General features: G+C 36.5%; 2 protein-coding genes across 2 annotated transcripts; one reads left to right on the plus strand and one right to left on the minus strand.

The window, feature by feature from the left end:
- The first annotated feature begins 14,893 nt into the window (after positions 1 to 14,893).
- EPC2 (enhancer of polycomb homolog 2) lies at positions 14,894 to 117,148 on the plus strand. Its single transcript, XM_061199890.1, has 14 exons — positions 14,894 to 15,181; positions 54,689 to 54,848; positions 77,331 to 77,476; positions 88,769 to 88,975; positions 95,058 to 95,206; positions 95,989 to 96,121; positions 98,290 to 98,481; positions 101,751 to 101,840; positions 103,101 to 103,246; positions 103,356 to 103,699; positions 112,601 to 112,737; positions 113,905 to 114,064; positions 115,003 to 115,336; positions 116,348 to 117,148. The coding sequence occupies exons 1-14, from the start codon at positions 15,029 to 15,031 to the stop codon at positions 116,418 to 116,420; spliced, it is 2,424 nt and encodes an 807-aa protein (XP_061055873.1). The 5' UTR covers positions 14,894 to 15,028; the 3' UTR covers positions 116,421 to 117,148.
- On the minus strand, positions 46,098 to 46,725 carry LOC133097738 (large ribosomal subunit protein uL6-like). The gene has a single exon (XM_061199878.1). It carries the CDS (start codon positions 46,717 to 46,719, stop codon positions 46,141 to 46,143), a length of 579 nt encoding a protein of 192 aa, XP_061055861.1. The 5' UTR covers positions 46,720 to 46,725; the 3' UTR covers positions 46,098 to 46,140.
- Positions 117,149 to 117,700: the final 552 nt, after the last annotated feature.

Below are 117,700 nucleotides of genomic sequence, written 5' to 3' on the forward strand. Positions count from 1 at the left end.
TACCAGTTACCAAATGTGTATACAGCTGGTGTACCAGATTACATCACATTGTGTAGAAGAGGTAACTGGACTTTCCCTGGGTAGCAATGGGAGCTCTTGGTGAAGGACCTCTGGGTCTGATGCAGGTGGCTTGTGCAAATCTCTCAGTCTGATGTTCAAGGCCTTCCATCATTGGGCCCCAACCCACCAGTAAAAACTCCTTACGCTTGTATAGCTTTTTGTGGTTTATATAGTATTTTCACATACTTTACTATATTTTATATTCACAATAACCCTTGTGGGGTTGGCAGGTAGATATTTTGCCATCTGCAACAACAAAAACTGAGAATGAGAGAAACTGAGTACTTTGAACAAATAGTCATTAATAGGCAGAACCAGTACTGGAATTGTTGTGGACTGTTTCTTAGATCTTTCCACTCACCATGCTTCATCCTTCAGGTTCCTGATCCTGGAAGGCATCCTCTCCTTTCCTCCTTTGTGTCTTTGTTCACACATTTCTTTCTGCCAAGAATGAACTTCTTGCCCCATTTCTACCTGTTCATATATTTTTCAAGGATCAGAGAATATTTCCCCCTAAAGCTTTCTCTGACGTACTCCCAAGCCCATCAGCCAGCAGTAATCTCTCCATAGTTTCTCTCCCCATAGCATTTTTGTGTGGGCTTCTTAAGATACCTATCACTTTCTATGTTGCATCATAGTTAAATGTGTACATGTCTTGTCTCCTCTACTAGGCAATAGGCACTAGAGGCATGTACTTTCTCATCTTTGAATCATTATAGTACTTAGTAGAAAGCATTACTAACTTGGTAGAAAGTGGATAGTGTAGCAGGCATTACTGACTGTTTGAATGAATGAATGACGTGAAAAAGGTGAAAGTCCCAAGGACATGGTCTTTGGAAAACAAACTGTTTCTAAAACTTTCCTCTCTCCCCAACATCCCCTCTTATTCCAGGGTTGCAAGCAGAAACACACTGTAGAAAAGTTCAAAGATTCCCAAGCAGTATACCTTCTGTTTAATTTTAATGGAAGAGTCCCCTAATTTCTTACACAAAGTCAACCAGGGAAGAGCATCAAACCTGAATCAAGATATATGGAAAACCAGTATTATGTTTGGGAGTCTTGGACCTTTAACTTAAATCATATCTGATTAAGAACAAGGATCCTAGGGCCATGATGGGAAACGTCTTTGACTGAGTATCCCAGGGTTCCTTTCCACTGCTTCCTTGTCTCACCTCCCTCAGAATGCAGGAGGAAGGCCGAGGGATGTCTACCTCATAGTTTGGAAAAGAGTCTTGTTGACAATAGCTTCCTGGATCTGATATCTGGAAAAAGAAAATGTATATAGTGCAGTGGGGCATGGAAATTGGGATTAGGTCCACAAGACACCAGGAAATTTATCTGAAACTCACAACTTGGTTTTCTTGTCTATGATTTTTTTATTTTTTAAACCACGCCGCACAGCTTGTGGGATCTTAGTTCCCTGACCAGGGATCGAACCCAGGCCCACAGCAGTGAAAGTGCCGAGTCCTAACCACTGGACCACCAGGGAATTCCCATCTTGTCTATGATTTTTAATGGGTGGTCCAGAAATTCATTCTGTGCTTTTTCCATTGATTACATATACTAAATATTTTTAAATGTTCAAACAAAAACAATATAGAACTCAACTCACGAACTCTTGGTCCTGCCTATTAATGGCTATTTGGTCAAAGTACTCAGTTTCTCTCATTCTCAGTTTTTGTTATTGTAGATGGCAAAATACCTACCTGCCAATTTGACAGAGTTACTGTGAATATAAAATATAGTAAAGTATGTGAAAATGCTACATAAACTACAAAATGCCACACAATCAAGTTACTTACTTTTAATCAAATAACCTGATTTAAAAATGGGCAAAGAACTTGAATAGACATTTCTCCAAAGAAGATATACAAATGGCCAAGAAGCATGTGAAAGATACTCAACATCACTAATCATTAAGGAAATGCAAAGCAAAACCACAGTGAGGTATCCTCTCACACCAGTCAGGATGGCTATTATTAAAAAAAAAAAAAAAGAAGAAGAAAATAAAAAGGTTAGCAAGGATAGGGAGAAACTGAAACCCTTGTGTACTGTTGGTAGGAATGTATAATGGTATAGCCCCTATGGAAAACAGTACAGAGGTTCTTCAAAAAAATTAAAACTAGAATTACTATATGATCTAGCAATTCCACTTCTGAGTATGTACTCAAAAGAATCGAAAGCAGGGTCTCAAAGAGATATTTACACACCCATGTTCATAGCAGCATTATTCACAATAGCCAAGATGTAGGAGTGACCCAAGTGCTTATTGATGGATGAATGGATAAACAAAATGTGGTATACACATATAATGGAATATTAGTCAGTCTTAAATTTAAAAAAGGAGATTCTGACACATGCTACAACATGGATGAACCTTGAGGACATTATGCTAAGTGAAATAAGTCAGTCACAAAAAGACAAATACTGTATGATCCCACTTATATGAGGTACCTGGAGTAGTCAAGTTCATAGAAACGGAAAGTAGAATGCTGGCTGCCAGACTGGGGGGAGGGGAAACGGGAGTTGTTAGTTAATGGGCATAGAGTTTCAGTTTTGTAAGATGAAAAGTTCTGGAGACTGGTTGCACAACAATGTGAATATACTTAGTAATACTGAACTGTACAGTTAAAAAATAATTTTAATTTAATTTTAAACTGCAACTAAAGTAAGTTTAATTTTTAAAAATTAAAAATCAAAACAAAAAATATAGAACTGTATGAAATCCAAGGAAATTTCAGGCTGTTGTTAATTTTCCTGATTGACTTCTCTGTCTGGGAAGATGGTAAAAGTTGGATGCTAATATTCTTATTAATTTTGTTAATTGAGTAAAAGAAGGTAATACTTGCTTTACAGATCCTGTATAGTTCTCTACTCAATAGCACTTAATTCATGACCAACACTAGGTATAGGATAGAAAAGGAAAGGTATGTTTATGTCCTGTGGGTGGGGGTGGGGTGGGAGGAAACACTATAAACTTTATGAATTGCAGTAAAATGCAAGGTGAGCAGTGCAAAGAACATGGGTCAATAATATGGACTTTTAAAGATGGTTATGAGATTAAATGTAGGCAAAGGCCATGTCTTCCTTCCTTGACACTCCATGATCAGCTCTCAGATTAGGCACAGAAGATATTCAGTGGTCAGGTACTAAATGAATTCAAAGTGCCTCGTACAGTGCCTGGTAAACGACACAGTGCCTGATAAATGACGTTGTTCCATAAGTGTTAGTTCTGTCCTTCCCCTTCCTCCCTCCCTGCAGCTCCCTCACCCTTCTTCCCTCCTTCTGTGGAATATCACCATAAAGGCTGATACTTTGTGTCCAAGGAGAAAGATTTCTGTCCTAAGAACTCATATGCCTTAATTCTATATCCTATTCTCATCTTGTTTATACGTGTTCAGAAAAGAACACGTATAAATATTTTTTCCCCACGCTAGTCAGGGGGATCCTAAATATGAGTTGTGATAATAATAAAGCCAATGTCTTAATCCACTCAAACTGTTTAATTTTTAAAAAGCATTCTTGTAGTTTCCTTAAATGATAATCATGATAAAAATAATATATCCTTAATAATCAGGACATTTAAGAAACTAGTAGTTTAATTCAAAACATTAACCTCTTTTTAAGTTTATATTTTACCATTCAGACTACCTTTGATTATGAGCTAACAAATACAGTAGGAAATCTGGCAGCCATTTAATTCTGAATCTAGACAAGATACTGCTAGTTTTAATTTTTTTAAGGACAAAAAAAATCACTTATTCTGGATGCTAAAAACTTTATTATAATTTATGCCTAGCCTTATTTATCTTGAAGCATTATAGGAGAGGAATATGACTTCTTTTTATTCTATATAATTTTAGAACTAAAATGAGCATTGCAGATAACCCCCTTAATTTACAGTGAAGACAGTGAGACTGGAGAGGTTACAGGACTTCTCCAGGTTCACAGGGTAGCTAATGCCAGGGCCAGATGGGGATACAGATGTCCTGACTCCTAAATTAGGGATCTTCAGACTATATTACTTCACTGTGTTCAGTGAAACAGTCCAGGGGAGAAGCAAACAAAACCAGATGACCGGGACTTCCCTGGTGGTCCAGTGGTTAAGACTCCACGCTCCCAATGCAGGGGGCCCAGGCTCCATCCCTGGTCAGGGAACTAGATTCCGCATGCTGTAACTAAGAGCCCGCATGCAGCAACTACGACCGGGAGCAGCCAAATAAATAAATAAATAAATATTAAAACAAACAAACAAACAAAAAACAGATGACCAGTAAATAGATGGAGAATCGGGGTAGAAAGCAGAGGAAAGGGATGACCACGAATACTGGATCCTCCTTATTTACAAAGACCATTAGTGGGAACTTAAGACTATAGTTGTTCCAATCCTGGGTTTGCTGTAAGTACTTTAAATGCAGCATTTTTTAGTTGGTGGAAACAAACTTGGACCATTGCAGGCTCAGTCCAAGATCTCTGCCTGTCTTCTCTTGACTCCTGGTGACCTCCCTCTATTAACCATGACTGTAGAAACTTAGGTGGCATGATCTGTGTGCTACAATTAAAGGGGCACAGGGACTACAATGAGACCTCACACTGAACATGACTTGAGGCTTATGAAATTGACAGGATTTTCTTTCTTCTCTTTTCCTTATGGCCCTTCACCCAATCTCCCCATTCCTGCCCACACCTAGAGAAAAAACAAAAAATTACGGGTGGAAGATAGAGCCAAGGGAAAAAAGATGAGAGAATGGGAGAGGAGACAGAGGGAAAGCAAGAGGAAGATGAAAATTAGAGAAAAGAAAAGAGGAAAGAGAAAAGAAAACCAATGGGATGAAGCCGTATAAAATTCCCTGATGCAGAATCACCTGGTGTATCTGTTAAATGTACATTTCTGGGCCACATTCCAGATCAGCCAAATTGGAATCTATGGGAGTAACATCATTTAAAAGTAAATGAGGGGACTTCCCTGGCGGTGCAGTGGTTAAGAATCCACCTGCCAATGCAAGGGACACGGGTTCGAGCCCTGGTCTGGGAAGATCCCACATGCCACGGAGCAACTAAGCACGTGCGCCACAACTACTGAGCCTGAGCTCTAGAGCCCGCGAGCCACAACTACTGAAGCCTGTGTGCCACAACTACTGAAGCCCACGCGCCTAGAGCCTGTGCTCCGCAACAAGAGAAGCCACCGCAATGATAAGCCCGTGCACCACAACGAAGAGTAGCCCCCGCTCTCAGCAACTAGAGAAAACCCACGTGCAGCAGCGAAGACCCAATGCAGCCAAAAAATTAAATAAATGAATTTAAAAAAAAAAGTAAATGAAAAGCTCTTTGATAAAATAATTACTCTCTTTTTTGTTAATTTGATTTCAAATTTGCAAATCCATTTGTTTCTTTAAAGCTGGCAAAAAAAGTATTCCATTTATTTGCTTAAAGAGCTTTTCTTTTTTATTCTACACAACTGCTGATAACGTTACTTTACACAAAGAAGTTGGCGTATTTTCACACACATCAAAGCAGCTCAGAGACATAGCACCTTCCATCAAAAGGATGTGCTCTAATGAGAGTAACAGGATAATGTCAAAGCCATCCTCTTCTGCCAGGGGCACTGGAGGTGTGGGTGCAGGAAAATCCACACTCCACGGAAGGCAGTGAGCTCCTTGTCTTTTCTTTTGGGGTCATTTGTTGCAGCGTTTTCTAAATTATAGATCTTTTGTTCATCATTAGGCTTTTGCTTATTTGCACTTGGCTAAAGTCAGAATATTGCCTGCCATGTTAGCAGTCCATTGGAAGGTCCATCACATGTTGTCTGGAGGATCAAATCTGTTTCCACTGTGTCCATGGTCAAATTTTTGTATGGCAGAACCTGCTGTGCTAAACGACCTTGTGCAGGGTGTCTACACCTGAGTGCACATGTGGATTTGGTTATTTTATGACACGTCCCCATCAAAGTGTTCCTGCAGGGATGGTGGCTGAAGTCCAGAATCATGCAAGTTGCCTGGTATATTAGTCACGGCCATGTTAGGAATACATATTTAAAGGACCTGCTGTGTCGTGATCATGTTGTGTAATCACATCGAACGGTGCCTACTGGGTAAGTGATCATGTTGTGTATCCGTATCTAGCTGGGCCTGCTGTGATAGTGATCACGTTGTGTATAATTGCACAGCCGCCCTGGGAATTTATTGCTATAGATCAAGCAACAGGACAGAGGGGAAGTCAATAATTGTGCCTGCTCTGGGCTGTTAGCTGTACTATTGAGAGCAAGCACAACTTCTAGGGTGGGAAAGGAATCTTCGGTTTGCGGATGGAAACAAAGTTGACATTCTCTATTCTAAGTATTTTGGGGGCTATTCCCACTCTTCCTACTATTTCATATAATGGCAAATTATTTCTAATTAGAATAAGGTGACTCTAAAAGTGATGAATTCTGTACAGACTGCAGGCTATATTAAAAGTAACAAAGTCAAGCTTGAATATTCTCCATCTTATTCAAATAAAATGCCTTCAGAGCTGCTCATAAATTTGTAAAAATAATGAAGAAGAAATATCTTGTCAGAGAACACAGTGCCGAGAAGGATGTTATTGTTCTTTTTGGCTAAACTCTCATCTGAAGAATTTTCTCATCGCTCAGGAGTCAGGAAAGGCGGGTAAAATTAAGGTTACCTGTCTTATGTTCCAATATTTTCTTCTTAATTAAGTTATATCAATGGATCATAAAGAGGAGAGAAGGTGAGTAAGCGATGGGACTGGCTTAAAAGCACGTAGTAAGCAGTATACATACCCCCAAATCAGTGTGATCCTTCAAAGTGGAGACTTGGACAAGTTTACTGCATTTATGGAACTCTTCTTTTGGAAAAAGGTCTTCAGAGATAGTTTACAAATCATGCAAGCAGACCAGTATCATTACCTCCTTCCTCTGTGACCAAAACAAAAACAAAAACAAACTACTCTAATGGCTTGCTCACTTTTAGTCACCAGGTTTGACTCTGAGGAACATCTGGCTCTTTACAAAGCCAAGGCAGGGCATACATCAGGGTGGATGTGTTCCAACAGATTTGTTGAAAACAATCAGACAAACTTTATTTTCAAACATCATTTGCAAATTCTTTTGGAAGTCCTCCCGGTACGTTAGAGCCCCTGCTGATATCCTTTAAAATCTCACTCGTGAGGGTGGTAGCATTTATTTTCCAGGGGAACATAAACTCAGCCACAAGTGAGCTCATGATTATGATATGAGATTTTTCATGGGTAAGTAGCCTATCTGTCTGATTTTGAACAGGAAATAACTGTGTTGCTGTTTAGACAGACACTTGAACTTTTAAAAATTAGCTTTAGAATTTCCTAAAATAAGAAGCAAATGGAAGCAGGGAAGAGAAGGAGGGAAGGAGGGTAAGAAAAAAGAAGGAAGGAAAGGCAGATCCTTCCCCTCAAATCTGGGTCTTAAGGCCACGCGATAAATAGTTATTGAAGAGAACTTTTGGAAAATGAAAAATAAACTGAAATTTTCAGAGGGTTTGATTAAGTATGTAGCTATAAATATGTCCATCCTTAGTAAACATAAGATCTTCTCACTTTGAAGGATCTAATGTTATGTCTTTGGCAGGGCCCTATGGCTGTGATGATTTGAATAATAGTTCTGCATGCCTGGGACCCAAACAGGGCCAGGGAATGAGGTGTTTTGGGGGGGTGGGAGGAATGTTCTGTTTAGTTTAGTTTTAAGTTAAAGAGTTTAAAGTAAAACATAAGTCAGAGTAGAAATGCAGGGTTTCATCTTATATGTGCTACAGTTCTAATTGTACCTAATTTTAACCACCTCAAGCCATGGAAATAAAAAGGCAGAGGGCAGAGAAAAGAAATAGTAGTTTTAATGTTGATTGGGCCTCTACTATTTGCCAGGCATTGTGTTAGCCAATTTGTACCACGTTGTCTCATTTAGTTCTCATGAGGAGCCTATGAGATAGGCACATTAGATCCATTTCACAAGTAAACTCACAGAGGTTAAGCAATATAACAAGAGTTGTAGAATACATGGAGACAAGCTTGGTCTCTCTCCCAAGCCCAAGTGCTCCCTTATCTGACTTTAATTTTTTAGAAGGAGTTTTTAAATTCATCTATCTAGAATTACTATTATTATTATTTACTCAGTACAGAGGGGTTTATGAAGTGAGAAGTAAGAATTTTTCTCTACCTCCACCCCTTTCCCTGCAATCTCATTTCCCTCACTAGGGGGAATATTTCGGTAGAATAGTCCAGGCTTGTCTCTGCCTAAAATAGGTTTCAAATGTTGTTTTCTTTGGTTAAGCACTCAGGCATGTTTTAAACAGCTGGAGCTATTGCATATATGGGTTGAAAAACTATTCAGGCCATTTCATCCCCACGAAATAGAGAAGTAGTAGGAGAAAGGACCAAGAAGGTCAGTAGAGTCTTCAAGCAGCAAACTCTGGACCAAGCTATAGCGGCCCCCAAACTTAGTGGAGGGCATCCACGTGGTGGGGGAAATCGGCCTTCAAACTGATGTCCATTTCCACAGTCCCTTTGTCCATGGAGTCCCGTTAAGTTATCCTAAAGTGCCAGGGTCATCTGTAGGCACGGGCCTGTGTACCAGCCCTAGAGGGGAATGACCACTGCTGAGAAGGACTGCGGGAGCGGGTAAGTGTGGAAGATGGGGAACTTGGTACAAAAGCGTCTACACACAAAGCTAGAAAACAAAGCTGGCAAACAACAGCTATTGCCACCAACTAGAGGACAACCTTCATGTGGATGCAGCGTGCAGGAGCACCCTTTCTCCACCCCACCTCCCCATGCCATCTAACCTGAGAGAGCAATGCACATCTTGTTTATGCAAAGGCAAAATTACTTCTAGGCCCAGCTAGTGGATGCACCCTTAGCTCACTGCAAGAGCAGGAGGGACAGCTTTCTGTCCCTTTCTGGCACTGGTCCTTGTTAAGCTCCTTTCTTTTCAGAAAAGGACGTTAACGCTGTCCTCCACAGCACAGTCATTTAAGGCTGCCTTTAATTGGGCACTTAGAAGAGCCACACTTCAGGCGGTTGCAATAGAGCCACAATTTTGAGCTCTCAGTCACAGAGTTTATCAGGACACAGCTGAGAGAAAAACACTATTCAGGGAGAATTGCTTGGAGGCCGAAGAGTCCATTCATGCTCCAGAATCTGCATGGGGTGTGGCTCTTGGCCTCAGACATCCAGGTCCATTTTAACCCTTGCAGGATTGTTTATGCTGGATTGCATATAATGCCATCAGTTTATATGGAAATAGCCAGAGGATGCTCCCTTTTTTTGTCTATTATAAGAATACTGTTAAGGTGTCTTTCATAGCACCTAGTTGCTCTATTTACTCTTGGATATTCTGATTAGGACCAGGAATAATTGTAAATCTTCTGAGCAATCATTTTATCTAATGGACATTGTGATCTGTGAAGCTGACAAGGTTTCCTAGTTTCACACAGCTATGAAACGCCACATTACTAGGAAACTTACAGCCCAAATGTTATCCTAGCATTTTAGCTACTCTCAAAACCCACCTGAAATCCCTTCTGAAACAAGGTGAGGGGTGTAGGTGAGCCAGTAAATATCCAGGTAACTAGTGTATTTTATTTCAATGGTTTCTGTTTCTTTCTCTGCCAAAGTCACCATTAGTAGCTGATGAAAGACAAGCAGACCTGTTTTCTAATTTGGAGACAAAGTTGTTTTCCTTTCTGCCTCCTAACAAGTCACTCTGGAGTTCAGAGGTCTCTCAATATGCTGATACCAGGCCCTTTTCTTAGGAAACAGGCCATTTTGTTCTTGGGAACACAAAGATAAGGTCAACAAGGTGTGGCTATTACTAAATCAATTACCAATTATCTTTAATTCAGGATTCCAACTGCATATTCCATTCACAAATCTGTGTTTATAAACATCAGTCTTTTGGTGGTGGGAGAGAGAAAAAAATAGGTAAAGGAAGCCACATTTAGAATAGCAACCCAAGGTTCCTAACAATGGATGCCTCTCATCTAACACTTTGGACCCCAGAGAGCTTGGTGCTCTGAGCCTGGTTTACTTGTTTGAGATGTGCCAGCACATCAGTGAAACTGAACTGCCCTCACAGGGAGAGAGGAACCACCTTCCAAGTTACTTTTCAGAGATGCTTGAGGAGAAAAGGATGCGCTGGTGGAGGAGGCCAGGGAAGGCAACTGAGAAGAATGGATGTTACAGGAGACCTAAACCAACAGGAGATGTACACCTGCGGCCCCAAAGCCCCAGATTCTCCGCTCCAACTCTCTACTGAAAATAACATGAAAGGTCCAGCCTGTTCCATGAATGTAACATGGCTTCAGCTGAACGGCAGTTGTGCTGAATTTAAAGTGTGGAATTTCCCAAAGGCAAGGTAGGTGGATTGAGAAGGAGCCTATTTTACCTCCTGTGGACTTGCTCCAACAATTATTTCTCTGTTTCAAACTCAGCACTTTATTAAAATAAGTAGGATCATAATCATCACCTCCATGGAACCTAGTGCCTCTCAGAAATCTAGAGTCCTGAAGTTAAATCTACATAGCTTACTTGCTGTTTGGACACAGATAACTGTCCTCGTCAGATTCATTAGCTCTGTCACAAGAGCTTTACTGATTTCTGGTATCTCCATCCAGAAGCTTGAGTGAGCAGCACCAATCCATTCCATGTGTGGGATATTGGGTGTGTTTTCCGGTCAGGATGGGGCAACAAATGAGACAGGCTGTCGGCGTGATTCAAAATTGAGTGTTGTGCACCCTCTGGAGCTATGTGTTTCCAAATCTGTTTCCTCCAATTACATCTGTCTCATTTTTCCTTGGTTAATAAAATACAAAGCTTATGCGCTGATTATTTTTGAGTCTGTCTGGACCCTTTGTGGAACTTGGGAAGTAAATCGTCCACTTATACACAAGGTGGCACCCTGTGATTCCAGCCAGGTCTGAGAGGAGCGTTGCTGCTAAGAGACAGAAGCACAGCCGCCAATTTTTATTTAGCATCTGGTTTTCCCACTGTGGGGAATATAAAGGTGGAAGTAGATGTTTGGCATATCACCTCTGAGCGCAGCCTCTGTCCCCATGTCTCAAAGATTCAGAGTTGCCTCAGTAAAAGGGCACTGGAACCAGGGGGCTGATTCCAGTTGATGGTAATGAATGCAGACCCCACATTCAGATTACATATGGAAAACAAGGAAGCTTTATTGGTACTGGGCTCATTCCTGGGAACATAAGGGGGAGGGGTGGGGATGCAGTTCACATACCAACCCAATTAACTTTCAATTGGGTTTGCTGAAATAAGGAGCCAATTAGAAAGAACGTGACATTTACAAAACTCTGGAGTAGTTGAATAGCAACTGTGTTTACTAGTTTTAAGGTTCCTTTCAAAAAGTAATTTGTTCATTATTTCGAAGCTGCCTGCCCTGATCGTAGTACGGGGAAGTGGAAACTGGAATATAAGTTCAATTCTTACAGTTACTTGACCTTCTTTCTAATTTAGAGTACATTTAGAAGTAGTTTTATTTTGATATAGCTTTAAAACTATTTCTGATTCTTGGGTGTTTATATATTACACTTGCTTGGCCAAATGCATGTCCTTTGGAATTGGTCCAGAGAATATTTGAAGTGGACTGATTTTAGAATGACTATATTCAGTGCATTGTACGTGGAAACTAAAATAGACTATTAGGCTGCACAATCATTTGAAACAAGTTTTGATAAAGACATTTTATAACAGGCTCTACTTCAAAAGTTGAAGAATATTTTCTGTTTTTAGCACTAACAAGTGTATGGGTATTCAACAAACAGGTTAGAAATAAACTTTATGAAAAATAATATTTGTATACAAATAAAAGCTACTTTCCAAACGTGAAACAGAGGCATTCTGGTTTGGGCACTGAATTTGAAGCCAAGAAAACACAGGCTGTGTCTCACTTGAAAAGTGTATTGTGTTATTTGCCTCAAACTGTTTTATTCCCAGGTCTATAATCATTGCCTACAGGGCAAGAGGAAAATGGAGATTTGGGGAAAAATATCTGCTACATGGTCAAAGAAAAAGAACAAAACAACAACTACTACAGCAAAAACCCATTCCTATAATAGAATTTCAGGTTTCACAAAAGTTTCTTTGAATGGCTTTAATTGGTTCTAAAATTCCTAGGTCCAAAAGGAGGAAGCTGAAGAGCCAGTTAGGCCATAAGAGCAGATATTGGCAGCAATGGCTAGGTCAGGTGACAGGCTAATAAGACATGTGAGTTCCAAGTGGGAGTGGAATGGGGTCAGTATCACTGAATTTTTTCAGGGAATCTCAGTCAACAACTATAAAGTAGGTGCCGGCTATGCGTGAGGCATAGAACTGGGGATACAGTGACTAACAGAGCAGATGTTGGTCCTACCCTCCTTGAGGCTATTGCATCCTTAGGCTCTGGGTTATGCAGTCTATTAGCCATTGGTGGAAGGTCTCAGTAATTTGGATCAGCAAGTTTAGAATGTTGAATGCGCAATAAACTGAAGAGCTTGGATAACAGGGTGGCATTGCTGAGAAAACAAGAGTTTTGGAGTCAGGCTAGACCTGGATTTGAACCTACTTCTTCAAGTTTATTATTGTTGAAACTTGGCAAACTGTCTGAGCCTCAGTTTCCTTATTAGTAAAATTGTAATTTCTTCACAGGGCTATAATGAGAATTAAGTGGGATTCTATTAAAATACAATTAATTGAGATAATAGATACATAGTACCCCTAGAGTGGCTGGTATATTATAGATACTCAGTATTTTCTTTCTTGAGAGAAGAGTAGCAATAAATACAGGGAACAGAAGAAAGCTATCATTTCTGAACCTGAGAAGTGCCAGATAAAAGCCCTGGATGACTCATTTCTTCAACCATTGCTTCCCCCCACCCCTCTCAGGCTTGAATCCAGGGCTGACCCCCTCCCAACAACATCTTGTTCTTCCTTGCAGAGAACTGGAACTGTTCCAGAGGGTAGCACTCGGATCAGGACATGCCCATAAGCTTGAGGAAGGTATTGCTTACAAGAAGTGAGTCACTGCACCTCCATTCTTTAGATGGAAAACACTCAAGCCTCACTAAACAGTGCCTGAATTTCTTGCTGGGCCAAAGGGGTTAGACTATGCCATGCAGTCTATACCCACCATTTTGCCCTCAAAGGGGGAGGTGGAGAGAAAAGGGAGGAGGACAGGGAGGGAAAAGATAGAAGGGAAGAAGTAGATGAGGAAGTGGAGGAAGAGATGGAGCTTTGATGTCCCATAGAAATGACAGTAGGAATAGGTTTTTTTCTATTCTGGATGTCAGCAAACCATCTACTTTTCTCTGAGCTAGGCAAAATACTTATCAATTATCAGAAAATGGCAAAATGTGTTACACTCTTCCTAGGGATTCCGTAGGAAAACTGTAATGCTTAAAGTCTAACCAAGGAACTCAGCTAAACGAGGTTGATGTCAACAATAGGTGGTACTTATTTGAGTTAACTGGATTTTCTCTCCTCTTTAGAACTTTCTCTAACCGGTTCAGGCTAAAGAAGTCTCCTTTCTCTGAACTCTCACGGCAGTTATGGCCTGTACGACTCATTTGGTAATCAATCATGTTCTACTGCCTTGTGTTATCGCCTGTATAGTTTTCTCCAAGTGATAAACTTTTTTTCTTTTTTTGCCGTCATTTATCTTTACGGCTGCCCTGTTCTTCAACTATTTAAATCTCTTGCTGTTAATCATCTGTCCAACCTTTCTGTCATCCCATCAATGTGAAAGGCTGCACAGGGAAGGAACTATGTATCTCAAACTTCTTTGTGTCTTCCACAGCACCAATATTTTACACAGATCGGCCACGTTGGAAATGTGTGCTGCCTTGGTTAAATGTTATAAGCTTAATTTTTAAGAACTCTAATATTTTTGAAATCAGGAGTATCTATCATCCACTAAAGAATTCTATGAAGTTTGGGTGACAGGTTCAAGCGCACTTGTTGCATCTGGCAGCCTCAAACGTTTTTCCTCATTGCCGTTAGCATCCTCCCGGCGAAAGCGAGGATGCCTTACCTTGGAGAGCTCTTTCGGTCAGGTACTAAAGAGAGGATGCGGGGAAGAGGGCTGGGACTGCGTAAGCGTTTTCCCGGCGGGAGAGACCCGGCAGGTCTGCGCGCCTCGGAGTGGGCAGAAGGAACGGACCTTTCGCACCTCTCAGGGATGTGCGAATTGGAGGATGCGAATTAGCCGGCGCTCGGGGCGCCTTGGAGATAAGCTCTTTATAACTAGAGGCTCGGTGGGGCAGTTGTGGCTCCGGTTGACATTTTCCTTTCGCGCTCACAGACTTCTGCACGTTCGCGCTGCTCAGCGCGGCTGTGTTTTGCCCGGCACCGTCCTCCGGGGCACCCAGCGAGCAGGGTGTCGGGGCCGCGGAGGCAGAGGCGCACGCTCGGGGGCGCGGGTTAACTTGCGCACCTGGCACCTGCCACACGGCGACAGCGCGGGCTGCGGAGCGGAGCGCCGCCACCGCCCCCTCACCCGGAGCGGCCCGAGGCTGAGCACGCTCCCGCGGGCCGGCCGCGCCGCGGAGAGAGTGGGTGGGCAGGCGAGGGAGGGGAAGGGAGAGGAAGGAGGGAGGGAGGGAGGGAGAGGGCGAAGCGCGTCCCCGCGGCGGGGGCGCGCTCTCGCGCGGGCTGCCGGGATCGCTCGCCGCCGCTGTGGTAATGTCCGCCATGTTGGCCATGGCGCAGGGAGCGGATCGGGCGGGCGAGCGGCGGATCTAGTGTGTGGAAGCGGCCGCGGGCGGCGGGGGGCTGTTTTCGGGCGGGGTGGGCGCCCATGCTGTGGCCGGGGGCAGTGAGGAGGAGGAGGAGGAGCGGGCCGGCCGCGCTGCACTGAGGAAGGAGGTGGAGGAGGCGGCGGGAGTCCTCCCCCCCCTCCCCTCCCGCCCCGCCGCCGCCGCCCGGGCTGTTCCTGTAAGGCGGGGAGACAATGAGTAAACTCTCCTTCCGAGCGCGGGCGCTGGACGCCGCCAAACCGCTGCCTATCTACCGCGGCAAGGACATGCCTGATCTCAACGACTGCGTCTCCATCAACCGGGCCGTGCCCCAGATGCCCACCGGGATGGAGAAGGAGGAGGAATCGGTAGGGACTCGAGTGTTTATTACCCCCCCTTCCCTCCTCCCCCCTCCCCTTTGTCAGTCGGGCTTCGCCATTCACAGAGCGCTTTACGCTCGCTGGAGGGCGCCGCAGCCGCTCTAACGCATGGGACCCTACGCCGGCGGAGTAGCGTAAACCCTCTCGGCCGGCGCAGCGCCCGCCCGCGGCCGCCATGTTGTTGCGTCCCAGTGTTGTGATTAGTTCGCAGCGCCGCTTACGCTGCCGTAAGGGGGCCTTGCCGTAAGCGGCGGCCCGGAATGGCGCAGGGGATGTTCTGGCCGCACTTGGCGTACGGCCTCTGTTTACCTTTTTTTTTCTTCCCCCGGCGCGGGATGCGAGGGATCCTTTAGCTAGGGAAGATTTCCCCCCCACTTTTAGATTTAGTTTTGCATTGGGTTCTCTTTGAAATGACAACGGAAAGTAAAGCGCTTTCAAAACAGACATCATCTTCCTTATAGCAAGGTAATCCTCGCTCCCCGGCCCGCGTTGGTGCAGCGGGATGGAGGTGGTGCAGCACTGCGGCGGGGGACGGCGGGGGCCGCCACTACCAGCAGGATGTAGCGCTAGAAAGCCGCTGATCGGCTAGCTCCGCGGAGCGGAGCGAGTCCGTTCGGCCTGCCTAGCCGGGACGGCGCCCGCTCAGTGCGCGGCGTTAGAAAGGGACCGGGGATGTTCAGCTGCGAGCCGCCGGCGCTGCGCTGTCCTCGCGCCGCGTTCCGGAGAATTGTCATGTGTGTGGGGGGGTGCCTTTTAGAAGTTGAGGACCTAATGCATTGAAATTGACAGCTGCATTTTTTATAACAACAGCAGTTTAGGGCAAAAATGCTTTTTCCCTAAATGAGTTAAAATTTGATGAGTTAAATTTTGGATACGGTTGAATTTCACCTGGCTTGACAATGTTTATGACTCTGGAGTGGTGTTACTTGCGTGCGAAGTTCATAGTAACTGCAACCTCAAGAATTTCTTCAATGAACCTGTGGTCCCGCCTTATTGTCAACCCCGGGTGTGCGTGGATTGGTTCTCTTGCTTCTGTGACTGTCAAAAGAAGGCCTGAGGTTTCTGTGATTGGTTTTCTCTTTTGACTATTAATATTGCAGGAAATGCTTCTATGCTTTTGATTGGCTGCTCGAGTTGTGACCTCATTATATAATCCCTGTTATTACTACTTTCCGCTGTGATTGAATCACGTTTCTCGGTGTTTGTTTTTGAAAGCCTTGCACTTGCCGTAGAAAAAGTATGTGCTCAATATCAGATAACATTCAACTTTTTAAAAAGTAAGCAAGATGAAAACCCAACATTTATGCTGAAGTTTTAGAGCTAAGTCAAATGTGAAAATTCTTTGTTTTTAAATAAAATTTATTTCTAGCTTAGCTCAATTTTCCATGGGAAAGATAATTAAAATAAGAAATAGTATGTACGAGAATTAATTTAATTGAGCCTTAAAAAACACAACTTGGGATTCCACAAAGTTACATTTCTATTAATGTTATTTCCCAAAAAGAAAGGTGGCTAATGAGTCTTTTTTTTAAAATTATTTTATTTATTTATTTTTGGTTTATTTCATTAAATTAATTAATTAATTTGTTGGGTCTTCGTTGCTGCACGGGGGCTTTCTCTAGTTGCCGCGAGCGGGGGCTACTCTTCATTGCCGTGCGCGGGCTTCTCATTGCAATGGCTTCTCTTGTTGAGGAGCACGGGCTCTAGGCGCGTGGGCTTCAGTAGTTTTGGCACACAGGCTCAGTAGTTGTGGCTCGCGGGCTCTAGAGCGCAGGCTCAGTAGTTGTGGCGCACGGGCTTAGTTGCTCCGCGGCATGTGGAATCTTCCTGGACCAGGGATCAAACCCGTGTCCCCTGCATTGGCAGGCATATTCTTATCCACTTTGCCACCAGGGAAGCTCATGAGTCTTAAAGTATCAATATTGTATGTAATTACTTGAACCGTATTATTTTGGTTTGGGAAGAACTAGAATCAAGAAACTTGTTCTAGAATGAATAGTTAGCCCCTGGAAGATGTATTACTTTTTGCAAACAGTGATCAGCAATGTACTTATTTATTGCTTTAGGTCCTTGGTCACATAGGTCTTGGTATTTTATCTTAATTTAGAAGAAAACTTGCAATTTAGTTCCTGTTTTAATGATGCATTAAAAATAAGTGCTTACGCATAGCACAGGGAGATCAGCTAGGTGCTTTGTGACCACCTAGAGGGGTGGGATAGGGAGGGTGGGAGGGAGGGAGATGCAAGAGGGAAGAGATATGGGAACATATGTATATGTATAACTGATTCACTTTGTTATAAAGCAGAAACTAACACACCATTGTAAAGCAATTATACTCCAATAAAGATGTTTAAAAAAAATAAATGCTTAACCCCCTTACAATTTTGTACTATAATACTAACCTTTTCCGTAAAACTTGTGATTTTCAATCTAGAGCATGGGTGCTAATTTTTATTATTTTCAGTAGCCTGCTTCAACTGCTCAATTTTAGGTAAGAAGAAATCCAAATTCTGATAGAACTAGAGTTGAAACTCAGGACTTCTGACTCTTTGTCCTGTCTTTTCTGCCTCTTTAATGTTACAAGTGAAGGGTCTTAAAACCAAAACTAAACAAACTCTGACAGTTAAGATTTATAGTCTAGAGTCTTTTGCTTTCCATAATGTCCAGTTGGGGTTTTTTTTTTTTTTTCTTTTTTAGTAGTTCATTGCCTTAACCACTCGGCCACCTCGTCCCATTCTTTTTCTTTTTTAAAGTAACATATAGGTCAGAGGACTTGTGCTTTAATGAGTAACAGCCAATTCAGTTGTTCTGGTCTTATTTATAGGACTTATTAAACATAATTATTTGTTCTCTATATATTCTGCCTTGATAAACAGTTCTAAGCAGCAGTAAAATATAAATTTCATGAATGTGTCATTTGAGTTGTGTTTCAATTTAACTTCCATTATCAAAATATTCTAATTAGTTCCCTTTATAAGTATATTCTTTTTAATCACATAACTTGTTAAAAAAACAACAACAGAAACCTTGGCTTATGGGTTTATAGTTGTTGCTTGGCATTTCTAAATCATCCACAGTATGTCCTCTTCCTGCTTGGCTGGCAGAATAATTTGACTTCACTTTATGGGCTTCATGGATCCACCGCCCCCATCTCCCTATCCCCACACCCTGGCCATAAAATGAAGGACTGTCTCTGTGTAGCTATTGGACTATTATTAGACTTTGTTTATGTAGTCATTAACTCAGTTTTGAGTTACATTTTTATAATACCTAAGTGAGGTGGTCTAGGTGTCCTTTGGCACTGGAGCACTCTGTCATTGCTGGCCATATCATTCTCTTAGTTCTTCTCTTTTGGACATGAAGGCATACTTCTTTTCTTTCCTTTCCTTATTTTCATTGTATTTGCCTAAGGTCTGCCAGTTGGCATCCTCTTATAACTCAGTTTCTCTGGTGCTCCTCATGGCACTTGGTCTAGGTCAGATACTTAAGAGTTACCTAGAATCTAAACAACCAGAAAGATCAGGTGATTGGTATTCTGCTACCTCCTCAGGAGTGTTGTATAGTGATAGCTGATGATTTTAATAATATCTACCATTTTTTGAACACTTGTTGAGCTGCAGGTACTGTGCTAAGAACTTTACATATATTATTCCATTTAATCCTCTTTCAAATCAACTTTTTGAGGTATAATCTGTATAGAATAAAACAGACCCATTTAAAGCATAGGGTTTAATGAGTTCTGACAAATGTGTACACCCATGGAAACATCATCACAATCAAGATATAGGAACATATCAAATACCCTAAAAGTTCCCTTTTGCTTCTTTGCAAGTCTGTCCCTCCAGTAGTTCTAAGCCTTCTTTCACTACAGATTAGTTTTGTCTTTTTTAGAATTTCATATAAATGGAATCATACACACTTTTTTATGTCTGGCTTCTTTTGCTTAGTGTGATGCATTAAAGATTCATTCCTGTTGGGTATATTAGTCTATATACTGAATGCTGAATAACATTTCAGTGAATTGATATACTATAATATATTCATCCATCCGTCTGTTGTTGGATGTTTGAGTTATTTCTAGTTTTTGGTTTTCATTTAATCTTTGTAACAGCCCTAAAGTTCTCACTGCTGGTAACTGGCAGGGCTAGAATTCAAACTCTTGTCCTTTAATGTAACAAAAACCCACTCTCATAACCACGGTGCTTCGTATTGACTTCTTACAGAACCCCGAATTATCTTCTGAACTGTTATGAAGTTCATTTTAGTTTTTGTGAGTAATTTTTACTTTTTATAATTATGGAAACTTTAAAAAGCAATATTGATTTTATTGGAATATTAAATTATTAAGAAGTGTAGTTTTTATCACTTAACTGTGTCTGACTTTTGCTCTAGGCCTTTCAGATTTTTTTTGTCTTTTTTTTTTCTTAGAAGTCTGTTAACTTTGCTTCTCCGTATATTGGCATCATTATGTTTGAGTGTTTATGGTATCTTAAGTATGTAAGAAATTTGTGGCAAACTATCCTATTTTATTTTTTAGATTTTCTCCTAATGGAATGTAATCTCTGTAAGGGCAAGGATCTTTGCATGTTTTGTTCATTAATATACTCCAGTTGCCCAGAACTGTGCCTTAACACGTAACATATGCTTGATAAATGTTTGTTGAGTGTTGGATGAGCTTCTGCTTCTATACCAAGAGCTATGTTTTTGTGAAACTCTAGCTCTGTGTGTGTGTGTATGTGTATAATTCATTAGCAGAATTTGGTAAATTATTCTTCCAGATATTCTTTCTGGTTTCTTACTTTGGAACTATGTATACTTAAATACTAAATCTTTTTATTTCCTCTTGAGTCAGAGGCCTCTTTAAATGCAGAATTTCTTACTCAGAGTATGGCTGCAGTATTGGTCTTTATCTTGCATTAATTATTCCTCTCATAGGTGTATGTAGCTTTGTGTAAAATACCTCCTCACATTAGAGTGAGCCAAAATCTACATGAAGTATGTGATTCCGCTTGTTTTTAAAGTAAAAGACCATGATTGATTTGGATTGCCTTTTCTCTGCTCATGTTAGTTGCCTGATTTTTGTCATTATCTTAATATTTTAAGTGATATTTTGAATGATAGGGTCAGAATATATTCAGTCTTTCTACCATTTCAAAGTTATCTTTGGTACTAATATATTTCATGTTTCATAATAGAAGGGTTCTAGGATATAAAATACAATTTTGTAGATTGATATTGTAAAAACGTTACACATTTATTATTTCATCAAAAGCAAATACTGGCCAGGTATCGTATAAGGGCCAGGCTTTATCTAAATAAGATATTGGAAAACTCTTTAAAGGGGTTTGAATATCAAAAGTATTGTGAAGCTGTGTGTTGAAGTGTTGTTAGGATTAAAAGCATACAATACAGATCTTGACTTCAGGGAACTTAAATGAGTCATTAGGGACTTAAATGAGTCATTGGGGTCAAAAACATATCTTGAAAGTTAGCAAAAAACTACCAGGTTAAGTCAACCTGACAGACATTTAAAAGAGCATTAGAAAAAGTTAGATGTCAATATAGTTGATAGGAATAAGAGTAAACTGTTGCCGGAATGTATAGAGAAGTCTTCTTGGAAAGAAATTTAGTAATTTGGGCTTTCAGGTTTGATTTTATAGTGTATGTTGAAGCAAATACTTGAGTACAGGAATATTTAAAGCAAGTTCTATGGATGTTAAGTAGACTAAAGGAAGGTTCTAACGTGTTATATTTTTAATCTATCCTTGTTTATTCTTTTTCCCCTGCTGATAGAAACTTCAGGACGGTAACACTCTGTTATTTCTGAGCACATTATTCTCTTAGCTCTTTCTCCTTTATTTGGACATGCAGATGGCTTTCACTTCTTTTCTTCCCCTTCCTTTGTTCCCTGCTATATCTTCAGCACTAGAAACTGTTTAGAACATATGTAAATATTTGGTGAATGAATGAATAAAAGTTGGGATGGAGATTACATTTTTGAAAGAGGAGAATTATACCAGATTTTAGGTAGTTTTAATGTTAGGTCCAGGAGTTTGTAGGAAGGTGTAGAACAAAGTATTGAGGCGTAAGTATGAAGTCTGTTTCTAGTTTTGGTTTTCTGTCCTTAAGTGGCCATACGATCTGGGAAAGTTTGCCTACCTTCTCTGAGCCTCACGTTGATCATCACTACCATCACAGGTACCATTTATTGAGTGTATGTTAGTGAGTGTGTTGAGCATGTGCCAGGCACTTTATTAAACTCAGTAGGTGATTTAGAGCTCATTATAATGGTAGGATGATTTAGAGCTCATTATAATGGTAGGATGTGTAGATGCTATTATCTCTTTTCCAGAAGAAGAAACTGAAGCTTTAGAAATTAAGCAACTTACCCAAGGTCACCCCTACCTATACCAGAACATGGGAGAGCCAGTATTTTAACTCATGTCCTGTGGGTGATTGACTCCAGTGCTCTCATCTTCACCATTGCTTCATCTGTAAAATGAGTGGGTTGAGAACTAGATGATATCTAAAGTTCATTACATCTCTTCTGTCCAATCATTTATTAGCCCATGGGCACGGAGGAGTCATTTTGTCTCAGGGAATGATGCTATGAAAGAAACTTTGTGGAGAATGCCTTTTGTAAACATGTTCCTTTTTTAAAAAATTTAAAGGAATGGTTTATCTGTGGTCTTAAGTTTAGATTTCTTATGCATCAGTTCTTTAAAAATGAGGCCTAAAGATATTTGACATGTGGGACCATTAGGTTGGTTTCAAGTAACAGAAACCAAATTTGATTTCTTTAAGGTTCCTGGGGGTTGTGTCACAGACACCAAGGAAGGGTTGAACAGTCAAGGCTTGGCTAGTCGGGAACCAGGGCAGCTGTGGGCCCTTCAGCAGCAACTGACATTAATATCACTCAATTCTAGTAATTCTCGACTTTTGAGAAGTAGTATAGGGTAGTGCTTAAGTGCATGTATTCTGGAGCCAGACTCTATGGGTTTGAGTCCTCGGGCGGATTAATTTCATCTGTAATATTTCATGGGGATTGTTGGGAAGATGAATTGTAGTGTGCTTGGAATAGTTTGTGACATGCAGCAAACATTCAATAAATATTAGCTATTATTATCATCACTGTTGTATTTCTTTTAGCTTTAAACTCCAGATTCCTTGCATAGCTGTAATCCAGAGGACAGACTTTGGGGGAAATACCAAGAAGTAAGGGATGGAGACAGTGATCAGTTCTCTGATGACGCATTCTGAAGATGGGCATTAGGATAATCTCCTAAATCTCTGTTGAGATGTAGTTATCTTATATCAGAGTTTTTAACAAGTATCAAGATCAATGTCAGACACTTCTGAAGGCAAGAATTTTATAAAGTTACACTAAGGAATCTGTTGAAATAATGGCCAGTTCATCTGTCAGAAGATGACTTTCATGTGCTTGAATGTTGTGTTTAACCACATTGTATTAAAGTTTCACACTATATCATGCAAAACAAACAAATAAACAAACCAACAAAGAAACAAAAACAAAGCCCTCCAGATTCCTGAGATAGAGGACATTATTGATTTAGCTTGTATCAGGTATCTATCTACTTCTAAGTCAAGGAACAGGGGAAGTTAGTATATAAGTGCTGTTAAGGGCTACCCTCCTGAGAATGGGGCTTAGCTAGGGAGCTGCCCTGAGAGACCTACTACTGGTGGATATATAGCATCATTATTAGAAGTTACGAAGTTAGATTGGTTTAATCCGTGGTTTGACCCAAGGTGAATGTGTATACTTAGTTGTGTTTTTGCAAACTTCAAACTTGTAAGGAGTTTTAAGGAGATTAGAATATTTTGTATTATGTTTTTTAATGAAACTTGAATTAAGGACTATAGAAGAAGTCTCCAAAATCCTTTTAAAGAAAGCAAATGTTCCACACTTACTAATATTCAGAGCAGTAAGGGATGAAATTTTCTGTGACTTCAAATAAATTATTTAACCTTCCTGGCCCTTAGTTTCCTCATTTGTGAAATAGAATTGGATTGAGAATTGGACTGAGTGATCTTTAAAGTACCTTTGGCTGTAAAAATTACTTGCTTCTTTGAATTCAGATGTCTACTTACTGGGCATATTGTACAGAATGTAAAGCAGATGAAAAGAACTAATAAATGAGAAACTGAATATTAGGAGGATATTAATAGGTAAAATTTAACTCTTTAACACTATTGGAATGCTGTCGATTTGGTTTAGAGTTCTTTTTTTATGAGGATCAGTTACATTTATCCACTATCTTGTACTATTTTGTCCTAGAGATCAACAGAGCAATCCACTCTGTGTGTTTCGGGTATGATCAGTTCCCTTGCTTTCATGAAATTTTCTTTCACTATCTTTACTACTATTACTCATTGCTATAAATGTTCTGAATTTTGGTATACTTACAGCTCATAACATGAGTTTATTTTAATTTTCTAATATCTCATGTTTTTCACTTGAGGGGTGTGTGTGTATGGGTATGGATATAGCATGACAGAGTAAGTAATGTGAGAGAATAGACATTTATTTTCTCAAGTAGACCACATGCCTTAAGGATGCTTTCATGTCTTTGTTTTATTCAGCACAGGCTGGATACCTACCCAGGCACTTATGTGATAGAAAGTTTGTAATACAGACATTGACCATGATCCTGGCCACTGGGATTGAGTTTGATAGTATTACTAAATACACAGCTGGGCATCTTATTTCAAGTAGAGGTGAAGTAGAGAAACAGTAATGGAAGCATAGTGGACAGCATGAGGAGGAAAGGATGATAGGAATAAGCCATGAAGCAGACCCATGTAGATAGCAGAAGGTCCATTATAATTATTTGATTTTTATCTTAAAACTGATTTTTTGCCTTGTCTACACTTAAGTGGAACAGAACTTCAGATTTGCCTACTTCATTATGCAGTACTGTTCTTTGTGGGCTTAATACTGGAGGAAGAGGGCAGTCACTTCCAGATTCTCCCTACCACCATTTCCTTATATCTGCTTTTAGGTTTCTTTTTTGTCGTCAGCTAGTTTTACTGTGCAGAGGAACGCAGAGTGGAAGAGTCTGCCTGTCTGTTAGCTCTCTAACTCACATCCGTATCTTTGCTTTTAGCTTTCTTACCTCCTTTTTTGTTGTTGTTGGCAGAAGAGCATGAGATTGTTGGTTGGGGAGTTGACAAGCAGCCCTAAATTGTACAGCTAATTTGATGAAGTTGTTGGAACTTTGAAATTGTGACGTAGGTTTCAATTTTGGCTTCTATCACTTTCCCTCTGGGCAAGATAAATTACTTTATCTCTTTAAGTCACATTTCTTCATACATTTAATAAGTATCTCAACAGGTAACTTTAAAGATTAACTTTTTTGTAAAGACTTAAGTCAGTGCCTTATACAGATTACTGCTATTTTTTAATTATTAAAGACAATTTTCAGTTATACAGGATAATAAATGTGAAGGAATATAGAAGAGTAAAATATACAGAGTATCTTCATACATTACTCTGTGGTGTGGTTTCACGTTTTTTCTCCTGCCAGTTAAATATATTTTTACAGCTTTCAAACGTTAGCAAATCAGTATGTATATTTTGCTCCTTCCATCTTTGTTTCCTGGCAGAGCAGTTAATAATCAAATTGATTAAAAAAATGAAAGTCTTTAAAAATTAGCAGCCAAGAGGACTAAATCTTCAGCTAATTCTCAGAGTAATAATTGAGTCCTGAATAATTGCTAGTTAAATATTGTATTTGTTTTTAGAAGTTACTATTTTTTTTTAGACAGATTAGTCATGGAGGAAACTCATGGAGATTTTAGTGATGAAAATCTGTTCAATGGGAGGTGTACACTAGAGAATGAATGATGAGAGATATTCTAATATACCAGTGAACCCTGGGATGAACACCTAAGTTTGGGAACTTTGGAAAGCAGGCTACTGAAGAGGGTAATCTTGCCATTTATTTGATCCTTGAGTTGTTTCTAAACTGGGACATTTTTGACATTCAGTTCGTAGCTGGTTGAATGGACTGTCACAGGCATACCAGGATGTTTGTTACATCAGTCTTCTGCCCACTAATTCCTGGTAGCATTCCAATTGGAATAACCTCCAAATGTTCCCTCCCTCAAGTTTTCCCAATGCGGACTATTGCAGTTGATTTGAGAACCATTATCCAAGGCTTCTTAAATTTTTTTTGTGACTTGGACTCCTTTGGCAGTCTGTTGAAACTCCTCAGAATGATGTTTTAAATGTATAAAATCAACTAAACTAGTTACATTGAAATAAGTTATCAAAGTATTAAGACAATTTTTAATTTACGTGCTTTATTAACACATTAATAATAGGATCTAGAATTGGGTCTGATTATCTTTTTGAAGTAATGGTAAGTATAAATATTTTGACAAGTGCAACCACTGTAACATGACAATGAAAAGGTTTGTGATTTCTGTTGCATTGCTAGGTCACAAGTATTGCTAATACTACTGTGATCTGTTGCCTATGTTAATAATTGAAGGAAATGGTAAATTTGCTAGAAGTTAGTGAAATTAGAGAAATGATTATTTTCTCACCCAAGTTCATGGGCCCCTCAATGCTTTCTGTGGATGTTTTGGGGAATATGACCTGAGGTTCAGAACCCCTCAAGAGTTTCTGTCGCCTAAATGGCAGTTCTATTTCTGTGTCATCTTGTCCCAAAAATATAGTCAGGCTACGGATTTTATCCCCATCATTATAAAGGAGATGCTACTATAAACAATTTTTTTTTCATGTTTAAGACATTTTCTAGCTTTTTAAATTTGAAAAGTAATAGGCCCACGTGATTTAAAGATAAAAACCTTATAGCAGAAACTAACATACATAAAAAGTAAGTGTCCTTCCCTACGTCCCCAGACATTCTACAGAGGCAGCTATTGGTAGCATTGTGTGCACGTGCGTGCGTTAGAAAATTTCTAAACAAATGCTTTTTACTTGGTAAAGTGGACAAATTTTTCTCTTGTTGTATTCATTTTATAAGTGAGTAATATGTGACCTTAGAGTTAATTTCTTAATCTAGAGTCATAAAGTCAGGTAATTTTGATTTTAAATTTCTTCTCTTTAAAATCTCTCAGGAATTGAGAATTGGCATATTGTAGTTTTCTGTTGGATTGTTTGGAGTTTGGTTATCAAACCTTAACTTGTTATTCCCATGTGGGAATTTGGTTGTTAGTAAGCCTTGCATTGTACATAGTAAGGCTTTTATTTATTTTCCTATATATAAAGTACATTAACGTCAGATTAACTGTTGATTAAGTAACTTGTCAGTGTGTGTTTTCTCTAACAATTATTTACAGTTTTGAATAGCATCCTAGGTCAGAAGAGCAACAATAGGATACCCTCTTGAAGAAAGCTGTCTTATTTCAGGTATCACTTCGGTAAGGTGGATCTTTCATACAGATTGCACCCTGTCAGACTTTCACTGTAGTTGTCTGTGATGTTTATTCATTTAGTAAATAGCTCCATGAACACAGGAACTGTGTCTTTGTTACCTTTGTATTGATCATCCAGTACAGTGAATGACATATGGCAGTTGCTCACTGAATATTTGCCGACAGAATGAACAACGTCTGCTTTGTACTTGAGATACAGAAAAGGATAAGATGTGCTACCTGTCTTCAGCTTGTAGTTCCACCGAAAAGAGTACACAGATAACTCCATGTGAGGGTCAGTGTGTTATGTGGAAGATAAAAATGATATTGTGGAAATTTGTGTCACAAGGGACATGATTTGAATGGGAGTAGTATATATGAATTTAAGTAATAGCTAATTGAGTATAATATACTATTTAAGTAATTTTTACAAATTAGTTTTGAAATTATTTCCATATGCCAGAATGCCATGAGTTTTCAAAGATTCATGTCATTACTTTTCATGTTGAGAAGTGTGTGTTGCCCAGGAGAGTTGTTAGAGGGTTGAAAGAATTTTTGTGGTCTCATGTAAGTTCACCTCTTAGGACAGGCAAACTCGTGTTAAGAATAGTGCCTGTTTAAAGAGTTCTGGGGAAAAGGAAACTGTGTTATGGAGGATGGCCTAAAGAAACAGTGCTGCTTGATTATTACACAGACAGTGTACAGATTTACTTATTTTGGTTTAAAGCACAGGGGCCACTTTCCATAAAGAAAGTACTATACTAGGAAGAAGATTGTCTATACATTATAGGTGCTTTGATAAGTAGTAGTTACCCTTAGCTTTATTTGAAATAGCTCAACCATCTTAGCAGAATTCATCAGGGCTTTCAAAATACCTCAAGAAAAAAAAAATACAAAAGGTTTAGGTCAGTGATTTTCAAATTTTGGCATGCCTCAGAATCACCTGGGACACTGATCAACTGGGCTCCATTCCCAGAGTGTAGGATTCAGTAGGTGCAGAATGGGGCCCAGGGAATTCGCATTATTAACAATTCCCAGGTGATCCTAATGCTGCTTGTCCAGTGACCCCACTTTGAGAACCACCACTTTAAGAGGGAGAATAGTTGTTCTCATCTTGGCTACACGTCACATTATCAGGGATGCTTTTGTAAAGTACAGGTGTAGGCTTTCCCCTAGATTTACCAATCAAATCACAATTTATGGGTGTTTCTGATTCTAGATAGGAAAAAGGGATTAGTATCTGTGCCTATGATCCCTGCCTGTCTGCCTTGCCATTTTACCACTCCTTTCAGGGTTTGTTCTCTTGTGCTCTCATTCATTGGCTTTCAGACTTTTTTGACTGTAACTCTGTGTGTGTGTGTGTGTGTGTACCCCAGATAAAGTACAGCTTGACACACACATACTAATACAGTCATTTTTTATTTTTTGTAGTAGTTATGTTCTATAAAGTTGCCACGTACAATGAAGTAGCAAATATTGAACCATTGCTTCTTGGCTCCTTTTAGCCTCTGGTCACAATATTTCATCAAGCAATCAATGCATAACCTTGCATTATATATGTTTCTGTTAAAGATACTTTTATGTGTTGTTGATTTATTGACATTGAACTCAGAGCCAGCAGCCGTATAGCTCATGCCTGAATGAAGCTTGTCTAACACATATTTTCTCTGTAAGGCACATTACCGCCTCTCCTGCTTAGAAACATTAGACAGCACCTCACTGTATTTGGGGGAGAGGCGTGTAAACAATGATATCATCAAAAAACCCCACAAAAATGTGAAAAGCATGGCACTAAATAGAACGTTAAAAGGACACATGTTTACAGTATGAGAGCTGAAGCAGGAAGTCAGAGCATTGCCTTGTTTGACCTCAGCTGGGAACCTGTGGACCAGTGGGGCGACTCAAATTCTTTGCCACTCTGCACATTCTGTGAATGACTGTGAAATCAAAGTATTGATTTTGGGGTCACAGATAAACTTTAACTAGTAGGTGAATTTGCAAGCATGGAATTTGTGAACCAGTGAGGATTGGCTGTACATATTTTTTCCCTTTTCATTTCTGTTTTGTTAAATGAGCTACTCTGTTGATTTCATTTCATGATTCACTAGTGGTTCAACCCACAGTTTGAAAAACACTGCTCTAACTCAGCAACAGAGATTATGTATTATTTACTCCTTATGTAATGATAAAATAGTAAGTGATATTAAACTCTCTCTCCATGTGTACACACACACTCTCTTCTTTCATTTAGAGACCATAGGGTTTAATCTTGATAATAGAGAGCTAGGCTTTTGGAGGTACATCATCAGGCTTGTCTTTGTAAAAGGTCAGTATTTTCAGATGGATCGTGGAGGGCGGCACATGGGTGGTAGCAGCAGTGGGGGTGGCGGCGGCAGTGGCAGAAGACTAGAGACAAAGCTTAGTATGAGCCCAGTGCACTGGAAATGGGATTTCTAGCCGTGTGTTTTCAGCAGATTTGTGATAGAGTAAAAACAATTTCGATGGCTCGTGAATTAAGAGATTTCAGGTAAGTCTTAATTTTATATCAGGGTTTCTTAACTAATGTCTCTGGTACCTAGATAGACTTAATGGGGCCTGAGAACTTATTGAATTTTTTTTTTAACCACAGTTTTATATGTATGTCTCCTCCTTCTCTCCAGTCACCAGGTTATAAAGGACTAAATGACTCAGAGGAAGTTAAGAGTCTCTTTTTAGTAGATAATACAGATTTTTTTCATTGTTAAGCCTCATTTTATATGAATCACAAAGTTCTAAATATTCTGAGATGTCTAAGGAGGTATTTAAAAAGCCCTATATTGAGTTTAAACTGTTGTGAAATGCAGAATTTTATTCACGGATTCTTGGAGTTTTTACATGGAAACCCGTCATTGAAGAATATAAATGTATTGATTACAAAGGAAGAATCTTTGTTTTAAGCACTAAAGTAAAATGTATTGTTTGCCTGTATTGCAGTGGAATTGTGTTTAGAAACAATGGCATAATTAAGAGTTGCCTAACTTGTTCACTTTTTACTGTTAGGACATTAATACAGCACAGTAAGGTACTCATTCTGTAGATCCAATTTTTTCATCCAAATTGATATCTAATTGTCCAAACACCATTTTTTAAGAAATTATTTCTCCCTGGTTTGAGATGCGACTTTCCTCATATTTGAATTTTCTTAGGCATTTGGGTTTATTTCTTAACTTTCTATTTTGTTTCATTGTGCACAAAGTTTATTGTCTTAATCGTTAATCATTTCATTATCTTTATATTTTTATCATTTAAAAAATAATCTGATAGGGCTAGTCACTTCTCCCATTCTTATTGCTCTCCTTTTGCAGAGTTTTTCTTATCATTGTTGCTTATTTATTTTTCCATATGAATTTATAATTATTTTGTCTAACTCCAGAAAAAAATGTTGGTGTTTTTATTGGAATTTGCCATACATTTATAAATTAGCTTGTAGGGAACTGACATCTTTGTGATGTTGACTTCCTATCCAGGAACATGGTTTGTCACTTCATTTGTTGAAGTCTACTTGACTATCATTCAGGAGCATTTTTCTTATATTGGTTTTGTGCATTTTTGGTTAAGCTTATTCCTAGGAATTTTATCTCTTTGGTTGCTGTTGTAAATCTAATCTCCTTTTCCATTATACCTTGTAACTTGTTATTGCTTGTGTTTTAAAAAGCTGTTAACTTCTATATGTTAATTTTATATCCTGTGACTTTATTATTTAGTTGTTGGTACTTGTTTTTGAATTGCTTCTCTTGGGTTATTGAAATATAGATATCATATCACTTGCTTATAGAGGTAGTTTACCTCTGCTTTTCCAAATAGTGTACCTCTAATTGCCAGATAGAAGGAGATGCATAGGGCAAGGTGTGGGGGGAGGGACAGGGAGTGTCCATGTCTTCCCTGAGAGTGCCACTCTCCCAGCACCTCCATGTGTTCACCAACCTGGAAGATCTCTGAACCCAGTCCTTTTGGGTTTTTTTATGGAGGCTTCATTACATAGACACGATTGATTAAATCATTGGCCATTGGTAATTGATCTACATTCTGCCACTCCTCTCCCTTGCCCAGAGGTCAGGGGAGTGGGTCTGAAAGTTCCAACCCTCTAATCATGTGATTGGTCCTCCTGGCAACCAGCTCCCATCCTTAGGTGCTTTCCAAATGTCACTTCATTAACATAAACTCAGTGGTGTTTAAAAGGGATTTGCTAGGAATATCAAGACACTTTTATTAGTCTTATCACTAAGGAAATTCCAAGGGCTTTAGGAGCTCTGTGCCACGAATGGGACAAAGACCAGATATATATTTCTTGTTTTAAATCTCAATATTACAGTATTACATGTAATTTTCAAAGAATTAGAATTTATCTATGTTATATATAGTGACATTATCTTAGCCAGAATTTTGTATTTGGCAGATATTTTTGTAAAATAGATTTATTGAGGTATGATTGACACATAAACTGCACATACTTAACGTGACCAGTTTGGAAAGTGTTTACATCTGTATACACCTGTGAAGCTATTACTACTGTCAAGATAATAAACATATTCATCACCTCCAATAGTTGTTTCCTCATGTCCCTTTATAAGCCCCCTCCCACTTCAGGCAAACACTGATCTGATTTCTATCACTGTAGATTAGTGGCTGCGTTTTCTAGACTTTTATGTGAATGAGATCATACAGTGTGTTTTCTTTTTTGGTCTGGCTTCTTTTACTCAGCATAGTTGTTTTGAGATTCATGCATATTTTAGCATGTATCAATATTCATTTTTATTGCTGAATAGTGTTCCAGTTTATGGACATACTACAGTTTATCCATTCACCTGTTCATTGAATTTTGGCTATGACAGATAAGGCTGCTATGAACATTTGTGTATGTACATCTGCTTTCATTTGTTTTGGGTAAATAATACCTAGCGGGTGAAATGGCTTGAATGTATGGTCGGTAAATTTAAAACGTTTCATTAAAAAAAATAAAAAGCTGTCAAACTGTTTTCCAGAGTGGTTATACCATAGCGGTACCTTTTGTGAGATGTTTACATAGTTTAGAACCTTGCTACTCAAAGTTTGGTCTGTGGATTTGGTGTTACCCGGGAGCTCCTTAAAATTGCAGAATTTCATACTCCATCCTACAGCCTGTTGAATCAGAATGTGCATTTTAAGGAGATCCTTAGGTGGTTCAGATGCACATTAGAATTTGAGAGCTCTGGTTTAGAGCTGTAGTTCTCAACCTGCTCCACTCTCCACCCCCCCCTTTTTTTTTTTTTTTTTTTTTGCTATAACCACTTGAGGGCTTTGACACTTCTGTGAAATTCTCAAATGTGGCTGGGAGATGGAGGAAGGTTTTTAAAAGTCTTGACGATAATATTGATAAATTTGAAATGTTCTGTCCCTCTCAGATGATTGCTTTCTGGTGATTTGCTTATGGCAATAAAGTGTTTTTGCCTGTTGCCCATTTCAGATTTGGTAGTTTCAGGAGGAATTGCTTCCCAGGCATTTTTCTAGTGTAGAGCTCTCTAGTTTGGCACAATTTCTTGTGGGTAAGAGATACTCATTTTCTTTCTGTGTAATTTATCTGGTGAATGGTCCATTTGCTAGCATTTTTTCCCCCTAATGTTCTTATTTTTCTTTTTCATAACCAGTGGTCTAATTTTTGGTTATTTTCATATATAGGTATCTTGAAATTTTCAGTATGGGTTATCTATCTACTCTTAGTATTCAAGGGATGCAAAATAATATCAGAAGTTGACTGTTAATCAATAGATAAATTAACTGAATATCAAATAATGCCTTTTAAAGCTGAATATCCATCATTTGTTTTGCCTGCTGTTTCGAATTTTTTTCTACTACTACTCATCCTCATTTATTGTGTGAATATTTAAGACCAAGCCACATTGATGTTAGTGTCACCTTCCTAAATTAGTGTTGATGTTGAAGGTCATGGTCTTAATAAGCATTAGAAAATTCTCAATTTAAAACAAGGTTTCCAGACTTCCCTGGTGGTCCAGTGGTAAGACTCCACGTTTCCAGTGCAGGGGGCACGGGTTCGATCCCTGGTCGGGGAACTAAGATCCCACATGCTGCACCACAGGGCCAAAAAATAAAAATTCTAAAAATAAATACATAAAATGAGGTTTCAAAACCCACAATTAGATAATAAGAGAGTAAACATTTACTTTATCAAGTAGAACAAGTTAGTGATATATAACTTTAAATTGTTTTCCAAAAGTTGATTTGTTAGACATTCTAGAATTATAATGCTTGTGATAAAATATTTCTATACAATAAGATTGCTTTCACTTTTTCACTTCTGTTTAAGATATGAGTTACTCAGGCCAGTAAAGCCCCTTACCCCCATTTCTTCTTTACATCCCCACAAGCAGTTAAGGGAGAAAGAGAAGCAATGAGTGATTCAGTTCTTAATCATTTAAAATTTAACACAGCTGTTTTTCAGAAGAGAAAAATCTTTACCCTGTTATTAAATTCTAAAAGGAATTTATTGCAAATGGGCACTTATCTGTTTCGTTGATAAATGCCTTTATTTTTTATTTTTTTATAAATTTATTTTTGGCTGCGGAGGTGGGGGTGGGGGTCTTCCTTGCTGCGCGCGGGCTTTCTCCAGTTGCAGCGAGCGGGTGCTACTCTTCATTGCAGTGGCTCCTCTTGTCGCAGAGCACGGGCTCTAGGCACGCGGGCTTCAGTAGTTGCACGCAGACTCAGTAGTTGCGGCTCACGGGCTCAGTAGTTGTGGCTCACGGGCTTAGTTGCTCCGCGTCATGTGGGATCTTCCCGGACCAGGGGTCGGACCCATGTCCCCTGCATTGGCAGGCAACCACTGCGTCACCAGGGAAGTCCCGATAAATGCCTTTAAATACAGTTTTACAGGAAAAAAAGAACAGAAACATTAATAATGTGACTGTTTGTTTTATTGATTTTTAGCTAAAGCTGATTATTTCTTTGGGAGGCAAAGTTAATAAAGTACCTGCAAGTTTACTTACAAAGGCAGTATTTAGAATACTAGAGGAGTGGATGGCTAGTATGTGCTTTAGGCTCGTGTTTTTCAAAATTTCTGTGGTGAAAGACCAGTTTTTTTTTTTAATTTTAATTCATTGCTTGCTAATACTTTTCTCAAGTATAAGGAAAATGAGTTACTAGAAAAGTTAAAAGAAAAATGTGGAAAATACGACTCCTTTTTTAAATTAATTTTAAGACATAAAATTACTGCCAAAATGCTTCAGAACTTTCTAAATGCTTATTCTAAATTTCTGTACCACAATCTGAGTACCACTGCTTTAGACTGGTGGTTCCCACAGATTTATTATCACATTGGAACTTGTTAGAAATGTAAGTTGTCTGGTTCTATCCCAGACCTACTGAATCAGAAAATTCTGGTAGTTTTGCTAAGCAATCTGTTTTGAAACAAGACCAACAGATGATTCTGAAACACACTGAAGTTTAAGAGCCACTGCCTTGGCCTTTTTCCTAAAATGCTGATTAACTGGGCTTTTTTAGGTGGAACTGGATAGTGTTTAAATTCTTGAGTGCCAACTATTAAGTAAAAGAATGAAATATAGGGTTGGTTACAAAATTAAATCTGTTGCAGATTCTTACAAAATAACACATGTAATTAAAGTAAAGATTGAAATGTTTGATGTGCTAAATGAATAAAGAGAAGATTCTGGTGTTTTGATACCAGAATTATGGATCACATAATTAAAATTATTTTGATAGAGTTGAAAAGCTTGACAGTGGTCTCACCTAGATGAAGACTTTGTTGGTCAAAACTCTTCATGGTTGTTAAGACCTCAGGGTTGCATAGCAACTGATTCAAACAGCTGTAAGTTGGATGTGTGGCAGGTTGTTTCAGTATATATTCATAGGAACTAGAACATTGTTATATTTCAGTGTTTGAAATGGGGTCTTTGTCTTGATTAATCTATTTATCTTCATTGTCCCGTTGTTTGTAACTAGGAGATAGAAATACAGTTGATTTTTGTATATTGATTTTGTATCCTGCAGTATTGCTAAACTCACTAATTTTAGAAGGTTTGTTTGTAGATTCCTTTGGGTTTCCTACTTAGAAGATCAAATGGGTCTGTGAATAAAGGCAGTTTTACATCTTCTTTTCCCAGTCTGGGTGCTTGCTCACTCCATCTTTCTGCCTGCCTGCCTGCCTCCTGTCTGGTGATTACACTGACTAGAACCTCCAGAACAATATTGAATAGAAGTGTTGAGAGCAGATATCCCTGTCTTATTCCTACTTTTAGGGAAGACGTATTCAGTATTTCAATTAATTATGATGATGTAGTTTTTTTGTAGATGCCTTTGATCAGGTTGAAGAAATTCCCTTTTATTTTTAGTTTTCTGAGAATTTTTGGAGTGGATGTTGGATTTTGTAAATGCTTTTTCTATGTACATAGATGATCATACAGCTTTTCTTTGATTTATTATTATGGTGATTACATTGATTTTCAGTGTAAACCAGTGCTGCATTCCTGGGATAAACCCCATTTGGTCATGTATTGTCCTTTTAATAAATCATTGGATTTAATTTGCTAATTTTTGTTTAGAATGATTACTTGTATGTTCACAAGGGATATTTGTAGTTTTCTTTTCTTGTAATGTCTTTTTCTGATTTTTGGTATCAGAGTAATACTGGCTTCATAGAATGAGTTAGTATAGTATTCCTTCCACTTCGGTATCTCGGAAAATTTTTTTGTAGAGTTGGTATTATTTCCTCTTCAAATATCTGGTAGAATTCACCAGTGAAGCCATCTGTCTCTAGGTTTTTCTGTGCATGAAGGTTTTTAACTACAGTTGAATTTCTTTAATAGACGTAAGATTATTCAGGTTACCTATTTCTTCCTAAATGAGCTTTGGCAGTTTGTTTCTTTCAAGCAGTTTGTCCTTTTCATCTAATTGACAAGTTTATTGGCATAGATCTGTTCATAATATTCTCTAGGATGATGTCTCTCTTGTTTCTGACATTGGTAAATTGTGTCTTCTCACTGTTTCCTTCATTGATCTGGCTAGAAGTTTATCAATTTTATTGATTTTGTTAAAGAATCAACTTTTGGTTTCATTGATTTTTCTCTGTTGATCGCCTTTGTATTTCATTGATTTTCACTTTGATCTTGATTTTTTCCTTTCTTCAGAATTTACTTTGGGCTTAATTTGCTTTTTTTTTCTAGTTTTTTAAGGTGGAAGCTAATGTCATTGTTACGAGACATTTCTTTTACAATGTTTAGGAGCTATAAATTTCTTCCAGAGTGCTTCTTCAGCAGCATCTCACAACCTGTTTTTTTTTTTTATTATTCAGTTTAAGATACTTTCTAATTGCCATTTGATTTCTTCTTTGATTCTTTTTTAAAAAATTATTTATTTATTATTTATTTTTGGCTGCATTGGGTCTTTGTTGCTGCACGCGGGCTTTCTCTAGTTGTGGCGAGCGGGGGCTACTCTTTGTTGCAGTGAATGGGCTTCTCATTGCGGTGGCTTCTCTTGTTGCGGAGCATGGGCTCTAGGTGCGCGGGCTTCAGTAATTGTGGCACGTGGGCTCAGTAGTTGTGGCTCACGGGCTCTAGAGCGCACGCAGTCTCAGTAGTTGTGGCGCACGGGCTTAGTTTCTCTGCAGCATGTGGGATCTTCCCGGACCAGGGCTCGAACCTGTGTCCCCTGCATTGGCAGGCGGATTCTTAACCACTGCTCTGCCAGGAAAGCCCTCTTCTTTGATTCTTGAGTTATTTAGAACTCTGTTATTTAGTTTCCAAATACTTAGTGGTTTCACAGAGATCATTCTGTTAGCAATTTCTAACTTAATTCCACTGTGAGAACACAGTTTGTGTGATTTGAATTCTTGTAAATTTTTTGTAATGTAGTTTAGAATATATCCTGTCTTGGTAAACGTTCCCTGTAATTGTGAAAAGAAGATGTATGCTGCCTTTGATGGATGGAGCATTCTGTAAAAAGTCAGGTCAAGTTAGCTGGTAGTGTTGTTCTTTTGTTGTTTTATTTATTATTGAGAGTGTGGTATTGAAATCTCTAACGTGGATTTATCTATTTATCCTTGAAGTTTTATTCGTTTTACTTTATTTTACTTTTTGACATTTTAAAAAATTTTATTTCTTTTATTTATTTCTTTTTGGCTGCGTTGGGTCTTTGTTGCTGCACACTGGCTTTCTCTAGTTGCGGTGAGTGGGGGCTACTCTTCGTTGCGGTACGCAGGCTTCTCATTGTGGTGGCTTCTCTTGTTGTGGAGCATGGGCTCTAGGTGCACGGGCTTCAGTAGTTGTGGCTTGCAGGCTGTAGACTAGAGTGCAGGCTCAGTAGTTCTGGCACACAGGCTTAGTTGCTAGGTGGCATGTGGGATCTTCCCAGACCAGGGCTTGAATCCGTGTCCCCTGCATCGACAGGCACATTCTTAACCACTGTGCCACCAGGGAAGCCCTGTATTCGTTTTAGTTTCATGTATCTTGAGGCTCTGTTATTAGGTGCATAGATGGGTCGGGTTGTAATGTCCTCTTGACTAATTGATCCATTTAAGCATTATGAAATAAACTTCTTAATCCCTGGTGACAGTCTTTGCTCTTAAATTTATGTTGGATGTTAATATGGTCATAATAAGTCTCTTTGATTAGTGTTAGTATCATGTATCTTTTTCCATTTAAAAATTTTTAACTTGTTTATGTCTTTATGTTTAAAGTACATTTCTTGTAGGCAGCCTATAAATTGGGTCTTAATTTTTTTAATCCAGTCTGGCAATTTCTGTTTCTTAATTGTCGTGTTGAGACCATTTACGTTTAATATGATTTTTTTTTAAATTAAGGCTTTATTACTTTTTCTTTTTTTAACATCTTTATTGGAGTATAATTGCTTTACAATGTTGTGTTAGTTTTTGCTGTATAACAAAATGAATCAGCCATACATATACATATATCCTCACATCCCCTCCCTCTTGCGTCTCCCTATCCCACCCTTCTAGGTGGTCATTTTTAGAGCAGTTTTATGTTCACAGCAAAATTGAGGGAAAGATACAGAGATTTCCCATATACTCCCTGTCCCCACAAGTGCATAGCCTCCCCCATTATCAATATCTCCCACCAGAATAGTACAATTTGTTACAATGTTACATTTTTTACTATTAATGAGCCTACATTGACAAATCATAAATGTCCAAAGTCCATAGTTTACATTACAGTTCACTCTTGGTGAATTCTGTGGATTTGAACAAGTGTATGACGTGTATCCATCATTATGGTATCGTAAGAGTGTTTTCACTGCCCTAAAAATCCTCTGTGTTTTTATTGCTTCCCTCCATCCCCCTTCAACCACTGATCTTTTTACTGTCTCCATTGTTTTGCATTTTCCAGAATGTCATATTGTTGGAACCAATTGTTTCAACTCTTTTGCCAGATTTTTTTTGTTGTTGCTTCAGGTATAAGGGTAAATTCATTCCCTCTCCCCTTTTTTTCTTTTTGCAATTTTTTATTGTGATAAAAATTCGCATAACATTGGTATAATATTTAATTCACCATATTAAAGTGTACAGTTCAGTGGTTTTTAGTACATTCACAATGTTGTGCAATGTCACAGCTGTCTTATTCCAGAACACTTCCATCACCCTAAAAAGAAACCCTATACCCATTAATCACTCTCCATCGTACTTGTTCACCAACCCCCTCCTTAATAACTGCTAATATACTTTCTTTATGCATTTGCCTATTTCTGAACATTTCCTATAAATGGAATCATACAATATGTGGCCTTTTGTATCTGACTTCTTTCACATAGTATAATGTTTTAAAGGTTCATCCATGTTGTGGCATACATCAGTATTTCACTTCTTCTTGTAGCTGAATGATATCCACTGTATGTATTTCATCTTTGTTAGAGTGGAAGTTAGCTGCTGAAGCCTTTTAACTGGTTTCTGCTGCTGCTTTTATCTCCCAGAGTCCATATTTGACCTCGGCAGGTGATTTTAATATGCTGTCAGGACTGAGAATCAGAAAGTTAGTTCTAGAAGAGAAGCAGGTTTAATTAGAATAGGATAAGGACTTATCTAGAATCCTTTTTTCTTTGTCTTTCTCCGTCTTTTTTTTTGATCATGAAAGGGATCAGTTTAAGTGGTTTTAAAGATTAGCACTGGTTGCTTTTTTGTAGTACATATTCTTTGAGTAAATTGTAGAAAATGTAGAGAAGAAAATAGAGACCAACTACAGTTTCACTACCTAATACTTTGACACATTTCTTTCCAGCTTTTTTACCTTTTAATTCTGCATTTATGCATGCTGTCACCTGTTATTCTATTTACTTCACTATATTTGAGATTATCTTCAATATGTGATTTTGTTGCATGCTTTTTCTACTTAATGTGTAAGCATTTTCAGGTCATTAAACTGTTTTGCAAAAAGTTTTAAATGGCAGTGTGTAAGTTTATCATGGATATACTAAACTATAATTACGCCAGTATTGGAGATAGTAAGGTTTTTTCCAGTTTTACTTAAATTATTGTGTAAATAATAGATTAACTGTTAGAAAGTTTTTGAAGGCTTAGAAACATTACCAAACTGTTCTCCAGACCATACCAACTTACACTTTAACACATTCACTAGCACTCATTCTTGAAAGTGTCTGTTTTACTCACCACAATTTCACCAGCGTTGTGAATAATAATTGCCTTACCAGCATGTTTTGTTTACATTAAATTTTTGTTTACATCAAAGGTTATTTTTTCTAGATTTTTAAAATCAATTTCATTGAAGTATAATTTACATACAGTGTAAAGCATTTATTTATTTATTTTATTCTTTTAAATTATAAATTTATTTATTTATTTATTTATTTTTGGTTGCATTGGGTCTTTGTTGCTGCGTGGGCTTTCTCTAGTTGTGGCAAGCGTGGGCTACTTTGTTGTGGTGCATGGGCTTCTCATTGCGGTGGCTTCTCTTTGTTGCGGAGCACAGGCTCTAGGCACGCGGGCTTCAGTAGTTGTGGCACGTGGGCTCAGTTGTTGTGGCTCCCGGACTCTAGAGCGCAGGCTCAGCCATTGTGGCGCATGGGCTTAGTTGCTTTGTGGCATGTGGGATCTTCCCGGACCAGGGATCGAACCCGTGTCCCCTGCAATGGCAGGCGGATTCTTAACCGCTGCGCCACCAGGGAAGTCCCCCATTTATTTATTTTTTTTATAATTTATGTTATTTTTTTGGCTGCGTTGGGCTTCCGTTGCTGCGCGTGGGCTTTCTCTAGTTGCGGCGAGTGGGGGCTACTCTTCCTTGCGGTGCGCGTGCTTCTCACTGCAGTGGCTTCTCTTGTTGCGGAGCACGGGCTCTAGGCGTGCGGGCTTCAGTAGTTGTGGTACGTGGGCTCAGTAGTTGTGGCACTTGGGCTTAGTTGCTCCGCGTCATGTGGGATCTTCCCAGACCAGGGCTCAAACCCGTGTCCCCTGCATTGGCAGGCAGATTCTTGACCACTGCACCACCAGGGAAGCCCAAGCATTTATTTATTTTTTAATTTTATTTTATTTGACCGTGCCACGTGGCATGCAGGATCTTAGTTCCCCAACCAAGGATCGAACCTGTGTCCCCCACCATGGAAGTGCGGAATCCTAACCACTGGACCACCAGGGAATTACCGTGAAGAATTTATTTTGTTTATGGTTTTGTGTTTTAATAAACAAATATACCTGTGTAACCACCATCCCAAACAAGGAATAGAACGTTTTCATTCCCCACAGAAGTTCCATTTAACCTATTTGCAGTCATATCTTCCACCCCCTTTTCAGGCAGCTACTGATCTGATTTCAGTCACTATAGATTAGTTTTGCCTGTTCTCAAACTTCATATAAAGGGAACCATACAGAATGTAGCTGCTTGTATCTCGTTGTTGCTTGTTGTACTGTTGAGATTCATCTATGTAGTATATATGATTAGTTTGTCTCCCCCACCTCCCTCTTTTTTTCTTTTAACTGAGTAGCATTCCTTTGAATGAATGTATTTACTTTACTCACCTGTTAATGTGCGTTTTTATTGTTTCCAGTTTTTGGCTCTTTTGAGTAAAATTGCAGTTAACGTTCATGTGCAGGTTGTTTGTGGACGTGCATTTCACTTCTCAGGTACACACTTAGCAGTAGGATTGCTGGGTCATGTGATAAGTGTATATTTATAAGAACCTACCCAACAGTTTACAAAGTGGTGATACCTTTTGACCCTTCCACCAGCAGTTGATGTTGTCAGTTTCTTAATTTTAGTCATTTTGTGGGTGTGTAGTCAAAACTGTCTGTGATTTTATTTTGCGTTTTCCTGATACAAAGATGTTGAACATTTTTTCAAGTGTTTATTGGTCATTCCTGCATCTTCTTTTGTGAAATATCTGTTTAAATCATTGGCTTATTTTCTTTTAAAATTGGGTTGTTTTGGGGACTTCTCTGGCAGTTCAGTGGTTAAGACTCTGTGCTCCCAGTGCAGGGGGCACAGGTTCAATCCCTGGTCGGAAAACTAAGATCCCGCATGCTGCAATCTGCGGCCAAAAAAAAACCAAATTGGGTTGTTTTGTTATTGTTGAGTTATAAGAGTTATTTATATATTCTGCATACAAGGCCTCTCACATACTTACTGTGAATATTTTTTCCCCCAGTCTGGCTTGTCTTTTTATTTCCTTAAGAATGTATTTTGAATAGCACAATATTTGAATTTTGAGGAAGTCCAGCTTATCAATTCTTTAATTTATAATGTGTTTTGTTTTATGTTCTAAGAAATCTTACCCAAACCCAGGGTCACTAAGATTTTTCTCCTATGTTTTCTTGTAGATGTTTTACAAGTTTAGGCTTTGTGTTTAGGTGTGTGACCTTTTTTTTTTTAAACACAGATTCCTAGAATCTTCTCCCAGAGATCCCGGTTTAATAGGTCTGGGATGGAGTCAAAGAATCTAGTTCTTTGTTTTGTTTTTTTAAATTTATTTGGTTGTGGCAGGTGAGTTCCTTAGTTGTGGCTTGCAGACTCCTTAGTTGCAGCACATATGCTCCTTAGTTGCGTCCGGCGGGCTCCTTAGTTGTGGCATGCGAACTCTTAGTTGCAGCATGCATGTGGGATCTAGTTCCCTGACCAGGGATTGAACCCGGGCCCCCTGCAATGGGAGCTCAGAGTCTTAACCACTGTGCCACCAGAGAAGTCTCTGTGACCTATTTTTGAGTTAATTTTTGTGTATAGTTTGAGGTAGGAGTATAGGCTTATTTTTTTCCAAACTGACATCCAGACAATTTGTTGACAAGACTATCCTTACCCCCATTCAGTTCCCCCATTAATTGGCACCTTTGTCTAAAATTCATTATGTGTATGTATGTATGTGGGTCTATGTTTAGACTTCTTTTCCATTGCTTTATATGTACATTCTTAGGCTGGTAACACACTGTTTTGAATAATTTAGCTTTATATTTTGTAATGTAGCTTGTAATCAGATTGTGTATGTTCTTCAATTTTTTTTTCTTTCAAGATTATTTTGGCTATTTCTTTTGCCTTTCCATATGAATTTTAGAATCAGCTTGTCCATTTCTGTAAAAAAAAAAAAAAAAAAAAAAAAAAAAAGCCTGTTGGGGTTTTGATTGGGATTGTGTTGAGTCTGTAGATGAATTTTGGGGGAAATTTTACCCAAGTAAATTTTTTGAACAGTATTGAACCTTCCAATTCATGAGCATACTACATCTCTCCATTTATGTTGATGTGCAAGTTTTACACATATTTTGTTAAACCTGTCTGTAAATATTTAGTGGTTTAACGCTGTTGTAAATGGTAATTGCTTTTTATTTTTATTTTTTAGTTGGTAGTATATAGAGATACAATTGAGTTATTAATATTGACTTGCAGTCTTGTTAAGTTCACTTTTTAGTTTTAGTAGCTCTGTTGAGATTCCCTAGGATTTTCTCCCTACATGATCATATTATGTACAGTTTTACTTCTTTTTTTCCAGTGTGCCTGCCCTTATTTCTTTTTCTTTCTTCACTGCAGTGGCTAGAAACTCAGGGAAAATGTGGCCTAGAAGTGGTGAGAATAGACCTTTTAGGCTTGTTTTTGCTCTTAGAGGGAAGGAATTCAGTCTTTGACCATTAACTATGATGGTCTGTAGGTTTTCCTTTGTGCTGCCTGCCCTTTATCAGATTGAGGACATCTTTTTCTTGCTTTCAGTGAATTTTTTCTTATGAATGGGTGTTTAAAAAAGATTTTGAATTGTCAAATTTTCTAATTTTTTTTTGCTTTTGTTCTCAAAAATTTTGCTACTATTAATATTGCACTTTAATGATATGTTTTAATAAAAACGAGAAACTTTTATCCTTGACAATGTGCTGTGGACTATTCTGAACACCTTATTAACTTATATAATCATCACAACAATCCTTTGAAGTGTATATGGTCTAAATTTTACAGATAAGCTTCAAATCATTATTTTTGAAAAGAATGTAAATTTCTTTCCCAATCCCCTTCATTGTAGACATATGAATACTCATTTCTAATAAATGAGGTTTGTTTTTTCTCTTTGTGTTCTAATTTGGGTTCTCTTCACACTGTCATTAATTTTGATTATTTTTAGAGCATGTGAAACATAAACAGGGTTCTAAAATTAAGAACTGTTAAAGGGTATATGCTCAGAGAATTGTCACTCCCTCCTTATCCCTTCTACTCCATTCGTAATATCCTATTCTTTGTAATTCTTAACCAATTTATGATCAATTTTGTGAAAGTTCCATGAGTACTTGAGAAGAAGGGGGATTGTGTGTAAAGTTTGATAAATAACTATAAGATCTACCTTATTAAGTTGCTTATTAGGTCCTTGCTTGTTATTTGTCCACTTGATTTGTCTTGTGCTGAGAGTGGTCTTTTTTATATATATAGATTTTATTTATTTAGTTAGTTAGTTAGTTAGTTAGTTAGTTAGTTTTTGGCTGCGTTGGGTCTTCCGTGGCTGTGCGCGGGCTTTCTCTAGCTGCCGAGGGCTTCTCATTGCGGTGGCTTCTCTTGTTGCAGAGCACAGGCTCCAGGCTCACAAGCTTCAGTAGTTGTGGCTGGCGGGCTCTAGAGTGCAGGATCAGTAGTTGTGGCACACGGGCTTAGTTGCTCCGTGGCATGTGGGATCTTCCCGGACCAGGGCTCAAACCTGTGTCCCCTGCATTGGCAGGTGGATTCTTAACCACTGCGCCACCAGGGAAGCCCCCTGAGAGTGGTCTTTTAAAATTATTTTTAGTGTATCTTTGTCTGTCTTTGCATATCTGTAGGTTTTTCTTCATGAAATGATTATTTGATCATAAATTATTATCGATATATAGATATTCATAAATGTGTGTAGAAATTCAAAATCTTTGTAATGAATTGTGGGTTTTGGGTCATGCTTAATGCTCTTTGGCTTGAATTCTACTTGTCTGATATTAGGATCTGCTTGTCTTTCTTACTGTATTCCATTACCTGATAAACTTTTCTGTTCCTTTTACTCTTTTTCACTCACTCTTTGTGGTGATGGTGGTGGGGGGGGTATTTCTTGCATAAAGCATATAATTGAGTCTTTGGTTTTGAGACAAGTTGAAAATCTTTTTGTTTTCATAGGTGAGATAAGTCCACTCACATTTATTGATATGACTGAATATGTTTGATCTCAGCTCTTTCATAATATTTAATTTTTTTGTATTATGTTATATTGGCTAGTTTCTTTTTTTATTTTGCTCTCATCTGTTTTCCTTCTCCCATTTTTAGTTGCATTATTTCTACTTTACTGTGCAGATGTTTGTACATTAGTGTTCCAGCCTTTTCCCCATCTTTGACATATATGTATATATGTGTGTATGTGTGTGTGTATATATATGTGTGTGTGTGTATAGTTTTGTTGAAGTTTTCCATTCATATCTTAGTTGGATGAATCCAAGATGAAGATGGGCTACACTAGTCATTTGTGGCTGTTGAGCATTTGAAATATGGCTAGTGTGAATTGAGATGTTCTATACATGTAAAGCACATGTGTTACATACAGGTTTTATAGACTTGGTGTGGAAGAAAAAAATGTAAAATACCTCCATACCTTTTTATATTGATTACATGTTGAAATGATAATGTTTGGATATTTATATTGGCTTAAATAAGATATATTATTAAAATTAATTTTATCCTTCTTCTTTTTACTTTTTTTGGTGTGGCTACTAGAAAATTTAAATGTGTGGGTCACATTTGTGGCTTCCATTACATTTCTTCTGAACAGTACTATTCTAGTAGATTCCTCAAAAGTCCCCTACAGAATTCCCTGAGTACTTTGTGTACCCTTGATACTTAAAGGATAACTTAGCTGGATGTAAAATCCTTGATTCATACTTTATGTTCATTGAGGTTTCTGAAAATGCTGCTCATTGATGCTTTGCTTTATGTTATTTTTAAAGTCTGATGTTCATCTGATTCTTTTGGCCTTTTAAGTTATTATTATATGTTATTGTTACTATTGTTTGCTTGGAGACTTTGAGGATTTTTTCATTAGTTTTGAAGTAAGTTTTATTCAAATATATGTCACAGTGTGTTGTTTTGGGTTACTTTTGCCAGGTACTTGATGAGCTTTTTTTATTGTGGTAAAAAATGCAGAGCCTAAAATTTAGTATCTTAATCATATTTAGGTGTACAGTAGTATTAACTGTATGCACAGTGTTATACAAGAGATATCTAGCACTTTTCTCATCTTGGAAAACTGAAGCTCTATACCCATTGAACAACAACTTCCCTTCTTCTCCTCCCCCAGCCCCTGGCAACCACCACTCTTTCTAAGAATTTGACTACTTTAGACCTCATATAAACAATGCAGTATTTGTCCTTTTGTGACTAGCTTATTTCACTTAGCATAATATTCTCAAGGTTCATGCATGTTGTAGCATGTGTCAGAATGTTCTTCCTTTTTAAGGCTGACTGATATTCCATCATATGTACATACCACATTTTGTTTATCCATTTATCTGTCAATAAACACTTGGGTTTCTTCTACCACTTGGCTATTGTCTTATAAATAACACTGCAATAAACATGGGTGTGCAAATATCTCTACGAGATCCTATTTTCAATTCTTTTGGATATATTCCCAGAAATGTGATTACTGGATAATACAGTACTGTTTTCTAATATTAAACCTTCTAGTCCATGAACACAGGACATCATTCATTTACTTATGTCTTTCTTAATTTCTTTTGGCAGTATTCTGTGTTTTTCAGTGTACAAGCCTTTCACCTCCTTGGTTACGTTTATTCCTAAGTATTTTGTTCTTTTTGATGCTATTAAGATGGGATTGTTTTCTTAATTTCCATTACAGATTGTTCACTGTATAGAAATACAACTGATTTTTGTGTGGTGATCTTCTGTCTTATAACTTTGTTGGATGCGTTTACTAGGTCTAACTTTTTTTGTTTGTTTGTTTTTGTTTTTGTTTTTCCCAAGTCAAAAGAGCTTTTATTCATTTTTAAAATATCACATATGAGTCTGGCCTCTTGCGGTTTCTGTAACTGGATCACTCAGATCTTATTCATCAGCCTGCTGAACTGTTCCTTTTTCAGAAACATAGATACCATCCAAAAATTTTCTGATATCCTTGTTTTTAACTGTTGTGGCTTGCTGAATCAAAGCAGCTGAATTTGACACAAGTTCAATGTCATTTCCTTCAAGAATCAACTCATCTTTCTGGGCTTGAGATACTGAACAAGCAACACCTGGCCTCATCCGAACCCTGCGGATATATTTTTCACCCCAAAAATTTCGGATTTCAACAAGAGAACCATTCTCCTGAATAACAACGTTGATGGGGAAGTGAGCATACACAGACCTCATCTTGTAACAGAAGCCCAGTGTAACGCCCTTGATCATGTTCTGTACATGACTACAGATAGTGCGAACAGTGGCCAGTTCCTTCCTATTCCCCCACCATTTGTCAACCCGGAGCCTCTTCTTTTTCTTCCCAAGGAGACTGAGTTCTACACTGATGTGATTGAAGTCCCTCCGCAGGGTGCCTCTGGGGCCCTTCACAATAACTGTGCGTCCCTTCAGAGTAATGTCGACATTTTCTGGAATGTCGACAGTCTGATTGCTGAGAATGGTCTTCATTCTCGCAGTAGATGCGGCAAAGAGCATTAATGTGTGAAATCTTTAGGGTTTTCTACATAAAAGGTCATGTCATTTGTGGGCAGAGACATTTTTACTTCTTCCTTTCCAATTTGGTGTTTTTTTTCTTGGTAATTGCTCTCCCTAGGAGTTCCAGTATTGTGTCCAATAGAAGTGGCAAAAGCAGGCATTCTTGCTTTGTTCCTGATCTTAAAGGAACAGCTTTCAATTTTCTACCATTGAGTATATTGTTAGCTGTGGGCTTTTCATATATGGCCTTTATTGTATTGAGATGATTTCGTTCTCTTCCTAGTTTGCTGAGTGTTTTTATCATGAAAGAGTGTTGAATTTTTTTCAGCATGTCAATTGAAATAATCATGTGGTTTTTGTCCTTCATTCTTTTATTATGGTGTATTACATTAACCAATTTTCATATGTTGAGCATTCTTGCATTGCAGAAATAAATCCCACTTGGTCATGATGTGTAATCATCTTCATGTGTTCAATTTGGTTTACTAGTTATTTGTTGAGGACTTTTGCATTGATATTTATCAGCAATATTGGTCTGTAGTTTGTTTTTTTGTATTTTTTTCTTTTACTTGTAGTATCCTTCTGCCTCCCCCCTTCCAGTTTTATTGAGATATAATTGATACAAAACATTGTATTAGTTTAAAGTGTACAACATAATGACTTGATATATGTATATGTTGTGAAATGATTACCACAATAAGATTAGTTAACATCTATCACCTCATGTAGTTACTTTTCTTTTTTTCTTGTGAGGAGGACTTTTAAGGTGTACTCTCCTAGCAACTTTCAAATATACAATACTGTATTGTTAACTGTAGTCACCGTGCTGTACATTAAACCCCCAGGACTTATTAATATTATAACTGGAATTTTGTACCTTTTGACCACCTTTACCCATTTTCCTATTCCCCACCCTCCTTGTAGTATCTTTGTCTGATTTTAGTATCAAGTTAATTTAATACTGGCCTCATAAAATGAGTTTGGAAGTTTTCCCTGCTCTTCAGTTTTTTTGTTTTTTTTTTTTTAAGATTTTTGAGAAGGATTGTAGATGAGTCTTTAAATGTTGGTGGAATTCTCTACTGAAGCCATCTGTTGGTGAGCTTTCCTTTGTTGAGAGGTGTTTGATTACTGAGTGAATAGATTCAATACCCTTACTGTAGTTCACGGTTTTAATTTTTTCATGATTTAGTCTTGGTAAGCTGTATATTTCTAGAAATTTATGTGTTTCTTTTGAATTATCCAATTTGTTGTTGTATAGTTGTAGTAATCTCTTATGATCCCCACCGCACACCCCACCCCCCACCCCCACCACCCTCGTGGCATCAGTTTTAATGTCTCTCCTTCAGTTCTGATTTTTGGTATTTGAGTGTTTCTTAGTTCGTGTAGGTAAGGGTTTGTCAATTTTGTCGATCTTTTCAAAACAACTTTTAGTTTTGTTGGTGTTTTTTTAATTTCTCTATTCTTAATTTCATTTATTTCTGGTCTAATCTTTATTATTTCCTTTCTTCTACTACCTTTGGGTTTTGTTTCTTCTGTTTCTAGTTCCTTGAGGTGTAAAGTTGGGTTGTTGATTTGAGATCTCTTTTAATGTAGGTAGAAATTTATTGCTATAAACTTCCCTCTTAGTATTGCTTTTGCTGTATCCCTTAAGTTTTGTTATGTTGTGTTTTCATCTTCATTTGTCTGTTTTCTAAATTCCTTTGTAATTTCTTTCTTGACCCATTGTTCAAAAGTATGTTGTTCAGTTTCTACATATTTGTGAATTTTCCAGTTTTCCCTTTGTTCTTGATTTCTACTTTAATTCCATTGTGGTTGGAAAAGATACTTGTTGTAATTTCAGCCTTCTTAAATTTGATAAAACTTGTTTTGTGGCCTAACATGTGATCTGTCCTGGAGAATGTTCTGTGTGAGCTTGAGAAGAATGTGTACTCTGCTGCTGTATGAAGTGTTCTGTTTATGTCTGTTAGGTTCAGGTGGTCTTTGTGTTGTTCAAGCCCTCTGTTTCCTTATTGATATTCTTTCTGGTTGATGTATTCATTATTGAAAGTGGAGTATTGAAATCCCCCTGACTTAATAATTTCATATGACCTCTCCTTGAGTCCACAAATTCTTTCTTCTGCTTGATCCATTCTGCTGTTGAACCCCTCTGGGTGGATTTTTTTTTTTTTTTTCCCAATTCAGTTATTGTAATTTTCAGGTCCAGATTTTCCATTTGGTCTTTTTTATGTTTTCTATGTCTTTCTTGATATTTGCATTTTGTTCATGCATCATTTTCCTTGATTTTGTTTAGTTGTCTATTTGTGTTCTCTTTTAGTACATTGAACTTTATTAAGACGATTATTTTAAACTTTTATTGTCAGAAAATTCACAGATCTTCATTTCTTTAGGGTCAGTTTCTGGAGATTTATTTTGTTCTTTTGATTGACCCATTTTTTTTTCCTGTTTTTTTCATGTGCCTTTAATTTTTGTTGTAATTTGTGCATTTGAAAAAGTAGCCACCACTCCCAGTCTTTATGAATTGGCTTCGTACAGGGTAAGGCCTTTACCAATCAACTCAGGTAGGGAGTCTGGAAGCCCCTCAAACCTTTTCTGGAGATACATCTTCTCTGGGCATCTGCACATAATTTCCCAGTTAGAGAGGTTTACTGGTTTCTTTATCAGGATCTTGTTGTAATCTTTTGCTCCCTCTGGTGTTTGTCAGTGGTACTTTAAGTTTTCTGGTGTTGCAACAAGACTCTAAGTTCTTTTTTGTTCTCCACAGCCCCCAGGCATCCAAAGAATGCTGGTTCAGTCAGCCTTCTGAGTTAAGTGAGACAGAAGATAGTCCCTTGGGCAACTCCCCAAAAAGCTGGAATGTTAGACACACGTTCCACTCTTCTCTTTCCCTCCCAAGGGAGAAGCTGTGAGCAGAATGTTTTCTCCTGATTGCTCCAAGCAGTATCAGATCTTGTCTGGTTATGCAAGTTCTCGTGTGCCATTTTGCTCCCTGCTGGGCTTTTTTTGGATAAGTAGATTCATATCTTTTATCTTAAATACTAGTTCTGTTGCATTTTCTCTTTTTCATTTTGTTCTTTCTTCAAGGACTCCAATTATATGAATGTCATTTGTTCTTTGCCTGTTTTTATATCCTATCATTTTCTTTCTTACTCATTTTAGGTTTTTTTTCACCTTATTTTTATTCTCTTGATTATTTGACAGCCTTTATACAACATACTTATGTCTTTGTTTGAGTACATTTTGCATTGGGCTTCTAGTAATTTTAGTTTTCATCTCTGAGGTAATTGTCTTTTTCTTTCTTTCCTGAGTTCAGTCAACTCTTGCCATTTTTTTCCCCTGAGTTTTTTGCCCCCTTATCTGATTTTAGTTTTTAAGTTTCTTATTCAGGTGATTTTTTTTTTTTTTTTTTTCATATCCCTAAGTGTTTCTTTCAGGGATATTTAAGTTTGGGACATTCTTAGTTTTCTTCTCCACCTCCACTTTGGAGTAGAGAGAGTTCATTATTAGATGTATAGTTGAATCTCGTTTTTGGGGTTTTAATAATAGTAATAGACTTACTAGGTTTTCTTCTGTTCGTTTTTTGTAGATTCAGGGTGGTTCACAACATTCCTAGTTCAATGGTGCCATCTTCTGTCTGTGTAGACTGTGTAGCATAATCTGCTTTTGAGGAGTAGGCAGAGAATAGCTTGTCTCATTCTGGTTCTTTCTAGCTAGTGTTTCAAAATCCCCGTCATTTGGTTTTCTGCAGGATAGGTGAGGTGGTCTCAGTTTTTATCTTTTTCTTCTCTGCAAGGATCTGAAACTTCCTCTTTTGATTTTGATCTCCCAGAATTTTGCGGTATTCTGTTTTGTGCTGATGGCTCATCTCTAATTCAATTTGTTATAGTGGCTTTTTAAGTTTCTTAGTCCTTTACTAGTAAGTTTTCTATTATAGTGAGGTAGAGTAGGTAAATGTAGTTATTCAGTCAGGTATCTTTAATTGGGAATTGTGGATGTAAATTTTTAAAACATCAATGAATAATGTTTGACTTTGTATGCAGCCTAACCCAATAGATTCTGAAACCCTACAAGTTGGGGCATGAGCTTGGCAAGATGGAAAAGAGACATACAAATAATGATTCAAATTTCAGTCCTGCTGATTTCCGTCATAGAAATCATAGAGTCTTAGTTTACTCATCTCCAAAAGAAAAAATATTTCTACTCTGTCCCTGTAGGGTTGTGCCTGATACTTATTATACATGACTAGAAGTCATTAATTATTTAGCATGTTTTAGTTTGCGTTTAACGGCTTTTCATGTAATTTCATGTGTTACTAGGAAAAGTATAAAGTACAGAGAAAGTATAATATTTCTAGGGAAACACAAAAAGTGTTTAGGTATAATATGGTAGGTTTCAAAAGGATATTTCAGAATGTCAAAGTAACCATGAGAAGTGATTTTTGTGTATTTTGGTGGAGAGTTCTTTCATTTAAGATGTTAAGCTTTTATAGCATTTTTCTTTTTCTTTTTTTTCTTTTTTTTTTAGTTTATGAAAGAAGTGTAGATTTACTATTTACTATAGAAAATTTCTGAAACTGCAAAAGGGGACACAGAAGAAATCATTATAGCATTTTGTGGAATGTTCTATTCTGTATTCTTCCAGGCTTTTTTTGTGTCAATAGAGGTCTAAATTATGTTGTTTTTTACTACTACCTAAGAGTTCCATTTTATGGATATGCTAAGTCTGTATTTATTGCTATTTACACTTTTTTTTTTTGGTGCTATAAACAGTGCCATGATGAGCATTTTCATTTAGTCGGTGTTGCCCATTTGTTTGTTGCCTTCTGATGGATTCCATTAGTGGAGTTAGTGGGTCAAAGGCATGCTTTTTTAAAGGAAAGGAAATTAGGTAGTGCTTGGTTTTTAGTTATTTTTAAAAATTAGGTAACCTGACCAGTGTATGATGAAGCATGTAACAAGGAATCAGCATTACTCCTGTCAACATCTTCCCCCAATAAAATGACAAATCAAAACTGTGGTACCTACTTTGAGCTTTTTGTATGTTTGCCACTGATTATCGCTATTATATGAAACATGGTCCTCAAGAAGCCATATCATTGTTTTTTTCAGATTTTTTTGGATTGAGATACTGTTCGATAATCTGGGGAAGGTAATGATAGCTGAGAATTTATTCTTAGAGCTAAATTTGGTCTGTAGATTAAAATGGGGGAGGTGTCATGATCTGGCTCCTTAATTTCTGGCTGCATCTGTCATCTGTAGGCCGCGTTAAGAAGGGAGTCATCCATGATCTGTTTTTAAGTTTTTTCATTTGTAAAATTAATGTTAAATCTTAATCTATTAAAGATGTATTTCAAAAATTGGATAATACCTAAAAATGTTTTGTATTTAGGGCAAAGTCAAATATATATCAAAAGAATCTCTTCAAATAAAAAATGTGCTCAGTTTCCTTTTTTCACCTGTGTCTGTAGATTATTAGCATTACAAGAACATGGTTTTTTATCTGTCAGACTTTTCTAATAAGGATGAAATAGTCAAGGAACACTGGAATCAGAGTCCTGAAATTTGGCTCTCTTATATATCATTCCTATTTGCTAAGAGCAAGTCACTTGTTTCTTGAGTCTCATTTACAAAATGGGATAATATCTACGCCTGTGTCCCAAGATTGTAAGGAGCTAATAATACACATGTGATTGTGGGTGTACTTCGAGAGCTATAAAACATTACATAAATGCAGGGTGGCGTTGCATATTGCATCAGTTTCTTTAACTGGGAGAGGTGAAATATCATGAAGGAAATAGGAAAGTATAGGCTTAAATAATGCTAGAAATTGCCAACCTCAGTCAAGGCCTGGCTTCCTAGTTTCTTGATGCTGTTTCTTTGCGTGTTTGATCCCATCACAACTTCTTAGACGACTCAAAAATTTTAGTACTAATAGATTTTAACTAAATCGATAGTAGTTTTTATATGGGGAAATGTACTTAGTGCTCCAACTTGGGATTCTACCCTATGAAGAAAAACATATTTCTTCCTTGCACTGAAGGTGAAGAAACTCTCAGATCTAAGCCAGCACCCACCCTCATGTCCGTTTGTTCAATATTTGCCTTTTATTGAATGTCTCTGGGCTTTTGTCCATTTTGGATATTCTGTTTTCTCTGCCTGAGTTGTTTTCTTCTTTTCCTCTTTTGCCTTGCTAAAAATCCCTGTTGATCCTAAAACTCTTAGTTTACATTTTACTTCCTTTGGACATCTTTATCTATCCTCCCAAAACGAGTGGTTTGACTAATTGAAAAGAGATATGCTTGTCAAGCTCAGATCGCATACTCAGGTACCACTACCTAAGTTCCTTAATGGCAAAGTCTGTCTCTCATTCACTCATAATTCTCAGGGACAGGAGTAGTATCTGGTGTCTGCCAGGTACTCTGAAATGTGTTGAAAGGATGGCTACTGATAAGTAAATCTTAATTTATGCATTGCAGCATAGCCAGTACTCTTTCTTTTTTTTTAAATTGGGTTATAGTTGTTTTACAATGTTGTGTTAGTTTCTACTGCACAATGAAGTGAAGTAGCGTTCCCTGTGCTATATAGCAGGTTCTCATTAGTTATCTATTTTATACATATTAGTTAGTGTATATATGTCAGTCGCAATCTCCCAATTCATCCCACCTCCCCCTCCCCCCTTGGTGTCCATACATTTGTTCTCTGCACCTGTGCCTCTATTTCTGCCTTGCAGACAGGTTCATCTGTACCATTTTTCTAGATTCCACATATATGCATTAATATATGATATTTGTTTTTCTCTTTCTGACTAACTTCACTCTGTTTGACAGTCCCTAGGTCCATCCACGTCTCTACAAATGACCCAATTTTGTCCCTTTTTATGGCTGAGTAATATTCCGTTGTATATATGTACCACATCTTCTTTATCCATTTGTCTGCCAGTGGGCATTTAGTTTGCTTCCATGACCTGGCTATTGTAAATAGTGCTGCAGTGAACATTGGGGTGCATGTGTCTTTTTGAGTTATGGTTTTCTCTGGGTATATGCCAGTACTCTTTTAGGTAAGGAAATAACAGAAGGCCTCTCTGATGAGATGAGACTTGAAGGAATTTCAGAAACAATCCATTTGGATATTTAGGAACCTTAAAGGAGAGGAGGAGTGTGGCTAGAATAAAGTTTGGGAGGAGAAAAGTAGGAAATAAGGTCAGAGAGGTATAAAGCCTTGTAAGTCGTTGAGTGATTTTAACCTTTAATCTAAATATGAAGGGGATCCTTTGGGGAATGACATGACCTAATTTACTACCTTCCACAAGGTAAAGGTGCTTTGTTGGGAATGGTCCATAGTGGGTCAAGGGAGAAAGTGTCCATTAAATGGTGGAGGTAATGAAAAGTTACTAGAATCTGGGTGTATTTTATAAGAACTTTTTGTTTCACCTTTGTTAAAGAATATTTCCTGCCATGATAATAATATAGTCTGTTGAATATAATTTTATCTTTTCTTTGAGTTATTCAGAATTTTGTACTGTTGAAGTTTGAGATATATAAATGCAGAAGATACTTAAAATCTGTGATACAAATTCTTTTCCTGTTATTTGCATGTTTTTCTGTAATCTGGTTATCGGTGATAAACACCTCAATTAATTTGCGAACGGGATCGATTTTCTTGTAATGTTAAATTCTTGAGATGTTAAATTCTAGTTTGTGAATATTTAATCTTTTTTTAAAAAATCCTACTTATTAAAATTGTTATCATCTAACGTGGTATCAGTATGAGTACAAGTATTAAGGGAGAATGATAGCAATGTTTTCTGAAGATCTGTGGCAAAGGAACTGCTTAGAATTGATTCTTAAAGCACTGTGCAATTATTAAACAAAGTAAATTGTAAATAGAATTTTGCATTGAATTGACATTATTAAAACAACTCATGTTGCCTACTTTACATTTTCTAGGAACATCATTTACAGCGAGCTATTTCAGCACAGCAAGTGTTCAGAGAAAAAAAAGAGAGCATGGTCATTCCAGTTCCTGAGGCAGAGAGCAATGTCAACTATTACAATCGCTTGTACAAAGGAGAGTTTAAACAGCCAAAGCAGTTCATTCATATTCAGCGTAAGTTTGTTAATTCATTGTTTTCTGTTTGTAATTTAAATTTATCAACCAGTGAAAAATCCTTTCTTTTTGCCCAAAGAGATTTTAATTTTTCAGTTCATATGCACTGATTTATAGAAATGTTAAACATGAAAGAATAAAATCCCTCTATGCTTACATCTCAACTTCAAGATCATTTTGAGTGTGAGTTGCATTTGAAACATTTGATAGTTAGGTAGTATAGGATTTTCTGTAGCACTTACACTTTATTATATAGCTAAAAGGTGGTAGATTACCATACCCAAATAAAAGTTTATTTTTCAAGGCCTAGTGGCAATTATGCTGATTAGGGGCAAGTCTTCTAAAATTTTTAGAATTAGATCCTACACCTCTACCTTCATGTAGTTTTTATGGAATTCTAATTCTGCCTCCTTTGATCCTCTTATTTTTCTCCCCATTGTTACTATTTAAATGATCACCGTCTCTTGCCTTAAAACTGTTTCACTGATCTCCTGACTGTTCTGTTTACTATCCACCATCTCCTATCCTTACCCTCTTCTAACCTATCTTCTCCACAAGGTCCACTGGCACCAGAGTGGTCTTCTTAAAGTGTCCGTCTGATCAAATCATGATCTGGCTTAAAATCCTACTGTTGTTCTTTATTCTACAATAGGAATTTTCAGCTAATTTTGCAGACAGAATGCTGGTGTCTTGGTATCTTGTCTGGCTGTGTTTAAAAAAAAAATAACCTTGAATAGTTTGTTAAGATAGAGATTCTAAGGCTGTGCTTCAGGCCTGCCTGTATGAGAATCTCTGGTATGCAGCCTGGTAATAAGTATTTTTAAAAAGTTCTCCAGGTGATTCTGAAACATCTCCAGATTCAAGGCTGACTGTAAGATCTACTATTTTTCATCGATTCTAAGATGTGCCTTTGTCGCATTTGAAATGAGATTACATCTTAAATTGCTTTTGGATTAAAGTCTGGTTTGTCTAAAGAGAATTTCTACTTGTTTTTGCCAGGCATCTGGGGACCAACCTGAGACCACCTTAAAGTCTTTACTTTTTTGTTTTGTTTTATTTGTTTGTTTTTGGACCACACTGGTAGCTTTAGTTTTATTTGTTTGTTTTTTTAGACCACACAGGTAGGCTGTAGACCTGCTTGGAATTCAGTTCTCAGCGAGAGATTTTTCCCCCCTCCTTCCACCTAAGGGCAAGTTGAGAAATATAGTTTCATGCTGTTCCTTTCTACATGGCTGGTTTATTTCTTTATCTTACGCTGAGGCTGTTGCCCTTTGGTAGTATAGCTTTATGCAGGAGTATTCTATTAAATTTATTGATAGACCCCAATATAAAGCTTTTTTTTTTTTCTTTCTTGCAGTACATAAAGTAATTGTGCATCTTATATAGATTTGACAGAATTCAGTAATAGCCAAATTCTCTAATTCGAGTACAAGGCCCTTTGTGATTTGTTACCTGTTACCCCTTTAACCTCATTTCCTGTTGCTCTTTCCCTCACTCTTTGCACCATAGGGAATAACTTAAAATTATCCACATTTGCCTGGTTGTTTCACATTTCCTTGCATATGCTATTCAAGTCTTCTTTCCCTTTCTGTAGCTCATTTAAGACCTAACTCCCTTTTGAAGCTTACCCTGATTTCTCATTCTACCTCTCTTCTTTGCTTATCTTAGCACCTTGTACATACCTCTATCAGAGGACTCAGCATACTTTATTGCAATTGTTTGTAGCCATTCTTTCTCTCCTTTTAGACTGTGAGCTCCTTGAGGGCAGGGACTATGTTTTATTTTCCCTTTGTATCTTTAGTGTTAAATGCATGGCTTATAGATGCTCAATAAATGGCATGTTTGTTGACTGGTTCAATTGTTTTTAAATGGCTTAAAAGCCCTTAGGTGTCAAAACCATTTTCCAGAGACTTTTCCCCTAAGCATTCAAGAGAAATACACTTGCAAAAATTATTTGTGTGATTTGTTTCCACTATGTCTTTGACTTTGAGTCCCTTTAGAGTGTTGAATTTTCCTTGGCTTTGTATCAGGAATGAGATAGCTGTTCTTAATATGAATTTTAAGGAGTTTTCAAGCCAACTTATCCCCTTCCCCCTTTTTTTGTATTTTAATAACAATGTAGCTGGACAATAGGACCATTTGTAAAAGCCATTGTAGGAAACTGGAACCAGAAATTGGATGTAACCCATCTGGGTGGGGCCCATTAGATACAATAAACATTAATCTTGTGTTGTTTTTTTCATTTCATTTTATTCTATTGTTGTAATAAATGGAATAAAAATAATAGAAAATTATTTTAACTTTCATTTTTTCTCTTTTAGTCTGTCAGCATATATATTTTATATACTATACTAAATTGTACTACACATACAATTTTTTTCCTGTCTTTTCTCCATATATTTTAAGTTCCTCAGGTTTTTATACAGTCTCCTATTATCATTTTCAATGTATATATAATTTTCTGTCAAATTTATATTCCATTATTTGCTTACTTCTATACCTATTATTGACCTTAAGTTTATCTGTACTAAAATTTAAACTCGTTATTGTTGACTCTTTTTTCAAGGAAGGCTTGATATAACTTCTTTCTAAGTCCTTGAATACAAGGAATTTCAGAAAATATTGCTCTGGATTTTTCTTTTTCTTCTTTTAATGATAGATTTGAAAGAATCGCCTCCCATTTCCCTGGCTAGAAAAACACAGTTGCCACAGTAGGGCGGCTTAGCTCAGACCCATCACATTGCTTGCCTGGGCTTTGGCAGACACCTTTGTATTGGTCTGCCAAAGTATTGTACTGTATTGCTCTGCTCTAGTCTTTGTACCTTCCAGTCATCCACACTGCCACTATTGTGATTGGTACCCATTTAGAATTTTTCAAAGACTCACTGTTGCCTGTGGGATAAAATTTTAACATATTTGTATGGTGTTTAAGGCCCTCCTTTGTGCCTGTCCAGTCACAATTTGCTGTGTGTTCTTCCACCATGACATCAGCCTCATTGAAATGAACTGTTGGAGGTCTGTTTCCTCCACTAGACTGTAAGTTCCTCAGGAACAGAAGCTGCATCTCTTTCTCCGGACAGTCCTACACTACAGTCTCAGAACACCGTGCCCCACCCCCCATTCCTCTAACCCTTCACACTTCCAGCTACAATAATAATGACCTCCTTTTAGATCTCTGACTTATCTCTTATTTTTTCATGCCTCCAGGCCTTTACATAGCCCTTTACTTCTCTTCTCCTCTTTTTAAAATACAACTTGTTCTTCAAGGCTCGTCTCCAGGACTACCTTTAGGAGCCTTTTCCTGACCCCTCTAAGCAGAGTTCTTGGCACTGTTTACCTCAAGCCCTCCTGTGTTGTGTGCATCGACCACCTGCAGTTGTGATTGTTTGCCCTCTGTGGCTTCACTAGGTCATAAGGCTCATTGAGAGGAGGGACTTCTTTTTTCCCTTTTAATTTTACTGCTTACTGTAGTACCTAGCATATGATTAGGTATGCAGTTAAATATTTGCCAAATAAATAAATCAGTGAATGAATGGTGAAGATATAAGCATACACATCATGACTTTTTTGAGACATCGATCTCATAGGACTCAAAATTGTATACAGAATTAAATACAAGAATAAAATTATTGGTGTGTACAGTGAAATTGAGAGACCTGCTCTGTGGATCAGGTTAAAAATTGAGCTCACTTATTCACCAACAGTGTCATTTTAGGACAAAAAGTGTCTGCCAAGAAGGAGTTAGGAGTGGAATGACTCCAGTCTTGGTGTGGATGTGAGATAAACCTGCCTATTCTTTCCTGTCCCTTTCGGTACCAGTTCGCCATAGTAACCCATATTGGTATTCTGGGGAACTTATTTAATCACAACACATTGTGGTGTTCTGACCAGGTCGAAAGCATCTTGGTGACCTATAGTCGTTGATGACCCAAGATACTCAAACTGTTCCTCATTTAAGCTAATTCTACACATTGGTCAGTTGTGTGACATACAGAAAATGCTACTTCTGTTTTACTTACTGTTTTAACAAATTTACTTTGGGTACCTCAACCCAGATGTTAAAATTCTTTCATTCCTTTTGGAGTTTAAGAACTTCATTAAATTCAAGATCCAAATTTTTTTTTTAAGGAAATGACTTTGTTTACATTGCAGTAAATTCTTTATTTTGACCTCCCATTACCCCTTTTACTTAATATATTTTACAGTATCTCAGAATTTTAGAAAGTGAAAGAACTTAAGATATTGTTTCATAAGTATTCTGTAGTTAATTTATGTCCAGTTTCAAACTCAATTAAATGCTTCTTTGAAACAGGACTCCTTTGCTTGTTTTGAAATGAAGGTTCACTTCCCCTTCTCAGTGCATTACTCCTACAAACACAGATCAGTAGAATGTCTCACCTGTTTCTTGGCTGAAAGAAAGAGTTCAGGAGAAAGAATTGGTGGGGTAGCACCCCTTGTTATCTGTCAGGCAGGGAGAGGAACCCACTCAGAGGAAACTGAATTCTGCTGTTTGTGTCTGCAGCCAACATCTTAAGCCCTGGGAAGGTGCCTGTCCATGTGTGTACACTGCTGTACACCTCAGTACACTTGAAACTGACTCCTCAGTTCAGTGAAGCTGGCCATTGTCAAGTCTACAATTGGAAAAGAAGAAAAATTCTCCTTTTTTAGTGTAAGGTGGACGTATGTATTCTACTAGGTTTTCAGCAAGAGTGAGACAGTTGCTGATCTAACATCCAACTTTAATTTCATTATCCTTGGAATGTTTTTTGCTGTTCTCCCTATTAAACAAAAATGATGATAACTGACCTTTTGCTTTGGCAGGGCAAATATGTTTTGATTGGCAAGAGTTGGAGAAGATACCAAATGAAGAGCATTGTTTTGTTTATACAGTAAAACTTTTTGGTGGAAAGGATGCATTCTAGGAACATTATTTCTTGTAAAAATGTCACTGGATATCTATTAAGAAATCAAATTGAGCAGAAATGACATCACACATTTAAATAAATACCAGAAAAGCCATGCCACAAGTATAGGAGTGGATTGTATCAGATTTGTGGACAACACATTCCAGGTGAAGCTAGATTCCAGGTTGAGGTGGTTAGAGGAGTGATATGAGGGGCAGTGAGCAAGGTCAGGCCCTGAGGGCAACCTACATTCAGATTAGCTGGCTTTAAGAGTCTTCCTCTCTTCTCAAGATTGTGCTAAGCCTCCTATCCTTGGATAAAGCTGTGAGTGTGGGCAGTAGTGCTAAAATGGTAGAGTAGTATCTGGGTAACTACTAATCCAGGAAAGGATGAGGAGCCCTAAAACTTAGAAAATTACATATTAAGTAATTCCAGGTATTTGGGAAAACAAAATAATCATTTGACAGTCTGGGACAGAGAGGTGAAAGAGAAGTCTGAGTACAAGGAGCAGGCCCCTTGGGCCTATATGCATTTACTTATGTCCACTATTTAAAAAAAATTACCAAGGGCATTTTTCACAGAACTAGAACAAATACTTTTAAAATCTGTGTGGAAACAGAAAAGACCCTGAATAGCCAAAACAATCTTGAGAACGAAGAACAGAGCCGGAGGAATCATGCTCCCTGACTTCAGACTATACTACAAAGCTACAGTAATCAAAACAGCATGGTGGGACTTCCCTGGTGGCGCAGTGGTTAAGAATCTGCCTGCCAATGTGGGGGACACGGGTTCGAGCCCTGGCCCGGGAAGATCCCACATGCTGCGGAGCAGCTAAGCCCCTGCTCCACAACTGCTGAGCAACCCCCGCTCTCCACAACTAGAGAAAGCCTGCACACAGCAACGAAAACCCAGTGCAGCCAAAAATAAATAAATAAAAATAAATTTATAAAAAAAAAAAAAAAAAAAACAGCATGGTACTGGCACAAAAACAAACATGTAGATCAATGAAACAAGATAGAGAGCCCAGAAATAAACCCACTTGCTTATGGTCAATTAATCTACAACAAAAGAGGCAAGAATATACAATGGAGAAAAGACAGTCTCTTCAATAAGTGGTGTTTGGAAAACTGGACAGCTACTTGTAAAAGAACGAAATTAGAACATTCTCTAACACCATATACAAAAATAAACTAAGAATGGATTAAATGTAAGACTGGATACTATAAAACTCCTAGAGGAAAAAATAGGCAGAACACTGACATAAATTGCAGCCATATTTTTTTGGATGCGTTTCCTAAAGTAAAGGAAATAAAAGCAAAAATAAACAAATGGGACCTAATTAGACTTAAAAGCTTTTGCACAAGAAAGGAAACTACTGACAAGATGAAAAGACAACCTACTGAATGGGAGAAAATATTTGCAAATGATATGACCAATAAGGGATTAATATCCAAATATATAAACAGCTCATATAACTCAACATCAAGAAAACAACCTGATTTATAAATGGGTAGAAGGGGACTTCCCTGATGGTCCAGTGGTTAAGACTCAGCGCTCCAATGCAGGGGGCGTGGGTTCAATCCCTGGCAGGGGAACTAAGATCCCACATGCCGCCTGGCGTGGCCAAAAAAAGGAGGGGGGGTGGGCAGAAGAACTGAATAGGCATTTTTCCAAAGAGGACATGCAGATGCGCAACAGGCACATGAAAAGATGATCAACATCACTAATCATCATGGAAATGCAAATCAAAACCACAATGAGGTATCACCTCACACCTGTCAGAATGGCTGTCATCAAAAAGAAAACAAATAACAAACGGTGGTGAGGATGTGGAGAAAAGGGAACCCTCATACACTGTTGGTGGGAATGTAAATTGGTGCAGCTACTGTGGAGAACAGTATGGAGGTTTCTTAAAAAGCTAAAAATAGAACTACCATACGACCCAGCAGTACCAATCCTGGGTGTATATCTGAAAAAAACAAAAACACTAATTCGAAAAGATACATGCACCTCAATGTTCATAGCAGCATTATTTACAGTTGCCAAGATATGGAAGCAACCCAAGTGTCCATAAACAGATGAATGGATAAAGAAGATGTGGTATATATACACAATGAAATACTGCTGAGCCATAAAAAAAGTTTTAGGAGCATGCTCCCAAGACCTTGTAATTAAAGGAGCCAGAATTTGAACCAGGCAGTCAGATTCCAGAATCCATGCTTTTTTTTTCTTCTAGTTTTATTGAGATATAACTGACATACAGGACTGTGTAAGTTTAAGGTGTACAGCATAATGATTTGCCTTACACTTATTTTGAAATGATTACCAGAATAAATTTAGTTAACATCCATCACTTCATATACAGAAAAAGAAAGAAGAATAAAAATATTTTTCCCCCTGTGATGTGAACTCTTAGGATTTACTCTCTTAACAGCTTTCATATGTAACATAGAGCCATGTTAACTATAGTCATCATGTTGTACATTACATCCCCAGAATTTACTTATCTTATAACTGGAAGTTTGTACCTTTTGACCACCTTCATCCAGTTCTCCCTCCCCCAACCTCCCACCTCTGGTAATCACAAATCTGATCTCTCTTTCTATGAGTTTGGGGTGGGGGGTTGGAAATTTTTTTTTTTATATCTACTTCTAAGTGAGATCATACAGTATTTGCTACCTTTCTCTGACTCAATTCACTTAGCATAATGCCCTCAAGGTCCATCCATAATGCCCGTAAATGGGCAGGATTTCCTGCTTTTTAATGGCTGAATAATATTCCATTGTACTACAACTTTCGTTTGTCGATGGGCACTTAGGTTGTTTCTATGTCTTGGCTATCGTAAATAAGGCTGCTGTGAACATGGGGGTGCATATATCTCTTCAACACAGTGTTTTCATTTCCTTTGGCTTATTCCCAGAAGTGGGGTTGCTGAATCATATTGTAGTTCTATTTTTAACTTTTTGAGGAACCTCCATACTGTTTTCCATAGCGGTTGTATCAATTTGCATTCCTACCGACAACGCACAAGGGTTCCCTTTTCTCCGTATACTTACCAGCATTTGTTATCTCTTGTCTTTCTGGTGCTAGTCATTCTAACAGGCATGAGGTGATATCTTGTGATTGTGATTTGCGTTTCCCTAATAATTAGTGAGGCCGAGCATCTTTCCATGTACGTGTTAGCCATTCATGTATCTTCGTTGTACAAATGCCTGTTCAGGTCCTTTACATATTTTTAAGTGGATTAATAGGGTTTTTTTTAAACATTTTTAGATTTACAAAAAATTGAACAGATATAGTACAGTGAATTCCCATATACTACCTCCTACACACACACGCACACACAATTTCCACTATTATTATCTTGCATTAGTGTGGTACATTTGTTACAGTTAATGTAGTCAGTACCTTATTAACTAAAGTCCATACTCTTTGGTGTTTGTGTTGTACAGTTTTATGAATTTTTAAAAATTCATGTCATAGATCCACCATTACATTATCCTATAGTTGAATTACGATAAAAACTCCCTGTATTTTCACCTATTCATTCCTTCAAATCCCTGGCAACCACTGATCTTTTTGCTCTCTCTGTTTTGCCTTTTCCAAAAATGTAATATAGGTGAAATTATACAGTACATAGGCTTTTCAGACTGGCTTCCTTAACTTATCAGTATGCATTTAAGATTCTTCTAATTTTTTTTTGGCTTGATAGTTGTTTTTTTTTTAATCATTGAATAATATTCCATTGTATGGATAATTCAGAGTTTGTTTATTCATTTACCTATTGAAGGACACCCTGGTTGCTTCCAATTTTGGGCAATTATGAAAAATGTACTCTAATAGCATGTTTTTGTGTGGACGTAAGTTTTTATCTCTCTTGGGTAAATACCTAGGAGTGCAATTGTTGGTTTGTACAGTAAGGCAGTGTTTAGCTTTGAAAGAAACTGCCAAACTGACTTCCAAAGTGGCTATTCCATTTTGCATTTCTACCAGCAGTGAATGAGAGCTCATGTTGCTCTGTATCCTCATCAGCTTTTGGTATTGTCAATTTAGAATTTTAGCCATTCTAATAGGTATGTAATGGTATCTCATTATTTTAACTTGTAATTCCCTAATAACCTAGGATGTTGAGTACCTTTTCATATCATTAATTGCAGTTTGTATATCTTCTTTGGTGAGGTGTCTGTTGGATCTTTTACCCATTTTTTAATTGGGATCGTTGTTTTCTTACTGTTGATTTTTTTTTTAAACTGTAGATTTTTTTAATTTTATTTTATTTATTTATGTATGTACGTATGTATGTATGTATGTTTGTCTGCATTGGGTCTTTGTTGCTGTGCACAGGCTTTCTCTAGTTGCGGCGAGCAAGGGCTACTCTTCATTGAGGTGCGCGGGCTTCTCATTGCAGTGGCTTCTCTTGTTGCGGGGCACGGGCTCGAGGCGCGCGGGCTTCCGTAGTTGCAACATGCGGGCACTAGAGCGCAGGCTCAGTAGTTGTGGCACACGGGCTTAGTTGCTCCGCGGCATGTGGGATCTTCCCAGACCAGCGCTTGAACCCGTGTCCCCTGCCTTGCCAGGTGGATTCTTTTTTTTTTTTTTTTTTTTTAATTTATTTATTGATTGATTGCTATGTTGGGTCTTCGTTTCTGTGCTAGGGCTTTCTGTAGTTGCAGCAAGCGGGGGCCACTCTTCATCGCGGTGCACAGGCCTCTCACTATTGTGGCCTCTCTTGTTGCAGAGCACAGGCTCCAGAGGCGCAGGCTCAGTAGTTGTGGCTCACGGGCCTAGTTGCTCTGCGGCATGTGGGATCTTCCCAGACCAGGACGCGAACCCGTGTCCCCTGCATTAGCAAGCAGATTCTCAACCACTGCGCCACCAGGGAAGCCCGCCAGGTGGATTCTTAACCACTGTGCCACCAGGGAAGCCCCTTACTGTTGAATTTTAAGTGTTCTGTATATATTTTGGAGTCCTTTATCAGATATGAGTTTTTTTAATATTTTCTCCCAGTCTGTGGCTATCTTTTCATTCTTTTAATAGTGTCCTTCATAGAGAAGAAGTTCTTAATTTTAAAGAGGTCCAACTTAATTTTTTTCTTTCATGGATCTTGCTTTTGGTGGTATTTCTAAAATCTCATTACCAAACATAAGAGCATCTAGATTTTCTCCTATGTTACTTTCTAGTACATTTATAGGTCTGTTTTACATTTAGGCCTGTGATTCATTTTGAGTTAATTTTTGTGAAAGGTGTAAGGTTTGTGCCTAGATTCATCTTTTTTAATATGGATGTCCAGTTGTCCCAGCACTGTTTGTTGAAAAGACTATTCTTTTTCCATTGAATTGTCTTTGCTCCTTTGTCAAAGATCAGTTGAGTGTATTTGTATGGGTCTATTTCTGGACCCTCTATTCTCTTCCACTCATCTTTTTGTCTATTTTTTGGTCAATAGCACACTGTCTGAATTACTGTAGCTTCATAGTAAGTCTTGAAGTCAGTCCTCTGACTTTATTCTTCTTCAGTATTCTGTTGACTATTCTGGATATTTTTGCTTCTTCATATAAACTTGAGAATCACTTTGTCAATACTGATTGATACACAAAATGACTTGCTGGGATTTCGACTGAGATTGCGTTGAATCTTTAGATCAAGTTGGGAAAAGCTGATGTGTTAACCAAATTGAGTCTTCCTACCCATAAACATGACTGTCTTTCCATTTATTTAATTCTTTGATATGTTTCACCAGAGTTTTGTTGTTTTCCTCATATAGAACTTTTACATATTTTGTTAGATTTGTACCTTAATGTTTCATTTTTTGGGATGCTAATGTAAATGGTTTTGTGTTTTTAGTTTCAAATTCCACTTTCTCATTGCAGTATATAGGAAAGTGTTTGACTTTTGTCTATTAACCTTGTATTCTGCAACCTTGCTATAATCACTTAGTTCCAGGAGTTTTTGGTCAGTTCTTTCATAGAATGTATATACATATGTACATAGACAAGCTTATCATCTGTGAACAAAGACAGTTTAATTTCTCCCTTCCCAGTCTTTATAGCTTTTGTTTCCTTTTTTCTTTTTTTTTTTTTTGTCTTACTGCATTAGCTGGGACTTCTGGTACAATGTTGAAAAGCAGTGGTGAGAGGGGACATCCTTGCATTGTTTCTGATATTGGTAGGAAAGCTCTTAGTTTCACGCCACTAAGTATGATGTTTGCTGTAAGTTTTTTGTAGATGTTCTTTATCAAGTTGAGGAAGTTTCCCTGTATTCCTAGTTTGCTGTCAGTTTTTATCATGGTTGGATTTTGTTAAATGCTTTTTAACAAAAAAGCATTTTTTTGTTAAATGCTTTTTCTGCATTATTTCTGCATCAATAATCTAATCTTCCACCTGTGGGAACTGTAAAAGGAAGAGCAAATTAAATCCAAAGTAAACAGAAGAAAAGAAATAGGATAAGAAATAGAGCAGAAATCTACTGATACCAATAGAGTTTTGGTTTTTGGTTTGACCAGAAACCAAAATAGAGCAGAAATAATTACATCTATTGATATAATTTTGATTTTTTTCTTTGTTGATGTGGTGGGTTACATTCGTTGATTTTTTTCCCAGCTTTGCATACCTGTGATAAATCTCACTTGGTCATGGAGTATAATTCTTTTTATACATTTTTAGATTCGATTTTATTGAGGATTTTTGCTTCTATGTTCGTGAGAGATATTGGTCTGTAGTTTTCTTGTAATGTCTTTATCTGATTTTGGTATTAGGGTAATGCTGGCCTCATAGAATGAGTTAGGAAGAATTCCCTCTGTTTCTATCCTCTGAAAGACATTGTAGAGAATTGATACGATTTCTTCCTTAAATGTTAGGTAAAATTCACCAGTGAGCCCATCTGTGCCTGGTGCTTTCAGTTTTGGAAGATTATTAATTATTGATTCAATTTCTTTAATAGAGACAGGCCTATTCAGATTGTATATTTTTTCTTGTGTGAGTTTTGGCAGATTGTGTCTTTCAAGGAATTAGTCCGTTTCATAAAGGTTATCAAATTTGTGGGCATAGAATTGTTCACAGTATTCTTTGACCATCCTTTTAATGTCCATGGATTCGGTAGTGATGCTCCCTATTTTTAAATTTCTGATATTAGTAATTATGTTCTGTCTCCTTTTTTCTTAGTTAGCTTGGCTAGAGCCTTATTGATTTTATTGATCTTTTCCAAAAACCAGCTTTTGGTTTTGTTGATATTTTTCTCTATTGATTTCCTGTTTTCACTTTCACTGATTTCTGCTCTATTTCTTACTCTATTTCTTTTATTCTGCTTACTTTGGATTTAATTTGCTCTTCCTTTTCCAATTCCCACGGGTGGAAGATTAGATTATTGATTTTAGATCTTTCTTCTTTTCTAACATATGCATTCAATGCTTAAATTTTCTTCTAAGCACTGCTTTTTTACATCCCACAAATTTTGACGAGTAACATTTTCATTTAGTTCAAAATATTTTAAAATTTCTCTTGATATTTCATCTTTGACCATATTTATAAGTGTATTGTTTAAACTCTAAGTATTTTGGGATTTTCCAGCTATGCTTCTCTTAGTGATTGCTAGTTTAATTCCATTGTGATGTGAGAGCAGATGTTGTATGATTTTTATTCTTTTAAATTTATTAAGGTTTTTTTAATGTCCCAGGATGTGGTATCTTGGTCAGTGTTCCGTGTGAGCTTGAAAAGAATGTGTAATCTGTGTTGTTGGATGATGTGGTCTGTGGATGTCCATTATATCCATAATATGATTGATAGTGGTGTTGAGTTCAGCCATGTCCTTACTTCCACGTTATTTTTGTTTTGAACCCTTTTAGAGTAAGTTACAGAGGTAACTTTATCTATGAATACTTTATCTATGAATACTCTTTATCTATGAATACTTACGTGTGTGTTTCTTAAAAACACATTCTTTTACATAACCAAAGCACAGTTATCAAAATCAGTAATTGCCACTGCAATTACCTAATCTGTTCACCTCATTTATATTTTAATAATTGCCCCAGTAATATTCTTTATAGTGAAGGAAAACTTCAGATGATATGTTGCATCCAGCCATCACATGATGGCTTTGGGCTATTCCTAAATCTTTTTGTGCATCATGCCACTGACATTTTTGAGTACAGGCCAATTATTTTGTACAGTGTTCCACAATTTGGGTTTGCCTGTTTCCTGGGATTTGATTCAGGTTAAAATGGGTGTTTTTGTTTTGTTTTTTAAATATTTATTTATTTGGCTGCTCTGGGATCTTTGTTGCAGCGTGCGGTATCTTCATTGCAGTGTGCGGGATCTTTAGTTGCGGCATGTGGGCTCTTAGTTGCAGCATGCGGGATCCCTGACCAGGAATCGAACCCAGGCCCCCTGCATAGGGAGCTCAGAGTCTTAACTGCTGGACCACCAGGGAAGTCCCTAAAATGGGGTTTTTGTTGTTGTTTTGTTGTGGTAAAAAACACATAACAAATTTTCTCTATTAACACTTTTTAAGTATACATTACAGTATTAACTATATGCACATCATTGTACAACAGATCTCTAGAATTTTTTTAAAATTTATTTATTTTATTTACTCATTTTTGGCTGTGTTGGGTCTTTGTTGCTGCACGCGGGCTTTCTCTAGTTGCGGCGAGCGGGGGCTACTCTTCGTTGCGGTGCGCAGGCTTCTCATTGCGGTGGCTTCTCTTGTTGCGGAGCACTGGCTCTAGGCACGCGGGCTTCAGCAGTTGTGGCATGCAGGCTCAGTAGTTGTGGCTCACGGGCTCCAGAGTGCAGGCTCAGTAGTTGTGGCACATGGGCTTAGTTGCTCCATGGCATGTGGGATCTTCCCAGACCAGGAATCGAACCCGTGACCCCTGCATTGGCAGGCGGATTCCTAACTGCTGCGCCACGAGGGAAGTTCTAGAATTTTTTATTTTGTATAACTGAAACTAAACAATTCCCTGTTAACACCCTCCCTGCAGTACCTGACAAGCACCGTTCTACTTTTTGTATCTGTGAATTTGTCTACTTTAAGTGGAATCCTGTGGTATTTGTCTTTTTGTGACTGGCTTATTTCACTTAGCATAATGTCCTTGAAGTTCATCCATGTTGTAGCATATGACAAGATTTCCTTCTTTTTTAAGGCTGAATAATATTTCATTGTATGTATATACCACATTTAGTTTATCCATTCATCTGTTGATGGACATTTTGGTTGCTTCCATATCTTGGCAGTTGTAAAAAACATTGCAGTGAACATGGGTGTTCACATATCTCTTTGAGATCCTATTTTCAGTTCTTTTGGATATATGCACAGAAGTGTGATTGCTGGATCACATGGTAATTCTACTTTTAATATTTGAGGAAACTTCATATTTTTTCCATGGTGGCAGGACCTATATTATCATCCTACCAACAGTGCACAGGGTTCCAATTTCTCCACTTTCACCCCAAGTGTAATTTTTTGTGTTGTGTTTTATTTTAGAAGTGGCCATCCTAATGAGGGTGAGATGACATCTCATTGTAGCCTTGTGTTTCCCTAATGTTTAGTGATGTTGAGCATCTTTTCATATGCTTGTTGGCTATTTGTATATCTTCTTCGGCAAATTGTCTATTCATATCCTTTAAATCGGTTATTTGGTTTTTTGTTGAGTTGTAGGAGTTCTTTATATATTCTTACATAAAGATATATGTTATACCCTTATCAGATATATGTTTTGCAAATATTTTCTCCCACTCCATATTTTCACTCTTTAGATTGTTTCGTTTGATGCAGTCCCATTTGTCTATTTTTGCTCTTGTAGCCTGTGCTATTGGTGTCATATTCAAGTAATCATAGGCAAATCCAGTGTCACGAAGTTTTCTGCCTTTGTTTTCTTCTAGGAGTTTCAAGTTGATATTTGTATATGATGTAAGATAAGTGTCCATCTTCTTTTTTTTTTTTGCTATCTTCATATTTTGCACGTGGATTTCCAGTTTTCCCAACACCGTTTGTTGAAGAGACTATCCTTTCTCCATTGTTTAGCCTTGGCACCCTTTTTGATCATTTGGTCATATACATAATGGTTTATTTCTTTGCTGTCTGTTCCATTGGTCTGTATGTCTGTCTTTATGGCAGCCACACAGATTTGATTATTGTGTCATTGCAATATGTTTTGAAGTCTAAAATGTGTATTTTAAAATGAGATATATCTACCGTAGGGCTGATTTTTGAAAAGAATATTTGGTGAAATCTTCTTTAGTTAAAGAGTCTCTTTTTGTAAAAGAAATTATTCATTGCTCTCTAATTCATGTTTTTTACATTTGGATTTTTTCAGATCTATTAAGATTTCTATTTTAAATCTTCCTGATATCTTCTGTATACTGAGTTTACTTCCTTGTCCATTTAATACTTTGCTAACATTAAAACAAGTCTCTTTATAAGAATACTGCTGTTTAATTTCTCAAGTTCCTGACCATTTAGTGGGCTAGAGAGATATGTGCTCTTTCTGTGACTTATTTATTAATTATTTTACACTATAGATATTAATAGAATGTGTGTTCTTACTGATATAAAATATATAATTGTAGAATTAGTTTGTACTAATTAAGCCAAGATACTGCGTGAACCCAGATGTCTGAGTGAGGCTTTTTGCCCTCCTACTGTACTTGTTGAAAGATTGGTTGAGAGTGAATGAGAAGGATAAGAGGTTTGAACAGAAGAATCTGGGGATCACAGTACATAGGGATCACAGACCCAGAATATATTCTTAAAACACAAAATTGTTTTTAGAGTCACAAAGTAACATGATTTTACTTTATCTTTAAATAGATAATGCATTTAGAAGATTCCAAAATAAAAATATACAAAAACAACTTCATCCCTGTCCTCTACTCCAGTCACCCTCCCCTTATAAGTAACCACTTTTATTAGTCTATCTATTCTTTTAGGGTTTTGTTACACAAATTGAAGTACATAGGAAATTATATTCTTATACCCCTTCTTACACAAAAATTAGCACACTGTATGTACTTTTTAGCATATTTTGTGTGTGTGTGTATGTGTAAGAGTATAGTCTAGAAATTATCCTATATCAGCATGTAGAGTGTGTCCTCATGCCTTTTTACTACTGCATAAGTAGTCCTTTGTGTTTGGGATGTGCCAGTTTATTATCCAGTTTCCTATGGAAGGAAACTTGGATTGTTTCCAGTCTTTTGTTATTACAAATAGTGCTTCAGTGAATAATTTTGAATATAAAGAATTTCATAAAGGTACGATTATATCTTTTTCTTACAGAAGTTATCAAATTGCCCTCTGTAAGGGTTATACCAGTTTGTATGTCCACTAGCAAAGTATGAGAGAACTTGTTTCCCCATATCCTGGTCAAAAGACTGCTTTTGAATTTTTTGATTTTTGCCAGTTTGGTAGGTAAGAGATGATACACCTCAGTGTATCAGTAGTATTTTTATTTTTAAATAAACTTTTGATTTTGGAAAAATTTTAGATTTACAGGAAAGTTGTGACGGTAGTACAGAGTGTTCCTGTATACCTCTCATCCAGTTTCAGTTTCCTCTAATATTATCATCATGCATTACTGTGGCACATGTGTGGAATCTAAGAAACCATATTGGTACGTTATTATTATTACCTAAAACCCAGACTTTACTCTAATTTCTCAGTATAGTTTTAATTTGGATTTCTTATTATGAATGAGGTTGAAGGTCTTTTCATGTGTTTAGAATCCATTAGCATTTTTATGTCCTGAACTGTTACCTGCCCAGTTGTCTATTGAGTTGTTAGAAGACACGGGAGGAAGAATCTGAAGGAGGAGAAAAGAGAAGACTAATAAGAAAAAACATAATTTGAGGGAGAATAAAGGGATCATTATCTTTATACACCTTTTTTTTTTTTAAATCACTATCACACCCCCTGGGTCCTATCTAATATCATTAGGCTCTTTCCCCTCTCTAACTATGAAAATCTCTACCCGAAAATTCAGAGTATCCACTTACCCATTCTCATGGTCTGTGGTTCCCATAGTTGTAGTCATTGCTACTGATTTTGACCAGTAATACTTTTTGTTTATATAAAAAGTGAATTCTTCAAAGTGGGAGAGGAATGTAGTTTGTTAGCTAGTCAGCAGAAAGACTACGAGAATAATCCTGATTATAGTATAAACCTGGAACTCCTTTTAGAATAAATTAGTTGGTAGACAGCCTTGGATCACTATATAATCTTGTAAAAAGTGGCCTTGAACTCTTCTGCACTTCACTTTCTTTTTCTGTACATTGGGAGGAAAGTGTAAGTAAGGTCTCTAGTCAAGTCTTATAACAGTAGGAAATCTTGGAGAATCAGAGTCAAGAATTCTGACTTTATCAAGATTCATATGATCTCTTGGTACAACATTTAGAACAGCTAGATTTGGAGGTTATCAGAACCTTGGAGAGCTCCAAGCAGAGGAGGAGATGGTGCTTGGGTTGCTTCTGAACTTTGAGATATACTAGTTCGTCATTAAGTATCTTTGAAAGTTATTTGAAGCCTGAGGATCTTAACAATACAAGAATTTTTTAAATTCATTGTATTTCACACTAGGAATAAGTAAAGTTTATAATCTTTTAAGAGTGAAGACTTGGGTTTAGGTTAGAGGTCTTCAAAATGTTGTCCAGCATCACTTGGGAACTTGTTAGAAATACAAATTCACAAGCCACATTCCAGATCTACTGGGTCAGAAACTGGTCATCAAGCTCAGCAATCTGTTTGATTCAATCAGATGATTCTGGTGAATGCTTAAGTTTGAGAAACACTGTTTTAAAGGCTTTGATGATACTTATGTCAAGGAGAGACTTATGAGCCTTTGTCAGATCCCTGGACTTCCTTAGAGTTAAGTATATGGGATCTTAGGAAGATGTTTTATTCCAACTGCTTCCTAGTTCATAGGTCTACCTGGTCAGAGCCCACTTGAGTGTACACTGGGTTCCATTTAACTGAGATTTAGATATGCAATAGCATTGCTGATGCTAGACTTGTAAAACTCTTCAACTCTACTTTTAAAAAATATATATACATTTTATATATGTGCATACAGCTTCTGTGGACATATGGTTTTGAATTTTTGTCTTACTATTTGAAGGTACATTGGAATCATATAGCCTCCTATCCAAACTCATTATTGATAATTTATGCCTTTTGTAGTTAAGCATATTCTCTGTCTTTTTTCCTGCTACCCTCTCTGTCTGGAATTACCTTTCACCACTTTCTCTATGCTTTATGGTGTTGTTATCTATCTTAATTTAGCAGGGAGCCTGTTACACATGTTGTACATGTTGTATAGTCAGTGTTTGTTGTTACTGGGTTCAAAGGATTAATAAACATAATTTTGGAAAGTTGTATAAGAAAGGAAATGCAGAGCTGGAAGAAGAGGTAGACTAGAGAGTTTTTAAGTGAATGACACTCTTATAAGTGTTATTGTTAATACTTTCAAAGAAGAACCTTTACAAAACAAGGTGCTCTAGTGCCTCTGTCTTATTTTGTTGCTTGCATCAATGGGATTGGGGGAAAAAAGAAAGAAAGAAAAAAAAAAGAAAAAAAGGGATTGGATATTGGCAAATAGTGTCCAGAAGTAAGCATTTAGGAAATTTGAAGATGCATGAAAGTAGGAGCTTTGTATAATGTTGCTTCTTTTTATGTTAAAAAAATTATCATTGATGATTCATAGGTAAATGTTGGACATTTTCTAGATGTAAAATAACTTTAAGTGGGGAAGTCTTATTAGAGTTTGTTCTCATTTTAATTTTTATTGTTTGTTTTTAACAAATCCTTGAGTGCCTGGTGCACTGGGTTCGCAGTATCTTCTTTTACATGCATTGTAGTCAACTGGCATTTGTTTTATTTGTAAATTAATCTTTTTATCTTTGGTTATTAAATGTATGTAATTTATTATCTTAATCATTTAAGTCCATGGCTGAACAAAAACAGTCTTTTAATTTATTTCCCGTTGACAGTCAAAGAACTTTTTATTATAGCTCTTATGATTAGAAGGGTTTAATTTAGCATCTGTGTGGTATAGTGGGAGAAGCACTGAGCTCTGAGTCAAGACCCTGAAACCTGTGCTCAATTCACCAAAGGATTAAGGATTAAGGTAGTGTATTCTCTGGTCACTCTCTTTGTGATGGCAGAATGGCCTTTTTTCTCTTTATTCCCTAGAGCCATATTGCCTGGGACCTGGTAGGAAAGGAAGAACATGAGAGATATTGCCAGGCTTGTTTTAAAAGGGTTTACTCATTTGGAATGGAAATTGAATCGTTCTCATCAGTAGCACACAGTATCCATCAGGGGTGCAATTCCCTTCCAAAGAACTAGAATTCAGAAATATATACCCAAGTTAACCTCTTTACTGCAAGTATCCAAAAGAAGCATGATATATAGCCATATCGCTCCTCTAAATCAGAGGACAGAAAAGATGTAAACTGGGATATGGTCATGTAATTCAGAGGATATACTGTAATACTTTGTTAAGACGAACAAACAATATTCTAAGCCCCACCTGAGCCAGGTGCTTGACAGACGTGGAGCTGAGTGGTACTGGGAGGACTGCTTTCCACACTTCCATCTCTGGACACAGCCCATGCCTTACAACACCTTGGCAGGTATCTGACACTTCCAAGGCTTGGCTGCAGACAGCTGCATTGCTCGACCAGTTCTGGAGTCGAATAGTTTTGGAACTAACCAGATGTAGGAGAGACTTGAGATGGACTGCGGGAGAAATAAATAAGTAATGATTTTTAAACACACACACACACACACAAACAATGTTCTAAGCCCAGTGACCACCAGGTATGTGTGTTTGGGAGGAAAATCTTGAGAGACGGAAAGTTTTTTTCCTATACAGGAGTGTTTACAAGTATAAGTCAATACTGTCATACTCCAAATGAGGAACTACAGACAGGGATTCATCTCTTCATCTACTATACCTAGCTTTCTACCTGACGTATTAAGTAAGCACTTAATAAATTGAATTAGTACTAAACCAGGATTTTGTATGTTTTACAAACACCTTTTGATTTACTCTGTAAACTGTTTCTGTGATACATGTAGGAGATAGGTATTATTTCTAGACAGTACTAAGTATATCCATATTTTTGGTAGCATAAGCAAGAAATGGTAGCAGGAAATTATAAAATCCTTCTTGTGCTTTCTAGAGATGGATAGTGGTGATGATTGCACAGCATTGTGAGTGTACCTAATATCACTAAGCTGTACACTTAAAAATGGTCAAGATAATAAATTTTGTTACTTGTATTTTACCACATTAAAAAAATAAAACACTTTCTCTTGACACCCCCATCCAAAAAAGAGCCCTTTGAATGCAAATTGAATGTGAGTAGTAACATAGATACTTATATAATTATGTAGTTGATTGCCTGTGAAATATTTTTATATACATTTCTCTCATTTATTTATCAATTGGTAGATTTATAAACAATATCTCATTCATTACAAAAAGAGCTATGGGGCTTCCCTGGTGGTGGAGTGCTTGGGAATCTGCCTGCCAATGCAGGGGACATGGGTTCGAGCCCTGGTCTGGGAAGATCCCACATGCCGCGGAGCAGCTGGGCCCGCGAGCCACAATTACTGAGCCTGCGCGTCTGGAGCCTGTGCTCCGCGACGGGAGAGGCCGCGACAGTGAGAGGCCCGCGCACCGCGATGAAGAGTGGCCCCTGCTCGCCGCAACTAGAGAAATCCCTCGCACAGAAACGAAGACCCAACACAGCCAAAAATAAATAAATATATTTAAAAAAAAAAAAAGAGCTATGACATGGGGAATCTGTATCATTTAGGATTTTATAAGAAAAATAATATCAGGACAGGTAATCTAGATAAAATTATTACTTTTGTCCTTAGTAATACAGATTTGCTGTACAGACTATTCTGCACAAGTGTTTATGATACCAGTTAGCTCAACAACAATCAATAAAAGGGGGGAATGAGGTCAATACTACATGGAAGTTGTCCTGGTTCTTTTATGATTTTTCTTTGCCAAAGGGGGCTGGAATAGCAACAGGATTAAAATCTTCAGTAGGGAGGAGCAAAGGCTTGTCCTTGGCTGCTTGACATGGAAAGAGTCCTTTCAACTCTATATTAAAAAAATTAAAAATGAGTGCCTGCACCTAAGATTCCTTTCCCAGAAAAGTATACCCTCCAGCCTTGCACAGCTCTCATATAGCGGCAGGTTGCATTTCCTGCTGGAGCCCCAACGCGCCAAGTCCCCTTACAGTCTGTGTTCTCTCAGTATCCGCAAGCCAGCAATTCCATTCTGTTATTTTTGTGCATTTTTAGTATCCCTTGAGGTAGTAGCCAGCTATTCTGAGTGGCTTACGTGGCCATCTACTGTAACGTTTATGGTTTGCTTGGACTCTGATAACACAAAGTTACATAGATTTTACATAAGCCTGTTATTTTTGGTGTACAATTTTGCATATAGAGGATTTTTTTTTTTGAGGAACTCATATATCATGTTATAGCAGGAATGTCTATACTTTCTATAGTATTAATGTAAATCAAATTATAGTGGTCCATTCTAAATATTAGTGAGTACCTCATGCTGATTTTTGTCAGTTCATAAAAAGAAGCAGTTGACTTCAGGGGCCCAGAAATAAATTTCTGGGCAGATTCAGAATTCAACTTCTCAGAGCTAGACAATCCTTAAAGAAGATTTCATTTTAAACAGCAGATTTCTTGCTATTAGCTCACATCCCTAAGAATATTCCAAGCAGTATCTCTTGATAACATGCCATATTGGTTGTTCTCTTTGTTAATGGATGATAAAGCCTGAGAGCCAAGAGAAGAAACTGTACCCCAAAAAAGTGAAATTTTGAAAATTATACTTTCCTATCAATTTTTGCTTATCTTTCATACTCCTCCTCCTCCTCCACCTTCCTCTATTTCCCCTTCCTCCCACCCTCTGCCTCTGGTAACCACAAGTCTGATCTCTTTCTATGAGTTTGGGTTGTTTTTTAGGTTCCACATAGAAGTGAGATCATACATTATTTGTCTCTCTCTGACTTATTTCATTTAGCATAATGCCCTCAGGTCCATCTATAATGTTGCAAATGTTAATTTTATTTATTTATTTATTTTTAAAGAAAACTAGTCTGTCAGGCCAGTACCTCTTTTTTTTTTTTTTAATCTGTTTTATCTCCAGTGATTTGAAATGCCATTCCCATCATATATTTTATACTTGAGTTTATTTCTGGACTGTTAATTCTGTTCCATAGCTTCTCTTTATGCTACCAACTACCATGTGAATAAATATCTTTTTTTATAATTGCTACTTTATATTTTAATATATATATTTGTGACCCTTTATTTTTAAAATAAAAAATTCTAGTTGCTGTTTTTACTGTTCTGTGAAACTTTAAATCATATATGAATTAAAATTTATTTTTTCTTCAACTGAGTCTCTAAAACCAAATTTTTGATGTCTGCTCGTGAACTCCTCTTTGGTCAATGCTTTATACTTTGGGAGTATTCTGTGGTTGAATATAAACACTATATAACTCCATGATTTCTCCTGAGTTTGAAGAATTTTTTTTTTCTTTTCTAGCCTTTAATCTAGACAACGAACAACCAGATTATGATATGGATTCAGAAGATGAGACCTTATTAAATAGACTTAACAGAAAGATGGAAATTAAGCCTTTGCAATTTGAAATTATGATTGACAGACTTGAAAAAGCCAGTTCTAATCAGGTACTGTACCTTGTAAAACTGTCTCTTGTATTAACAGCTAATCTAATTAGCAGCTTTATTTTGCATTTTCTTTAGACCTGAGTATATTACATTTTACTGTCTTGAATTTCTTTTCCTGAGATCCTAGAATTTCTATTTACAATATTCCTTGACAGTTCAATATTCCTTAAGGAATACTTAAGTGTACTTTCTTTGAATAGGAGCATGAAGAGTACAATTCCGACTTTTTTCTTATTTGGATATAAAACTAATACTAGTTACATTCTTATAATATCGTCTTGATCCTTTTCATGGAGCTGTCTTTCTGGTGCTTCAGTAACTAACTTTGCTTGGCTGGGTGTCTTAGGTAGACACCTCATACCAATTCAGTTGCTCAGATTTATATTAAGGTACTCTTATCATTTAAAATGTATTTTAGTTTTACTTATTTATATATTATTTAAAATTTTAAGTGAAGGAAAAATTATTTACAAAGTAATAAAGAATTTTCTTTAATGGGACATTCTATATATGGTATAGAGAATTTAAAATGGTATGTTCCTTCTGGAAAGCAATTAGGCAGCATATGTCAGGAACCGTAAAATGTTTATACCTTTTGATTTCGTGGTCCTACCTCTAGGAATCATTCCCAAGAAAAATAATTAGTGAAGATGTCAAAGATTTCTGAACAGGGTTGTTAAGAATAACTTATAAGTTGTCTGTAGGATGGAATATCATACAACCATTAAAAATTGTTATTTTGAAGAGTATCTAGTGGCACAGGAAGTTGATCTTTATATAATGTGAGATTTCAAAAACAGGATGCAGAATTATTGAAGGTTTGTTTAAAACATTTCTACATGTGCATAGAAGAACAAGAATGTACAACAAAATGCCAACAATGGTTATATTTAGGTGCTGGAATTATGGGTGATTTTTATGTTCTTTATTCTATTTTTCTATATTTTCCAAATTTACTATAATGAGCATGTGTTGATATTACAATTAGATTTAAAAACTAAAACTATTTTTAAAAATAATTGTTGGTATACCTGTGTGATATATTAATATGCTAATTTTTATTAATGTAGTAAGAAGTTACCAATATAAATAAATAAGCTTTTTACACTAGACTGTTAAAAGTTTTCACTTGTTTACCTATACAAATTCATTATTTTCCCCCAACTTCCAAGTAAGTCCTTTAAATCCCTGAGGCATTACCAACTCCTCAGAACATTTCCCAAACTTTTCCATTGTAAAGTGACTTTGTTGCATATTTAGCCTTTCTACCAGTCTCCCCTGACCCCATTTTTTTTAATTAAAATAAATTTTTTATTGAAGTATGGTTGATTTACAATGTTGTGTTAATTTCTGCTGTACAGCAAAGTGATTCAGTTATACACCGAGCTGAGCTACTTGTGCCATACAACAGGTTCCCACCAGCTATCTATTTTACACATGGTAGTGTATTTATGTCAAACCTAATCTCACAATTCATCCCACCCTCCTCTTCCTCCACTGTGTCCACTCGTCCGTTCTCTACGTTTGCGTTTCTATTCCTGCCCTGCAAATAGGTTCATCTGTAACATTTTTCTAGATTCCACATATATGCGTTAATAGACGATACTTGTTTTTCTCTTTCTGACTTACTTCACTCTGTATGACAGATTCTAGGTTTATCCACATCTCTACAATGACCCAATTTCATTTCTTTTTATGGCTGAGTAATATTCCATTATATATATTTGTACCACATCTTCTTTATCCATTCATCTGTTGATGGACATTTAGGTTGTTTCCATGTCCTGGCTATTGTAAATAGTGCTGCAATGAACATTGGGGTACATGTGTCTCTTTGAATTATGGTTTTCTCATGGTATGCCCAGGAGTGGGATTCCTGGGTCCATATGGTAGTTCTATTTTTAGTTTTTTAAGGAACCTCCATACTGTTTTCCACAGTGGCTGTATCAATTTACATTCCCACCAACAGTGCAAGAGGGTTTCCTTTTCTCTGCACCCTCTCCAGCATTTATTGTTTGTCAATTTTTTGATGATGGCCATTCTGACCGGTGTGAGGTGATAACCTCATTGTAGTTTTGATGTGCATTTCTCTAATAATTAGTGATGTTGAGCATCTTTTCATGTGCCTCTTGGCCATGTGTATGTCTTCTTCTTTTCTATGTGTAGTGTCATGTCATCTGCAAATGTCTATTTAGGTCTTTCGCCCATTTTTTGATTCGGTGGTTTGTTTTTCTGATATTGAGCTGCATGAGCTGTTTGTATATTTTGGAGATTAATCCGTTGTCCGTTGCTTCGTTTGCAAATATTTTCTCCCATTCCGTGATTGTCTTTTCATCTTATTTATGGTTTCCTTTGCTGTGCAAAAGCTTTTAAGTTTAATTAGGTCCCATTTGCTTATTTTTATTTTTATTTTCATTACTCTAGGAGGTGGTCATAAAAGATCTTGCTGTGATTTATGAGAAAGAGTGTTTTTCCTATGTTTTCCTCTAAGAGTTTTATAGTGTCTGGTCTTACATTTAGGTCTTTAATCCATTTAGAGTTTATTTTTGTGTATGGTGTTAGGTAGTGTTCTAATTTCATTCTTTTTCATGTAGTTGTCCAGTTTTCCCAGCACCATTTATTGAAGAGGCTGTCTTTTCTCCATTGTATATCCTTGCCTCCTTTGTCATAGATTAGTTGATGGTAGGTGTGTGGGTTTATCTCTGGACTTTCTATCCTGTTCCATTGATCTATATTTCTGTTTTTGTGCCAGTACCATACTGTCTTGATTACTGTAGCTTTGTAGTATAGTTTGAAGTCCGGGAGCCTGATTCCTCCAGCTCCGTTTTTCTTTCTCAAGATTGCTTTGGCTATTTGGGGTCTTTTGTGTTTCCATACAAATTGTAAAATTTTTTGTTCTAATTCTGTGAAAAATATCATTGGTAATTTGATAGGGATTGCATTGAACCTGTAGATTGTTTTGGGTAGGATAGTCATTTTTACAATATTGATTCTTCCAATCCAGGAGCATGTTATATATCTCCACCTGTTTGCATTGTCTTTGATTTCTTTCATCAGTGTCTTATAGTTTTCTGCATACAGGTCTTTTGTCTCCTTAGGTAGGTTTATTCCTAGATATTTTATTCTTTTTGTTGCAGTGGTAAATGGGATTGTTTCCTTAATTTCTCTTTCTGGTCTTTCATTGTTAGTGTATAGGAATGCCAGAGATTTCTGTGCCTTAATTTTATATCCTGCCTGCAACCTTCCCAAATTCATTGATTAGTTCTAGTAGTTTTCTGGTGGCATCTTTAGGATTTTCTATGTATAGTATCATGTCATCAGCAAACAGTGACAGTTTTACTTCATCTTTTACAATTTGTATTCCTTTTATTTCTTTTTCTTCTCTGATTGCTGTGGCTAGGGCTTCCTAAACTATGTTGAATAATGGTAGCGAGAGTGGACACCTTGTCTTGTTCCTGAGCTTAGAGAAAATGCTTTCAGTTTTTCAACATTGAGAATGATGTTTGCTGTGGGTTTGTCGTATATGGCCTTTATTATGTTGAGGTAGGTTCCCTCTATGCCCACTTTCTGGAGAGTTTTTATCATAAGTGGGTGTTCAATTTTGTCAAAAGCTTCTTCTGCATCTATTGAGATGATCATATGGTTTTTATTCTTTAATTTGTTAATATGGTGTATTGCATTGATTGATTTGCATATATTGAAGAATCCTTGCATCTCTGGGATAAATCCCACTTTATCACGGTGTATGCTCTTTTTAATGTGTTGTTGGATTCTGTTTGCTAGTATTTTGTTGAGGATTTTTGCATCTGTGTTCATCAGTGATAGATATATTGGTCTGTAATTTTCTTTTTTTGTGATATCTTTGTCTGGTTTGGGTGATGGTGGCCTTGTAGAACGGGTTTGGGAGTGTTCCTCCCTCTGCAGTTTTTTGGAAGAGTTTGAGAAGGATAGGTGTTAACTCTTCTCTAACTGTTTGATAGGATTCACCTGTGAAGCCATCTTGTCCTGGATTTTTTTTTTGCTGGAAGATTTTTTTTTTTTTTTAATTTTATTTATTTATTTATTTATTTATGGCTGTGTTGGGTCTTCGTTTCTGTGTGAGGGCTTTCTCCAGTTGGGGCAAGTGGGGGCCACTCTTCATCGCGGTGCGCGGGCCTCTCCCGTTGCGGAACACAGGCTCCAGATGCACAGGCTCAGTAATTGTGGCTCACGGGCCCAGTTGCTCCGCGGCATGTGGGATCTTCCCAGACCAGGGCTCGAACCCGTGTCCCCTGCATTGGCAGGCAGACTCTCAACCACTGCACCACCAGGGAAGCCCTGCTGGAAGATTTTTAATTGCAGTTTCAATTTCATTACTTGTGATTGGCCTATTTATATTTTCTAATTCTTCCTGGTTCCATCTTGGAAAGTTGTACCTTTCCAAGAATTTGTCCATTTCTTCCAGGTTGTCCATTTTATTGGCATATAGTTGCTTGTAGTAGTCTCTTAAGATGCGTTGTATTTCTGTGGTGTCAGTTGTAATTTCTCCTTTTTCATTTCTAATTTTATTGATTTGAGTTCCTCTCCATTTTTTTCTTGATGAGTCTGGCTAAAGGTTTATCAATTTTGTTTATCTTCTCAAAATCAAATTTTAGTTTTATTGATCTTTGCTATTGTTTTCTTCATTTCTATTTCATTTATTTCTGCTCTGATTTTTATGATTGCTTTCCTTCTACTAACTTTGGTTTTCTTTGTTCTTCTTTTTCTAGTTGCTTTAGGTGTAAAGTTAGATTGTTTATTTGATACTTCTCTTGTTTCTTGAGGTGAGATTGAATTGCTGCAAACTTCCCTCTTAGAACTGCTTTTGTTGCATCCCATAGGTTTTGGGGCATCGTGTTTTCATTGTCATTTGTTTCTAGAAATATTTTCATTTCTTCTTTGATTTCTTCAGTGATCTCTTGGTTATTCAGCGGTGCACTGTTTAGCATCCATGTGTTTATGGTTTTTTACAGCTTTTTTCTTGTAATTGATTTCTAATCTCATAATAACGTTGTGGTTGGAAAAGATGCTTGATACAATTTCAATTTTCTTAAATTTACTGAGGCTTGATTTGTGACCCAAGATGTTATCTATCCTGGAGAATGTTCCGTGTGCACTTGAGAAGAAAGTGTAATCTGCTGTTTTTGGATGGAATGTCCTAAAAATATCTATTAAATCTATCTGGTCTATTATGTCATTTAAAGCTTGTGTTTCCTTAGTAATTTTCTGTTTGAATGATCTGTCCATTGGTGTAAGTGAGGTGTTAACGTCCCCCACTATTATTGTGTTACTGTCGATTTCCTCTTTCATAGCTGTAAGCAGTTGCCTTATGTATTGAGGTGCTCCTATGTTGGGTGCATATATATTTATAATTGTTATATCTTCTTCTTGGATTGATCCCTTGATCATTATGTAGTGTCCTTCCTTGTCTCTTGTAACATTCTTTATTTTAAAGTCTATTTTATCTGATATGAGTATTGCTACTCCAGCTTTCTGTTGATTTCCATTTGCATGGAATATCTTTTTCCATCCCCTCACTTTCAGTCTGTATGTGTCCCTAGGTCTGAAGTGGGTCTCTTCTAGACAGCATGTATGCAGGTCTTGTTTTTGTATCCATTCACCCAGTCTGTGTCTTTTGGTTGCAGCATTTAATCCATTTACATTCAAGGTGATTATCGATATGTATGTTCCTATTACCATTTTCTTAATTGATTTGGGTTTGCTTTTGTGGGTCTTTTTCTTCTCTTGTGTTTCCCACCTAGAGAAATTCCTTTAGCATTTGCTGTAAAGCTGGTTTGGGGTGCTGAATTCTCTTAGCTTTTGCTTGTCTGTAAAGGTTTTAATTTCTCCATCGAATCTGAATGAGATCCTTGCTGGGTAGAGTAATCTTGGTTGTAGGTTTTTCCCTTTCATCACTTTAAATATATCCTGCCACTCCTTTGTGGCCTGCAGAGTTTCTGCTGAAAAATCAGCTGATAACCTTAGGGGGATTCCTTTGTATGTTATTTTTTGTTTTCCCTTGCCGCTTTTAATATTTTTTCTTTGAATTTAATTTCTGTTAGTTTGATTAATATGTGTCTCGCTGTGTTCTGCTAGGGTTTATCCTGTGTGGTACACTCTGTGCTTCCTGGACATGGGTGGCTCTTTCTTTTCCCATGTTAGGGCAGTTTTCGACTATAATCTCTTCAAATATTTTCTCAGACCCTGTCTCTTTCTCTTCTTCTTCTGAGACCCCTATAATTCAAATGTTGGTGCATTTAATGTTGTCCCAGAGGTCTCTGAAGCTGTCCTCAATTCTCTTTTCATTCTTTTTTCTTTATTCTGCTCCTCCTCAGTTATTTCTACCATTCTATCTTCTAGCTCACTTATTCGCTCTTCTGTCTCAGTTATTCTGCTATTGATTCCTTCTAGTGTATTTTTCATTTCAGTTATTGTGTTGTTCATCCCCTTTTGTTTGTTGTTTATAGTTCTTCTAGGTCTTTGTTAAAGATTTCTTGTATTTTCTCAATCCATGCCTCCATTCTATATCCAAGATTTTGGATCATCTTTGCTATCATTACTCTGAATTCTTTTTCAGGTAGGTTTCCTATTTCCTCTTCATTTTTTTGGTCTTGTAGGTTTTTACCTTGCTTCTTCATCCGTTACATATTTTTTTTGTCATCTCATTTTTTTGGATGGGACCCATCCCCCATTTTGATGGAAAGTAATATCTAGTGTACTGTCCAAAAAAGTACATTAAAACTGAAGTTTGTAAAATTCAACTTAATTTGTTTTTTGAGGGATTGTCTTTTTTTATTGGAAATTTGTTTAATTATCAAATTGATACTCATTATAATTAGTGCTCACAGTTTTCCTAGGATTTTGATCACTGGCATCAGATATAATTTCAGTTTTTCTTCTTTATGTGTAAATTTTCCTAGCAATCCTAGGCTTGATCAGACTTTTGGCATTTCTTCTGTTTTCCATGATTGCTCCGAAATTCTCATGGTGGTTGAAATTATATCATCAGAAGCCTTCGGCTGTGTGTTCTGTAATTTGCTTTTTTTCATTCAGTTAGTAATATTTATTTAGCGCTCAGGTGAGCAAGACAAGTGACAGAAGTTCTTCCCTTGTGGAGCTTATCATCTAAGTGGGTACAGGATAAACAAAAAGCATGTAAACAGTAAATTAACTATGCACTATAATCAGCACCATCCTATTTTAGTTCTCTTTGCTCAGTGGCAAGCTTCCAGACTCTAAAACAACTGGCTAGGTTCTCAGAGCTTGACAGCATCTGCTTTCTGCAGAGGAGATTAAGGTGAAGGCTTTGTTATAGAAACAAGAAAATTGTCTTATTAATAGAACCAAGGATTAAAGATAGCAAAAGGCTCCCCTCATTCCAAGTGTCTGATCTGGGAGATTCATGGAGTTCTTTATTTTCTCTTTTTGGGGGCTAGGATAGTACCAGATCCCAGGGCAAGGAATCAAGTGTGTGGTTAAACCAATATTTATTAAGTTGGTAGAGAAAGACATGAAAGATGGACTGGGGCAAAAGCTTCTGCTGGCATTATTCTGTGGAGACTATTGCAGTGAAGTCTTGAAAACTCTTGTTGCCAAAGTCTGTGATTATTTTCAGTCCCCATCCTTTGTCTTATTTGAGTTCTCCTTATTTCTTCAAACTGTCCTCACCTTTGTTCTTTTGAATACAATTCATTCCCTTTTGGTTTTCTTATGATTTCTTTATGACCATTCCTTCTAATTTTCTTTTACTGACTCTGTTTCATTCAACTCCTGCAAACATCAGGGTTTCTTGAAATTCTGTTCTTGGTATTCTTGTCCTGATTATTTTGGGGGGCAATATCACCTCATTGAGCATTTTTGTGGTTATAATAATACCTATGCCTTTAGCCTTGACCACTTTCTCAAGCCTCAGGATTTTCTTTTTTCTCTTTTTGTGCTGCCTGTTGGCATCTCCATCTAGATGGTCCACAGACCTCTCAAGTTTAACCTTTTCAAAACTTAACTTACTCTCTTAACTCCAGATGATCCCATACTGTATTCATTCTCTCTCCAGTGACTCCCAAAACTCAGGATCTTGTGGGTTTTTAAAATCCCTTTCCTTTAGTCCCTAAATTTTCAATAAACTACTACCCTACGTCTCTCCTTTTTTTTTAAGTCACAGCTAAATTTTCAAAAGATAAGCCATATTGTTTACCTTTTAGTCCATTTTAGTTTACTGATACTGCACTGTTTAAGGTCACTGATGGCCTCCTAATTATCATCCAGGAGCCTCATTTTAGTCTGCGTCCTACTTAATATCCCTGTAGTATTGGATTTGTTGACTTCCATCTTTCCTGATTCTTCTTGTTTCTTCATCTCCTCTTCCTTTTCTCCTCTACCTCTTGTTCTTTTCCTTTGGTATCTATCCTCAGAATTTATTCTTGTACCGTAAGCTGCCAACACAGGCACTCTCGGATGGAGTTTTTTGTGACTGTGTCCTCTATCTTACTGCACTCATACTCAGTTGCGAAGTTCTTACGTTGTTCTCTTATTGTTTAATTTGTATTTATCTAACCTTAATTCCCATACTGTAAGTTTCTTTAGGTACTGGATTTGTCTTAAAGTTTTTTTTGTTATCTTCCCCACAACCTATAGCACAAATGATAGGCTGATAGTAGTTATTAACTACTTACTGCTTAATTGGGTATTTTATATGTAAAAGCATTAATTTTTACATGTAATTTATTCATGTAATTTAATTAATTAATTAATTAATTAATTTTACATGTAATTTATTTAATTTGTGTATTAAATTTGTGCATTTATTGAAATTGCTAGACCATGAGTTTTGTATATAAGCAAACTAAATGATCTTTGTCCTCATGGAGCTTGTTGCAGTCTAGAAGAAGAATTTTTATCTCCTATCCCTAAGCCCCCAAAATAAGTAAATCAAGTAAGTCAGAGCTGTCTTGGAAATAATAAATTTATCACAGACCCCTTTGCCACTTGAATACTAGTTTCTAGTAGATGAAATGCTAAATGGCAGAACTTTTTCCTTAGGTATAAAAGTAGTAGGATTCTGATTTTTGTGGATTTTTAATCATGTCACATAATTTGTGACTACTTTATCTGTAAATAGTTCTTGTCCACTCAAATTGATGCTGTCACCATGATAGTAGAGAGGCACTGATACTAGTTGCCCTAGAATAGCTAAAGATAATTTTTACAGAATGACTAAAACCAAAATTATCCAATAAAATAAAAATTGGCCGTATGACAATATAAAACCAGCAGTTGTTGACTTACAGCTAACATAGGAAAGTAATGTCAGGATGTTTAAACTGTGTATTGAATTCTTATTACCTCAGATATAAAGAGGGTACTTAAGCACCAGGCAGAAGGACATTTCTGAAAGCAGGGGCAAGCACCAGAGAAGAAAATCTGAGGCAGTGTTTTAATCTCCTGACACCTCCTGCAGGGAGATAGGAAGTAGTGTTATTTTGATAATGTTGTTATATAAGAAACTCACCACTGCTCTGCTGGTTGAAGGAAAGAGATTATCTTCCTCCCCACTCAAAGGTTAGATTAAGTTCTTGATTTAATTAGTGAAGGTTATAAAATTTTATCAGAAGCAGAATGACCAAACAGCTGAAGCACATATAGCATATCACAGCATTGTTTCCCTTTGGTCCCCAGAGCACATGAGAGCTACCAGTTATGCTATGCTCTAAGCATTTGGTGGAGTTTTGTTAGATCCGGAAAGCTCTATTTTTATTCTGCCACCGTCCTTGTAGACTTTGGAGGTATACATCACCATTCCAGAGAACTTCAGCTAACAGTGGGAGAGTGTCCACTTAAAGTTGATGTTTGGAAATATTGGTTCTTTTGGTTTGATCTCATGTTTCAGGCTGCGGCTCTCCACTTTAAAGGTCAAGTTACTCAGCGTCTCAGATGCAGTTAAGCTGACTCCACTGAGACTTTGAATAAACCAAAGAATGGCCACTTATAATTTTATTGTCATGTGGACTAGAATACTTGAGTTGATACCGTCTGTATTATCTTCCTGTGGTCAAACCGTCTTGGCAGCCAAATTATAATAAGAAACCAACTAATTAGCTTTAGTAAGCACCATCATAGGACTGGAAGTCCAAATGATTATTACATTTATTCCATGAGGTTATACCAATATGAGAAGTCAGATCATAGCAAAGATTTATTTGCTAAGTCATGCTTTCTTCAAATGAATTCATACAACCTGCAAATTGATTAGTATGTTGATCTTAAAATTTCAGTGATAAAAATTTTCCCCTCATTTCCAAGTTTTTAGGAGATATCTCAATTTGTTTTGAAAATGAATCTTCATCTCTAGAATGATAAAAGTAAAAAGATTGGGATAGCATCACTTCAGTAAGGGTTCACAGCCCTAAAACTCCATAATCTTTTTCTAAGCTTCACTATAAATGGATATGTATAACCCCTAATCCATCTTAGTAGAGCTGATTAGCCTCTCTGATCTTCACAAGGAGCAAGGAAACAGATGTGACCAAGCAAATTTCTACAAACTTTACTTTGAGATAATGTCAGCATATATTGGCTGCACTGATAAAGGAGAAATAGATCCCTGAGATGCCACTGTCCCAGACATGACAATGTCATTAACAAAATGAGTGTTTAGAACAAGGATTCTCTAGTATTTAATCAGCTTTGTTAGAGGAATTGTTTATATATGTAATTGGTACAAGAAATTCAAGATTGCATAGTGTTGAAACTTCTGGAAACATGCTAAGTTTGTCCTTTTCAATTTCAAAGGAGGCATGTGTATATTTAGTTGCAATACGTTAGAAAATATTCATAGTTTATTTTGGAGGGAGGTAAAAAGAAACCACCTGTAAATTCTAGTTTCTGTTGAAAAACAAAAACACTGAAAGAAGCTAGTAGACTGTTGAAAACTAGTAGATCCTCCAATGTGTGGAATCCCAGAATATCAGAATTTTGAAGGACCCTGGATGTCTTCCAGTTCAAGATTTTCCTGAGTCATAAATCTGTTGTAGTCTTATCATTAATCCAGGCTTCTTAAATATTTTAAGTGGTGGAACTCACTACCTCTTAGGGCAAATGTCTAATTTTGGTAAATCTTATTAATAGTCTTTGTTAGATTAAATTGAATTGTATTTTCTGCCATCATGATATCTGATCATAATTGTTAGACTGATCACATTTTTTCCTGTAGGTATAGTTTAATTTTAATTTTTTTTCAAACATTGTAGTTGATGACATTTTTTATTTTTTATTTAGCTTGTAACACTTCAAGAAGCAAAACTGCTGCTAAACGAAGATGATTACCTTATTAAAGCTGTATATGACTACTGGGTGAGAAAACGTAAAAACTGCAGGGGACCATCCCTCATTCCTCAGATAAAACAAGAGAAAAGAGATGGCTCTACCAACAATGACCCTTATGTTGCCTTTCGGAGGAGAACAGAGAAAATGCAAACTCGAAAGGTAATATGCAAATTAGATTTAACTGAATGTACCTTGATAGTATTTAAGACCAATATTTTTTTTTTGCTGATAGCTTGAGTAATTTGAGTAATTCGAATATAAAGAGAAGCTAATGACATTGTTGAACTTTATATTAGAAAGCCTGCTATTCAGTAGCTTCTATCCCCCAGTTGTTTGCAATGTTTATTTAATACCTATGGGCTTTATAAATCTATTGGTTATACCATTTTAGGCTTGCAGTTGAAGTGATGTGAGGAAATTCGTGTTAGGAGGAAAACTGAAGTTTTGAATTCTTCAGTAAACTGTACATTCTATACATATCCTCTGTTTGGGAAGCTTAAGAGTTCCTTTGAAACCATATTCTAAATCATGCATGTGAAAATGGACTTTACTCCCTCTAACTACTGTGGGGTCATGGGAAGTTGGGAAAGGTTCATTTTCAAGCCTGTTCTGCTAACAGTCGCAAGTAACACAATGGAACCTTTTTCTCCTTTTCTGAGTTGTCGGTTGTGTCAGATTTCGAATTGACAAACTTGTCCTAATCTGGCTTTCAGAAGCAAGATGAGCCAGAATTTTAGGAGAAACGGGGTCTCAGGCTGTGAAATGATACGGTATAGAAGAAAGCATTATTTCAGACTGGTAGTCACTGCCTTCCATTTCTCATAATTAACGGTAAACATCAGACACGGTAACACATTCTCTAACATTGCAGAATATTAGGAACATATAAATGTAAAAACCATGAGGAATTATAATTGGAGGCAAAGCATTTTCTGTGGATTCCTGTTTCTCCTAACATTGAATGCTTGTCCTTGTCAGCTGTTAATATAACAGCTGTGAAGCATAACAGCTGCCAGGGATAGTACATTTTAGGGGAAACTTCCCTACTGGTTAACAACCAGAGTTTTTATAACTCTTTCTTGGATTTCCCAAATGTATATGACATTCCCTAACCCCGACTGAGTTTTCAATTTGGTGTTTTGGTTCTTAGCCAAGGAAATATTAGATAGTTCTTGAAGATTTAGTGCCTTGTTTAGAAAAGACTATAATGAGATAAGTTTGTAAATACAGTAAAGCATTATAAATATGGACATGAGGAAGGAGAGGTTTATCTGAATTATTGAAAAAATCTGAACTTCCAGTTACTTTTTAAAAGAAATGTAATTGATTCAGATGTATTGCAAAACATAGACTTAGAGCAATGTCTTTTGAAGGAAAAGCACTGTTGGGCTTCTTTTAGTGAACGGATATGAAGTACTTAAAATTATCAGTGTTTATTGACATATAAACAATATTCCAAATGTTTAAATATGTTTTATTCTTAAATAGGTTAAATCACTATTTTCTAACCAGTGTGTTTTGAGAATTGCTAGAAATAGGTTCCTGTGTTTAGGCATTTCTCCATTGTGTAATAACTAGGCCAGCAATTTCCTGACACTCTGATTCCTACCCTTTCTCTTACCTGTTATTTTCATCTTCCTCTCCAAGGTGGTATATTTTCTTTTCCAATGGTCTTTTTATTCCTCTCTGTTTCAGTAATAGTTCAAAGACTATTCCCCTTCATGTACACTCTTGCTGCTTAGAAATGTCTATGAGTTTTAAAATGAGAAAGTTAGGAAAGCAATCAAGAATGAACACCCTAGGTGTTCAGGAGGTGGTCAGGCATTGGGATATGCAAAAATGAATACCAGCTAACAGAGGTCCTCTGCTTCCTTTTCTATTCCCACAAACTTAAAAACATTTATATAGCTGATGCAAAGGCTAGAGTAAAGGACTTCTGAAATATTTGCTTGGAAGTCTATAATTTAATTTTAATCATTAAACTAATGTTTAGTTTGGGAGTGCTTAAGTGCTTTAGGACATTCTCAAATGACATGGTGTTAAGGTACCAGCGTGTCTGAGTGCACTGACTGGGAAGTCTTGAATCAGCATATACATTTATATGTTTAACCCCATAGGTAAAACTGTTAGCGTTTGTGCCTTCTCTCCTCCCTCTGTGTGGCAAGATAGTTAGGAGAGGAAACTTCCAGGGTAGTGGTTCTCAGTCTGGCTGCACATAACAATCACTCGTGAATTAGCCTTGGTTTAAAAAGATCTATAGTTAACTCTAAATTACAGCAGTTTGAAAACCACTTCCCTATAGATTTGGCAGTTGGTCAGAACTATAATATGTAACTGGAACAAGAAGACAGGAATTTGCTCCAAGCAGAGACAGTTGTGAAGAAGGGTAAAGGGAACTGAGTAGATTTGAATATAGGGAGTAGGGCCATCTTAAAAGCACAGAAAAGATGTCAGTATGAACTTACAGTTTTTAATATTGATATAGGTAGAAATAGATATAGATCTATGCATGGGTATGTACATAAATATATTACAGGCTTATTTCCTAGCTCTGTTTGCTGAGAGGGTATAGAAGCAATTACAGTAGCATGTAAATCTTGATTTTAAATACCATTTTCCATTAAAGGAAACCAGGGCTCCTTAGAAAAATGGTTGATTTTAGGTCTGGTGCTAGGAAAGCATAAATATAAGCTTGGAACATTCTGCTTTGCCAGAATATAAGAATGTGATTGAAGAATGTTGGAGCCATGTCAGAAGGCCTCAGGAGCCAGCTTAAAGGGTGACCCTGCTGATCAGATCTGGGCAAGTTTGTGTGTCAAAATAAGGAGAGTAATGGATTATAACCCATAAAGTAACCCATGAGTCTATACTGATATAAATGGATGGAGGGATAGAGGGATGAGTAGATGATTGATTGATAGATAGATGAAAGAGAACACTTTTCCTTACCATAGATTTCCAACTTATAAATGTCAGTGGAATGATGGAGTTCAAAAATCACCATTTGGCAACCACCATAGTAGCAATTGTTTCTGGCAAAAGTTAGAATTAATGGAAGCTAAACTGATGGGGGAAATTTGATGAGAAACAAGAGGCTTATATAAGTCCCACAGCATACTTTTTAATTAAAAAAGGAAAAATACTAATTTGACTAGAGAAACCTGGCAAACACCATCTTAATCAAGTGATCAAAGCATCAGCAGTAATGGGACAAGTAGGTATCATTTAACTCCTGATATGCTGAGTGAGAGACACAGTGTCTCTTCTGTGATGGTCCTACCAAAAGTTTCCAACATGAATTTAATTGTGGAAAAACATCAAAGAAACCCACATTGAGGAACATTCTACAAAAATAAGTGGCTTCTACTCTTTAAAACTATCAAGGTCATGATCACCATAGAAAGACAGAGAAACTATTCCAAATTATAGGAGAGTAAAGAGACATGACAGCTAAACGCAATTTTAATCCTGAATCGGGTCCTAGACCAGGAAAAAGAATTTATTATTATTAATGAATTTTAATAATAAAAGTTATTATTGTCCCATTAATGTCCTTTATAGCAACATTATATAAATATATAAAATATGTACATAACTGTTTCTTGCTGTGAAGGACATTAATGGGACAATTGGCAAAATATGAATAAAGTCTGTAAATTAAGTAATAGTTTTTATATCAATGTTAATTTCCTGATTTCGTTAATGGTACTGTGATTGTATAAGAGATTATCACTGTTTTTAGAAAATATATATTAAAGTGTTTAGGGGATAAAGGAGCATTATATCTTCAACTTTTCTCGAAAAATATTTAAAACACCATTGCTAATAGTTTATGTATATGTGTATGTGTTTATATATATACATGTATATGTGTCTTAGTTCATTTGAGCTGTTGTAACAAGAATACATTAGACTGGGTGGCTTAAACAGCAAACATTTATTTCTCAGTTCTGGAGGTTGGGAAGTCCAAGATCCAGGTACTATCAGATTTGGTGTCTATTGAGGGACCACTTTCTGTTTCATAGATGGTCCTCTTGCTGTGTCCTCACATGGCAGATAGGGCAAGAGATCTCTCTGGGGTCTCTTAGGGTACTAATCCATTCTACAGGACCCCCAAAGGCCTTACCTCCAAATAAAAATCACATTGGAGAGTTAGGATTTCAACATATGAGTTATCAGGAGATGCAAACATTCGGTCCATAACAATGTGTATGTACATACATAGATAGATACATACATAAAGAGACATACATAAAGCAAGTGTATAATATTAACCTTTGGAGAATCTGAAGATATATGGGAATTCTTTATACTTTTTTTGTAACTTTTTTGTAATCTGAAATTATTTCACAATAAAAGGTTAAAAAGTAGAGCAGAAAGGGCAGGACTGGGGCAAAGAAAAATTAGGGACACTAGTTATTTGGGCCTAAAGAGAGCGGGAAATGAATGAGTAAGAAAGGGGAGAAGCACACAGTCCAAGAGGAACCCTTAGTGAAAAGGAGGACAATTTTAAAAGGTTCTGGATCAGCTGCTATTATTATTCATCTTTTGAATCTGTATATCTCTCATTCTTATTAGACTTTAAGCCTTTTGAGGATGGGGGCATGTGCAATACTTTGTACAGAGTGAGCACTTTTAATATTTGCTCTTGGTAATGTTAATTGTTTTTCAATCGGAAGGTATTATTGCTGCCTGGTTACAAAAAAATATTTGCTTAATACCATGCTTTAGATTTTTGCCTTTTGTCACATAGTACTACTGAAGGGGGAAAAAAGATTGATTTCCTTTGGATAAGATAAAAGGATGATTTATTAACATAGTATTTTTTAATATTTGGTATGCACTACCTTAAAGGGACTTAGTTTAGGTAATGTTTTATAGGTGATGATTAATTTTCAAATACAAGAAACTATACACAAAAGAAAAAAGGTAAAACTTTGAATCTTTCCTCAAGTTTTATTTTCTCTTTTATAATCCTCCAGTATGGAACCTGGCTTTCTTTGGGTTCTTTCTAATGTCATATTGCTTTATTAAGTCAGGTATGGAAAGCTTGCTTAAATGCAGTCTGTCTAGACATATAGAATGAGGGGTGGTAGTGGTCTATTTTTAAACAAATAGTTCCATGCCTAATATAAAGTAAGTATTCTGTGGATATTTGATTGAACAAAATATTTTTATTAACAGTTACTTTTGTATGCAAATGATGCTGCTAATTACAGTTGCGCCTTCTCTAGTTATTAGATAGGACTTTCACCTGTGAGTTAGTTCAAGTTACTTCTTACAGTTCAAAGTAAGAACTTGTAATGAAATTCAGACTTTTCACTGGATGTCTTTTCTACTCTGCAATGAGGTGTTACTACACTGAAGCATGATCATTCCATTCCTTGAGATCCTTTATATCCCATAATCAGTTTTATATCTGAGTTTCTGAAGTGAAGCTTTGCTTGTCATTATGAATGTTTACACTGTAGTGTATTGAACTGTCCAGTCCCCAATTACAGAGCTGGATGGATGAATAAGCCAGTCATTTTAGCTATTTTTAGGTAACCTTGATTTGACAACTGTTTCCCTCTGTCATTGCAAAATACCTCGTAACAATATGAAAACACTGCATTTTCTGATATAGTAGGTTTTGTTTCAGACAGACTTTAAAAATTTTGTTTACATTGGAATTATCCCTTCTATGTCATTCCATCTTTTCAACAGCTGGCAACATTTTTTTTTTAATATTTATTGAGATATTTGCTTATACTTTTTTTTTTTTAAGACTACAATTTTTTCTTTTTTTCTTTCTTTATTTATTTTGGCTGTGTTGGGTCTTCGTTTCTGTGCGAGGGCTTTCTCTAGTTGCGGCAAACGGGGGCCACTCTTCATCGCGGTGCGCGGGCCTCTCACTATCGCGGCCTCTCTTGTTGCGGAGCACAGGCTCCAGACGCGCAGGCTCAGTAGTTGTGGCTCACGGGCCCAGCCGCTCCGCGGCATATGGGATCTTCCCAGACCAGGGCTCGAACCCGTGTCCCCTGCATTAGCAGGCAGATTCTCAACCACTGTGCCACCAGGGAAGCTCTGCTTATACTTTTATTTTCAGAGTTAAATAGGTTCTCTTAATGTAGTTGCTTTTTAGATGATTTTTTAACATTTTGCTTTTATAGAATGAATTTGGGTCTGATAAGATTTTGTTGAATGAAGCTGGAAATGTGGACAATTGGATTTATTCTTCTAAACTTGTTATTTTCAATAGAATCGTAAGAATGATGAAGCCTCTTATGAAAAGATGTTGAAACTGAGACGAGAGTTTAGTAGAGCCATAACAATTTTGGAAATGATTAAGAGAAGAGAGAAAACAAAACGAGAATTATTGCACTTAACCTTAGAAGTTGTGGAAAAAAGGTAACATTGCTACTATTACAAACCAGTAACAGCTTTAGTCAAATGATAGGCAAAATGTAACCAAATTTAAGCTTTATAACAACTGAAATTGATTATCTAACAGAATCTACATTTTTTGAAAATTGTGATTACTACTTTTTTTTTTTTTTTTAATCAGATTAAGTTACCAGTTCGGGTTGCAAATTTGGGGGATATTTTTGTTTGTAGTGTAGATCCTCTGTTATACGTAATTTTTTGTTGTTGTTGCAGAATCATTGAGTTGTATTTAGAAAAGAACTTAGAGATCATTTTGTCCAATTCTCTGTATTAAAGTTTCTATTAAACAAAATTTGAGAGAAATAAATGTTTATTTGATTTTATTTTCTGATTAATTAGGAAATACTTGTTTCATTGCATTTTGAAAATGTATTCTCTGATGTAATCATCCTTTTCTTACATAATTAAGTAGACTGTGCTAAACCTAACAAAATTTTGTGTGTTTGCTGAGGTAAGCATTCTAAACATCACTTCCTAGTGCTTGAAAATATAAAATATATGAGGATTCCGTCTTCTGTGTCCCTTAGAGATTAGGTGGGTGGGGGTGGGAGGGGTGGTTTTGTTTTTACTAAATCTCAAATATGGGCTTCTTTATTCCGGTAAGTTTTCTCTCTTAAGAATAATCTGATTAATTGTTGGCTCTGTTTGATTAGTTGTGTTCCAAGTAAATGAAGTATCATTGTTTTTTTTATTTCTTTTTTATTTTTAAACTGTAACATTTTCTTATATATTATTTCCTTTTCAAGATATCATTTGGGAGACTATGGTGGTGAAATCCTTAATGAAGTGAAGATCAATAGATCAGAAAAAGAGTTATATGCCACTCCAGCAACTCTTCATAATGGAAATCATCACAAAGTCCAAGAATGTAAAACTAAGGTGAATATCTTCTGGGGAGAGGCATGTATGGTAGTATTGATCAGACAGTTGGTTTCTGAAGTTGTCTTATAATAGTTTGGTTAAGGAAGAAAGTTATTAACATGCTTGAGTTCCTACTTTTTGCCAAGCACTTTGCTAGGATTTTTTATACACACGTTGATTCATTAATCCTTATAACTTCCCTTTGAGATAGATTTTTACCTCTGTGTGACTTCCAGATCATACAGTTGTTAAGCGGCAGATTCAAAATTTGAGTCTAGGTCTAACATCAAAGACCGTGTGCTTTCAACTATGCTATCTGCTTCTTTATAGAATATGGGTAATTAAAGCTTAGTTATTATTACGAGCCTTAGCAAATCCTGCATCATAGTGGCAGGCGTCAAAATCTAAAATTAAAGCTTTCTTCATTGAGTCTATTGGAAGTTATTCTTATTGTCTTCACCATTGCCATAACCAGCATTTATCAGTTGCTATCTATCTTGACTTGAAAAAGTCCTGTAACTTCTAGATCACAGTTTCTTCCTGATAAAGAGCACTAGTAATAACTTTAGTTTTTTAGACTGAAGAATTATATTTATTCATTTTTCACTGTTCCAAGTGAATATTAAAGTATTCAGTTGAGAAATACAAAAGTTAATAAAACCTTTAAGGAGCTTAGATTTTAAAAAGAAACAGGTTATTGGCTGAGCATTTAGACTGTAGAGCTGTACTGTGTAGCAAGATTTTAAAAGTGACTTAGGGTGTTTGTGGAAAATTCATCTTTTAAAAATGTGCACAATCCTCAGTTTTTATGGGTTCATTCCTAAAGGTCAAGGAAGAATGTGGAGCAGGAAGACTCCTCCATTATTCAACTCATGTCAATTCAAACAGCAAAGTTCTTTCTTATTAATCACAGGCATCTAGCCCACCTACCCTTTAAATCACACTTGCTTCGCCATAAACAATACAATAAATGTCATTTTGTACATTATTTTTAAAAATCCTTTTTATATAAATCAATGCTTTTCCAAGGCATATTATTGGTAGGCATAGAATATGAAAATCTCAACCCCAGATTACTGACAGAATCAGCCTTTGTTATATATTGATTCTTATTTTAGATCATCTCTAAGATTAAACACCCACCCTATTTAAATATTAATTTTAGAAATATGGTTGCATCCATTGTTGCTCTACCCTATTTCACATAGTTAACTATATTTCCTTTGTCACACATCCCACCTTAAAATATAAGTAGTTTCTGAGAAGTTGGGGGTTTCTTTTTCATGTCATAGCTATATCCATTGTATGAAACCATTTATATCTCAGTAACTTGGCATTTAAGCAACATTTTCATCATGTGTAACATTTTTGACCCTAAAGTAGTTTTTACAAAAATCTGAGCTACATGGGGAAAGGTATAACTTCCTCAATATTTTTACACTTTCATAGTGCTTGTACTTTGATGCTTGGAACAGTCATTTTCAAACTTTTTAAAGTAGTAGATCCCTATTTATTAAAAGAATGCCAATATGTTAAAACAGAAACAGAGCTGCTCTGTTGAGGAGAGGTGGGTGCTAGAACCCACCCCATCAGTCAGTCTCTTTGCCAGATGGCCTCTCACATACCACCACTGAACTCTGGGGTACCTGAGAACAGTTTGATTATTGTTCAGTTGAGGCAGTAATTATTCATTTGAAAAGTGAAGTTTTTTTCCTAATTAATAAGCTTATCTGTCTCAAAAAAGTTACCCCACATGTAGACATTTTTAAAAATTGGAAATGAGCATAGAAATGAATTTATAATCTAATTCAAGTCATTTTAAAAATAAAAATAGTTAATTTTCATCATTAATTAGTAGATTTAAATAAAATTAAAATAGAATTTAAATACTTTTTAAATGCTGGATTGCATAATAGAACAATTTTAAAAAATCATTAACATCTTAGTTTAAGTATTGATAACAATGTAAAAAGTAAATTTAAGTGTCAATTATTTTTCACTGTAATTTGTGAAAGCAAAACATTTTTCAATTTATGGTCACATAATAATTTTTGCATATTAAAACCAGAAAATAAAATTACCTCTGGGGTAAAAATGTATGTTTTTCAAAGAGCAGTATAGTTTTTCGTGATTTCTAAAATGATTTTCATTTCTTCCTTTTGGGGGAAAAATCGTCATGTAAACAGCACCCGCATCATTTGTCTTTGAAAGAAGAGGCTTCTGATGTGGTTCGTCAAAAGAAGAAGTACCCAAAGAAGCCTAAAGCAGAGGCTTTGATAACATCTCAGCAACCCACTCCTGAGACATTGCCTGTGATCAATAAGAGTGACATTAAGCAATATGACTTTCACAGCTCAGATGAAGATGAATTTCCACAGGTGCTTGTTTTAAAACTATTTTAAAGACATTTTCTTCTAGTCTTTTATATTGCTATATTTTAAAACATAATTGACATCTTAGAGTTTTGATTCTTGCTTTCTTCACCTAATGTTATGACATAAACATTTTCCACGTGATTTATGTTAGTTACTGAAATGGTATTTGCTTCTGTTATTTTCTATCAGTTGAATAAAGTTTATTCTGTTGTGTAGCATTTAGGTGGTTTTCAGCTTTCCCTTTTATAAAAATTAGCATCTCTACCTCTTCCCTCTGTATTTAAAATAGATTATTAGAAATGGAATTCCTGAACTAAAGATTATAAATATTTTAAGACATTTAATACATCATTGTAAATATTCACCAACAATAATTCCACCAGCATTGTATTTTACAACTTTTAATGTAAATTTTGCTAATTTGTTTGGCAATAACTATTTGATTCTAAAGAAAATTTAGAACTGGTTCAAGTTTTAACTTGTGAAAATAATTATTTGGTTATATTACAACAGTTTTATAGCAAAATGTTTGCAGTTTAAAAATCTTAATTTTTGTTTCATGTGTGCTATCTTTAAAACAAGACCTTTATTTTATATATTAAAGGATCAATTTAAAACATATTGTTTAGCACCTGATCTAGCAATGCCCTCCGTTTTTCTTTTCCATATGTTGTAGGCAACCTAAAGAGAGTACTATAACAAGCTGTATCATATTTTAACATTCTGACTTACTTGATTTAAAAAACATTTTTTTTTTAACCAACATGACAGATATGTTTGGAAGCAAGACAGTTTATAAAACACCTTGTTGTTGTAACTATTTAAAATCTAGAGTTTACATAAAACTTGTCCCCTTTGGCTAGATTATATTAGTTTTATTCTTTTGTAGATGATTTAGTTTTTCTACCCCAGATAATATTTTAGCATTCATATGCGTTGTAACAAATGCACAAAAATGTGTTTAATTTCGTATGCCCTTAAATGAAATCATTTATTAAAATTGTCAGAGGATCATGTAGTTAGACACAGGCAGGGCTTTGAATAGTCATGGGACATTAATTAGATGACATTTTGAAGGAATGAGAGAACAAATAGTAGGTCTTTCCCAGATAGAAGATGTAGGGAAGGGCCCAAAGCAGAGAAAACAGCATATTAGAGGGAACTGCTAGCAGTCTGGCATTGCTGGAACATAAAACACAAAAGGAAAGAGAGGTGAACGGAATGATGCCTGGAGTAGTAGTCAGATGGCAAATGGCCTCTATCTACATTATATATACTGGGAAGTTCTTAAAGAATTTTAAGTAAGAAATGACATAGTTAGATAAATGCATTTATAAAAGCCAGTAAAGTTTTGCTATACACTCCCAGCCCTTTAAGAATGATGCCAGGGGATACTATGTCCAGTAGAAACTTTTCCCTTATTGCTAGAATCAGTCCATCCATCCTGATAGTTAGACACACTCAGCATACTAGTCATATATTCCTCATCTATTAAGGGATCTTCATTTCTGTTCTAAATTCATATGTTTATTCATGTAGTCCCCATTCCCACATGAAATTGCATTTCAAAACTTTTAGGTTCCTCTGAGTCCTTAGGTCTTTGACAACATTAATTTTTGTAATGGTATCCCCCTGTTGCTAAACTGTAAGTAGGCATGTACCTAAAGTTGGACATTATGCAGTGAGGCAGCTATTTAGAATGTAGCTCTTACAAAATCAGGATTTTATTGCTAAAAAGATAATTAAAATAATATATGCTTCTTCTTTGTCCAATACACAAGAACAAAGGAATAGGGAGCCTTAAGAGAACAAGCATTTTAACCAGACTTCTCCAGCTGATTTGCAGCAGAGCAGAATAAAAACCCAGTCTCTTCTCGATCATGCTTCTGATTCTCCTAACATCAGCTCTCTTTTCCTATGTCTCAGACCAAATCCTGGAATCCCCTCCTGGAGTAGTCAGGAGGAAGGGATGCAAAAAATTTCTGAGGCTTTGTGACACTTCCTGTATATATTTTAGAAGAGGTAGATGATTTGTAAAGGAACCGAAGTGTAAAATTCACATTTGGGATTTCCTTTCAAATTGCAGGTTTGGGTTTGGTTCCCCAGGAAGAAGAATTAGCCCCAGCTTACTATTTCTGTGTCTCCCCCATAGTGTTGGTGGAGGTATATTGGAACCTCAAACAAATGCCTTTCTCCCCTGGATGACCCTGCTCAGTGGTAATTACCACAGTTCGGAAATAATGTGGAGAAAGCATTTTTCCTCTCAAAATAGGAAGAGAGGGATTCGTGAGGTAATTTGCAAGTAAATATGGTTGAGTCAGCGTTGTCAGAAAAAGAGACGTACTCCTAAGTGAAATTGCGAGACAACTGAAACTTAAGTACTAAAACTTTTTTTTTTTTTTTTTAATTTTAACCATTATGGGTAGAAATTTATCTAAACCATATTATTTCCCTGCCATATCAGAGTATATTTGTATTTCATTTAATGTGTTTTTGATGACATTTATAAAGTTTGCTGTTGTATAATATATCAGTGCTGCCCTAGAGGTCCACTCAGATTATATAGGGATATTTGACCTAGTATCACTTGGTCCTATGCTTTTTAATATGTGACAGCTTTTTGAAAGTCTTTATTCTTTTGCTGTCAGGTGGTGGGCTTAGTACTTCTCTCTGCAACCAGTCTGCTTACCTTTTAGCGGGTCCTCTTTCCTCTTCTGATTCTCTGCTTCTGATCTGCTAAATTTAAAAAGTGATTTATAAAAAAGAGTGGGGAAATAAGGGACTCCCCTTTGAGTGAAATGTATGACCTTTTTGGCTTTTGGGGATGGGAGGCTATTCATAAATCTTTTTTTATCTTCCTAGTTTTGGGCTTTATTATAGAGAAATAAAGTTATTGTGTAAAAACATCTCTACTTACAGGTGAAGCATAACTATTATTACAAAGTATTTATGGCCACATACAATATTTACAAAATGTAAATGGGATATATAAAAACCATACTAATTCTTTTTAAGCCTATAGCCCTTGCATGTTCAGAAACAGTTAAGCAATACCATGTGAACTTACCTGCAAGAACCAGTCCATTAAGAATAATGATTTTTAACCATAGAAAAATTTTGCTAATCTTTAAATGTTTTGGGGAATTCACTACCTCCTGTATGTAATATAGGAGTGATTCACTGTTTGTGATCACATTCTAATTTTAGACCATTACAAAGATTGTTGACTTTTGATAACTCCTAAATGGAATGCTTCATGCCTCTTTTTCTAGGTACCGTCCCCAATATCAGAACCCGAAGAAGAAAATGATCCTGATGGTCCCTGTGCTTTCAGGAGGCGGGCAGGATGCCAGTATTACGCTGTAAGAACTTTATTTTTTGTGGTGTTTTTGTGAACTGGAATTAACAGGTAACTCATGTCAAGGTGACTTAGTCTTGATCTAAAAACGGGAAGTCAATCAGCATTTTTTATTTAATATCCCCTATGCAGATACCAGTAAAAGATGCTCGAAGGTACTGAGTCCTTTCAAAGGAGATCAGAACCCTTTATTTGGAAATGATAACTGCTCATATTTTAGCAATCTAGCTCACTTTGGGCTTTAACTATAACTTCAGCAGTTGCGACAGCTACTCACTATGTCATTGCTGGAGTTAGGTGAGCCCAGAATCTCTAATGGAACCCTAGATGGCTGATGAGTGTTTATTGAAATTTACTTTTGGGCAAGCCCATCTTTTCCATACAAACCCAGTAAGTATCAAACATAAAGGAATCATTTTTAAACCTCCCCCATGGCAATATATTGTCAAATAATTATATTCATAACTTTTTGTCCCACTTAGAAAATGCTTTGTGCTGTTAAGTCAAGTTTTGGTGCAGATTATATCAAGGAATGACCCTCACTCCCAGATGCTAAGGTTTCAAGTAAGGTGTAACGATGGAGTAGTGAGGATGGCTCTCATATATGGCTTTTGGAGACCTTTTGTCTTGTTGCATTATGGTAAACATATACACTTATAGCTTTTTCAGGTGTGTGTGTGTGTATTTAATGTAGGAGAGGTGTAGAGAATTGTTTATAAGTTACGTATTTGAGAAAAAGGAGACAGAAAGTGGTAACATAGAAAAATAGAATGCTAGAAGAAATAGGAAGGCAAGAAATGGACTGTATGTTCTTACAAGTAAAGAGGAAGTATGAATTTGACCCATGCATACCTTCTTGAAGTGCAATTTTTACTCCAAAAAATTTCCTTCTTGTTTATCTCTGTAGGAAGTCTATAAATTACTAACTTCATTATCTCTACTTTTCTACATAAATGTTAAAAGCTACATTATTCTTTAAAGATATATTTCTTTTAAAATATAATATTATCTTAAATGTATTTGCAGTCATGAACTAAATTTAGTTTGAGTTATTTTGGTGAGTGAACTTTTGAGTCAATTTTATAGAATTTTACCTGGTTAATATTTAAACCCTAATTTTAAAGTTTTATATCTAAATTTTAAGTGCTCAGCTAATGCTGTAGTTACTTTATTTTTATCATGATTTAACTTTTCTTCATTTCAGAATCATTCCATGAGTTTTTGGTTTTTGTTTTTAATTTTTATTTATTTATTTTTTTTGCAGCCCCGTTTGGACCAAACTAACCATTCATTTGAAAATTCAGAACTGGTAGATTTGGATAAGCTGAGATACAGGCACTGCCTTACCATGCTCACAGTCCCGAGAAGATGCATAGGATTTGCAAGGAGGCGGATTGGCAGAGGTGGAAGGTAAACTGTTTGTTTTGACCTGGTTTTTGTTTACAGGCTGGAAGGGAAGGTATAAAGAAAATGTTATTAAGTTCTTCTAGGTAATATTTGGCTTCATATTGCTTTTCAGGGTCATAATGGACCGGATATCCACAGAACATGACCCAGTCCTGAAACAGATAGACCCCGAAATGCTGAATGGTTTTTCAAGCGCTTCCCAAACTATAGACTTTTCTTCTAATTTCTCTCGGACCAATGCTTCCAATAAACATTGTGAGAATAGACTGTCCCTTTCTGAAATATTAAGCAATATCAGATCATGTCGACTACAGTGTTTCCAGCCAAGGCTACTAAATTTACAGGACAGTGATAGTGAAGAATGTACCTCAAGAAAACCAGGGCAGACTGTGAACAATAAAAGAGTTTCTGCAGCATCTGTAGCTTTATTGAACACCAGCAAGAATGGCATATCAGGTAAGTTGTCACTTTGTTCAAAGTATATCCTCTTCTCCTTCATTTTTCACTATCCACTAAATAGACTCTCAGGGTGAATTTTGAAGGTTTATTTTCATGATCCTACCGAGGAAAGGAACTTTATCTTAACCTATTACATTTTTTTTCCAACCTAAGAAACTAAACTCTATTATTGTGGTTCACATTTTAACCAAAATGTCCTAACTGATACCTATAAAACCACTGGCTTGTATTTTGAATGTGTGTGCCTGGTATGGTGAATGTGTAGGCACAATGCATAGGGAATTCCCTATGGGCAAAGTGGTTCTAAGCTGCTGTCAGATCATCATAGCACAATACTGTCTGCTTTTGTTAAAGAAAATTTTCATTTTCTTGTATTAACTTTGCTTAAATGTAAGCATTGCTTCTCAGGAGTACCATTAAAAGCTTTCTTTCTGAAAAGTGATTTTTAAAGAGGTTCCCTATGAATAGTTGTAATTTTGGTCTGATAACTTACCTCTCTGAGATTGGAAAGTTTTTTTCCTCTTAAGAGACATTGTATTCAAATTAATATACATAGGCCTTGTAAAATAATGTATAACATCTAGAGAATCTAAAATGTAATTTTGATTTGTTTTCTTCTGTGGATAGTCTTCTCTTTATCACATGTATACAAGTATGTAGAATTTATAAATGTCTTTGTAATGTATACATTGCAAAAAAATGCGTGGTATCCAGAGGCAAAGCTAGATGTGGCTTGACTTATACTGTTGATATTCTTTCTTTCTCTAAAATGTATATATTTCTAAATTATTTCCTAGATGGTGCATTTTAGTATGCAAAATTGTTATGTTAAACTTCTTCAAAGTGATTTGAAATCATTTTAGGTTGACATTTGGTCTCAATAGTGTTCCGTCTTTTTTAATTACTGAACTGTTTATTTTCAAACTTGACTTAGACATTTATCTATTTAAAGGTTGTTATGGAAAATTGGATTTGTTTGAATGATTGGAAGGTGGCATATCATTTCTCCAAATTAGTTGGTTAATTTTCTCCCAAACGAATTTAGGTAAGGAAAATGGCATCCCGTTATATAAAGTTCATGAGTCTGTGAAGTTTAATGACCTTTTGAAGCTCAAATGGATAAATACCTATTATGACTTCAGGTTGCAGAATTCTTAGAAATCTAAAAATAGTAGGAAGTTGACGAATATTAGGTCAAATCTTTTTTTGAGCCAACTCTAAGACATTGTTCAAATTATTTAACTTAACTGGAATTCCTGTACCAAAAATTACTCACAATAGTTTGTGCCAAAAAGTGAGTTTAAAACCATCATATATAGGCATTTATAATTAGATTTGACCATAGATTGAATTTTTTCTCTACCAATGAATGCCATAACAAAAAAGTGATTTTAATATGTTCCTTCTTAAGTTGAATATGGCCAAATATTTGCAACTTTCTACTGTACATTCCTGATACACTCCAGATCTATGTGACTCGACTGTTTTCCAGAAAACATTTGTTGCACATGTTATTGTATCATCAGTACTGTGTATGTATGGATTCAGAATGTAACATAAATAATTCCATACAATCAGTTCTAGAATTTTATGACACTACCATATATCAGCATAAAATAAGCATTTAAAGTATTATTTTAGGCATGCATGCACTTCTTAGGGAACTTAAATCACAAATATGCAATGCTAAAATCGTAGATAATAAGACTTTTTTTATTTTTGCCTTTCCCCTACCATCAGAAAAAAAATAGTAGTTTTGGTCTGTGTAATTTTTCCTGCCTTATGCTTATGTATGTTATGTAATGGTACTATGTCTCAACTTAGTACCATTTCTTTCTTCCCTTAAAAAATTTCAAGGTTTAAGCAACAGCTAAGCTACATTAGAACCAATGTTTTAGAGTCAGGTCTTTCAAATATGTATTTAATTATTTATTACTAGAGTAAAGGATTTTGTTCAAGTTTTTTTCTCTGCTAACTATGACCCTCTAGTCATTGAGGCCACAAGGTGTTTTGTTTTTAACAAATTTCTTTTGTTTCAAAATATTAAGCACGGTGTATAAATTCATAATGAAACAAGTCTTTTTAACAGCAGTTTTGTAAACAACTGAAAAGCTATGGCAGTATTTTTGTTTGTATGGGGCACGCCATGCCGCATGCGGGATCTTAGTTCCCCTACCAGGGATCAAACCTGGGCCCACGGCAGTGAAAGTGTGGAGTCCTAACCACTGGATTGCCAGGGAGTTCGCCCGTGGCAGTTTTAGGTACCCTCCTGTACCAGTTATATTCATTACATAGTTTCTCAGTTCTGGATAGATCATTTTAAGTGGATTCAGTTATAATTCAGTAAATATTGATAGAAATTCCTTTTCTACCTAAAGAGAAGGTTATAGGAATTTTTTTTAAGTTATATTTTTATATTTGATGGACATGTACAAAAGAATTGAAGCTTCATACATTTGGTTTCTTTTAATCTGTGTGTCTAACACTTTTGCCTTCTGCTTACTCTTCGTGGACTTGATCAGGAGAGCATGCATGTCTTGAAGAGTAACAGGACTGATATTCATCAGTTACCTGGCAGAGAGTCAAGTACTGAATTTGCTGTTTCACAGCTGGGAAATCCCAGCAAATAAAGGGTTTAATCAGAAATAGAAACCTGACATATATACATATATACACCATTGATACTATGTATAAAATAGATAACTAATGAGAACCTACTGTATAGCACAGGGAACTCTACTCAGTGCTCTGTGATGACCTAAATGGGAAGGAAATCCAAAAAAGAGGGGATACGTATATGTATATACGTATACGTATAGCTGATTCACTTTGCTGTACAGTAGAAACTAACGCAACATTGTAAAGCAACTATACTCCAATAAAAATTATAAAAATAAATAAATAATGGGGAAAAAAGAAATAGAAACCTGATATACTTGACAATAATATTTATTTGTATCACAAGTTACTTAGTTCTTTAAAAAAAAAAAACCTTGAACTTGAGGGCCAATGGCAAAGTATTTTCTTACTTTTATGTTGTTCATAACCCAGTTTATGTTTTTCAAGTCATAATCCCTGTGTCCTGAATGTATTCTAATTATTATTTTCGATACGGTACTGAATGGACTTAAAGGGAAACAAATAGAACTGTGTGTCGTAGTTATTAGTAAGAACTAAAACTAAAGACTTCATTTAGTTAACTGTTAAATAAAAGTATGTTTTCTTAATTGAAAATCTCTTCTCAAAGAATAGAAGCAGGACAGAAAGGAAAGATAGATGTGCTGAACATAGCAAGTGGATAACCAAGGAAAATTAAGTTTATACATAATTATGTAGGATCTAATATATGCAAAGCACTATGTTAAGTGTTTAAAAGTTGCAGAGTTTTAGAAGACAATAATCCTTACCTTCAAGGAGCTTATACATGGATTATACATGACAGATATTATATTCTTTATATAAATAGGTGATAAAGTTTTCAGTCATTTGAAACTGCAGTATTTAACTATTCTTTTGAGATACTATTCTTAAATCCTAACCTTAAGAAAATATATTTCACATCTAAAAATAACATTGCTTGTTCAGACTTGAAGGGCCGGATTAATTTGCATTTTTTTTTTTTTTAGCATCTTTAAGGATTAATTTACATTTAATCTTGGTTTAGACTAATGTATGGTTGCAAGTTAACATGTTTTTTCTTTTCTCATTTGTCTTGTATACTGAATAGATAGATACCAGCAACTCTTCTTTTTTTTTTTTTTTTTTTAAACTTTGGGTTTTATTGATTGATTGATTGATTGATTGCTGTATTGGGTCTTCATTTCTGTGCGAGGGCTTTCTCCAGCCGCGGCAAGTGGGGGCCACTCTTCATCGCGGTGCGCGGGCCTCTCATTATCGCGGCCTCTCTTGTCCAGCAACTCTTCTTGAAGCTTTTGACCAGCTTCAAATATCTTAATATTACCAGTTTGTAAAATCAGCAACATTTTGGGCAGTTTTCCAAGAGAAATTCCTGGTTTTTAATTTTTCCAGTGTCTTTTCCCATTCTTTTTTAAATTGCCATAAAATGTTTGCAAGCATAAAAGTTTTAAGAAAGGTAAAACTATGTTTTTAACAACTAGCTAAGGTACTCACAAGGATTTATTTTTTTAGTTAGGGTCACTTCTAAAGGTGGGAAATGGATTCACACTTCAGGAGTTTAAAAGATTTTAGTTTGACTGCTAAAGGAAATAATATTGAAATTTCAATTATAACTATTTAGCTTGGATGGATGTCGGAAGTTTAAATGGATCTTTAGTCTATTTTCTTTATCTTCACATCTCCTTTGTTCCTCATTCCCCACCCCCTTCACTCTCTCACCTCCCATCTTCCCCCTCATTATTATCCCCACAGTTTTGCAGTTTATTCATTAGTTACATTATAGGATGTGTAGTCCTGGACAGGTAATGTCGTCTTTCATGGATTGGAAGATTTGTCCTCAGAGTAGCTCCAGTGGTTTTATGTGAACTTTTACCTGATTCCTTGCTATGACCTAGAAGGTTTAAAATAGGATCTCTCTCCCCCTCCATATAGACCCAGATCTAGCTTTTAAAACAAACAAAAATTGCGTATAGTCAGCATTGCTTCAACAAAGCATGTATTAAAACTTTTATAACAAAGACCTGCCTGGTAGATGAAGTGCTGAATAATATATTCATTTCGATTTTTAGATAATCTTTACTACCACATTAGATGTTCTTCATTAAGCTACAAAAACTTGGTCTAAGCTAGTATCTTTTAAAATTCATGGCTTCCCAGGAATTCATCATCTTAGCCCACTTTGAGAAACACTGCATTAAAAGTTAAAAGATTATTTTAAAAAGGCAGCAGGTACAAGCACAAAAATCGTATGTTTATATTCTGTTGTGGGGTGGTCATCCAGAAAATACAGAACGTGTTTTGATTAGATTTTTCTTTTTATTAGTTTATCAATGAAACATCAATACAAAGTTGACAAATACTTGTAAAGATTTCACACATGCTCAAGAATATATTCTCCGTGGGCCCAAGTTTAAGGAACAGTGATCTAGGGCTTTAGAATCAATACACCAGTGTAAAATCTAGTGGAGATACCTAGAGTATGTTTTTGATGGATCACTGTCAGATTATGAGAGGGAAAGGTGATGAGGGACCAACCTAGCAGAACACCTTATAGGAATCACATGCCTGAAAGGTGAAGAAAGAAATGAGGGATACCTAGGATCTTTGAAAACAGAATCAACATTCTAAGGATGGTGACAGGTGTTCTAAGAAAAAGTACACAGATTCATCTGAGGAGTAAATCAGACCGATAAACCCAAGATACGTAAAGAGCCAGGTACGAAGATAGCCAGAAAGGTTAGAGGCTTTAGTGAAAAACAGACTGTCAGTTATATACACAAAATATTTAGAAATGCAAGTGTGTTACTAATGTACAGAATGACATATTTGCATACGTAAAAGGGGAAATTCTGTAATATGTGACCTATTAGAATGTGTTACCCAGGGAGATTTGCAAAACTCATTACTTAGGGAAAGGAACACTTCCTGTCTGTCTGGAATAGTGAAATATTGCCTTCACAAAACAATCAGAGTGTGGTTACTTTTAAACTGACAGGACTTGGAGGTGTGGGGTAGGGGAGATTGATGACCAGCATGAATTTTACTTTTAAGCTAGCAACTCATGAGAGCAACTAGTAGAAAGAACTTGGCTTGGCCCTAAGCAAGAGAAGCAGATATCGTTTCTCTTTTCATACATTCCCACTTCCCCTTTATGCCACTACCACCCATCCATAGCTGGACCCCTATTCTGTATCTCATTCCTAAAGAGATTTGTTCACACCGTTAAGTATGCCCTTTTCCTGGTGTTATTTTAATGCTTGCCTCTTGATAACTCAAAGCCAGTGTAAGAAATAAACTTCTTATGGAAGTATTTCAGTAATTTATGAAAGGAAAAATAATTAGTGGAGAAGGTGCTTTCAATTAAATTACCATCCTCCACCTACTAGTAAGTCAACCCTGAAGATGATAATTCAATACTGTGTCTGTGTCATTAAAACCATACATTTCTTACCACTTTCCATTCACCCTAACAAAATGAAAGAGGTCAGTTAGGGAGGATGTTTTGTATGTGTTCCAATTCTGTGTCATGATTACTAATTGCTATTTTTGTCTAAAAGTGTTTAATGCTCTAGAAAATTCTGAATGGGGAACATAAGCATTTTTCAAGCACAAAACACCTTTTAGTAAAAAAAGAACTAGATGTCAAGAGTGAATCCAACATGCTGAGCTTGAGGTGAGGGGGAAGAGGAAAAAAATGAATGTAATATTTTAAGCATATCCATATTTTGGGATTAAGTTTTATATCAGTGGTTTTCAACTAATAACAGAATCAGGGATGAGAATTTTGGTATCAAAGTCAGCCTGAGTTTTAAAAAGTTAGGCAACACTTGAACATTAATTTGAGTAATTTCAGTTGCATCTTGGCTGGGATTTTATGAGTTTTCTATGGGGAAAAGGATGGGGTTCCTGAGCAAATTAATGGTTTCAACAAGTCAGGGCAGTAAGTAGACATATCCCCCCAGAAAACAGGAAATTTTATTAGCAGCCCTTTTTAATAGCTACATAAAGTGATCCTCTTTTTTTTTTTTAATTTTTATTTATTTAATTTATTTATTTATGGCTGTGTTGGGTCTTCGTTTCTGTGCGAGGGCTTTCTCTAGTTGCGGCAAGCGGGGGCCACTCTTCATCGCGGTGCGCGGGCCTCTCACTATCGCGGCCTCTTGTTGCGGAGCACAGGCTCCAGACGCACAGGCTCAGTAATTGTGGCTCACGGGCCCAGCTGCTTCGTGGCATGTGGGATCTTCCCAGACCAGGGCTCGAACCCGTGTCCCCTGCATTGGCAGGCGGATTCTCAACCACTGCGCCACCAGGGAAGTACCCGATCCTCTTTTTATAAAAGCAAGTAGAATACCTCTAGTAGGCAACACTTAGTTAGCTAATGACTACTAACCAAAAGTAATTTTTTTATTAAAAGAATACAATTTGTTCTTTTGAGTAATTTATATGTATACTTTATTCTGAATAGTAAGATTTTATAATTGTCTGACTTAAAAGCTTTTGGAAAAAGAAAAGATTCTCATTTCTCTCTCAATTTTTAAATAGCTACTAAAAGTGTATTCTCTTTATTTGGTTTATTCCTCACTTAAAATTAACCACTGTGACTTCTCACCTTTTCATCACAACATAAACCTTAGCTCTGGACACACATAACGCTGAATTTGAGGGAGTAGACCATACACCAGATTCCAAGTCCATTTCTTTTGAATTGGTACACTGTTTATACACATAGGACTTAAACAGATTTATTTGGGTTTAACTTAAGTTTTTCCTTCCTGCCTTTGTATCTAATAAACTATTTTTCATCTCTTTCCCAAGGTTTTCAAACAGCTGGAAATTCATGAATACTTCACATTTTCATTTCATTTTGAAGATTTTAAATTTAGAATTAAATTTTTTTTTTCATTTAAAAATAGAACACTTGCAGTGAACTTAACATGTGCAAAGAAAGACATTTGATTCTGTTGGTAATTCAGTAAGATAACTAATGTGTACTTCAAAAATACAGGTAATAGTAAAATTTTAGAGTGAGCACTATCATAGGCCCAGGTTTTTTAATCTTCTAAAAATAAAATTGCTATCTCAGAACTGTTTTTTCCTGATAGTCCAATACTAATTTTAATGATAACATTGTAGAACAGAAATGAAGGTATATCTAAAGCTTTGTCCATCTCTGGGGCCTAATTCCTTTTTCATAGAAAATAAGCTGTACTTTGCATAACTTGTTATATGTCTAATTTACCATCAAAATTTTTTTTTTAATTTCTCATTTATGATCCTACTAAATGGAAAACTTGGGGACGGGGGCTAGTTAAGTAACATAGGTTGAAGGTATAGTCTCCTATCTAAACTCCTTCAGGTCATATTGATTAGATAGCTAGATTACATTTAAAGGTTGACTCATATTAGTTGGTATTTCTTTATATGTATCTTTTCTTCCCAACTACACTGTAGGAGTTTATAGCAGGGACCCTCTTTTTAATTTATTTTTTCCCTGTATTCATTCTTAACTCTTAATGCAGCACTTTTCATCATAGATAGTAAATACTTGTTGATTAAGTGAAATAGTTGGGAGAGAGGAAAGAAAGCAATAAAGAAAAATAGAGTAAAATTACTCTAGTAGTACATGTATTCTGATGTGATTTAATGTTTTGTGACTCTAATAACATACTGACTTCTGTGGAGATAGCTTTGTGTCCTCTAAATCAGTTTATCAGTGATCTCCTTAAATATCGGTGAATGAAAGTTTGTTTACATTTCTTTGAAAAAAGTGTTTCTTATTGTAACTTTTTCTTAAGTAATTTTTTAAATAAAAGTTTTAAATGTCTTCTTTTTATTTGACATTTAGTAACTTTTAACAGTTGGTAACAGCATAGTTGATTACATCTGAGGATGCTGAACACTTCTCTGATTTCCAGCCCGTGTTTTTATAGATAGGACTTATTTTAGACATCAAATCTATTGGCTTAAACTATGGTTTAAGTCTGAATAAAAGGGAGAATCCTTATATTTGAACTACGTTATACAGTAAAATCTACATATAGGAACTTTTTTAGCATGTGATATTAGAAGGTCATAGATATTAGCATAAGCCACTTTGGCTGAAAGATTGGTCGTTTTTATTCAGTTCTTTGCTGCTGATGTATATTGTGATTTGAAATTGCTTTTCATCTTAATCGTGGAATAACTTCATATTGTATTCTACTGGTGTTGTTAAAGGTACTTTAAAACATACGTATTTCTAAAATTAATGTCCCTTTCCAGTGACAGGGGGTATCACAGAAGAGCAATTTCAGACTCATCAACAGCAGTTAGTTCAAATGCAAAGGCAGCAACTTGCCCAGCTTCAGCAGAAACAGCAATCTCAGCATTCCTCGCAACAGACACATCCAAAAGCACAGGTAAACCTGTCTTTTTAATCATGGTTATGTCTATTCCTTTCTTTCATAACTATGTCTTTTTAAAAAAATTTTAGTCAGCTCACAGAAGATAACCTTGTCATTGCCACTCTTGATTTTGGAGATCAAACCTAAGTGTCTTTTCAGTTAATTTGCATAATTTTAAGTGACTAGTTTATATTTTATGAGAGGAGTACTAGAGCCAAATATAGTATTTTTAATTTAGGAAAGAAATAAGTACATATTTTTGGAAGGGTTATTAAGAATTCAGAGAAGTAATTATATTCTCTTAGAACCATCATCCCCCACCCCTACTCCCCCAGAAATATTTTTATCAAGGATATGACTATCCTAACTCCTTCCTAACCTGTGCATTTAAGTGCCATGTGAACGTGCCCCATGAGCTGAGAGGTAATTGTCTCGACTTGTGCCATAAATCCAGACAACATAGCCCTTTGCCTATTTGAATCACATTTCCCTGAAGAAAAAAAATTGCCACTAGGTGAGGTTTTCCTAGGCACCATTAAATGATTGACAGTTGGGATAAGAGTAAAAATACCTTATAAAACTGTATTGCCAGAAGAAAAAAGCCCTGCCAACACCTTGATATGAGCCTATAAGACTGATTTTGGACTTTTGGCCTCCAGAACTGTATGAGAATAAACTTATGTTGTTGAAGCCACTAAAAAGCTGTTAGTAACAGCTAAGCAGTTTAATACAGAATCAAAAGGAATATGACCATTAAATTTGCCTTTGTTTGCCTTTTCTGAATCTCAGGTATTTCCAACCTACTGAAATGTTAGGCTAAGACACAGTTTTACATTGGGACAAAAATGGCTATTAGTCATCTCTGTTATTTCATTTTGCCCATAGTATGTAGACTGTCAAGTATTTTTAAAGGCATTCATTAACACTTATTGGAAAAATGAATAGGGCATTAAAGGTTTCAGTTGTTTACTACCCTAGCTCTTTCTCATAAATAATTGCTTCCCAGTTTTTAGTCACTTTCCTGTTTCATATGATGAAAATAGTCTATGGAGATCTCTTAACCTAAACACCTGTAACTGTTCAAGATGAAAAAGGCAGCAGCCTCTTGAGTTTGCTCATTTCTTAACACGTTCATGAACTCATGTCTAAAAAGTTGAGAGTTTAATTTTGTTTGTTTTATAGGGCTCAAGCACCTCTGACTGTATGTCTAAAACACTCGACTCAGCCAGCGCCCATTTTGCTGCATCTGCGGTGGTCAGTGCACCTGTTCCAAGTCGCAGTGAGGTAACCAAGGAACAGAACACTGGCCACAACAACATAAACGGTGTAGTCCAGCCTTCAGGTAAGCCTGTTGTTTCATGTGATACTTACTAGTTCAAAGTTGCAACTCAGTGATTTGAGGTACGGTTTTTGGTTTTCAAATCCAAGGGAAAACATCGTACAAGAAATCAATCTGGACTCTTCATAATATCTATGGATATGTATGGTGGAATAGCTGGATGTTTTCTAGAATTCACATAGAGCCTGCTCCCTGTTTCCTCCCACACCCACTGGATTCCTACCTATGTAACACTTCACCCTGCCTCGTTTTATCCACATACTGTCAGTTGCCTCACATCTTAGGAAACACATCGAGCTAATTGCTAACCATCATCGTTGAATCATTTGTACATTTATAAAAAGGCGAAATACAGTTTATCAGTAAATTGGAAATTGGGTTTACCTTCCCAGTCTTACATACTCACAGGCCTGCTTTCTCTGACTCCTCCTCATGAAATACAGCATTGCTGTGAACGCATTTCTGCTGCTTACTACCGAGTCCTCAAAGATTTGCTGTTCCTATCAGCCCTCAACTACTGCTCAGACCCTAGGGTTTTCCTCTTGCTTTTACATATACCCGTGATTGTGATTGCCCTTCCTTACTGATGTTCTTGCATGTGTAAATTCTAATGGAAGTCCAACCTTCATCTCCACCTGCCCTCAATCTCCAGAGAGGACCTCTCTGTCCTATTATACAGTTTCCAGATATGGAGGCAGCAGAATACTTTGCAAACCCTTTTGTGTAGGCTAGTAGAAAGAGGGTGTCTTTGGGGTTGTAACAGGTGAATATGTTACCAATCAGAAGGTCTCTTTGGAGAGGCCATTATGTGGAAGGTCAATTTGGTATTTAACTAGATTACAAATGTTTGCATTTCTTTTTATTTTTAAGCTCCTAATTTTTTAAAAAGTTTAATGTCTCATGACTTGAATGGAACGATTTTTTTTTTCCTTCTCCTTCAGGAACCTCTAAAACATTATACTCCACCAACATGGCTTTATCATCCAGCCCAGGGATTTCAGCTGTACAACTTGTAAGGACAGTTGGCCACACCACTACAAACCACTTAATCCCAGCATTGTGCACAAGCAGTCCTCAAACACTTCCCATGAACAATTCCTGCCTGACAAATGCAGTGCACCTCAATAACGTCAGTGTTGTTTCTCCAGTCAATGTGCATATCAATACACGGACTTCAGCACCATCGCCAACAGCCTTAAAACTTGCCACAGTTGCTGCCAGTATGGACAGAGTGCCAAAGGTTACTCCTAGCAGTGCCATCAGCAGCATAGCAAGGTGTGTGTGTGTGTGCGTGTGTGTGTGTGTGTGCGTGTGTTTTTCAAGTAACATTCTGTCCCTTTCTGCTGGCTATCCTGTGGGAGGAAAACGACTTTTTTTTTTTCTTAACCGCTCAAGCAATAGATGTCTTGTCAATTGATTGACTTGCTTTTCAACAGATACTGAATATCTGCTTAGTCTAAAGCTCTGTGACTTAGATCATTTGTTTGAGGTCACTGGTAGGATGTTTAAATGCCAATCAGAACTGTAAAAAAAAAAAAAAGGAAAAAAACCCCACATCAACTTGGGAACCATCAAACTGAAAAAATATATCAGTCTATTTTAGAAGCTTCATTTATTCTTCTATTACTTCTTTGTAGTGTAGACAGTCCAGAAGGCTAGAGTTGTTATTAGCTTCCAGAGCTTTAGTTTTCAAATCAAAATTTGTATTTTCTTCAATATTACACACAAAGGGAAAGTAAATTATTCTATGTATATTTTAAAATTGAGAATATTCTGGAATTAACTAAATCCATGATAATGTATTTCAGATTTTTTCTTTCTATGACGCTAATGCGTGAGAATCAAAAAAATTGATTTGCATGGATTAATAACTACATGACCTTAAACCTGTAAAATTAAACTATAGTAGAAAATAATTTAAGTAATATTGTGCTCCAAATGATTATTCTTTTTGAGCATCGTATGCTCCATCTATTGTAAAAACACTTGGATTGTCATATGTTATATATTTCATAAGTAATTTATCATTGGCTTCTACTGAAATATTGTGTTAAATTACTGTCTTTCCTAAGTAAATAGTTATAATCAAGTTCTTAGGAATTACTAGGATTTTTTAGCTGAAGAAAACTTTTCCTCATTCCTGTATAGAAATTGTAAAAATGGGAGATGTTCTTCTGCAGTATATGTTTCGTTGTAATTACATAAAAATGTATCTATAGATACTAAGTGATACATATCATATTCTAGAGAGTATTAATGTTTATTTTACTCTTTGCCTTATTATAGAGAGAACCATGAACCAGAAAGATTGGGTTTAAATGGAATAGCAGAGACAACAGTAGCTATGGAAGTGACATAACCTAAAACATGTGGCTTTGACCTGTGCTGATGGTGTGCAGTCATTCATATTCCAGCTGAATGCAAAAGGCGACACTCTGTGGATCACAGAGCGTAACAATGGACCTAAATGGACAAGAGTATATCGGATGTTAAATCGATATATGATGTATATTTTGTAAAATTGGGAAAATCACTACCTTGTAATATAGTTTATTTGTATCATCAATATTATTTCTGTTACTTGAATACTAGATATTCATCATCATGCTTTTGCACTTGAATTTGCAACTGAATGGATTTTAAAAAATAATTCTTTAATGGGATCATGAGCATGAAATGGGATCCTGCATCACTTGTTTTAACTATTTATTTTGCCATGTTTACATTTTGTATCTTGTAAAAATAAATCCAACTTTGTGTCTAAAAAGTTAAAGATTCATAGCTAGGAAATGAAATTCTTGTAATTTTTTTCTAAAGGAACTGTAAAGTTTTCACTTGGTTCATTTTGTTTCACAATTTGACTAGATGGACTTTTTGGTAAATACTTTAGTGGCATTTCACTGTCAAATATGAAGTTCAAGGCAAAATAGTATTTTCTATTACTGTGCAGGGGAAAGGGATGGATCGATACATGCAAATTTAATGTAGTAACTCACTTTTCCATATATTTTGAATGTATATTTCTATTTATAATACCAGTTTATAAAAAATGATTACACAGAAAAAAGGACTAGGAAAAATTATGCATCTAGCACATTTAAACTGTGCAGGTATGAACATTTTTCAAGGATTACATTTTATCTGAAGACTGCATATTTTAACTGGCTTTACCTGTACCACACCACGTAAAGGATATTTTGCCAGGTATGTACTGCATTGTGTGATTGCAGTAACCATTGGAGGTCTAGATATCGAGCCATCCCGGGTGCTGGGAGGGGGGGGTCGTGGCAAGATTTTGTCTTTTCAGTTTTGGAGAGTTTTCCTGTGGCTACAAGGCAAGTAACGGGTTGGAAAACGTCTGACTGTAAGCGTTGGACACCTTCACAGTGTAGTGTTTTAGTGACTTTTTTTATACGGTTCTTGTATATTAGATACGTGTAGTGGTGTTTCAGAATGTTTGTTTATGCACTAGTTCAGACAACTTTCCCTGTTACTTGTTCTTGATAAGTGAAAACTGCAGGGAAATAAAAATACATATCAAAACATGGACATGCTGCATATGTGTTTATTTCACAATGTGCACACAGTATAAGTGAAAATTTAAGGGAGATGATAGCACTTAACAGCACTTTTCATTTT

This window comes from Eubalaena glacialis, chromosome 1 (assembly GCF_028564815.1).
Source record: "Eubalaena glacialis isolate mEubGla1 chromosome 1, mEubGla1.1.hap2.+ XY, whole genome shotgun sequence".
Taxonomy (NCBI): Eukaryota; Metazoa; Chordata; class Mammalia; order Artiodactyla; family Balaenidae; genus Eubalaena; species Eubalaena glacialis.

Coding starts and splice junctions, on each gene's coding strand:
- LOC133097738 (XM_061199878.1), bottom strand. CDS start 46,719: ATGAAGACCATTCTCAGCAATCAGACTGTCGACATTCCAGAAAATGTC.
- EPC2 (XM_061199890.1), top strand. CDS start 15,029: ATGAGTAAACTCTCCTTCCGAGCGCGGGCGCTGGACGCCGCCAAACCG. Junction 15,182..54,688: donor TGGAGAAGGAGGAGGAATCG/GTAGGGACTCGA, acceptor TACATTTTCTAG/GAACATCATTTACAGCGAGC. Junction 115,337..116,347: donor GCCATCAGCAGCATAGCAAG/GTGTGTGTGTGT, acceptor GCCTTATTATAG/AGAGAACCATGAACCAGAAA.